The sequence below is a fragment of the Poecile atricapillus genome, chromosome 7, assembly GCF_030490865.1.
Source record: "Poecile atricapillus isolate bPoeAtr1 chromosome 7, bPoeAtr1.hap1, whole genome shotgun sequence".
Taxonomy (NCBI): Eukaryota; Metazoa; Chordata; class Aves; order Passeriformes; family Paridae; genus Poecile; species Poecile atricapillus.
In genome coordinates, this window is record NC_081255.1 from 16611619 (window position 1) to 16733514 (window position 121896).

Sequence of the window (121896 nt, forward strand, 5' to 3'; positions counted from 1 at the left end):
AAATGTTGCCCATCCTCCCACAGACTGGAAACTGCCAGTTCTTTCCTACGCTGTACTGAGTACAGAGAAATACAGAGATAATATGAAAGTTTCTTCTGGTGTTCTTTAGGGAATTAATGGAAAACATAAGGAAGAATTAAATAATATTTTTGTTGGCTGGGATGTCCATTTCAGCAATTCAAAGGACAAAAGATTAACTTGAGAAGCTAGGAGGAGTTCAAACTTGCAAGGAGTTTCAAAAGTCAAGTGCCAGAGAGGTTAGCACCAGAGAATAAAATAAAAAAGTATAGTCTATGATCCAAGGTAAAAGCATTATTCATTAAAACCTTACACTATGCTGCAAAACTGTGTGGTGTGCTGCTAGCAAACAGCTTCAATAATATGCTTTTGGAATGGCAGCTTTTGCTTTTGGTGCTCATTTAAAACTGGTTCTTGGCTCTTTTGTGCCATGGTTCATCATGTGTTGCTGCTCTGGACCAATTCTTTCCTTTTTGATTTGATATTTCTTGGATCCTCAATCCTTTAGCAACTTATATTTTAATTGCCACATTAAACACAATACAGCAGCACTACTTTTTGATATTGTCCTTAAGTATTATTTCTGAAGCCCTGACAGAGGTATTGACCTTCCACTCTTGCTTTCAGTTAACAGGAAGTCACCAAAGACTAGGCTGAGCTGTTTCTCTTGAAGTACTTTTCCATCCCTGAGTTTTGCATTCAGAGGTTGGTAACTTCCCAAAGCTCAAGACAGCATCACCTTTCACTGATGATGCTACAAGCCAACATATCCAGTTACACACCAATGCAAATAACAGGTGTTTTATCCCAGTGAAGGGCTTTACAGACCCTGCAGTTTTCAATCCTTAACTGCTGTGACAAGTTACTCCCAGGAAAACTAAGCATAAAGGCTCAATTTTACCCTTCACCAGTTCAGAACCAATTGTTTTATGAAACCCATTAGGAAATATTTGTTTATGGACATGTTCCTCTGGACCAGAACATTTGTATTTCTCTGCTATTGGTTAGTATTTCCTTTCCACCATGACCCCCTATGCCCATCTCTGGGCAGACAACAGCACAGGCCAAGAACTGTGATTTATTTCAGTTACAGAGCACAATAATTTTGAGTCTATTATTCCCATTCTGCAAGGGAAATTAGCTTTCAAAAGCATAGTATGCAGAAGCAGTCAAAGTCTTGAAAAGATACACATTGGCTGTTTTAATTGGGAAATTTAGAAAAGCTTTAGCTGTATGAAGTATTTTAAGTTTTAAAAAAAATAAGTGCAAAGAACAAACCGTTGAATAGCTGCATTTGTGACAGTTCTGCGCTATCTTCACAGTGGAAACATCTCGGTTCATGAAAACAGTCTTAGACAAGTTCAAAATGGGCACTTGCTGAGATGCTGTCCTGAACACAGCCAGTACTTGGGGCCATTTTTAGAAATCGACGGCCTATGGATAATCCATACTTTTGCCATTTGGTTTTCAAATGCAGAATACAAGCTCAGCAGCCCTTACAAAACATTGCATCTGTGGAGTCATGAGGGGAAATGCTGATAGAAGGACTTCACCTACTTCTGGTTCCAGCTGTGCAATGTCCTCACTTCCCAAACATATAAAGGAGGTGACTCTCCCATTTCATTCACTGCTACAATCCTGACTTTAATTCTTTCTAGATATTTTGCTTGGAATATGCATTTTTGAACAAAGCTCACCTCAAGCTGTGCCTTTGGCAGCACACGGATCACCACAGCAGTTCTTGGAAACCTTCATTCCTTGCAGAAAGTTCAGTCTGCTCCAGCACTCCTACCCAGGTACGTAAGAGCTTGCAAGACAGGAGGATACACGGCACTGAATACTCTGTGCAGAGAGGAGTATTCTCACTCGTGCATGCATGTGCAGTAATGTGCAGCAATTGCCAACATTTCTATTTAAAATTTTAATGCCTTCTCATATCAGCTCCAGCAGAATTATAGAGATATCTGCAAAGCGGAACAAGAGATGTTTACAGATCCTCCTGCCTTTACTTCCCTTCCTGATGTCTGTTTGCTTCCTTCATCACCACCATGCTTTTACCACTATGACAGAAAACGATGAGAAGAGAGGAAGAGGCCTGCAATCATGAAGCAACCCAGTGATAGCTCAGCTAATAACATGAAATAAAACACATTGTGCTTCCCTGCTCCTGTGAGGGAAAATGATGAAGCACAAACCCAGCTCTCATCATTCAGGAGTCTGGCTCAAGGAATAAAAAGAGACACCAAATGATGGCTGAAGAAAAAGATTTTGGATTGTGCCACAAAAATTGCTCCATTTTCTGTAGACCTAAAACTGGTCAGTTATGGAATTTCTTCAACCTGTAAAGTTGTCAGGCCTGGTAAAAGTGAAGGGGTACTACAGTATTTAATGTACACCACACTCTCAGCAAGCCTTAACAACCATCCTGTTTCAGAAAGCATGTGTATGTTGCTTAGCCTGTGGATTATTCCCTCCAATAACTCACAAAGAAACTCCTTGATGCATTGTCTATATTCCAAGAAAAACCCTGATGACCGTAATGAGAGAAGACAGTTGCCTTCTTCTGTTTATTTATTACCTGTAAGACTGCTCAAAAGAGTGACAATTTTGAGTTTAATCTTTTCCCCAAAAGCTAAATGTTTAGAAATGTAATCAAATAAAATGTCTTTGCAGTCTATTTTGTAATCTTTCAGCAAAGATTTTAATTTTTAGTAGACTTTTACCTTTTTATTTTTCCAAAAACAGTAACTATTTATGACCTGTCACAGAAAGAAAAAAAAAAGCCCTGACTCACTAATTCATTGCTCTTTGTCCTCATCTGTGACCATGGCTTGATTTTGTAAGTTCAACTTTTATTTCATTTATTCTTTAAGCAGTCTGACTTCTTGGGGAAACACATGAGAGAAATCTAAGCCAGGCTGAGAAGCATCCTAAATGCATAACATCATATTCAATTTGCCTTTTTAAAAAATTTTCTATCTCTGCCTTACTGAGCATACAGAGACTACATACTCTTTGCTTTTTTACAAAGGAGCTCCTTGAAAATAAGCAAAGGCATAAGTCAATTTTTGATATGCAGAAGTGTATTAGCACCTGAAATTTTAGTTTCCCACTGTAGGTCCACATTTCTTCACAGCAGTTTCATTTTAAGCAGGGTTTCATCAGAGTACAATGATATATAACTGTTGCATACCCCCAGGCTCACAAGCAGGTGAATAAAAATCTGCAATTTCAGGAATGTACAATTTCTAGATTTTTAATAAATACACTGTGTCATGCAGCTGTATACAGCAGACATATATAACATATTAGTATTAGGGGCACATGCATATTATATAACTTCATTCTAATAATGCTTTTATACCCTGATTTATTTGAGCTTAATCATAAATAGAGACAAATTAAGAAGTGCATAATAAATTTCAGCTTGTTCTGCACAGGGATTAATATCTTCCTTAAAAAACACTCTGCAGTGTAATTTGGAAGGAAATCATCTCCTTTCTCATGTTTGCATCTATCCAGCAAAAGAAGTGATTAATGCTCAAGATATTTTCCACAATGAAAGAATCTGCTTCCTCCATATCATTTGATTTACTCTCTCTTATTTTTGTGTTGTATTTTGATAAAGGACATTGCACCCATCCATCTGGACTGGTCTTAACTTTTGTAACTAACCCAGTTCCTGAAGTCTTCAGGCTTCATGCAAACCATTAGTACTTGTATACAAGCATATTACCAATTGCTCCAGACACAAAGCAGCTCCTTGCAGATAGGCTACTCTTTTATTTAGCCTCAATATTTATTTATATAGCCTCTTATAAGAAGAAATATAATCAAGAAAAGGCACCACAATTCATGGTGCAGAGATACTCATTGCATTATTTTATGGCAGCAGCCTTATTTCCCACCAGTTGCCAATACGTTGGAACACAAGTTGCTTTCTCTCAAAATCGGTACAACTGATTTTTCTCTCAGAAGGTTTTCCAATACACCCAAGAAGAGGAGAGTCCCCTGCCCAGCACTGCACAGCAGGATGGTTTCCCAGGGAGAGCTGCAAGGGGCAGCAGTGGAGGCACAGGGCTTGCCCTGCCACCATCACCACGCAGCCAGGTTCCAGCTCACTCAGGCACAAACACCCAGCCAGCAGGGACCCCGTCCATCCCGACTACAGGAACATGCCTTCCTAAAAACACAAAGCACTCCCTCCCCTGTCCTGGAGGCTCACTGTGCAGGAACCAAACTCTGAAACCTCCACGGTGCCCTCGGTCGTTTGCCTGCTCTCCCTTCCCCTCCCGGCTGTCTCTCCCATCTCAGCATACAGCAGACACGCCTCGTGTCCCCCACAGCCTGCTCCACACTCACCCCCTGGAGAAAAGCCACCCCAGAGGAAGGAAGCTTCTACCTGCAAAGAGAAACCCCAGCCAGACTTCATAAGCCACATTTAACAAGAATGCCATCACCTGTTTGACTATGACCTCTGCCTAAATATAAGCTAAATATCAGAATATACCCAGTTTTAATGCTAATGCGAATGTTTTTGCTAACACTTGTTGAAAGGAGATGACAACTTGCCAGGAGCACAAATGCTCCAGGAGACACTGCATCCCAGTCTGACTAGCAGCATTTATTCCCTGCAGCTCATTGCTCAAAATGGGATAAATGCTGGAAAATCTTTCAACTCACAGCACACAGGAGCCACAGTACAAAGCAATGTTTGTTTTAGAAATAAGATTACAACATATACAGTGATTCATAAATATTTGCATTTTATAATTCTTTCTGCAAATGAGTTGGTAAGTCAATCCACATAGGAGTGAGATTCTTCACCTACAAAGGGAATGAGCCACAGAATTTTAGCTGCCTGTGAGGTGTGGTCACTTTCTCCCTCTCAGAGCTCTTTCCTCATTTTGTGCAAGTGAAAAGTTACTGGCTCTTCTTTTGCACATCTTCTTGTTTGGAGCTGTGTGGGAAAGGCAGCCATTCCCAAAAAGCAACAGAAATGGCAGGAATAAAGCAATGGTCAATTCCAAAACAGAGCTGATGATTCAGTTACCTTCCTGCAGTTCCTTCCAGCTATTGTACAAAGAGTATAAATACTTGTCTGCCACAAAGTCAACATGCCCCAGCTACTGGATCTAAAGAGCACAACCAGACTTACAAATACTTTTTACAGTGATATTAAAGAAATCCCTAGCAATACTGAGGAAAGCAAAAGGCTAATCAGCTCTCAATAGGGATGCAGAATAATGCACACCCTCAAGGGTGCTTTTCCTGAAGTCCAGGTATCTGGAATGCCAGTGTCATATTTTCTTCATCCTGTGTGACCCAAGTACAGGATGTGAAGGCTGAAGATCCCTCTCCAGGCTGGTGAATGGCAAATCAAGACTACATGGAATTGTACTGAGTCACTTCTCTCTCCTTCCTCAAACACCATAGAAAGAAAGAGAAGGAACACAAAAGGTTGAAGAAAAAAAAGTCTAACTCACAAAACAGTGATCACATGGCAGCCCAAAAGCACCGTGGTCACCTACCAGTACACAAAGCAGAGACAAAAAAACACCTAAGGCTGCAACTCACCACCAAAACAGCTCAATAGAGCCTTCTGCTGTGCCTTGTGGGCTTCCTACTCAGCAATGATATTGCTCTCCCAGACTCCAGCATAAGGGTTGCCTCTCCTAGGAGAAAATGGCAGGTGCAGGATTTCACTTAGGAATAAACAATCTTAAGCCCTCCTTTCCCCCACTCCTCTCCAGGCACTCCCCTCCATCCAGACAGACAGCTGTGCTCCCTGGGCAGTTTTGCTCTTTTTCCACGCTGGGTTGGACTCTTCAACAGGCAAGAAAGCATAAGGGAGAGGTGGCTGCTGCAAACACATCAGCTCTACCCAAGGGAAAGTGCTGCCTTAGTGAGTAAACCAGGCTGAGGAGAGAGAAGATGAGCATACCTAGAAATGAAGGGAAAGAAACACACTAACAAACATAACAAAGAAACTATCCGTGTCTACCTGCCACCAGAACAATCCTGCACCACTGAAACAACACAGGCACACGAGGAGGTGCAAATGTGCGGAACCAGGCAACCAGAAGAGTGCTGCAAACCACACTAAGCCAAGGGCACATGCTTAATCTGACGGCAGCAGTGGTTCCCTTCTCCATTTTGGACATTAATTCTTTTCTTTCCTTATCCCATGCGCCTGGCAAGCTCTGTGAGATATCTCCCAAATTCCAGCAAATACACCAATTTCTGGCCATTTGAATGAGGCTGTTGCTAAGCAACACCTTTTTCCTTTCTCTTTTGGTTTGTTTTTTTGGGGTTAGTTTGGTTGGGAGGTTTTTTTGGTTTGCATTGCTTTTTTTCTGTTCAATTGAACTTACAAGAAAAACAACATAAGATTAACATTCTCAATTTCTTTATAAAAACAGTGCCTCAAAAAGAAGCCCATTTTTGTGGAGACTAATTGTATTCCCTATATTCTTCAAATAAAGTCTTCAAATGAAAAACAAGTTTCTTAATAATAGGTTACTAATTTTTACCTACAGGCCATTATATACTTTTGGGGGCTCCAGTGCTAATCAGCTTCCTTACATCCATATTTTCCTTCTCACCATCTGCTCCTCTGTGTGAAAGATGGAGGACCCTTTTCCCTGAGTTATGGTAAATACATGAGAAAAAAAAATCCACATAAGAGATGACCCAAAGCATGCAATACTAGTGGGAGATTTTCTTTTAATTTCAACAGATTTTGGATCTGAAAGGAGTCAGACCATTTATAAATTTCCTTGCAAACACTGCACATAAAATCATGAAGCTGTTTCTGTAAGCGGCTCATTAATTTAAAAGGGTGGCTGATCCCTGAAGGGAAGACCCACTTCAACAGGAAGGTTCTGATGTCACGCCGGGATTTCATTAGTGTACCGGCTAGAAAAAAATGCAGAAATAAAATGTAAATAACTAACTAATTATGCATGCAGTACAAAATGGAGCGCCTCCAAAGTAATTAGAAATGTCCATACATGGCAGTCGGAACTGCAAGCTGAGCACAGAGGGGTTCATGCTCTCCAGCTACGACAACAGAGTGATCACGGAGAGTTTCTGGGCTGCGGCGGGGCAAAAAGAGATGGCATTTCCTGAGTGTGCAGCCTGTAACTACATTTAAATTAACAGAGTTATGGGGGATTGAACCATTGCCAAACCAAGACATTCTGCGTTCCTTGTCTGTCATAGGCTCATGTTAAGGAAGGCTGAAATCTCACACTAGCAGAGAGATAGAATTGGATTGTTTTTAACAGAGCTGAACGTCAGTAAAGACAAATATAGTTCTGTATATTGTCAGTAAAAATGAGGGTGAATATAGAGAGGATGAACATAGTGACGAGTCGGGAACTAAGATGTTTCCTCTTCCCTTCACCAATTAAATTTTTCTTTTATTTTCATGTCGTTATTCTACCTGTAAAACCAAAGGATTCAGTGTAAATGCTTCTTTTTTTTCTTTTTTTTAGAACTCCTTGTTAGATCTTTTTAATCCTTGGCACAAAGAAATGTCATTTTGAAATTACTTTCCTTCTAATGAAAGTACCGTCTTTGCTAGGAGATGTAGGAAACTTTCTTTGTAGAGAACACAATTATGCAGAATGGCACAAATTTTGCTGTCATTTGTAATCCTAAAACTCCTGTGGAGCTATTGAAGCTACATGGGCATTTCAGAGAAGAATCTATTTTAACTCTTAGACACTCTGCTTTTTTTTTACAGCAAGAGCTGTCACTTCCCACTCAATTCTTCTGCCAAGGCATCACTTCTCCTCTGCTGCAATCTGAACTGAGCCCTGTCACAGTAATGTGATGCTCACTACCTGGGCCAGAGGTTTCATTCTGTAAGTTGGGTCACACCTGTAGAAGCATTATTAGCAGCCAGAAGAAACACCATGCAAGGCTACTCAGTCTGTGGGGTTTTCCTTCCTAAAGCCTCCCCTCCATTTTGATTTAGAAAGTGATAAATTAAAAGGTCTCTCATGTCTCTTGCTCTTGGCTGCGTGTTGTGGGTGCTGCTGGTGCAGTCGGTGCTCCCTTCTTTCTGTTTTTTTGTCATACCATAGTAAAACAAGACACACTCATCAGTTTTAAGGTTCTTTATGGTTCACACTATTGTCACCCAAGCCACTACATTTCCTCCTGTAGATCAGCTTTCTGTGCTTCATGCAAAAGTCTGTCTTGTCGTTGCCTTTGTCACATCTATTCATAACATTTTCTACTCCTCCAAAAATGCTTCTTTCTAGGAAAGCCAGATTCCTCCTCCTATCCTCAGAGATATTTAAAGTATTACATCTTACAAGAGGCTTTCAAGCTCAACTAGCAACAATTTTACATATGTTTGTGTAATTGTTTATATGCCACAGGTCTCTCATGTTTAACCCATAGTGGATTAGAAAGCCTTGACCCCCATTTCCCCAAGAATGCCCTGTGTTTTACCTCCTTTGCACCTTTAGGTGAAAGCAGAGCTTGGCCACCTCCCAAACCAAAGTCCTGCTCTGAAATGGCATCAGGTCTAGTTACTAGGAACTCCTGCAAAATGAAAGCCATCGTCATCACACTTGGCACAGTAACCTACATTTTGGAACAGATAAAGTGCAAACTGCTCTTTCTGCCTAGTTTCAATGTCTTACTCAAGTCAGCTTTCTGATGCATGCTCCTGGAGCAAGCACTGTTGTTCCCCTGCTCTCACCTCAGGTCAGCAAAGGCTGCTTTATTAATAACTGAATTTAAAAGCCAAGTAAATTTAAGGCAAGTAAACATTCCTTCCTAAAGAAAGAAAGAACTGATTATCTGATATCTTACCAGTGCCTTCTGGTAAGATGCCAGGATGATCATGGGCTCAACTGTGATTTCTGTACAATATATTTTTAAAGCATGATGTTTGTTTACCTTGGGCATTTGGGGTTTCTAACCCAGGGCTGATGTTCCCGAGTTTTAAGGGAAGGAGCCTGTCCATTGGGAAGAGCAGTGTGGGAGCAAGGCAGGGATGGAGCTGCATGCCAGGCTGCCCGTGCAGCAGGCACAGAGCCCACAGTGCAGGGCCAAGGAGGGCTTGCCTCACACCATCCCCAGCCTCACCCATACAGGATGTCACATCCACAGCGTGGGGGAGTTGCCATGGGAACCTTATTTTGCCAGGAAGAGCACACAGATGCATGCAACCCAGCAGCTTGCTCTCAGTAAATTACTGTTTTCTCAAGGGCTCAGTAACTTATGGAGGTGCTCCTTCAGAAGTTGCTTGAAGTGTTATGAAATAAACTCTTTTTGGGGCACTGAAATAACACCTCTGACACTAAAGGCAGGTGCTGGCCAGAGAGAGAAGGGCAGGGGGATGGATGTGCTGGGGGACAAGGGCCACCTGGCACCCTACCTTTAGAGCTGCTGCACAGCTATGGAAACAAGGGGAAGCAGTTAAAGGAGGGAAGTCCGATGTAGAAAAGTGTGTCATGGAAATAAAATTTCATTAAATACATTGTGAATATTGTGAATTGATTGATCAATTATAGCAGACTTCAATGAAATCACTACTGTAAGTCCCTGAAACCCACAGGAATTTTTTTAATAGCCTACAATTTTAAAAACCACCTGCAAGTTTAAAAACATACCTAGGTTGAAGAGTTGAAGAGTAGAATTGAGAATGGTGCATGAATAAGGTGAGTTTACTGTGGTATGATTATTAAATAAAAATAAATTTTCTTTTCAAAGTTTCAGAAGTGAAAAAACAATTGAATAATGCAGGTGCGTGCTGCATACCCTTTCAGAATGACCAGCAAAAAAGGTTAGAAATCCCTTGCGCATAGAATTTAGTTACCAAAACAGACTGAAATAAATAAATAACCCAAGATCTGTGCAGCCAGTCAATTGCTTCTCTGCCTTAATAAGCTCTTCAGAAATAAACATACATTTCTTAAACTAGGAATACTCTATTCTGTTGTAGTCACAGGGTGAACACTGGACTCTGAAAAGACAATGGATCCAAAGGGCAAGACACTCAAATTTCTTTGTGAAACATTTGCCGTGTGAGCAGAGCATTTACAACTCTCTATGTGCAGTCTTCGGTATTTTCTTTCTTTTTTTTTTCTTTTTTTAGAAGATAAAGTAGGGGGGAAGGGGAGAGAGCTGCTTCTGGTTTACAGGCTACAAGATGAGATTTGCAACATGCCATATTTTGTGTGGTCTAGCAAGCTACTACTGGTTCAGGGAGCAGAGTATTTGCAACTGTTTTCCTGGATAATAATGCCACATGCAAGTGTTTTCTAACCAAATCATATAGAAGGTTTGTAATCCAAAAGTATAAATACTCAAATAACTTTCTGTTAGAGCAGGTAAAAAAATCCCTGAGGGAAAACAAACAAGAAATCATGTTCGAGGAAGAAAACCAAACAAACCAAAAACAAGGAGAGTGAGAGAAGGTGCTATTCTTATTTTTCTCATGCGGCGAGGTGGCTTGTGAGAAGCTTTACATCTCTACAAGATAATGTTAAATTATAACCTTATTTTATCCATTCAAATCATTAACAAGTCGATTTAAACTATCTCCTACCAAGGACTTGATCTGGGGGTAGAATACACAAGAAAGAAGGAGCTTCACTGCTTGCTGCATTCTGGAAGTATTACTTAAATTATACTCAAGCCATCAGATAATTATGAACTTTCTTTTCCTTTATATTTATATGGAATATTTATTGAATTGCACAGTGTGCTTTTACAATAAAGTGCTTTTTACGTTGGTTTCTTTGTTCATCCAAAATAAAACTGACAGTTATCCTTTTATAACCTATTCTAAGAACATTTTCTCTTCTTTGAAACTGATTGATGCACTACTTTAAGTGTTCCTGCAAATATCGTTTCAATTCAAGTTTCTGCATAATGTAATAAGAAGATAAAAGAATTCTATACTTCAACAAGAGACATTACAAAGCAACTAGAGACATTATCAAGGGCATTAACAAGCTCCTAATAGCAATAAAACCTTTTAACTGTCTGATGTAGAACATGCTCCCACCAAACCACCACATATTATGGTAATTGGCTCCAATTTCTGAATCTTTCACTGTAAAGTTATGAAGAGTTAGGTAGAACTGAAAAATGAACCTGGAATTCACAGTTCAGTTGCTTATCTCGTTTTTGTTTTGTTGGTGTTTTCTGTACAATATAAAGAATCAGCATGAGCTCCAGCTGCAGCATTTTATATTTTGCTCTACGGTTCCTGAGTCTCATCTTATTCTTGTATCTCAATATTTAAAAGCATATGGTTTTAGTCCTTCCAACAGCTTATCCTGTAAAAACTAATACAATGTGGGAATTAGTCATATTTTGGCAACCTCATTTGCTCGTTCACTGCAACACTGAAACTTCAGAAAATTAAATAGAACTTAACTTCAGCGTTCTAATTTACCTTAGGAAATAATCTGGGGTAAATTGCTTACTTTTCTTTTTTGGATTCTTCTCTCAAAAACATAAAGTTCAGGCTTCATCCAGGGTCCCATGAAAATAAATATAAAATTCAGTACACCATAAAAATGAAACCAGAACCTGCAGCAGAAAAGTGGAGAAGTGACATGAGGCTCTCTGGTGATTAACCTGCAGTACAAAGCCACACATCCTGCTGACATGTCTGTCGCACCACACCACTCCTCACAGGCTGGTGACCTGCTTGCTGGAGAAGGGCAATCCAGCTGGTATCTAGAATCATGGTCCAAAAAAGAAGTTGTCATTTCATGTCTCTGGAACTATCCTGGCTTAAACAACAAGACACCAAGAAACAATATAACGCAAAAGAAACTCCAAGGAGAAAAAAAAAATCAGCCTACCAACCAAAAGAACTTATAATGTTATAAGCCCAAAGCTTGGTATTCAGACACCACAAAACCAGCCAGGCTCCATTAAAATGACAGGCTTTGGGGATAGATGTGCAAGGATTAGAGAAGAAACACGCTGGAAACACCAAACAGGGTAACTGGACCACACATACCGCTCTCTCAGAAGAGGGAGGAACTACCTCATTTCTGGAGTTCTGGCTGATGGCTGAAAAGACAATCACTGGGACTTCACTGAGATCATAAAAGCACAGCATGCAATTTCTACCTAGTTTGGAAAAGCAGCTCTACTATTTCCTGTTACATTTAATGGCACAATTCTTTCATTACAGTGTAAATTAAAGCAATCTTTTATTATTGCCATTATCAAAGGCTGCTTTAATTAGACTCACTTAAAGGTTTGTTAAGATTTTTGACAGCAGAGCACACAACTATTATAAACATGCTTTCAGCATGGTTACTGACAAACTCCTGAAACCTACTCAAAAGTAAAACAAAACAAGGACAAACAAACTCCTTTTCTCCCAAAAGTCTGTGACTGTGGTCCTTCTACTGCAGCTGTTGTAAAAGTTTGGGAGATTAAAACAAAACAAAACAACAAAAAAAAACCATAAAACTTGAGAAGCAACAGACCAAGGACACCGATTATGTAGGTGAAACAGTTCTTCAAAGCATTTTAATTACCCTGACTTCACTTATCAGAAAACACAAAATGGACTTTTTGCTTGACACTAGATTTTTTCCATAAATTCCAGTGAAATCTGTAAAGCCTTGCCTTTGCTTACTTCAATCTATTGTATCTCTGGTGTTAACTCGTTAACTATTAAAAGTGAGATATTAGCCTTGGGAAAACAAAAATTGCATTACTCAGAGCCATATCACCTTACATATTTCTGCATTGAAGGAAAGCCTAGTGTAATGATCTCCATCACTTTTGAACGGTAGTATTGCTAAAAACATTTTTAGGGCATTTTAGATTAATTCCAATGTTAAAACAGTTTTCTAATCATTATTTTACAAAAACCAAGCAGAAAGCAGCCAGAGCATGGGAAGAGAAATAAGCAGGCACCACGACACCGTCTTTGGCATACAGCCAAGATAAAAATCGCGCTGATACCACCTCACGGAAGGGAGACGCGTGAGTCCCCCCGCCAACACGTTCCTCTATGATTATCGCTGGGGCTGAGCGGCAGTCAGCCCTTCACAGCACACCGGCGGGCTGGGACTTGGAGTTCAAATCACCACACTCATGCCTTGGGGGAAAAAAAAAAAAAAAAAAAAAAAAAAGCCCACACAATTAATAATAATAATAATTTTTAAAGGAAAATAGGAAGAAAAAGTATCCGGTGTGGCTCGGGGAATTAATTACAGCCCGCATGTAGGGGTTGGCGGGGGTCCGGCAAGGGAAGTCCCTCACGCCGCGGAGACCGGGCCGAGGGGAGCGGAGCAGGGGAAGCGGAGCGGGGAGGAGCGCTCGGTGCGGAGCGAGGGGAGCGGAGCGGAGCGGGGCCCGGGGCGGCCCGGCCGCCGCCGCCGCGGTGCTCGAGCAGCCCCTGGCGGAGCCGAGGAGGCGCTGCCGCCGCTCCGCCCGGCGAAGGGGCAGCCCCGGCCGCGACACCGCCCGCAGCGGCCCGGCTCCCCGAGACACGTACCGCTCCCTCCGCCGTGTGCTTCCACACCGTCTGTCTCCTTCTGGTACTCAGAGAGGGAAAAACCGGTGGGGAATGCTCAAAAATGTCTATTCGTCTTGTTAAAATGCCGTTATCTTCAGACAGGTGATTTACCAGGCAAGGCGGCAATTCTACAAAAATTTCCTCTCAAAAGCTTCCTCCGATCGCGGCCCCTGCTGGGTTTAAAAAGGCATATAGAATACTAGACGTCGCATATGGATCCCGATTTTAGGCACCGAGCCCTCGTTTACCGAGGAGCCCCGGGGTGCCGGGGTCTCCCCGGCCAGCGGCGGCCAGCTCGCCCCTGGCTCCCAGCGGAGGCGCAGCTGCCGGGTCCCCCCCATCCGCACTCCTGTCCCGCACCAGGACATGCGGAAAGCTCCGACTGCTTCACAGCCCCGGCCCAAACTCGGTTCTAACAAAGACTGTTGAGCTCTGCAAGTCTGAACTGTTCCCTCAGTACACAGGAAAATAAAAGGGGTAAGATCAGACAGTTTCTGCTTACAAAAATCAGTTTGATTATGAGTTTAAAAGATGGTTGAAATCAAATAAACCGCTGAAAGGGGGATAAAAAGCTCCACTGTAAGTTTCTACTAAATGTCACTTTATTTGAACAAGAAAGGGGGGAATGAATGTGAGCAAAGCAAACAGTGTGAATAATCTCAGCCCTAACAATTAATTGCTACTTACCTGACATCCGAAGGCCCCTCGAGAGCCCTGGGGACAGAGCTCTGCAGGCTTTGATGGGGCTGCTGTGCAGAGACTCAAGGGGTTCGTGTTAAACCCAAGCACGGGGGCAGCAGGCTCCTGCACGTGGGGTCTCTACACAATCTCTTCTACATCCTTGTAATCCACTAAACACAGCGGCCTGAACACACCGAGCGTGAACTGCAGGAGCCACTGCCCAGGGCTTGTGTGCCTGCCCAGGAGCTCAGGCCGCTTCACCGTGACACCTTGGACCAACATATCTCGCAATGACCTCTTCATGAGGACAAACCAAACCAGCACGTGCCGTTTCTTCTCCTAACGCTGCCTCTTTTTTACAGGCAGAGCTGTGCAAGCACAGACCCTTCCACGGGTTCGGACAGCACCAGCAGCTCGTGTGCCGCCACTGAGCTGTGGGAACTGACTGCAGGAACTGCCGTACCGGCTGCAAGTGAGAGATGAAGCACATCTGCCTAAATCACAAACTCTAGCACAATGCATGATTCATTCTTGCACCTAGAAAAGGAATTGCTTTCGCTCAGGTGGCACCAGCAGCTGAATTTTGCAACCATTTTTCCAGCTTTGTCTGCTTCCTCCCATGTGAAAAAGCGGGGCTCTGCATTTTTCAGACCATTCTTGAAAGCTGTCTATTTCACTGTGCCTGCAAAGTACTTAAAACACACTTTATCACAGACTATCAATTTTTCAAAAATAAGTGGGTAAAATCAATCTCTAAAAAGAAAAAAAAAACCACAAAATAAAAGTAAAATTTCAAAAATATTTTTTAAAAAATTTTTAAAAAAAGGGAAAGAAAAAAAAAATACCTTTAAGAGCCCCATCTGAAGTTACAAATATCTCCAGGGTCATTCAAGCACCTAAAAGCAGGTAAATTGGCCCACAGCATTATTTTCAAGTAATTATTCAACCAAAACAAATGTAAATTGTTAAATTTAATCTAAACAGCACGGGGCAAACAGATTCTGGACTAGGAAGCTCACAGAAACCTAAGTGCTTAAGAGCCACAACATTAGGGTGTCTACCCTAATATTTTTGAGCAATATATTTTGATCAACTCTCCTTTCTTCCCACTTCCCCTCCCCCCACAACACTTCCTCCCCTTTTTTATATTAAATTTTCTGAATCGTCAGACAATTCAGATTGGAAGGGAGCATGGGAGTCCATCCTATCCAGCCTGTGTTCAGGACAGGGTCAGCCAGGAGAGCAGACCAGGTGACTCTGGGCTTTGTCAGGTTCTTGAAAACCTCCAAGAGTGGAGGCTGCACAGCCTCCCTGGGCCCCTGCTGCACTGCCTGACCTCCCACCCACGATGGGGAAAGGCCCCCTCCAGTGGGGAAAGTGCCTCCAACAGGCTGCTGATAGGTGACCAAATCCATCCATCCATGCCCTCTCCCAGGTGAACAAGTCCCCTTCCCTCAGTCTCTCCTCACAGGGCTTCAGCCCCAGACCAAGCTGCTGGCCCTTCACTGAAATCCCCTTTCAGGATGTCATGACTGTATTGGAGGTACAAACTTGATGGTTATCTAGACAAGATCTAGCAAGTCCTGAGAAGCAGATAATAATTTTCCTCAACTTCCTGGCTTTGCTCCTGCTAAGAGCCCAGGATGCTGTCGACCTTCATTTCTACTGCAGTTTTCCACAGAGCTGTCCCCAGATAGCCCATCCCAGGGGACTCCAGGGGTTTCCCTTTCCCCAAGGCACAACTTTGCATTTGTTACTATTGAATTTCACAAGATCCTTGGCAGCTCCCTTCTCCAGCCTGGCTAATTCTCCCTAAAGAGCAGCCCAGGCCTCGAGTATGTTGACTGCTATCCCCCCCCCCCCAGCTGCAGCTGGTGACACCTGCACACTTGATGAGAGTGCACTCCATCACCTCCCCAGGGCACGGACAGGGATATCAAACTGGACAGATGCCAGGACAGACCCCAGCACCACACTTGGGACATGCAAAGCAAGACCCATACCCACAACCCTCTGAGACCCACCCTGGGTTTATATTACCACAGCTTTCCACCCATCCAGGTCTTAGCCTCCTAATCTGGATACTTGCCAGCCTCCTCCTATTTAAAAGTGTTTTCTCTCGAACAGATGTAACACAGAAATGTTACAGTACAAACCTACTCCATAGGCAGATGAGGCAACCCAATCACCGGAAAAGACCATTATTCCTAACAAAGAGTGGAGAAGTAAGAAAACCACAGGAATGTCCTACACTTGACTTTAGAGATAAGCTTGTTTATGCAGCATTGCCTTATGCCATAAGTGCCTGAGCAATTCAAGGAGTCATTACACAGCGTAACAGATGTTTCAATACTTTATAGATCTAACTAGCAAGTAAAAGCCACTCCATGTTGCTGTCACCTGCTTCAGTGCAAGCAGGAAAAGATGTGAACCCCCAACCCCATTTTTTTTACATCATTAACTTCTTTCTTCATCACTGCCTCTCCTCTGAGTCTCCACTGTCTGTGTCTTTCTGTCTCCCTGTGCCAAGACCCCCGTCTCCCCACTGTCCCTAGAGCCCCTGTCTCAGTTTCTTCTCTCCCTTCTACTTTCACTCCTGAAGGACACAAGCAGCCAAAGCCAAACAGGCCAAAACAGACATTTTCCATGGTCAGAGAGACCCAGGTGAGCCTCTCCTGACTCTCACCTGTCTCCTGCTGGGACTTTGCTGCAGGTTGCCTCCAACATTTCATGACAAACATTTTCCATTACATTTTCCATTTCCAACTCTCAACCTTTCTATCATATGATTTCAGGTTAAAACAGCAGGAATTTTTACAGCTTATCTAGTACAATATGATCTTTCTGTCAGCTGCTGAAAAGAGATTGTAGATATTAAAGCCAAAAGCCAAAATCCAGCTGTGATTCATCTCCAACCTCACCCTAGAAACTTAACCTCATCCCAAATAGCAGGGGTTTTCTAACTGAAACAAAGGCTTACACACACGAACCATCATCTGTAACCTTAACGCTCACCACGACACACTTCCAGCCACCATAAACAGATTTTCCTCAGCTGTGTATGTTTTTTACTGATTAACAAAGTACAACAGCTAAAATAGAAAATACTATGTAGTTTCAGCTACTGAACCTGTATTTAACAGCTGCTCTGTGGGACAGCCAACACTGCTCTTGCTCCAGCAGATAAAGGAAGAGTGTGAAAAGAGTCGTGTTGGCTTAGACCACCAGTGCAAGGGCTCTCATCACAGCCACCAGGGAAAAGGAGAACACATACACCTAACAGGGTTATTCCCTCTGGCCTTAGAGATAATGCCTTTATATTAGTAAAAAAACATACAAGAAAGAAGAACACCTCGCTACTGTTTCCCATTGCATTCCTAAAAATGGGGAGAAAGTGTCTGGCAAAAACAGTCCTTCCCCAAACTGGCAGTTTTCAGTGCTCCTGTAAGAACAGCTCTTCCAGGACACCCAGAGCAAGCTCATGCCCAAAACCTAACACAAAACAGCTCTACAATGATTTATGTGAATTCTGCTGGATTAGAAAAGAGACAAATAATATTTCTGCCATTTAAAAACTACTCCCACTTTCAGAGTTTTTGTATTGTTTCACAGAAGGCTCCACACCCTTGTTAGCTATCTCATCTGTACCCTGTGGCAGGTTTTTCCATATTTTCCATCTTCCTCATGTCAGAGCAGTGGTTCCTGAACCGCAGCCCACCAAAGCAACTGATCTCCAGGAAAAGGCACACAGGTCTGCACTGCCTTTGTAATGTTCAATAAAGTTTAATGAGGAGGACACTTCATTCCTCCATCAGCAGCTCCTTGCAACTTCATAGTTGCCTGTGCTGGAAAGGCAAAAAAGCTTAGGAGTTACTTTCTGCTTTCTGTTCCAAAGAATAATGGCTTTAAAATGGAATTTTCCAATGACAAAATTCATCTGCTCATATAACCAATTAGGCTAACTAAGAAATTCACAAAAGTATGTCTCTGCAGCAAAAGACAAAGATTCTAGAATTTTACAAATCCCAGACACTAACTGGCTTGATCTTCTAATTTACACTGACACCATATTACAATTACCTGCCTACATCTGACATTAAGCATAATTTAATGCTTGTTAATCAACAGTGAGGGGAAATGTAAGCCCTGTGTTCCTTATCTAATGCTTTCCCTTTCCTCTGCTGAGAGAGTTAGAGGATTTGCCTTGTTCTGTCTATCATCTTCTTTGGTAAATACCAATCACTGCAGTAAATCTGGTAAGCAGGCTGACTTCTGACCTCTTTGTTCTTATTTGTGCCATATATAAATATGTTGCTGGCAATATTTTCTGGTGTTTTTTTAACACATTAAACAGAAATGCATTATAGAATAGAATAGAACAGAAGGGAATTTCAAAGTATTATAAATATAGGATTAGGAAACTTGCCAGCAATATCTATTGCTGACAGCTGACTTTATTAAAGTTCATCAGCATTAATTGCCTCATTGTTGAATGACTTTTGCATGTAATTATCATCAGTCTAAACACAGATTGCCTCAGGTACAGTATCTAATGTGATCGTGCATTCAGAATCCTATTAAAATAGCCAAGATGTAGCAGAAATTATTCTCCCCCTACCAGTAAGGAAGTGAAAGAAGCAACAGAAACAGGGGGAATTTATTTTGTTCAGTATAAACAGTGTTATTTCTCTGTCTCATTCCAATATTTCCAGCAATACTTTGGTGCCATGGATGCTGAAAGAAAGACTTAAGAGATGCCAATTCTATACCAGTGTCATTTATCTCAAGGACAAGTGAAAATTCCTGTGCCCCACTAGAAAGACAATGCCTGAGGCATGATTGCTAAAATGGGCTTTAAACGTCATGCTATATTTTAATAGACAGAAAGATGGATACATCAATGTCTAAAATAATAATTCTTAGATTATATTTATCAGAACAAGGCAAGGCTTGAATTGTAATTTGAAGAAGTCTGAGCTCCAGCACTGTGAGCTATTATCCAAGGAGAGAGGACACTCAGCTCCTTCTTTGAACTTCTATGCTGTTTTAAGATGTTTTCAAGATCTAAAGGCTCAGCATCAAAGACAAAATTTCATACTTTTTTTACACCTAAAATTCTCATACCATATTACTATCCCATTCCCAAACCCTACTTTCTCAATAAAAAATAAACTCAATTACTATTCCCTTTCCTCAATGTACCAGCTCTTTTGAGACTGAGCAGAATACACTCTACACTTTGGAATCATTACATGCAACAGACAAAAGAAGGAATTTTTTTTAAAAAATAGAATAAAATTTTGCAATTTAGCTTGTAGATTTACTTGAAGTCTTCAAAAGGATCATCTTAAAACTTCAATATCATCTTAGAAATGAGTTGCTCATCGTAGCAAATTTTGTCAATGTCAAATACCCACCATTCTCACGCATATGCCTCCTTATATGCACATCTACCTATCATCTGCCAGGCTTCTGGAGTGACTTTTCAGAGAAATTCATATTCAAGATTGTGTTTCAGCCACAGATTTAACAGCAATGGGTTTCAAAACTACTACACAGTATTTAGGAAAACAGCATGAAAACCTATGTTGAATATGGACTTTCAGCATAGAAAAGAAGATTTGACTATGAACACAGACAGCTTCAGAAATTCTATGGTTTTTTTAAACATTACTAAGCTGTTTTCCATTTGATGTTTTCTGTTAAGAGCTTTTGGAGTTCTCTTGTAAGAAAAGTAGCTGCAGACATAAAAGCTTGAATAATGACAAAACTTGCCACATACTACCTTCCCTTACCCCTCCTCACATTGCTTTTTCTTTTAAGTTTATTAACATTAATAACTGGAAGCACTGATGTAGCCTTTTAGGGTATTAGGCCAAACCTGTAAATTAATGCATTGGTTCATCACAATTCATTAATCAAGCCTGTGTTGGATTTAACAGACAGCAGATTATTAAAGACACCAAATTACACAGACGAAAAAGCCCAGTTCCCAGAGGGTCAGCTGTAATGTGAATGGTTTTGCATAAAACCATAAACCTGCTATTAAATTAAAAACAGGCAAAAATTATGTCCACTGCTTATCTAAAGTAATTTTTTTAAAAAGGGATGCTACACTAATTTACTTCTTAACTGGTCCTGGTTACACAGCAAAGGACTAAAGGTTAACGGCAATGGCTCCTCTGATGCTTGGTTAAGCAACTTATACTAACATATCCTGACTGAGGTGAAGAAATTAATGAAATTACTACTGTAATTCATTACTAATGGAAAATTGTCAATGCTTTCAGCCAGCAGTTCACACAAATTTTCTGCAGACATGAAGACCTAGTACAGTGACTCATGCTCTTAGACTTGCTACTCTTATTTCAAGTCCTGGCACCATTCATCACAGCCGAACTTTATGCCATGCTATCCAGCAAAGTTGAGCAACCTTTGATCTCAATAGCTGAAGTCTTTCTACTTCTGTGACACAGCTTTATGAAGGAGGAAAAAATAACATGTAATTTTCAGCATCAGTCTAGGGAATGCTAAAATAGAGGAGAGAGGCAGAATCACTGCAACCAGAATTCAAAGTATAGAAAACATAGGAAAGGTTGTAATTTTCCAACTAATGATGCCAAAAACCAACAGTGTAAATTAGTGTAAAGTTTATATATCAATTAACAATTTAAAGGACAATATCTGTAACAAATAGTGAACATTAACAGTTAGTGAAGAGCCTAAACAAGCTTGTCCTGCTGTACTACGTAGTCCTGGCTTCTCTTTATATTCCTCACTAAACCACAAAACAGAACATCAGACCAAGGATAGCAAAAGTATCCATCCCAAAAGAGAGATATTCATCTGTGACTACTCTAGTAGTTGTCATGTACAGAGAGCAATAATATGTTATATTCAGTGACTTTGACATAAATAAAGCATTTAATATTACTTGACTGCATAGAGCAGGAAACTCCTAAGAGGAACATTCTTTTACATTAATTTATAGAACAATGTTAATTTATAGGACATTGTTTTATGGTTGTGGAGTTATGCAGGGAGGAAGGTAATAAAGATAATCTTTATGATCTTCCCATTGATTTGCTTTTTGTTTGCGAGCAAGAAAAATACTGTTTCTGATGGCCATAAATGCCAAGATATGAGAATTGTGCAGCATGCTTCCCAAAGGAGCAGCAGGGTAACATTTATGCAAACAAAAATTAAAGCTTGAATATCAGTATGGTTTTCCCTCATGAGGAAGAATTAAAAGAGGTAAGGAAATCCCTACCCCTATAGGAACTCAACAAAGCACATCCAAAACTGCTTTGACTCTTCTGTGCCTCCCACCATGTGAAATGGACAGACCTGGCACAATGGTAGTTACATCAGCATAGAGGGAGCTTTTAATGGAAGAAGATGGTGGATTTGCTGTCACATTCTTCCCTCCCTGTGGGGAGTGGGGCTCTGTGGTTAACATGGCCAGAAAGTCCCTGTACCTCACCTATTTTAAGTGATAGATGGTCTTCTCAGGAGAAGCCAGTGCAAGTGAAAAACCAAAACAACATGGACCAGGGAGGAGCCTTTCTGCAGATACTGCCCATTCCTTATCCTTGTTCTACAAGCATCCAATTTGCTTACAGGGAACAAGTGTTGAGACAGACAGGACCCCAGTACACTCCAACCGGTATTTCTTAAGCTAAGCTGAGTTCAAAAATTAGCATTTCCTCTAACTCAGAGCAGGGTACTCTAAGAGCTCCAACTCAGACTCCAGCTAACCCTGGCATCACAGTGCACACCGAGAGCAAAGCGCTGTGTGAGAGTGTCTGCCCGCTTCGCTTTGAGCTGTTACTCCTATGGATTAATACAGAGCAGAGCTCAGAAATGCGGCCTAGAAATCACAGGAACAGTAATGTCTTCATGGAAAAAAGATGCTCAGAATGTATGCAGTGTAAAAGTCTCCAGTTATGTTATTTAATACATAAAAATTGCCCAAACTGCTAAGCTAGTTCTCACTGAAATCAGGTGAGTATTGCCTCTGCATACACATCTATACTGGCAAACTACAATGTACTGCATCAAGTACAGTCCTTTTGCCAGTACCACAGGCCAAATCTTCATACACTGCAACTTACAGTGCAAATCAGTAACCCTTCTGTCTATTTTTTAAAGCATTTTAAAGCATTATTTTATTTTTATTATATATTAATATATTATTTATATTATTATTATTTTAAGGCATTATTTTGCAAATCTCACTCTAGCATTCAGTAGGATAGCACACATAGTCCCATCTTTTATACCAGGTGTCCCAAATACCTGGGGGATTAGGGAGACACTTAGCACATATATATAACACTGCTGCAATAGCTGGACTTCCCATATTACAAGCAGGTGAAAATAGCAACTAGTTTAAGAGCAACAACAAAGCACACCTTCTTAGCACTATAGAAACTACAAAACACTAATGAATGTGTTGAATGCATCCCTTAATTATATAAAACTCTGCAAAGAATAACATGATTTGAATTTATTATTCAAATGCTTTTAATTTATAACAGATTGCTACTTCAAATACAAGTATTAAATCTCTATTAGATTTGTTGAGGTAATGCACTAATATGCATGACTGAGATCTTAAATTCCTAAGCAGCAATAGTGTTGGCTAGATGCAATAAGGATTACCTTAATTAAAACACTATCCTCAGCATCTCAGAAGATTTAATCCAAATCTTTATATACGGCACATTCATTATCTATCTCCAGTTAATAAAAATATGACCTACTTTGGTTACATTTTAGAATTTAATCTTGATTACCATTTTGTTAATAGAAATAAGATACTAAAGACTTTAAAGACAAGCCAAAAGCAATTTTGCCAGCCTAATTAAAATACTATTTAATGGCCTCAGAAGGAGCTTTATATTTATTCATAACTGTGGATGTAGACTTTTTAGAAATGTTTTTAAAATATCAAATTAGACAACAGATTCCTAAAAATATACCTAAGAACAACAAGTGAGATTTATAACCAACGAGCTCAAAGCAGAGCCTGAAGAGATTCAGAGAAGAGCTCCTAAACCCCACAGGGACACTTTGGAACACGCGAGCTGTTCTGATAAGCTCAACAAGACTCTGCACTTCTGTAGGAGGAGGCCCATACCATGTGTCTTTGCAGAAGCAAGGCTTAAATTAATCATAACACTTCAAATGTAGCGTCAAGTTACTGCTAAGTAGTAGTTTCCAAGGAGACATGATGCTTATCAAAATACTCCAATGCACTGCAGGCTGCCAGATCTAAGACAGTATCTGAATGGTTTAGTGAACTTCTTAGCACAATGCAGCTTATTCTGCTTTAAACCAGGGACACAGCAGGCTCAGCAAGAAGGCAAAGTTTTTTGAGGCAAGGGGAGCACACATCCACACCATAAACCTTCTCCTGTACATACTACTGCCATATTAAACAGGATAAAACTAGTAAAGAGAGATCACAGGCAGCCAAAGCATGTGGTCAGAGCCCCCTACAGCGCCACCACTTCCCCAGAGCCACCCATTCACCTCCTTGGATTTCTCAAGCTGAAATTGTCCTTTCACAGCGTTGCTCAGCAAAATGTAGCCTCCCTGTACATATCATATTTTCCATACAGAAAGGTTGGACAAAAGCATGCATCCTACAGAGAGCACATCCTTCAAACTCCCACAAAGGTGTCACCTACACTATCCTAAAACAAAATACTTACTTTTGAAGGTACAAATGTCAAGTGATGGCTGCATTCAAAGCCTTGTCCATCTATCACCCAACAAAAAATTCTAGCCTACAGAGTTCCGCTTGAGAAAATTAATTCAGACTGGACAGCTCTAGCTATTACTGGGTTTCATTTGTTGGAAGAGTCTGAGAGATGAAAGAATCTTGTTGCTTTCAAGGAACACAATGCTTATGGCTTTCTACTGAAAGTGATTATCAATTCACACATTGAAAATGAGAAAGCATTCTGGGTGAACAATGCCACAAACCTCTCACCAGGGTTCTCACCACAACAGGCAATTCCCAGTTTAATTAAAGTCAGTACACACTGTTTTCTCTTGATCTCCCTCATGTTGAAGCCACCTGCTCCAACAAGGGATCCAAGCAGTCAGTGGCTACACTTGAAGTTTACACAGGTTGTGAGACCAAGAGACATGAGTGATGCTGCTCAGAGGAGGCTGCAGGGAGACACAGAAGCCTCGCTGCAGCCTGTGGTCTCCACTCACGCTTTCTGCTCTAACACACTGTGTTCTGTCTGGCACTCTCTGATCCATTCCCTCACACTGGTTTTAGCATCAGTTTCTAGTCCAATGTCTTTTTCCTCCTCCCTCATTTAGGATTTTGACTCTATTTCTTCTCTATTTTGTAATTCTTTGCTGGCCCCTTATCAATAAAAAGTGTCTTCCCAACTCTCAAATACAGTTTCAGGAAAAACCAAAGGTAAATATGCACTTTCATAGTTGGAAAGGGATGCACAGGATCAAGTCCAACTCCTGGCCCAGCCCAGCACCATCCCCAAGAGTGACACCATGTGCCTGAGAGCATTGTCTAACAGCTTCTTGACCTCTGCCAGGCTGGTGAAGTGACCACTGCCCTGGGGAGCCTGTTCCAGTGCCCAAACACCCTCTGGGGGAAGAACCTTTTCCTGATATCCAACCTAAACCTTCCCTGACACAACTGTGGGTCCTGTCACTGTCACCACAGAGAAGAGATCAGTGTCTGCCTCTCCTCTTCCCCCCATGGGGATGTTGTAGACGGCAATGAGGTCTCACCTCAGTCTCCTCCAGGCTGAACGTCAATTTTGCTGCACTCGGTCTAACAGCAGCAGCTGTTGCCCAGAGCTATTTTGACTGCCATGTGCCCATGACCAGCAGCATCCTGTCCTGTGTCTCTGTGGGTCCCCAGCTCCACAGCTGCCCAGGGCATCCACTGCCATGCACACCCATGGGGCTGTTCTCCACACCACCCAAAGGCTGATGGCCAAACATGAGGAGTTAATTTTATAAAAGAGACAATTTTGTAAGCCTGAAAAAACTGATGACATTAGAAAGCTCATTGTAAATTTTACATAAAGAGGTCTTGTCTCTTTATCATGTACATAAATGTCACCCACTGGAAGACTGTTGTCACAAATGTCTCCCATGAGTGCCAGATCTGTCTGTACACGGCACATAAGATGCTTGCTCTTCTAGTATCTGCACTTTTCAGCAATTATTAATTCCTTAAACATTTAAAACAGACCTTTTCAATTGTGCTTTCACCTCTTGAGGTCAATGAAGAAATCTCAGCTTGTGTGGCTCATAGTCCCCCTTTTAACATTCATTTTCAAAGCCATATAAAACACCCAGACAAACCAAGAGTCAAAAGCAGACTCCTGAGGCTAAGATCTGTTTTTCCCCAAAAACTCTTCCGTATGTTAATATAGAACCCTTTTACCAGGCTTCATGCATGAGACAAGGGATTCTAAAATATTCCTTATCTCAGGGAAAGCACAATAGTCAGGATTTTTCCCCTTTCAACTCTCAGCTATTCCTCTCCATGAGACCATAGGCTGCAAAGATGATAAGGAGAGTATTCTAGCAGATCTACCCCTCTCTTTCTCTATTATTAAGAAAGCAAAAAAAATAAAAAACTCATTACTACCAAAATGGAGGCAGGCATTTTGTGAGATAAGCCACTCCTCCACATCATGTATTCCACCAAAGGGATTCATACAGGGCTCAGTATCTTCTAATGGTTTCATCAGTTAACATTAAATTGGTTTCAGATAGGAAAAAATAATTTTCCTTGCACTGCACTAAATAATACGCCTTTACAGAGACTGCATAAACTACATTTCTGAAGAGGAACAACAATTATTGTTCCATTTCTGTAAGTGACAGATTGACAGTTACATCCCATGCTGTCAGTAGTATGCTGTCTAGTTGACTTTCACCATTCAGTTATTTTCTTACTGCTTACAAATGTGAAGACATTTCATGGTAAAAAGACAAAAGGATGGTGTTTTGTAGCACAAAGCTCTGGAATTAAGGTCTTCTCATCCTCAAGACAGCAAGACAGTCCCTTGTGTCAGGGTTAGAAATACCTTTATACACAAAACCACTCATGTAACTTGGACAGTTGATGGGACGTGGCACATAATGTATGTGGGGTGACAGTCAGGTGTCCCCAGGCACTGTCAGTACCAGCTCTCACGCAGCCCAAAACCAGCTCTGATACCCACCTAACCCCTTGTGCCTGTCACAAGGTGGCCAGGAACAACCACGGCTGGGAACAGCCTCTGCTCCTTTCACCTGGACAGAAAGGACATCACTTTGTTTCTTCCAGCCCCAGCTGCCAGAGCCACTTCCTCAGTTCTGGGGCCAGCCAGATTGACATCTTGCCCACCTGGTGTCCCTTCAGCCAGCAGCTGCACCAACACAGACTGCAGGAGAAACCCCGGGAGAACACTGCTCGCAGCATGTGCCTGCTCCTGGAACAAGCAAACCTTTGCTCTCGTCTCTAGGTCATCACTGGCAAATGGAGACACTGAGTAACACCCAGCCTGTCCTGACCACAAGCACCCTCCATGGCAAGTATTGGCTTTACCATGCCAGCTACAGCTTTCCAGGGAAATGACACTTCATCACTAAAAACCTTAGGATGCTACCATCACAAGTCAATCACTACACCTTTAATTATCATTAATAATTAAATTGTAATTAATAATCACTAGCCCTTTAATTACCCTCCTGCCTGCATTCACTACACAAGAGGTTGTGAAACCAAATGGACCAAAGAGCAACGTTAACCACTGCACATTTCTGATTTTTTACCATATTGTGTAATGATCCTCCAGAATTCCCAAAGCTTCCTGTTCTCTGAAGAACTTCAGTCTTTGGTTTATCAGTGCAACATCCGCTCTTCTTACTTTGTATCCTGTTGCTAAGAAGCTTCCCCGTCCGACCATCCAGGAGCCAGTCGAGCAGTCCCTCTCGCACCACCGGAGCTGGGACTGAGGCCGCTCTGCAGCTGCACACCCCACACTCAGACACACCAGGCTTCCTTACCCCAGGCACACCCAGCGTCCCCAGGGCAGAGTCCCAGACCTCCTGTTCCCGAGAAACATTTAACCATCGTGCAATAACCAAGAAACAAAGTAAGAGCTGGAGCTGGTGCCTCCCAAGAGGGACCCCGAAGAAAGGAGCACCAGGTCTTTTATCCCCTCACAGGCCTGGGGGCCGTGGGCTCCTGCCGTGTCCCCCAGCGTCCAGTGGGTCAAGGGCCCTTTGTGCTGCCAAGTGCCGGCAGTCCAGGCCCTTTTCCTGGGGCTTGGGCTCACCCAGAGCTCCCTGCACTGAATGAATTCCTCAGCAAACCTTTGGAGCAACTCACACCATGCTGGACCTTGAGTGGTGACCTCAGGTTTACTGATGGTTATTTGCTCTTGCTCAAATGTTTCAGCACATTCCAGCATCCCTTCTGGCTTTAACAGGGAAAAAAAAACTAAACCAAGCCAAAAAGCAGCCCTTACCTGTGCAGACAATAATCTCTGAAATACATGTGCACAATCCAAAAGCTATCACTTCAGATTGCCACAAGCTATATTTTACCATGAAAGTAATCTTTTCCCAGATTGTTCTGGGGTTTGCTTGTGGTTTGGTTTTGCAACTTATGAATGAGGCCTACAGATTTGTAAAGTTCCATCACCCCTTCATGGTATTCCAGAAGTATATCCCTTTTCTTTCTGCTATCAGAAAGTTGGCATAAATGGAAACTCTTGCTGCTGGCTAAGAAAAAAAAATTGAATTCTTATTACTATTCAGAAAATTCTGACCCACCCCCCCTTACTGCTAATCCCTACAAAATACTGGATAACAGGAGTTATACTCACAACTTTCTGCTGTAGTTTATTCCACAGCAGCTGAAATTTTCTAGTGCTTGTTGCAGTGCCTTAATGACTTAATAAGACATTTTTAGGGAGCTGTAACCCATTCCTACCTCAGGATACATAAGAAACCTAACATTTAGAATTTCTCTTAGAACTCTCTCACATTCTACCTAAAGTAGGAAAACTTTTGCTGATAAACTATTATCCACACTCATTTGTTTCAACTTATCAATGAATTTCTGGAAAAGAATCCATAATTACATAAGCAAGAATCAATGTTTTTTTCCCTTTTTGTCACAGCTATTGCTAACAACCATGCAAAAAAATCCCAAGGATTAGCTTTTCATTGTCCCAGCTGCTCAAAACTACCCAGTTTTCAAAAACCAGTGTTCTCCAGTACTGAACAGTTTTCACCCTCTACAATCACCACCTCTCTTTGGGTATGATTACAGAATTTCAATTTTGTTACCTTTTCTAATAGATTTGATCAGTTAAATAAGAGCCAGTACCAGAGCTCCTGTGGATTACTGACAGTGCTACACAGCGAGTAGCCCAGCTTTCATGACTGTTGAAAAGCTGAAACCCTAAAAAATGTCAGCATGCTGCCTGTGCTTCCAAGCTTTGCCTTTAGCTGTCCCCAATCTTCCAGCAAAAAAAAAACAACCTTTAGTGCCAGCAATCAGGCACTACTGAGTAGAAATACCCGTTCTTCTCTGCTAAGCACTAACATCAGCTTCTACCAGAACTCGGAGAGATGGTAACTCTGGACCAGTGGGGGGACATCTTTATTCCCACTCTGCTTTATGACTCTTCTTCTTGTGATATTTTTTTTCTCAGCTCCAATATGTAAATGAACAGCTTCTCCTGAGATTTTATCTCTGTTCCATTACTTGTTTTAAAAAGCATTCCCCTGCTTCTTCAAAATTAGTGTGAAGGAAACCTGTAACATCTTTTAGTATCGTAAGAACAGAATTCATAGCAAGCAATTGCCATCTTCCTTCCTGTAGCTGCTTTCAAACTAATTAAAAAATTAAAGGGGGGGGGCGGGGGGGGTGGAAATAAAGGAATCTGGTGCAATGCTGGCAGAGAAGACACACATACTGAACCAAGTACTGTACAGGCCAGAAACTCTGATTGGCACCCTCACAACCCAGCTGAGTTTACAGCATTTGGCTCCTTGTCAGGTAAGGGTAACCCTGAAGTTCTCCTTTGCCACATCAGGACCTCAGAAACATGACTTCTGGATCTCTTGTAGCCATTCCAGTGGAGCGTTTTCTTTCCATCCTGTGTTTGCTCTTACTAGATGTGCCTTGTCTAATTCATGCTTAAAAGCTGTTTCTTAATTCCATAGCAAATCCTTGATCCAGAATAGATTTGCAATACTTAAATCTTTTCAAGCCACTGACCACCAACATCACCCAAAAATCTTCTTAATTTATGTAGAACTGAAATACACCATGTTCCCAAGACACTAGACACTATTTGAGCAAGAACCATCTAAAATCTCCATAACAGTTGTCTATAGTATCAATGCAGAAAAAGTCTTGTAAAAATTAAACACTTACCTTTATTCTCTGATTCCACAAATAAGCAGAACCTTTTTTCCCCAAAAGTGATTTGTCAACCCCCTTGGCCCTTTCTTTCCAGAATGCCCAAATTTTGTAGAAAATCTGCTCCTGGGAGCTGCTAGTCACCTTTTCCATGAATCTTCCCAACTGCTCGGAGCCACAACAGCCTGGCTTTCAAACCATAAGACTTTTGGAGTTTGTTGCCTCTACAAAGTCTCTGTCATTTCTGAGTCATTTGAGGACAATTTCTAAGAACTGCACTAATTTCTTCATGGACAGCCTACAGCTCTTGAGTGAGGTTTGTCAATTCTATACTTGTGAAAACTTCCACTACTTGTTCTCAGTTCTACACGCCGTTTCTGCTGAAAAGAGAAAATTACAATGAAGCTGCATATTTATTTCAGAATTTCTACTTGAAGCTTGAATACAGTAGCAACTTCTTTGCTCATACTCCCAAACTTCTTTCCAGAAAGAAATCAACACAAAACCCCCTTCCTTTTGGCTTCTCTGAGAGCCACATCACCAGTGTTTTTATTGCCGTCTGTTCCTTTCTAACACCTCCACTTCCACCAAATAAAAATCAGCCTCTGGCACAGCTCAATCCATACAGCTCAGCTTCTTTCAGCATCTCACGTGGACAGTGTTCTCACAAGAAACTAAGTTATTTTACTTCAAAAAAGAACTGCTTTTTATTTTATCTTGACTGAAAGGTAGTCATAGCACCATCTCCCATAAAAATCTACCCTGCCTCTGTATACCAGCACAGATGAGCAACTGATCAGTGACCAACAAAATCATTTTCCATTGGTCTTTTTTCTAAGTACAACTAAAAAGTGGTTAAAGTACATTGAATTTACCACCTTCAGTCTTAAAATCGTGGCACTGATTTTGCTGTGCAGTGTTCCCTGGGATTTGCACATGTGCAAACTTCAGCTTATTACCCTCCATGGCACTTACATGAAAGGAGTACCAGAGAGCTTTCCTGATGTAAAGCTCAGATCAAGCAGCAGCCAACCATTCACCTTCTGCATTGGTGGAATTCACTCCATCGATTCTCTATGCGAAGTTCAAGAAATATCCAGCTAATCCCTTCAGTGGCAATTAGATGTTGTCAAAAGTGGTCCCACAAAGGCCTGGAGAGCACCCTGCCTCCACCCAGCTGGCACTGAGATCTACTGTAACACTGGGCTGGCCTGTTAAACTCAGCTCCTGAAAACTCTGATCATTGGACAGCCTCCCATAGCTGCAGGAATGTAAAAGTTGACAATAGGAAAAGCAGCACAAAGTAGAGTTACTGTTCTCATGCAGAGACCTTTTGTAACAAGCCTCACCCTAAAGTAACACTTTGCAATCAATTGTAATAGGTAATAATGTATACACAGAAAGAATCATAAATATTTAGAATGGGAAATACTAATAAAATATTGACCCAAATTCCATGATCAGCTATGTTCTAACATAGGATACAAATAGATTACAGGTATCACATTAAGAAACACAAAGAAAATTCAGTAGTGCAGCAGTTGCTACCTTATTAGCATAAAATTAAAGCATCTGAGTGCATAATTAACTCAGAACATTAAGGGATTCGTCTTTAGAGTCCAACAAATTCCTTAAATTAATGTCTTTCAGGCAAATTTTTCCATCACCCTGAAGACTTCTCTTCACTGCAGGTTAATACTTTGAAGTTAGACAACACAAACTAATACAAAAGCCAATACATGAACACAACACAGAACAATAGCTGCAAAATGATACCAGCATATTTCTATTCCAAGTTCCATTTAGGTCTATATTTAAGAACATAAGCAATCATAACTCTTGCATAAGATAACAAAAAATTAAGTATACATACAAAATATTAAACCATAACAGAGTGCTGCCAGTGTTGCCTGTGTTATACACAGTAAGACAGGAAGATAATGCTTAGTACTACTGTAAGATATATTAAAGTTGATTCCAGCAATTGCACTATTTCATAATATAAGCAATTTCAGTCTCAAACTCTGGCAGAAATACAGTGAGTGCAACATTTCATCATCTTATTTCAAATGTACTATAGCATGATTATGTTTGTATTTTCACAGATAAAGCTGAACAAATCAAGGGACACTAGGCTTTAAATCATCCATATGTAGAGTTTATTAAACTATTTTTAAAAGAAACAACATAAACAAAATATTTTTTCCACTATGAAGTTTCTTAAGGCTCATTACAGTATCTCTGCATATAATTTATACTAATCTCAGTGGGTTTTGTGGGTCATTCACACCAGAAGTAAGAGACAAATGCTCTTATTATAGGAAAATGAGATGTAACCACAAAAATCACCCTTATTCACAAAAATAATCAAATATATTTTTAGTTACTTTTTAATTCATTGTATCAAGGATTTTTATATGAGCTCTTACAGTGTCCTGTCCTCGCTGTAACATCACAAATCCGGGGGGGGGGGGGGGGGGGAGAATTAATGAGACAGAGCAAGTATGAAAACCAGACAAATTCCCAGTACTGATGATGTCCCCCATTTATTTCCCTCCTCTGGATCATTCTTGTTTCATGAACCTTTTTTTGTTTTCTTCATAATTAATAAGCCAAGGTATTCAAAAAGACCAATCAAACCTCAGTTTTGTCAAAAAAAAAAACAACTTTATTATTCAAGTTGTCAGCTCTATTGCTGAACTTTCATTTTAGCCTGATTTTTAAAGGAAACACAGGCTTTCATTTTAGCCTGATTTTCAAAGGAAACTATGGTTATACATTTGTGCTGTCTATACAGAAGCATGCATATTTACCACAAAGTTTTCCAACAACTTCTGAATTTAAGTAATTTCAATTAAAATGAGAGGTTAAGAACCTGAAAGAAACCAAGTACCTACAACTTTGATGAAAAAGGTAACAGGTGAAAAAATGCTATTCACACTTTAAAGATCCACACAAGTAATCAATTTATGCACAATTAATACCAGGTACAGGGGAACCCACCTGGGAGAACACCATCAGGAAAGTATCTCCTGCAGGGAAGGCTTCGTGTGTACTATAGCTGAAAAACTAGCAAGGCCACAGGAAACAAGGCTTTACTGACCATGCTGTTAGAAGACACCATATCCACAAGAAAACTAGTTTCTAATTTGTTAAATCACCCTTAATCTGTGGATTTCTTTTTCCTTGCAACTGAATTGTCAGATTCCAACAGTCACTTACACTTTACTAACTTTTTACACGCTGATGCATTTTTTCCCCTGCTTCTTGTTCTTCTGTATCTGTGCATTTTATTCTTCTGTGTCTGCTTCAGCTCCCTTGGAAGGCAGAACATGCACCACAGGACCCATTCTGATTACTTTTGTGCCCCAGAGGCTCGCAGGCTAGCTCATCTCTTTTTACAATGAATGCAAACAAACCATCAGTTAACAGACAGCTGCAACATCCTTTCAAAAGAACAGCCTTTAAAAATATTGTTTACTTGTCTGAACAGAAGATATCCTCCTACCCTTCAAAATAAGTTACTGATTGATAGGTAGGAAAAAGCATTTGCTTCAACAGAATCAGACTGACATCAGTTTTCATGTTCTCTGCTGTCTGAACTGTATCAAGCTGATCAGATTTGTAATTCTCCTGAAGCACATCAAGCCAAGCTATAAACTCTAGTCCTTTCCTACAGTGAATTTGTGGATTTGTCCAGTGTGAGCTAGTGAATAACAAATTCAAGTATGGTAAAAATCCATTGTATGAACTGCATTTCCATCTCCTGAAACACAGCTTCTTACAACTTCCTTTGGCAGAAAGACGAACACAGATCAGGAGAGAGCTGCAACTTCCCCAACAGTCATTTTCTTTTTAATTGGCTGTTGCAGAATGCCAGGTCCAGCCAAACAGCTGACCAAGAAGGCATCAGGCAAAAAAAATGAAAAAAAATATATGGGTTTATATTCAAGTGCAACTGGCAGCCACTGACACCATAAATGGCTTTTCTAGTAGGGAGGAAAACTTCAGTAAGTCTGCATCTAATCTTGCAAGAAAGATGATCACAACAACTTACACCGCAATTATTTTTGAAGTCATGTACATCTGGCCAAATCTTACAACATTTAGTTTCGCAGAGAGATTATGTTTTCTTATGCTATATGTGCATAGGCCTTTTCTTTAGTTTGATACTTGTCACATCTGTCACACAGTATAAGGAGAGACCTTCTGCAGTTTTTCAAAACTTTATACTTCATTGACATACTATTTTTCAACAATTATTTTACCTGAGAACTGCTCGGTTCTGAAAACTGTAATTTAAAATACATGTTATTTTAATATTTTAAAGATACTTCTGTTTTATTCTTCTTTGTAAAAGTAAGAATTCATTTTCACATGCACTTAAAATGATAGAAAATTAGATTTCCTGCCTCTCAGGAAGCCATTTCAAAATAATATACAACAGATTTATAAAACCTGTTCAACCCAGTCTCTTTTCTGCTGAGCCTGAAGTGCTATATGCAGTAAACATGAAAGACTCATTAAGAAAAACTTTGCTATTATCTCAGTAAATTAGCACCAGTGTATAAAATAACATGCAACGTACATATTTGAGAAACTCTATATTAGGAAAATCATCAAATTCCTGAAAAGCTTCACAAGCTTTCAAACAATCTACAACCCTTTACGCATCTGGTATATCAAACAGTAAAACATAAAAATCTTCCTAGTCTGCTTCAGCTGCTTTTCTAGAATAGATAGAGGTATGATCTCATGGTCTGAGCATGAAATACAAAATTAGATCTAACATAATGTTTTGCCAAACCATACTTTGTACTGGTCAAACACACAAATTGTACTGGTCTTTCCCCAGTACAATGGAAATAGATTAGTTTATACTGAATTGATCAAATCTGTTTAATTACAGATTACATGAGACATTTGGCTTCTGAAGAGAAGAGACTGAACTTTAGAGAGCAGTAAAGCACATGTTTAGCTACATGCTAAAGCCAATTGAAATGGCAAATGGCAGAGCTAGTTACTAAGAAACTCAAGATTGCAAAATTTTTATTACTGGATAACTTACCTAGTCTTGTTAGAGAATGGTTTCAGATAAAACAGAAACAAAAGAACACACAGTAATCGTAATAAATAAGTATCTAATCCTCCCTAGGTAAACAGAACTTGCACAATTCATAAAATTATGCGTATAATTTGTAACACTATACAGATGTAAAACACAGACTACTGATAAAAAAAAATTACAGGATGGCCAAGGCCAGTGATTGATCCGAAAAATCCCAAATAAACAAACAAACAAAAACAACTTGTCAGGAACCTTGAAAGATGGAAGACTGAAGTCTGTATATATACTGCTCTAACAGTTTAACTGAATCAAGACATACAAAGCTGCACAGACAGTAAAATCAGGTAAAGTGCAAAAAGACATCTGTAAACTATCAAAGAAACTATTACAATCTGCTTTACCTCATCTTTTTATCAATTTAAATCCTCCAAGTGGGTTTTTTTAGAAATTTTAGAATGAAAACTAATATTCAAAGAGACACTTCTCAGGTTTTTTTCAGGCCCCAAGTGACATGAGCTTTTTCTTCAAATCAACCATCGAGCATTTATAGTCAATTAAAGGGAGAATGAAAAATTAGCAAATGAACTCCTGAGGGATATTAAGTATATATTAAGTATATGCTGTCCTCACATATTCAAATGTGTGCTCGCTATGTTTTCTTATGGAAATATCTTCATACAGTCTTCCAAAGCAAAATTAATTATGCTTTCTAACAGGCCATTATCGACAAATTCAACCACAAGAGAGAAGAAACAGAACACTGAAAAACAGGAACTATAAAACAGAGTCTGACTAGAAGACTATTTTTTTAACATTATTTCTTCCCAATCTCTCATGCTTGCCATGCAATTATCACAATCAACATCACACTGCTTTGAAAAAGTTATTAATACATAAATGTCAAAAAATATCAATTCTTAATGTATTAATTGCCTTCTTCTTGCAAGAGGATGACTACTACTGGTAATTTTTTTCAGAAAAGCTTCAACATTGTTTTGCCACATTAGTCCTTTTATCTTCCATCAGCATCTACAGTCAACTACTGCTTTGGTCAAAGGTCCAGTGGTATCGTTTAATTTTATTTTAAGAGAGAAGGAACAAACTCAGAGAAAAGAGTTGCAAGTCCTGCAGTTTCAAATTCCTTTTGCAGCTCCTCCAGTGCTGAATATTCTTTGACTTCAAACATCTGAAACCTACATTGTAAAAGGGAAACTCATGAATATGCCTGGATTTGTCAGAATGTAATTATCGATTCTGTTACTTTTCTATCCACAACAGTACTAAATTATACCTTTTATGCTGTGACTGTACTTCTATCTCACACAGTACTCTCATCATTTTCTCTTTGCATTTCTTTCCACTTGAGTCCACATCTACCTTAGAAGTTTTCTGAAGAATCAAGTACTCCTAAATGACAAAAAAAAAAAATATTCCCAAAATATTAAATGTCACCTATGATTTTCAAAGTTTAGTAAAATGAAAAAGCTCACTCAAAATGTAGTCTTTTTCTTAGAACATAGCAATCAAATTTTGAAAGTACCCATCCCAAAAAGTGCATAACTGCTTCTATTCATCAGTTTTAAATTAAGTAGGCCTAACTGATTAAGAGAACATGAGTTAGAAAAGCCAAAACAGTATTACAAAACATCATCACAAAAACCCACCCAAGGCAGTGGAAGTTTTTACATACAGACAAGAATTTCAAAGCCCAGGCATGCACTAGGAGCACCATGTGGTTTTAAGTCAAGGAAAGAAACAGTTAGCAATGAGTTAGAAATATATCTGTTATTAATTCCTCACCAAAATTTTTTCCACTTTCTGGGGTATTTGGGAAATACAGGAAACTGAATCTAGGCATATTAAGGTCAGGAAACAGAGGGATATGGGGTTTTAAATCCAGTGGGGAGCAAAGCAATACAGGGCACAGGTCTACAGGTATCACTGTAGATGGAATAGAATGCTTTCTTTTTTTTAAATACAGAATAAAGTTGCTGGGTCTTCCTACTCTCATAATGATCAATTTGCTTCCAAAATTGTTAATCTTAGAAAAACACACACAAAATATTCAGACATGGAGGTTTCAGTGGTAAATCGATAGACCTAGTCAACATTCATTGTTCCTGCACCTTAATGCTGCTCCTATCACCCTGAAGAAGAATCAATATTATCTTGCCCATGAACATCAGTCTTCCAGTCAGCCTTAGATCTGAAGCCCATTTTTCCACAGTTTTCACATATTTTGCCTTTGCTCTCATGTGATCTAAATGCAAAAGGAGCATCCAGATACCATCTTCTGTTCCTTTTGACAAAGTAGTTTTTTCATTGCAAACTGCTGCTGGTTGCTTAATGACATCTTTAAGATGCTGCTGTACCCAAAGAATCAGATCGTGTACCATGGGTTCAGAAAGATGCTTCTTTGCTTGTTCAAGTAATTTCTCTTTCACATCCATACACTGGGCCCTTGTAAGCTGGTCTGAGTTAACAGAAATATCTGGCAGAGCTGATGGGTAATTGACTGGTAAATGAAATAACAGATTTAAAAGTACATCTGTGTCCAGCAGTTCTTTCACACCGATTTGAATTCTAAATGAGATTCCATGCGTCTCTGGAAAATATAAAAAAAAAATAAACATTAATAGTTTGCTTGAAGCTGAAATACATATGTATCATTAAATCACCTTATTTTCTTTAACAATTCAACTCAAATAACTGACATTTCCTATAAAATAAGAGGGGATTTTTTTTTTCTGCAGCTTGGGGGCTTGCAACCAATGGCTCAAGCTATACCTGCCAGGAATCCTGAAATGAAACATTTCTGTACCATAGTAAAGGAAAATTAACACATTCTAAAAAGCATTCACATCTTTTGGCTCTTCCAAAGTCTAGACAAGCCAATAATAAAGAATTGTCTCTCTCAAACACATAATTCAGCTTCCACAGCTCAGTAGCAAGGAAAAGCAAGGACAACTGAAAATAGAGACTTTTCTGGACAGACTCAGCACTGCCCCAAGTTTTCTCCTAAAGAAATCTCTAAGATGTCTAACATCAATACTAATGTAAGAGAAACAGACTTGCACCAGGTATTTTTTAAGACTATCATTCAAAAGCAGTTTCATACTAAGCACAGACTTGGAAAGAAAGAAGTTAGATTCTTTGTCCCCTACAACTTGCAAAGAAAATACACTTAAATCTTTTCTGCCAGCTCCTATACAACAATTAGACTGACATAAGGAAAAAATCTCTGTTGGACACCTGACCCTAGAGACTACATATATTAATATGCATCTACTCATATTAATGTATGTTTATATATCTTCATATATGCTCAAAATCTGTCGTAGGTCTACTTAAGACTAGAATTATTTTCAGAGTGAAAAGGATACACTCAGTATGCAGCAGGAAAGGCTAAAGACCACATCATCCTGATAAATCATATAATCAAAGATGCTTAATATGAAAGTTATGTACAGTATTTCATGAAATAAAACTTTCTTAACTAGAAAGTTCACAGAAAAACAATACAAAACTTGAAAAAGTGAAAAGTACAGACAAAGTCCTAACCTACTTTCACTCCTCTGCCATGAAGTAAGAGGGTATCAATCAGACAAAATATGATCTTCTTCAGATATTCTCTGCTTCACCCCTTTGATGCATTCTAAACACTTCACCCCTTTTCTTTCAAAAATTGCTAAAATGTCAGGTTGAGTCACTCTATGAGGGCAGGAGAAGCCAGATTTGAAAGGCAGATGAGAGGAGAGCTGAGTTTCAGAGCAGGTTTTTTGAAGTGACTTGCACTCTTCCCCTCCACCTTACCTTACCTTCCTTCACATAACAGTCAGATGAATTATGTTTGATTAGTATTGCTGATGCCACTAACCAACCTCTCACAGTGCCTCTCACACAAAATGTATGATTTTATATTTGAAACCTACTAAAACGGTGAAATAACCTGAAAATTACTTGGACAGACAGAAGTACTTTAGAGAGCTTATCCAAGGGCTTGTTTCCAAACCTCTTTCCTGGGTCATACAAAGAACTCTCAAGGTCAGAGAAGTCACAAAATAAAATCAGCAAACCCTCCAAACCCAATAATCAAATTCTAGCAGTAGTATAAAGAAGTCTCCAAATATCTATAGACCATCACTACCTAAGAGTCAAATCCAGTGGTGAAAGCAGCAGATGCAATTCCAGTGAATTCAGCAAAATCACACCCAACCATGTCTGTATTTATAGGCACCACATGTCAAAAGAGTCACTTCCTGCCAAGGAGTTTGTCTTCAATCCTTCAAGACCCTATCAAAGGTTCCAGACTACTTTCAAGACAAATGTATTCCTCAGAAAAACATCAGCCTTGGAAGAGACCCTTGCACATAGTCAGTAGCTACAGAGGACCTCAAACCTTCCCATTCCTAATCCCTGTCTTCTGCTACCCTGCCAAATGTTTTTTCCTGGGCCCCAGCAGCAGCAGCTCCTCTGCCATTACACCGGGCTGAGCACACAATTAGAGACACAGGCAGAAAGCCTGTCCTGCGTGTCCTGGGGCCCCCAGCACCCTCCTGGCCACCACGGAGGTGTCTGCACACACAGCCATTGCACCAGACACAGCTGCTGCCCCGTGTCCCTCTCAGGGCAGCCCCACCAGGTACACAGCCAACCGGCATCTGGCTGAATGGGGTGAGCATTATTGTACTCCTGCCCATGAATCACTTTGTTTTAAACTATGTTGCCCAAGAGACTTTAAAATGCACAACCTATATAAACTGAAAAATACTACTCTATCACCAGCTTAATTACAGTGACAGAAAAACATGTTACCTTTCTGATAATCCTCCTAGGATTTTTTCACTAGCTTGTCACAACAGATCTCACCAACTCAGAAGTAACAGAGGCATAGAGACAGGCCAACCCGTGCCCCTTCGACAAGGGCCTCCTGCTGCAGTGATCTTATTCTTAAACCTGCAAACATCTCACACCTTTCCCTGTGATGAACTAATCTGAAGAAAGCAGAACAGCCTCACATCCCAAGGTGTATCACCCTGAGCCATCGGGAAAACCCCAGCCGTGCTCATTTACATCTGCTTCAGACTTACTATTAAAAAGAAGAATCAGTTCATAACCTTTGCAGGGCTACAGCACCTAAAGTTTATTTAAACCTTGCAGCGTCCATTTTCTGCACCAGTGCTGCAGACACCGGCAGAACAAAGAGCAAACCACCGGCGCCCTGCGCAACCTGGCTCCAAAGAAATATTTCCTTTGTTTGCACATGCTACAAGGGCCGAGTTGTCTTCACAGCAACATGGTGATTATTTCTGAAATAAAAGGTTGGGTATGACTTTTCTGCTGGCATTTAATGTGCTAATCAGACTAAACTCAATACATTTTAACTCATTTTCCCCCATAGCTGCATGCTTATCAGTATATTTAGCTCTAGCATACTTCAGATTTTTTCTTATGTTCCATGTCAACCAGACAGATATCCCCCTCCTCTCCTGCCCAAAGGCATTTTATGCAACACATGCAGTCTATTTTTAAATTCAGAAAATGGCACCTACTAACGTACAAGCTTAGAATATCTAAATATATTTTTATAGCAAGCTTGGTGAACAGACCAAAAGAGAGCAGATTAACAATTAAATTATGGATTTCTATCTGTAACACTAATCTTTGCAAATAGATACGTAAGGTAAAAAAGATATGCTGTAATTAGTTTATTTAAATTCATCCACACATCAGTTTTGATAAAAACACATTTTACATGCTGAATACTTCATTGTTAAATTCCAAAAAGCCAAAGCCTTTACCATACCAAGAGACCTGTAAAAGCGTTCTTACATTCCTCAAAACCATAAATCCCCAATGGCCTCCTTTTTGATCCCATGGATCTACACACAAATTACTCTTAATGTCTTAAGAGATTGCATAACACAACAGTTTTCCTGGAAGTTATGTCTGTGCACCCTTTGTCAATGACAATTTACATGGTTTGAAGAGATAAAGCAAATATAAGCTGTAACTGGAGCAAAAGTTAATTGTATACTGACTAGAGATTCTGCAGCTCCAACAAAGTAAATTCCAAGAGTAAGAAAAATACCAGTAATCATTGTTGCAAAATAATCTTTTCAGTTCCAGCAGAAAACTATGTAAATCAATTAAATATACCTGATCATACCACATCATGAACACAGCCTGGTTAAAGGCCCTCCAAGATCACAAAACATCAATATAAATAAAATAGCCTACTCCCATTGTCCACTTGTGGCACCTCACTTCATCTCCAGGAAGGTTTCTACAGCTTATAGATTTTGATAACTTATAAACACAAAATCATTTTCCATATATGAAGCACAGAGAAGAATGTGCCTATATTTCTCAACAGATTTGGAGGAACAGACGTGTAAATGCAATGTTCAGATATGTTCACGTTTTTTAAAATTAACATCTGATAAGCCTGGATATTGCTTTTTCAAATTACGCCCAAAATAACATTCTTGAAATTTTTCACTTAAAAATAAAGCTCAGTTGAAACATTTCATCAATCATGTTTTAAAAATACAACCCTAAAGACCAATTTAAAAAAATAAAATGGCAGAATTACATGCCTTCACTGGAGCAGAAGCTGTCTCATGTGTATCTAGATACAAAATTCTGGTTTTAGATTACTGTGGTTAATTGTGCTCCCTGCAGACACTGATGCCTTCATCCAATCTCTCCCCTCAAGCACAGTCACCTACAATAGGACAACTGCCCAGGACAATATCCAGATATTCTGAATATCTCCAGTGAGGAAGACTCCACAAGCTCTCCTGGCAGCCTCCAGCACGCAGCCACCCTCACAGTAAAAAGTTTCCTTATCAATCCCAGTTCTTTAGGGCTGAACCCAGACACGTGAAGACAAAATCTGACAGCAGGCCATCACATCCATCTTCAGCAGCATTCCCCAGGACTTCACTGCAGTCCAACCAGCAGGAAGCTGCTCCCTGTCCACCACTCTGCTGGGGAGCCAGGCAGAACTCTTCAATAGCTCACAGACACTGGGGACTTGTGGAACACAACACAGGCATACTGTGTGTAAATGTGCATGTGTATTTCTCTCCAACAAATATCTTACTTGTCATATCTGTGGTAGGCACTAAGCAAGATTTACTAATGGTTTGGATCTGAACAGACACCAGCACTTGCATATCCTACCTGACATTTAAGCCTGACAGAGCTTCTACTGTACACTGGAACTACTGAGATTTATTCTCCCTTGCTGAAGGCACATCTTCACAGCACCATACAGCACAGACTGATAAAAGCCATCTCTTAATACTATGTTCTGATCAGTGGCCACCACGGCCGGTGCAGAAGCCATGAAGACATCGACACTCCCTGCACTCCTTGCCTACAGCATCCAGCAGCTGATGGGAGCAAGTACTACAAACCTGATCATTCCACCCACGGCAAACACGACACATCAGCCTCAGTACCCTGTAAAACCTATAGGCGTACACATCTTGAGAAGCCGGAGAACATCTGGCATGTCACGGTTCCCAGGGTGTCAGCTTACCCCAGAAAAATACAGAGGTGACCTCTTCTCATGCACTGCAAGAGACGTACCCTTATTCAGTATTACCGGATAAATACCTGGTCTTGTTAACGCTTACAGGATTCACCTGCTTGTTTACCCAGAGAACAGCCAGGCCGCCGGTTCCCAGCGCTGCCCCTCGCTCGCCGCCAGGGCACAGCGGGGACCCTAGCTAGAACCGAGCGGGGCCCGCCGGGCTCCGTGCCCCACGCGAGGCCGGCAGCACACACACGCGGCGGGGCAGGGACAGGCTACGAGCGGCGGCACCGAGCGACTGAGCCCGTTCTGCCCCGGGGCTGATCCCTGCCGTGAGCGGCCCCGCAGCGCTTCCTCCCGGGGCTGGGCCGGGGAGAGCCCGAGCAGGGGGCAGAGATCGCGGCCGCGTCACCTGAGGCCGCCAGCACTTCGCAGGCGCCCGGCTCGCAGTAGATGGCGGCGAGCGCCGACAGCTCCTCCCGCGCCAGCTCCGACATGGCCGCCGCCGCGCGCCGCCGCGCCCCCTGCCGGCCGCGGGACCTGCAGCATGGCCGCCAGGGGGCGCCGCCGGCCCGGACCGCGCCGCAGGGAGGAGAACAAAATGGCTGCTCCGTGCGGCCCGCAGGCAGCGCTGTGTCCCCGTGCTCGGCTCTGGCCCGAGGAGCCCGCGCCGTGTCCCCGTGCTCGGCCCTGGCCCGAGGAGCCCGCGCCGTGTCCCCGGCCCTGGCTCTGTCCCGAGGAGCCCGCACCGTGTCCCCGGCCCTGGCTCTGTCCCGAGGAGCCCGCGCCGTGTCCCCGAGTCCGCCCGGCCCTGGCCCAGGATGTGGAGCCGTTCGATGATCTGACACACACGGAGGAAGAGCCGGCTCGGCCGCGGGCTGTACACGACCCGGGTCGCAGCCGCACACACACCTGCTCGAAGGGTTACTAGAATATAAAATAATGTTTCTTATAATCAACTGCTGTGGCTTCGCAATCCCTTTTACCAGCCCTCAGACCGAGTTTGTGCACTGCCCACAGAACCACAATGATGCCCGAAAGATAGGCTGGAAATAAATCCCCATAGACCGATGTCTATAGAGCAGGTATTTGTTCATTGCGGCACTGGAGGTGAGGGGGATATTTCCACCTAACTCCTTTGTCCACTCCACACCTTTGTCAAGTGCCGTGACAGTATAGTAAGTACAGAAAGTATTGCTTAGTATCACTATGTGATAACACCACACGCCTGAACTAATTCGTATAGTATGATCTCATGGTTATTTGATAGTTCTTTTGCACTGCATTTGCATCTCCCCAATTCGGAGGTCGTGGGGGTCTTTGATGAAGGCTTCTAAGGTCTTCTTCACATCTGAACTTTCCAACTTTGTCTTCAGAGCACGCGCAGTTAGTGTTCCTTGGTCTGTCTGCTCTTAACTGGCCTAAATTCTTTGTTTTGTGGCTCACTGGCTCTGCACTTGCCAATTTTTCATTAGCACTATACTTATCTACCTCTAAATCTATCCACCTGGCAAGTTTTTTCTTCTTTTTTTGTCTATCCAGCATTGAGCAACTAGTTAGTGATACACTAGCCATTACATTGTATAAAAAGTTATTACCATCAGGTTATATAGGTATAAAAAGATATTATTCAGATTATATAGGTATCAGGTTATATAGATATATAAAAAGTTAAGATTTAGTTTATATTGATATCAGGTTATATAGATACATCAGGTTATACTGATATCTTATAACTCAAGCTATATAAGCACCTTGAAACTTTGGTCTAAGTTATACAGGCATCAATTAACTCCCGGGTAAAATAATCCAGTGTCTTCTATTATTACAAAATTCCTTTTAAAAGCAAGGGCTGGGGGTGGTTACTTTTCAGGAGAATATATCCTGCTATTTCTAACCCCCTAACTTGTGTTGGAACAACAAGAACTATGAGGTGGCTGAGCAGGGGAGGAGGAAGATGCTGTGAGGGAGCAGCACAGCCGGGCTGCTGTCAGAATGAGGGCTCTGGTGGAAATTAGCCTTAGAAGTGCCTCCATTCTATTATTAAGAACTTCCTTACCCCGGTCTTTCCCCCTTCTCCTCTCCCACTTTGCATATTCCATTTTACATGTTTAAATAAAAAAGTCGATGTAAATGTCTTTTGAATTGACACTATCACAAGACATGGAGGTCTCTATGAATAAGTTACTGCACTCTGACATTTGGAAGTCATCAAATGAGACAGTATAATGTCAGCTTGATATTTTTCACTCTATGAAAATATCAGCTTCATGTCAAAGATCTAAATTCCATCTTAATGTAATAAATTTTTGTGTATTCACAGACAACTGAAAATGCTAAATATTTAAATTTGAAATGAACATCTACAGTTACAATCTGGCCTTCACATTGCATTATTATGAAATTGTAAGTCAAGATCTTATTTCCCCTCTTTATTTCTTCAAGCATTGAAGTGTTTGATAGAATTTTAGCCATATTCTCTAAATGGAAACTTCCCCATCAACATGTGGCAAATAAAAAAGAAAAGTCTTGCTTTTTCAGGCTATATTAAACCAGCTCCTATATTAAACATCCTATCACAAAATTATTGTGCCACAAGTATCTTCCACTTTGCCTGACAAGGCAAACAGAATGCAACCTTTCATACATAGGTTAGATTAATCTTCCAAGTGTTATTTGCAAAAGCAGTATCCTTTGCCTTCCACACACTATAATTACAGCCTCGATTAGCTGTTGTTTCAACAACCACTAGTGAATATATATAAAATGGTGCATTTAGACTGTTTTTTCTCTAACCTGAGTGGCAAATCAGAGGAGGAGTAGACAGACATTTGGAAAAAAGTAAATTTGGAACATCCATCTGTATCTTTTTACCATCAATTCCATTTGCCACCTCCTCAATCGTAACTGCAGGCGGTGCTAAAAGCACATCCTCCAGAAGGCATTAAAGGACCACTAGGAAGTCTAGAAGTCACTGCAGTTGCCCATTTGAGGCTCACAAGACCAACACTAATGAGGAACCCATAACCACAGCGAAGGTGACAGGTGACCAGCGCAGCACAAACCACCTTTTTGGCACTGCTGCAGGACAGCTGCAGTGCCCATACTTTCTGATACAAGAGTGCTGCCAGCTCCAATGCAGCCAGAATGGCATTCTTACCAATCACAACTGTCCTTACCTGAATTAAATAGCGCCACATTTTCAGAGACCTGAGAAAGAAGCTACCATTTCTCTAATAACAACTGTAAGTGGTACTGCAGTGGTAGAAATCTTACCCAAAGTGGCTTGTACAAAAATAGCAGGGAGAAACCAACAGGAAACGTGTAAAAATCTCTACAATAATAAACTAAGAGACAAAAGCTTGAAGAAAACAGAAAGAGAAGCAACCCCAATAACTGTGAAAATACATGATAAAACATGGAAGCATTTCTCCCCCCAGTATTCTTAAGTACAGCTAGCAGAAAAGTTTTCTTCTTTTTTTTTTTCCTGTGGTTTTTTTACAGTAAACAAACAATTTACATTGCAAATTAAAGCTGCCAAAAGTTGCATGGTTTGCTGTAACATTAAATTCAGAATTTTTATGAGGTTTTGTTTTTCAGTTCTTGAAAATGAGGTAAAAAATTCTCATTGATATATAAAAAAAGATTTTAAATTTGAGGGAAAAACAAAGGAAAAGGAAAAACCTTTTCTACTACTTTTCCTTGTAAGTATTTTACAAGCAAGTTTTTCAAGGATTTGTGATCTAGCAGTGCTTTTTAAAGGCACTTGCATTTATTCTCCATGCATCAAACTGCTCAAAGTCAATTCCCTGAGACACTTAATCTTTTGGCAGATGGAAACTCATTTTGAAAGTGAACTAATGATCAATTAAAGCATTAGCTATTTCTGCAGACAGGAGGCTTATGGGGTCATAGTCTTCAGAAGCTGGAGGCAAGAACAGCAGCATGTTTAGCAAAATAGCTAAAACTTTCTGTAGTTACCAAAAAAAATTGGCAAAACATTGGAAAACAAAAAACATTAGTCTTTTATTTTTTTTTTTCCGATAATACATAGAAAACAAATGTGATGGCTTCTATTTTATGAGAGAAGCCATGGTCCAAACTGAACATCAGCAAAAGAAATAATCTAATCTTTTAAATTTTCTTAATGCAGCCTAATAATTATCCTAATACTTCCAATAAATTTACATAATCCTTTGAAAATTGGATTCATTCTGACTCCAGTCAAAAATATATACCCGCACTGCAAATACGCGGACCCGTCTTGTGGGGAGCTGCCAATGGAATCTGTGGCTCCCTGGTCATAACGTGTCATTTCACACATGCTCAAGGCCCCACGATAAGGTCTGGAGTCAAGTACTCTGCCCAGATATTCTTATGTAATGTGATGTACAAGTAGCAACACCAAATAGATGCAACTGTAACATTCATAAAAGAATCCAAGATTCTTCTCTTAGGAGTTTGACAAGCCATTTTTTCTTGAAAGAGAAGCACATAAAAGTGATTAGCCATCTAATGCAAACTTAAAAGGTTGCTTTTTATGACCTGTCATGTCTACTATGACCATAGATTCCTAATACTAACATTGATGAGAGAATCAATACTTACTCGATTCACTGCATAAAGATCTTCGCATGCAATTTACCTTGTACAAAGGTAGAATAATAAATAGAATATATTTTCTTTCAGTGAGAGTAAAAATGCAGGAAGTTGTCTAAACATTTGTAAAAAGCTAGCCATCCTATGCATTTTAAAAAAGAACATATGAAAAGATAATTGTGGGTAGGGAAGGGTATGATACTGAAGAGATAAGCACATCTAGCATTGAGTAGTGTATTCTATCCTCAAAACGTTCTGCATCAAGTACATTGTCTTGTGGAATCTTACTACATGGATTCTCCTCCAGGCGCAAGCAAAGGAGACAGAGAATTAGTATGCCATATCATTTAGTAAGTGTTGGGAACAGACATCTTTAAAAAGATGGTTCTGAAAGAGGCATTTCTACCCTCTATAAAAAACAAACTTTAGTAAAAGTCCAAATACTAGGCAGTGGTTCTTAGTCTGCTAGTTCATTTTTAGCTGCAGAGCTACAGCAATTTATCTGCCTTTATCTTCTGCAATTAGCACATTAACTACTCTTCCCCCACACTTTGATACAAGAGTGGAACAAGCACAATGGGAGTGCAGAAGATGACAGACTATTTATGACCATTTTCAGAGCACTGAGAGGTCCTTTGCCATTCTCACACCTTTTGAAAGCAGAACTGTATTCATCAGTGCATTTGAGACTTCAAATTTACAGAGCACATTTAAGTCCTGATGGTAAATAAATTATGTAAACACTAGACAGAATTTCACACTAAACTAGCATGCCTCTTTCACCTCATAATTCAAAAGTGGTAATCCAGAACACTTTGCTTTGGCAGTAGAAAGTAGCAATAAAAAGAATGGACACAACTATCTTCTTACAGCAACACAGTCTCTTTTACAGCAAAGCAGGGCAGAAATTTTAAGGCTTAGCTGAAAAATTATTAGAGGGATTGAAGCTAGGACCATGAACATAGTATGAAAGGAAAGAGCAAAGGTGTTTCTAGGGAACAGGGGGGAAAAAAAAAAGTGACAGAAGAGCTACAGCTCCCCCTTCCAAATTGCCTGCAAGGGCAAATTGTTACAGGATAACTGAAGAGCCAGGAACTCCAGGCATCCCAGAAAGATCAGCCTCTGAATCACCCCCAATTACAGGAGCACTCATGTTGGCCAGATACCAACAGGACAAACTGCAGAAGAGCAGAGAGCTGGTCCCTTGTGAGTGAGCAGGGAGGGTGTTGGAGGCAGAGCACCCGGTCAGGTGCCCCTGTAGAGCAGCAGCAGTGCCAGGCACCCCAGTGCTGGCCACCAGAGCCAGAACCCATACCTGAACGGCTTCCTGCTCCAGGAAATAAAGGTCAGAGCCACTCCTGACTGCATGTGCATCACCCAAGGCCTGATTACAGCTGCGAATGCTATGCTAGAATCCTTTTCCACCAGTCTCAGACTGCAGTTTCTGGGCACTGCAACATCCTTAAGAACACATCTTCAGACTAGGAGGGCACCCCTAGCTTTTTTTCATCCACAAGAGTCAAACACAATAGGTCAAACAGGGCTTTGATACAATAAAGCAGAACACAGGTGAACTTTAAATGTCTAAATACAGAACTAATTATAGAAGCAGCCTTTCTTTAGTGAGTGCCTGCATTTTCCCTTTGGAATGTGCACAATGTTAACCTTAATTTGAGATGTTTGGTTCCAAAATTCTGCTTCAGCCTGACCAGGATTTGGAACCTGATGTCACTGCAGAATTCCCTGAAACAGCTTGATCAGGATACTTCTTCACTTTCTTGGGCTCCATGAACACTCCATACCTTCTTATACTTACAAAGAAAAAGATATAAAAGTATTTATTTATTCATATACAAACATTTCTTTTAATATAGCCTGAACAATAGTTTTTCAGTTAAAACAGCATTCCTAAGGATTAAAAAATACCCAATTAAAATCACCATTTTTCAAAATTACATTGGAATTATAATAATTTTAATTCTAACATCTATGCATCATGCATCAAGAAACCCAAGCCTAAAGGAAACTCCATTTACTTCCTTAAGTCTTACTGCCTGTAGAAATTAATTATTTTAATTTTTTCTTCTAGGATATTTTTTTTTTTTTCCTTGTATTCCTCTCAAGCTAGCCAGACTCAGGATGAATTTATTTATTGTCATATGCTCTTATTCTGAGAACTGCTGTTTCAGTTAGCAAACACTTGAATTTAGTCCTTGGGTTTTGATTCCATATTCACCTGAAAAATGAGTATGTATATATTCAAAGATGTGACAAGAGTTAAGTTGTAGTAATTCACAATAATACAAAGTAACAATATCAAATATATATTCTATATCAAGGTTTCAGTTGTAATAGACTAGAATCTCATATGACACATGCAAAAGCTCATTTTAATAATTCTTACAGCTAAAAGCATGATCACCAAATACCAAAGTTAAGAAAAGTATATTTATTTGATTCTCCTTTTAGTTTGATGACAAAGTAGTACATTTCATTAACAGTAGCACAGAAAAGAAGAATTTTGAATCTATGGAAGATGGAAGGTAACAAGAGATAGTAAACACATGAAGTGGCTTGTGACAGTTTCCCCAGATTTAGCCGTGATTACAATTTCCATGCTCTCAACATCACACTGCTGGAATCAACAAAGCAAACTGATGCTTTTGAAGCTTCTACTCCCTACAGTGGTGTAGCCTTTCCATATTTTGTTACGAGACATACAGAATCCTCAGTGTAACAAGTTGTCAAATGCATAAACCAACAACTACAAAAAAATCCCAAACAACAACCAACCCACCACCCCAAAACAGTACTCCTCAATCTTTACTGTTAGAAGAGAGAAGTTTCTTCATGAGTCAGCTTCATACAAACTCACTTTTCATTTATCTCCTCCACACATTGCCTGTTTAGATGGAACCTTTTTCTTTATAATTTATATATATATATATATATGTCTGAATCACTGAAAAGAAAATCACAGAAAAAGGAATGAGAAAGCGGATATTGGTAAGAGCATGGTTTTCCTCTCAGCATTTTGGATAATATTTATTCCTACCATGCACAAGTTGTCTCTGAAGTGGGAACTATTCATGATCATTAGAATTCTAAAGAAGGAAAGCTTCCCTATTTTTTCCCTAAATGGGAAATGATAAATGATTTTCCTGAAACATTAAGAGGGGCTTCACATCAAGGAGGAAAAAGAAAAAAGAAAAAAAAAAAAGTAAAGTAAAAAAGGTTCCAATGTCAGTTGAACATAGGCCACTTTCAGAAAATGAAATGTACAACTAGTTCCCTGTTAAGGTTGGGGAGTTTCAAGAAGGCAGCTTCCCCATTTGAGAAGCTACAATGTGCTGTTCTCTAACTCCTTTCCCAAGTGTTTTGCACAGCACCTGAAACTTACTGAGTCGTGCAAACTTAAAGCTATTACAATGGAAGGCTTAAATGAGTTTCCCTTACTAAGCACAAACAACAATCAATTCTTTCCACCATGCGTCGCTCTTAGAAAACACTCCAATCAACCTTCTCCCTTGGCACTTTTGATACTTTTTTTAGTCCTGTTATGTACACACCTGTAATACAACTCACTGCACTCACAAGTGTGACTGTGTAGTCACACCCTCTTGTGAAATTCCTTATTATATAAACAAAACATGCTGTAATAAATATTGATGCATCTAGGATGCCAAATACAGGTGCACTGCAGGAGGTTCTTTAAATAAGGCTTAGTTCTGTCCTGAATTCATTACATGAATGAATTATGGACATGAAAATACTAAACTAATCCATTTTCTTACATCAGAAAACCACCTTTTAAATATTCAAATAAATAGCCATTAAATATCCATTTTATGTCCCTTTAGAAATGCTGTTTTAAAAGTAATACTCATTACCTGCTTCTAAAAGACGTTCTTCTGCTCAAGAAAAATCGCAGATTAAGGCATGAGTATATTCTCCTTTTCTAAGTAACATACCTTCAAAATACTCATAGCAAGCTACACCTCCTTTAACTGATTAACTGAAGTTTTCTGAAGATCCATTTGAATAGGTAAAATGTCCATGTGAAAACAAATACATGGTTTTACAGTGTAAATGAAACTTGTAACTTGAAAGAGTCCAGATCTTTTACCCCTTATTCATATGTGAAATAACTTATGAAATTTCCAGTTTTCACTAATCAAGTAATACTCAAAACTCCAGTCAGAATCAGAATTTTAATGTATTTGGAGCAGCACTGAAGTCATGAAATGAAAAGAAGGCGAACTTATGCAGAATCTGAGACAAAGTAAGAAAGGCTTCCCAGTTCTTAAGAAAATTAAGATACATGTTTTTGCCACTGTAACTTTATTATTCCATTTGAAACACTGCAAAGCACTGATGTGCTCAACGAGAGATTTTCCTGTCCTCCCTTCCCACCCCCAAAGAACAGTGGTGATGATGAAAGCAATGACAGCTGCAGCAGACTTCTATTTCAAGTCCTGATATTCACATGTCCATTGTCTAGGAGGAAAGTGGTTACTTTTTGAGTACACACCACAGGAGCAGTTAGGAAGTCCAGCGCCACCAGGCCACCTTCACTCTGTCCCAGACGGCTGAGAGCGAGTCCAGCGCGGGGCGCACGTCAAGGATGGTGAACTGGTAGTTCTTGTCCACTGCTCCGCCGTCGTAGTAATCGATAACGTAGCGCACCTCCTTCCCACAGCGGTCAACTATCCAGTCATGCCGATCAAAGGGTAGCTCATACCTGGAAAGGCCAGGGAACAGGCCATGGAGATATTTTAATGGATATTATGAACCTGGGAGAGTGAGTGGAAGTCCAATTCAAGAGTTATTTGTCTGTAAGATCCTAACAGTACTTCTATCTTCTGGCAATTCTAACTTGCAATACCTGTTCTGAAACATCTTTACATTAATTCTACACCATGTTTCCAGGCACATTTCTCTAGCCTCCCATCTCACTGCAAGACCTTCCCTGCCCACCTACCCCATCCATGAACGTATTCTGGCTCTTGGTGAGTACTCCTTTGCTTTGCCTCCAAACCGCATCAGTGACGGCCCACATGGGCATTCCCTGTGCACACAATTAAAAAGGAAAACAGTTTTTACCTTTTAACACAGTCTTATTTTCAGTGATTAAACCACTATGGTAATTTTTCTTAGTAACAGAGAAACTGAGTAGAAGACAGCAACAGTAAAAAATTAATTACAAGTGATATAAACCAACTTCTTTCCTTTCTTTAAAGCTTTGAAAAGTGACCCAGTTTCTGCCAGCACTTACTGCTGGTATGATAAAGTATCTCTGATATGCTCCACATCATTGTTCTGTCAACAAAGCAGTTCTCTGCAAATCTAATCCACACATTTAATAGCTTAAAGAATAGATAAACCATAATCCAAACTACTGTGTAAAAACGATCATGGAATTTCAGTGAAAATTTTATAGTACTGAATGTTTAACTAGTCTGTGTCTTGTAGGAACAGGGTCTATGCTGACCTAAAAAGTAAGAATTTGCTTTACACCAAGTCATGCTAAGTTTACAGCTCCAACTTTGTCATAACAAATATTCCATATGCAACATTTCATAGAAACATACATAGCATGTAGAGCTTCCCACTTCAAAATCTCCTTCCAAGCTTGCTCATTATTTTGATTATGAATCTTAATAATGTTGGTCATGTCTTCACTTGTTATGTCATCATCTTTCCACCTCCACCTAAAAAACAAGAACTTGAGAACAGTTTATAAACACTACAGCATAACTATTGCACCTTCCTAGGTTTATCTGATGAACTTTTGAATTGAGATTTACGGTTGTATGCAAGACACAAGACAAGTATGAAAGCTTCTGCTTCATCTGCTTAAGCATCTTGAGAACCACTTCATTTTCTGTGCAGAAGTGTGGGTGTCCAACTTATCACCACAGAGATCCACAAAGTCTACACAGCTAAATTAACAGCTTAACTGGATCAGAAAGTTATCAAGAGTGTGTAAACATCACCACACCCACAGTATTCATAAAAATGCTTAGGAAAAATCCCACTTGCATTCCTAATGCACACAAGTCCTGTATTCAACACATTTTGCGAACACTTAGAAATACTTTCCATCTCTCTTGACACTGCACTTTGACTGCATGTGTGCTTCCTTTTCAACTGGCGTAACATTAATACATTTCAGTGTTTAAAGGACCAAAACTTCCATGTTCCATACAGGCTGCTTATCTTATACTGTGTTATGAACCATATCCACACGTAGGAAAAAGAATTACTATTGCTCCAAAAGTAAACTCCTGTAAAGTTCACCTGTTAGAGAATGACAAATCATTACAAAAGAACAAGGAAACAGCAGCACAGGAGGATTTTTAGTCTTGACTACACTAAATTTTTGTAAATACCAAAAATATCTACTTAAAAATTTCCCCATTTTTAGCAATTTTGCAAAGTTAGATGTTCTTAAAACGTCACAGAACTTCTACTCTCGTTTTACAGCATTACCATGAAACCAACTGATTTTGAAAGCTGGCAATCAAGCAAACTTTGTCTACACCTGCATGGACTTTTAGGAAAATTTTCTGAGCCAGGAGCAGTTCCTTGACATTTTTTACCATCCTCCTGATCACTAGAAGACACATGGCCTTTGAAACCAACTCACCCTTTAAAATAAAGATGTTTACAAAAATAGTACTTTTTTAAAAGAGCTACTTTATTATTTACTGGTTAAAATCTACCAACTCTCAAAGAAAAAAAAAAAAATTAATTATACTAGTTCATGAATTCCAGGCTCACAGACACATCTGATAATTCACAGTGTATTTACCCTTTTCTTAGCATAGCATTCCAGAACATTTGCTCTGAAGGGTAGACCCATTTCTTGTCAGAATGTGCTCTAGGAATGGAAGATTCTTCTCTAACAGTTGATAATGGAAATGGTTGACCTGGGGATGGCTGCTGATTGGGAGGAGGCATCTAGAGAACAAGGAGAACCAACAACAAACTAGAGTATTCGTATTTTTTTACATTACAGTGTTTGAGAAAAATCAAAGCATAATCAATCAACTCCTACAAAGATCAAGAAGATAAGCCTTTAAGTCCACCAAAAATTTTCTTTTTCTGCAGCAGAACTCTTTCACAAGTTTGTCATCAGAGGACTACAGGAAAGCTTTCTGCCTAAACTTCAATTTTCAAAAGAGCAATGCTTTTGGTAAATCACAGGAAATCTTGGAGATGCTAATCAGAACTCAGCCATACCGCTATTACACAGAAACTAAAATCCACCATTGTATCATAAAAAAACATTTATGCAACTAGTAAACAGAGAGCAAAAGATAATTAAAAACAGGAAAATCACCAGAAATTTAAATTTTAACACAATGTTAAATAAGATGTAACTTGTTTTTAAGTAAAAATTTGCACAGAAAGAGAAAAGGCAGTCTTAAAAATAAAATAAAAAAGAAAAAGTTATTTCCCAGTTTCTAGCTTACATAGTACCACTATTTACATTTTTGGTTATAGTACTTCAGAAGAAACAAGACTAAAGAAAACACATTAAGTAAGCAAAAGTTACCATATTGCTGGGATCTATGTCATCTTTCATTTGAGATGCACCAGACTTCACAGGACATGCTACAAACTCATAAGCTCTTTCTTGATGTGCAGGGACATCATCTGTGTTCTCAGTTCTATGATCAGCAGCCTTCATGTGCATTGGACAACCTTAAAACACAACAGTAGTATACATTTTGCTACAAGATAAAAACTCTAATACATGAAATGGAAAAGATCACTGAAGGCTCACGTAAATGCAAATGGGTATTTCACTCTTTCTTCTGAGTTTTTCAACAGTTTTAACTGCTCTCTTTCCTGCATTTTAGGACACAAAATCATGATAAGATCTGAGTTTCCTGTGTAGTCTTTGAATACTCATTTCCTACCTCCATGCTTGTCCCAAAACTGAACTGTTTGCACTTAAGATTTCCTCAGGGAAGCTAACCCAGTGCATTGACTGATCAAAAGAAGAGCTGATGTTCTTCTCCAGGCATTCATCTCATTCCACCCTTTTGCTGCCCTTTTCCAGATGCATGGTTTTCAGTGACAACCAGGCAACCAGTCACCATCTCGGTAGGGGCTCTCTGACTCTCTGCATACCACACCACAGAACTGATTTGTAGGGCCCCAGTGAAACGGGACAAGTGGGAGTGACCCACAGGTTCTACAGTAAGCACCTCCTGTCTCTACAAACAAAGCAGCCTGCACAGTGTTCTGGAGAACAACTGACTCCTTCTAAGGAAAATTTACTTGAGAATTACTTTTGTTAAGCAAAAAACTCAACTTTATTTGAAGAATTTCTCCCTCCCACCCCAAAATTTTTCAGACTGGTTTCCATGTTGAATTTAGCTCATTCGAGTGATTACCGCTCATTTTTTCCTGATGCATGGGACATTCTGAAGGTGGAGACGCCGTCTGATATTGCCTGGATGCATTTGGTGGCTGCTCTGCAGCAGCCGGGGAGGATGCGGACAAACCCATGGCCTCTGCACACAGGGCCCTTCAATACCAAATTTCTAAAGAAAAACAAAGCAAACACTCGTAACACAAAACTATACTGGTTATTTATTAAGGTGAACGCCAAGTGCAGGTGGAGTGATGCATCACGAATTAAAAAATTAATTGAAAAATCGATGTAAGTAACAAGCTTCCAGCCCAAACAAAAACCCAAGCCCCTACCAGAGCTACCCTGAGCTCCTCCCCGGCCGCCCCTCAGGATCAGTGGCGGGGGCTGTGTCCGCACGCCGTGAAGGGCAGCGGCTCCCGCCGGAGCGCCCCGGCCCGGCCCCGCCGTGACCGACCCGCAAGGTCAGGGCAGGCCCGCCCCTCTGCGGGCCCTCAGCGCCCGCCGACCAGCGCCGCGGAGCCCGGAGCCGCCGCTGCCGTGCCCGGAGCCACTGCACACCGCGCACCCTCCGCACCCTCCTCCTCACCTCGCCCGGCCCGGCCCGGCCCGCGCCTCCGCGGCGGCCCCCAGCGCCTCGCGAGAACGGGGCTCCGCTGCGCGGCTGCGCCCGCCGCCGAGGGGCGGGCACAGGGGCGGGCACGGGGCCGGCTGCCCCGCCCGGCTCCCCGCCCGCCGCCGGGCCCGGGACTCGCTCCCCGCCCGGCTCCCCGCTCCCCGCCGGGCCCGGGACTCGCTCCCCGCCCGGCTCCCCGCTCCCCGCCGGGCCCGGGACTCGCTCCCCGCCCGGCTCCCCGCTCCCCGCCGGGCCCGGGACTCGCTCCCCGCCCGGCTCCCCGCTCCCCGCCGGGCCCGGGACTCGCTCCCCGCCCGGCTCCCCGCTCCCCGCCGGGCCCGGGGTTCACCCTCGCCCCGCGCTCGGCTGCCCGGGCGAGGCGCGGGGGTCCCGCGGGGGAGCAGGGCAGGGGAAAGGAGCTGGCCCTAAATTCCGCAGCGACGGCGAACTGTGCGAGCCGAGGCTCGCGGTAAGCCCCGGGCAGCTGCGCTAGCGAGAGCTACGCGTGCTCGTGGCTCGTGCTCTGGGCTTGCTTTGTGAAATCATTATCCCTTACAACCGCAAATAATTGCTTAAGGACAGAAGGAACCCACAACGTATTAGCAGCACGGATCGACACCGTAAAGGTGTATCCTTTTTAGTATTAAACTTACGAAGATAGTAAAGTTATTTAAGATTATTTTTAAGCATCAACTAGCCAAGAAAAGTCTTTTTCATCACAGCTCTTTTAAGATTTCCTAAGAATGTTGCCTTATCTCCGAGCCAGAAGATGCAGTTTATGTGTGAAGTACCGTGCCTAGCACACGAAGATGGAGCTCACTGTGCATCAGAGGACGGAGTACTACCGTCATTGCGTGCCTTTTTGACCAACAAGTGATAAGAGCTGGCTATGCAGTAACCACTGCAACAGTAGGTACAAGCCCCACAGGACTATTGCAATCTTCATCCCACCACGTGGACTCTAAAGCTGTCAAGTGCAAAAAGCAGGTGGGGAGACAAGAAGCATTCATTACAGATGTATGACAATTAGAACTGATTTTAAAATAACCATCTTTTTTTTTTCCCCGAATTTTTTCACTATACCAATTAAAAATAAAACTAAAGTAGAAAGAAATTTAATCTTCAAGTGCCAGTTATTACAGTATCTTAGGATGAAGAAAATCCAAATTCATATGTGGCAGAAGGGTGTACATACAAACAGAAATGAGCTATTCTCTCCCATTTCTTTCAAAAAAGACAAATTCTAAACCACACGGAAATAGTTCTAAGCAGCAGTATTTCAAAATATATAACTACCTGAATTTAAAAAGCTTTTATATGCTTCTCTCAAGAGTGTTTTTAACATAACTTACATGCCCTCTTTCAAAGTAGGATCTTTTTAACAAGGATATTGCCATTCAGTGTGAAGATGACATAAAAATACAAGTATAAAGCAATACCAAATAGTCATCCTTTCAGTCATTTTTGCCCTTTTATAGTCTTTATTACTTAAGAGGAAATTGTTTTCTACCCTTTCAGCATGCAGGAATTATTAGCACACCATATTGAGCACCTTAAGATAGAAATTTAGCATCACGTCAGTAATTGAATAACCTGTGATAGATTGGCATTTAAGAAATCAAAGAGAAACACCTAAGGAAGTTAAAACCGCTGGAGGCTGATGAAAAGACTCTAGCAGGAACTGGGACTGTTTTAAACACCAAAGTTCCAAAGTTTTTTGTCTATATTCTCATGTGAACAAGGAAATGGTTGGGTAGTGGGGGATAAAGGAGGTTTATTCTGGTATTCTTATTCTTGTAGTTTTGTTAATAAACTTTCTTTATTCCTTTTAAGTTTTAAGCCTGTTTTGCTCTTGTTCTAATCCATATCTCACAGCAAGAAATAAGTAAGTTTTCTAGTAATTTTTTTAGTTACTGCTTTAAAACCACGACACTACTATGTAGCCTAGAAAAAATTCTGATTGCCTCTATCATTTCCCAGTTTAGGTGTATTTGGCTTTGCTGCAGTATCTAAGGCTAAACTCACAGTAACAGCTGTGTAAGCAGCACTAAACAATCATTTTAAGTCTCTACTTGCTGCATGTACAGAACCACAGAACACTTTGGGTAAGAAGGGACCTTAAAGATTTTCTCATTCCCTCTGCCATAGGCAGGGACATCTTCCCCTAAGAAAGGAATGAGAAGGAAGTGTCTTTACAAACAAACTGTGGGTCTGATAGTAGATAAGGCCAGATACAGAGAGGTGAAAGAAACAGTGGGGGTAACCATAATTCTATTGAAATTCCACTAATTGACACAGGGTCACTCAAGACTGCGCTAAATCTCTGGATTTAGAGAAAAAGAACAGAGACACAAGGAAAAAGAAAAATGGGGAAGGGTATACATTAGAAGAGGGTCATAGGTATTAGGCATTTTGGGGAGTCTTTACCTCTCAAGTACTTCAGCCAATGGGGAGAGAGGGAAAATGTGACCAGGAAATTCAGATAAAATGGAGGCTGTGTCCCCTAAAAATTTTTAGAGACCCCATGGGGAATGCCCCATGACCTCTCCCTTTATTTAAATGAATTTACAGGACTCCTGTCTCCTTTTTGGACATAAACCTCTGGTATTTGTGGGTTAATTTTCCTGACACCTACACCAGGCAGCTCAAAGTCTCATCCAACTGGCCTTGGACAGGGGCATCCACAGCTTCTCTGGGCAACCTGTTCAAGTGCCTCACCACTCTCAGAGGGAAGAATTTCTTCCTAACATCCAATCTAAACCTGCCCTTTTTCAGTTTGAAGCCATTCCCCCTTGTTCTATCACTACATGCCTCTGTAAAAAGTCCCTCTCCCTCTCTTGTAGCCCCTTTACATATTGGAAGGACTCTAGTGTCCACAGAGCCTTCACCTCTCCAGGCTGAAGAACCACAAGTCACCCATCCTGTCTTCACTTAATGGCACTGTTTGATAAGATCCTCCCACAGAGCAACTGAAATCTCTGCTTCTAAATACTTCAAGTCAGTGCCAGAAGAGCTCCACAGTGAAAGATTTTCTCTGGTGTTCTCAAATGGAAAATCAGTTCTACTCCTTCCTCTCAAAGTACATAATGCTGCAGATGTCAGTGTGCCATCTCCCTGCTTCCCAACATCACTCTCCACCAGAAGCAACAACTGCACTATTAGTCATTGTACAGATAATAGTTTTCACCCTCTGTAAGATGAGCCAAGTAGCGAATATTTTTTCACTCAATGTAAAGTCTTGTTTACAAAGAACACCAAGGTCCCAATCTCAATGAAGTACAGTCTATCCATAGGTATATTGCACTGTGAACTCCAAAAAATCAGTGCAAAACAAGATACCACAGTAGCCGACCTTCTAAAATACGACAGATATCCATTGCAAAGATTTAATTATTTTTTTTTTTAAATCTTAGTGCAAAATTAAAACACCAATATGAGGAGAGAAACAAGTTTTCAGCAAGAACATGAGTAATAAAAAAAAAAAATTGGGGGGAAATGAAAAGAAACTGCACATCCAAGTATGACAAAGAAGTGGATATACAAAATACTTCCTATATCTTACATCTTAGGGAGAGATAAGTTTCTCACACTTTAAGCAAGATTTGTAGAATGCATCAATTTAAGAATGGCTTACTGAAAGGCATCCCTTGTTCCCAGCCATGCTCAGTCCTTCCTTTCCACCATTCAGCATTACAAGTTGCCTAGTGCCAATACAAAAGCCTCCTACCAAGCCCCATTGTCTGTCCTCAAGCAGTTGGAAATCTGACCTATATAGCACCTGACCCCAAAGAATGTCAGTTTCCAGAAATTCCCCCTCACTTGCTAGCAGACCAACTAGTTAATGAGTAGTTTACTACACTAGCAGTGTAAAATTAGTACTTTCAGTATATAATTTACAAATGCAACTACATACTCTTCAAAAGATGAGAGGAAAAAGAAAGTAAAAACACTGGACTGCTTTGTGTTTTCTTCTAGTAATTTAACCATTGCATAACAAATAAGAAAACACAAAGAAACATGGGTAATTCCTGTGCGTAGAAGCCACTGGTTAAGATATAAAACAGCAGCAATCTCTACGGATGCTCAGAGAAACCTGTAGGCTTTACCACACCATTCACACTTCCATACCTACCTTCACTGCACATGTAGAACCTAGGAACTGCCATACTGAGGAACTTAATTGCCCTTCTTATTATTCAATAAGGGACTGTGTAGTGCATCATATTTATAATATGCTGACAACAGCAGCTCTTTATCCCCGGAGCCTTCAGACAACTGTCCAGCCTATGCCCTGACAGATGTGGTATTACAAGACAATGCAATATAATTATATTGTCCAATACAAAAGTTCCTCCCAAATACACAACAAAAATCTACAGCTTAAGTTACATTTATGGCTTCAGTGATGTCCTATATAGAATTTAGGAATTCAAAATTCCAGCCACCTGAGCAACAGTGGGGCTCAGACCTCTTCTTCACCTCCTTTAAAACAAATAAGATACAGCATGAAATCTCAAGATACCATAAAAGCCAGTTGTTTCAGAATTGAAACCCCCCCCCCCCAAAACTGTTATTTCATGCTGCACTCATTATAGGTATATAAGCTCTTACCATATTAAGGAAAAAAACTCCACAAAATAAGAAACTGTGTTCCTTTCCTTTATTATGAAGTACCAATACCTTGCATACAACATGCAATTTATTGCTTATTGACATTATTGCATATATCAAAGGGAAAAAAAATCAGCCAATATCATTTTATGCAAGCTCCTAAACTGTTCAAACAAAATACAGAAATGTTTTACAATATCACTGAAATGCTAACAAATAATTCAGATTTTTTCTTATAATAAAAAGTAAATTTAAACCCATAATACTTAGTAATTCACTTTACTATGACGGATTACTTTTATCACCAATCTTCATAATTGTTATATTGCATTTTTAAGTTCTTGTGCAGTGATAAGGATTGCTACTACAACCAGGTCACATTACTAGTTGAATTTAATAATGCGATCCTGACATTTTGTGATAGTATTAGAATTTACTGCAAACCAGATTGTCAAGATTTACAGGAAATCAATCTAGCAGAATCTACAGTTTTCATCCTTGCTGTGCACATAAATTAGATAAACCCATCAAGTTTCTTCTTAGAAGATTATACAAACATTTCTGAATTACAGGCTTCATTACTTATGTCTAACTTGTAACTCATTTCTTCCAAACAGGTTTTCTAATTTGATTTTATAGCAGGTTAGCTGTGCTTATTTTACATAAATGGTATCTGTCAATATTGAAGAAAACACTGTTTGATAAATGCATGCTAGAAACAAATCCAGGACATTTGGATGTGTGCATATTAAGTGTGCAAATTATATAGCCGAGCTCATGATTAGCCCTTTTCCTCCCTTCCCCCTATGATTTGATAGATTTTTCTCAAGAAACTGGAATAGGATTACTATAAACAAAACCACATTGCATTCAAAATTTTGTATTCTGTATTACAGCTTAGTATTCATATTTAAATGTTGCTTTCAAACCTAGCAAATTTTTAAAAATACCAAAATTTAAAAACTTAGAAGACAGTTTACATGCAACATGTTCCATTTGGGTGCAGATTCTCATATACTTAAATATTTATAGGCTCATAAAAGCATGTCCTGTCCACAAGACAAGTACAATGTTTGACATCCCACACATAGATTAAAAATAAAGATACAATACAGAATATTTTATTTGCTTTTATATTTTCAATTTCAGTAAGTAGGAAGTTATAAATAGCACACTGAATCATTATAAGGTTGATACCAAGCCATGCTGATCTCTTCATACTTCACTCTCTTAAAGACACTTCTTTTGCCTACAACTATGTTAAAAATGTATATACTTCGTATTAAACAGATGCCCTCTCAGTGAAGGACATCACACAATGAAACTTCTCAGAAAAAAATTTGCCAAAATATTTCTTATACCAAACAATACTATTTATTCTTCATAGCTACCTTCCATTCTTTACTGAGCTATAAAGTGCTTGGTTATTATAAATAGAGCAAGACTTTCAAAGGAGGTAGCTAGTAGAAATTTTTAATGGGTAAGAAACCTTACCAAGTGTTACCATCTAAAAGTATGACTTGATGCTTTATCCCAGGCAGCATATATTTCATCTTCTCTGCCATAAAAACAACTTTCAAGTTGCGTTCAGAAAAGCCTAAGAACTTCACCTGTCTAACACAGATTTTATCCAGGTTTGGGTGAATGCTAAAAGTTCATAAATATTATCACTATTTCTATCTGACTGCTGTCAATCAGGGTATCAGCAATGAAGTACTGTTCTTTTTCTGCCTTTATTCCATAGACAGAGAAAGCTGACCAGGAACAAACTTTCCCTTGTGGAGTTTCTTGTAGCCAGATAATGCTGTTGTACAGTAGGCTATTAAAAATATGAAAGGGGCTTACAATACTTTTCAAAGTCTTCTACACTTGCATTTTTTCATCCGAAAATTCTAGTCCCTTTCTATTTGCTTTATTGATGGCCTTCAGCAGCAGCAGCAGCCAACACCACATCAGACCCTAAGCTGGAGTAATTGTCAAGCAGCCCTTTATTTTCCTCTGAATGGCTCAGCAGAAGCATCACAAAACAATTTTTCAAACTTTTCTATTAAATAGTCTTTTACAGAAAGCTTGGACATACATATGCTTAAACACACACAAGGCCATGAGAAAATGTCCTCTTCATACAGTAATCAACAACTGGTATTCCATTTTATACAGCTTGAAAATTTTAAAAAATAAAATTTCATCTTCCATCGTGAACAGACACAAACACCTAAACCTTTCTGCTACGTGTCAGTCTGCTGTTGTCCCAACCACAGCAGTAGGAAGACATCTGAATCTCTGCATGTGTACTCAAAGTCTCCTCCTCTCCTCTTTAAATCTGCCTGAATGCATCTGCTCACTTGTGTAAGCTTTTACTCTTAGGTTGTTAGTTCTGCACATCTTCTCCCATAGTTTTTTAAGTAAAGATGGAATTCATTCTCTTCCAAACACTAACTAATTTGACTTTTAATAAACTTTAGTACAAAATTTGGAATTAAGGTTTTATATATAAAGTCAGCTCCCCTCATTTTCCTATGCATATATTTCATTATTCAACAGATTATATTTTTAAGTAATTATGTTATGAAATTATGGAGCTCACTCAAGATAGCATGTATTTATAGAGGTAGAGTAGGCTTCAGAGATGTAATTCTTACGACTGAAGAACTCACACAGATAACCCATGCAGCATCCCTGCTGTGTGAGACTCTCCACTGAAATCCACTGAAACACTCTCTGAGAAAATGAGTATTTGAAGTAAACTTCCTCTCTGCAAGTACTGATTCCACAAATCAGTTACAGAACACCTGACCTACCATTCTCCTGTAGAGTTCTGAAAGTGGTATTTACTCATCTTTTGATGAAAATTAAAGCCATAAAAAAGGGAAACTTGCATTCCTGCATACAGCCTAACCGGTACAAATAGTCTCTCCCATGATCAGCAAGCTAATTTTATGTCACCTGGTATTGAAGGATAGAAAAGAAAAGTTATTTTTTACAGGAGTCACCCCTTCCATTTGATATGCCCACAGAAAAGACACCAGGTGACATGCCAAAAGTCTGCTTTCACAATGCATCTGTTAAAAATAGAAGTTTTAAGCCACTAATAAGATATTACATTCAAAAGCTTTTGTTATGATGCTAATTATCATGCATTTACTTTTTTTTTATAAAAAAGCAAAGACACAAGCTTACAACATTAAATTTGATCAATATTTCACCACATTTTAAAAATTAATAAAGTGCAATTAAAAATGGGTGTCACAGCTATCTAATTTGCTGTATTATAAGCTTTTAATGGCAGGTATAAAGTGCCCTATATACTATTGTATTCAGTACATCAGAACTTTACCACCTGTTTACTAAAGTCTTTGATGAAACCACAGCTGTTAATAGTTTTTTACATAAGAAAATTTTCTTCTGATTCATCAGGATATTATTGTAATAACTTTTTTTCAAAAAATATAAAATTTAAAGCTAATGCATTGCAAAATAAGTTTTTAATTACACTAATTTTGTGCAGCAATCCAAAATACCAGCTGTTCTAAAAGAATTATCCCATTGCCCTTCAATCCTGGACTGTTGGCCAAAGTGTAGTAACAAGAGTTTTGGGTTGTTTTTTGTTTCTAAATCTAGTTTCAACATCAACTTTATTATAGCTTGACTTACATTTTTTTCTCCCCTATCAAACAGAAGTCTATCTAGAAGTGGAAGAAGTAGACCATTTTAATGAATGGTGAATTTAATGAACAAAATATTTCAAAAACTAAAATATTAAAATCAATGTAAGAAATTATAAATTTCAGAAACTTTTCATGAATTAGCAACCTATGAGCTGCTCCAAATTGTCTTCTCAATTTTTTCATCCTACTTCCCTAAAAGGAAAGGCAGACTTCTATTTTCAAGCATACTTCTCCAAAATGTTTGAATTTACTTAATTTTATAAAGGAACAAGCTTTTACAAAACTATTAGTCACAGGGATCCAGTGATTTAAAAAGCAGAGTATTTCATATACACCTTTAAATCATAAAGGTAGTAGAAACAGCCTTTTCACAATTTTGCATTAGGTACACTGAAATCACATTTTAAAAGATGCCAGGTTCTGCAAATTAGCATAAAAAAGAGCTGCTTTGAGCAAAACAGGTCACAGGGCTGACTCTCAAAGACTGGATTTACTGGTACCCAATGAGGCACTGCGCTCATTCAGATCATACAGCTCAACAGGTATCAGCTAACTCTCCCAAGGCATGAACACATCTTTTGTCCATAGGTCTGTGATGTATTAATAACCATGGGATCCAACAAACACAAGTACTAACAATCCTTGCTATCTCCCTTAACAAGGCAGGATAGGGAAACTTTTAGAAAAAAAAACCCTGCTGAGCTGAGCAATGCAACTAGACTTTCAAAAGTGCATTTTTCACAAGTCCAAACAATACCCTCTGACAGCATTTTAACTGGGCAACTAAATTCATTGCAGCTGCCTTGGTTAAAAGGTATTTCAGCCTGTGCAGTCCTCTTGGGTCCTATATGCAATTTTTGGAAGAGAGGAATGCTCAGTCCCTCACCAGGGAGGGCAGCACGGGGCACTCACACCTGACTACAGAGGGGAGAGCTCATGTCACCCAGCTTTGTCAGAGGAACAGCACTAATCACCCAACATGGGGTAAATATGCTTTCAGTTTAAAAATAAATTACTTTAACAGATTGCTACAATAATTGGGATGTGCACTGAAGCCTCAGTGAAAATGGACATTTTTAGGACACCTACACCAAAGGACAAAACCAGAAATTAATCAGTCACAATTCTGGTTTAAAGAAGCAAAACAAAACAAATTTAGACATAAATATAGCTCTCAAAATAATTTTAAGTAAAACAGAATTTTCTCAAATTGTATTATAAATGAGATTTAGGACTATTCCTAGATGGTGAGATTCCTCCCTGATGACCTCCAAGCCTTCAAGTTCAAAGACAGAGTAACTGAGTATGTATCGACAAATGTGTGGTCTAAAACAAAAAAAAAAAATTGTGTCTATGGAAGTCAACCATTCCTTCCACAGAATTACCATACAGCTTTAGAGGAGTTTGGCACAGTTAATTCAAGAGTGTTCTTAGTCACACCTCAGATTTCTGACTTGATTAACATGGAAAATGTGACAAAAACCATCAACACTTCGTATCAAATAGGTAATTTTTGTGATAACAGAGAAAGGAATTACTTAAAGTTACACATCACGTATACAGAAGATTTTTCTCTTTGCAATTAAATTTTGAATCCAAACAGCCAATGGTTAAAAATACTCTGAGAAGAATTGCAGCACTTCTCAAAGGGAATAGCAGCAAAGGAAAAAGCACTTCAGTAAGAACTATGCCATTTCCACACATCATCTACTACATTAACTTACAGAAAAAAAGTTCCATGGGGAATTTATAATATGTACTATTGCATGTAACCTAGCACAGCAAATGGAAATCCTTCCCATCATAGTGAGAATTTTAACAGCTTTTAAGATATCATGTGGTCTTATAATACAGCATTTTAGATAAAATTATTTCATAAATTTCCCAAAATGGTTTGCATTCATATAAGGCAGAACAAAAAGCAGTAAAAGACTTCATAGAATCAAAGCCAAATTTTTAGCTTTTCTTGCAAAAATTAAAAAGTTGTCAAGAATGAAATCTTGATTGTTATTCCTAGAAGAAAACATAGAAACGTGCCTGGAAAATTGCACCATATCAGGAGTTTGGGGAATTTTTCATTTTCTAAAAAAACAGATATGTCAGTATTCACTGGATTTATAAAACATTTTAATCAGAGAAACCTGAGAGAAACACTTTGAACACACTGGTGGACACTAAGCAAGTAACCAGTCTGCTCCTTTCTAATTTCTGATGCTTGCAACTGCTTAGAACAGGCATGTGGAACTCATCTGTGTGAGCTTTTGCTTTTATTCCTCACTGGACAGGATCCGCAAAGCGTGGCCCTGGGCGTGCAGGCAGTGTGGCTAGGGAAAGAGTAAGGTCAGTACAGAGGTAATACCTTGTTTCCATAATAGGAGCATTCCATGGCAGAAATGTGCACTGTTTCAGTGAACCCAAATTATTTTCATAGCAGAAATTTCATTTTATGTATGATTTCTAGGCAGATTTTCCATTTCTATGAGTTTTCGCTTCCTCCCGTCCAATAAGACAAATGACCTTGTAGCATCCTTTTGCAATCTTGACCATCCACATCACATTCATAATATCCAAGACAACACTTGAGATAATCCAGGCGCTCTGGGCTGCAAATCCTAATCTCTGGAAACCTTCTGTTCCAAATGAAGAAATTACATGGCTGTAATATACAGGCATGACGGCAATCCTCACCACGAAGAACACAACCGTCATCAGCACACCATTGATGATGTTGGCCATTGAAGATTTGGGATATCCCAGTACTTCAAAAAACCACCTGCAAAAGAAGTGTTCACAAATACCAGGAAGACTTGAAGCCATCTTATTAAAAATTATTTTACTTCATGTTTATTTTTAATTGATCATGTATTAATTGCTTCTACCTTTATAATTTCTAAATTATTGCACTTTGTCTTGTCTTAGTTACAAATCCTTCTGCTTGGTTGCACTTTTTTGCCACCACTTAAGCAGTGTATGATATCCAGAATATTACGGAATAACACATGGAAATCCTGATATGAATTGTGAACCAGCTGACAACCCATGTGCATTTCAGTGACTATTGCATAATATACAATAATAAAACTATCTTTTAGAATCATAAAGACATATATTATTTGCTATTATGGTTTATACCAACAGCAGCTAAAATTCTTTGTCTCACTGATAGCATGTCTAAAATTGCATTTGGATTTGGTAAGCCAGATAGAGCTCTAATTTCTTGTAATTGGGATTTTCTGACTGCTTCTGTTCAGCCCAAAAGCAGAAAATTTTCAGAACCAGACATTGTGAATCATGTCACAACTTGGAACATTATCCAATGAAAAAGACAAATGTAAAAATTGCCTCTCCATCATAAGCTGGGTCATAAGTGGTCTTTTAAAAAGTAAGCTTGCGTATTTCTTCCTAGATATAGTAGACAGGCATCACTTATCTATTGCCTAGCACACAGAACCTGAGGGTTGGAAAAGGAACAGCAAAGTCCTCTAATCTTTTGTCACTGCCACTTAAACCAGAATAAACAAGTAAAATTTGTGCAGCAATGTCAGGCAGGACCAAATCAAAATAACTTAAATCACTGTATTCATAATGGGGGATGGGGAAGAGAATGAAATAATCAGTTTTTCTCCAATAAGATACAAGGCTAAAACAATTTAACAAAAGCAGCTCTAAACCTGGCTTTAAAAGTAATTTAAAAGTAATTTTTAATTTGATTACCTACAGGTTGCAACCTAGGTAATCATAAAAACACTAAAAAGATTTTCCAGACATCCAGCTCTAACAGAAATATTCTAGAAATTCATTAAGCATGCAACTAGGACAATTAAAATCCAGGCACTCGAGGTGGCAGTCCAGCCCGGAAGCAGGCTGCCTCACCACAGAAGCACTTACTGACATGATGAAGAGAAAGACCTGATATGTTTGGTCAGATTAACAATCAAAAGCCTTTACTTTCAATGATATGTACAATGCAGAATGCAAGGAATGGTTTTTGAACATACTGCAACCTGCCAGTATAAGTAATTCCTAGCAAATTAAAAAAGAAAAAAGAAAAAAAAAAGTCTGTAAATGTCTGTGAATAACAGTTACCATTACAATTTTACCCAGCACAGTTCAGAATTAATTACATAAATGCTGATACTAACATTAAAAGATCTAAATGCTTGGCAAGGAGACAACCTCAAATTAGAGATCCCTAACAACACAGACAGGAAATACACAGACAATTCTAAGATTAGAATATCTTTTTATATTTTAATAAGAGCTCTTTTGGTAGACTAAGAATGCAAACAAGAAACATAATGTAAGCCGTTATCATTATCCACTACTTACTCTCTTAAGGGTCTGATTCACTTCAAATTTAATGGAAAAAAAAATCATGCACTAATGAGATCACATCCCTTAGTGCAAGGGACTTGATTATCTCCTGCAGCAATTTTTGCTTTTCTGAGGGTGTGCTAAATGTCAGTATTCAAAGACCCATAATCTCACCATAGGCATTTTAAAAGTATAACATAAATTACTCTTAATAGCCAGACGTTCCACAATTCTTCCTAACACCACAGTCTGAAAGGTAAAGCATCAGTGTAGGAACCCACTGGAACCCAGGATGATCCTATCTTGGCAGAAGCTGGGACAACAGCCCATATCACTAGAATATGAATAAAAATAGAAACCCTTTTTTCTTCATTAAGTTTGACGAAGTGTTTATTTAGTCTTTAGTTTCTCTGTGCACAGAGCTACAACAGACTGGTATCTCCCACTGGCATCTGCATTGGGGCAGAGGAGAGCACTCTCTGGAGAACTCCACTATCCCATCCTGTCCTCCTGTAAATTCAAGTTTGCCAAACTAATGTTTAAAAGGGACCACAGCACAATCTTTTTTATTCCTAAGAGTACTGAGAAATGCTACAGTGTTATAAAACACTTCAGTGACCACAGTCAAAATGCAGTAATGGCCTGTCTGCAGGAGGAATAGTTTCTATTTGCCTTATCCTTTCTCTACCAGACATCTGGAAAAGAAAACAGATGCCACACATGTAGAAGCAGTAAAGCAGAAACACACCCTAAAAAGCATGGTTAAGAGAAACGCATCTGATACACTGAAAGTTCTAATCCTACCTTGCAAAAACTGGAGGAAGAGAAGAGTGCAGCTCTGCTCTGTACCAAAGCGCCTTACCTGAGGTGAAGTCTTTCTGGGGCAAATCCCTACCCCCAGCTGTGTCCTGGTGGCTACAGAGTAAGGCAAGAGGCCACCCTCCCCAGAGCACCATGAAACTCCAATGACAGCTTTCCCCTTGCTGCAGCATGTGGCATTATCAGCCTCCTTTTCTGGTGCAGCAGCAAATCAGGTAAAAACACTTGAACCAGCAGATGGGGCAGGCTCTGAGCTCTGCAGAAGCTTCTGCCTCTTTCTTCTCTAATCACAGGTGTGAAGATTAACATTTCAGATATACTTAAGTGCTCAAAATAACTTGCAGAACTATTTTTGAAAGCAAATAAAGAATATACATTTATATTATTCTACATGTTCATATGTATATATTAATATTGATCTACATGCATGGAATATTGGAAAATAAACTTTAAATTATGCAGGGCAATGCAATTCCATTATAGGATTCTGATGACAATATTATCTTGCTTCTTTTCCTCGTCCATGATACCAAGAAAAAACATCCATGTTGAAGATGGTTTATTATAAAAATTAAATGAATATACAAAAGCTAATAAAGAATATTTTATTTGTGAATTTTTGTTCGATGTTTTCATAAAAAGCTGGCATTTCATACAAAGCCTGGTCTAATCTAAAAAGGAACTTGAGGATGAATACATATACTGTTGCAGCTATAGCAGCAAAACATTTCCATAGCTAAAAAGACTTTCATATAGTAATCCTTAGTTCAATATATATAAATTCCCTCTCAGTCGACATTCAACAGCTATATAAAGTTTATATATTCAAAAACTATATAAAAAAACTTCCTGACAGAAATAGTAATGCAGATTAAATTTTAAAAGAACTATGGAAAACCTCCCTAACCACTTACCGCTGATTGACAAAAGGAGTGGAGAACTCTGCCAGGAGACGGAAGTTTCCAAAATAAGCCAAAAGACCTTTGCTCTGGTTAGCAAAACAAAACAGACATACAAAAATCAACAATGTAGATGTGAAATTGTCATTTGAGTCTTTAAGTATACATGGAACTATACATCATCTCAACTTCTTTAATCAAACTGAGTTTGCCAGCTGTGGCCACCTTTCTTGCACTTTCAAAGTAAGTTTTATCACAAAAGCTGCCATTGTCCTTCAGGTATCTCCAATCAGTAGCTTCTTACTTCAAATAAACCTTTGTAAGACCTCCAGTTAAATGGCCATGAAAAGCTAACTAGAGAAGACTTGCACAAGTAGTCATAGATTACTAATTATCAAGATAGTATTACTGTTTGAAAGAATTATAAATATTTTTCCCTTTTCAACATTTAAACAAGCCCTAACAGAAACACTGTATGCTGAAGAAAAATCTCCCTGCATTGTTTTAGGAACACATTTTGCCAAAGCGAAGACGAATTCTCAGCTCTAATTTGACAGCAGGGAAGGGCACATGAAGCCCTTTCTTCTCTCCTGCAGGTCCCTGCAGTGCCCGTGGGTCAGACACTGGGCACAGCCCCTCCGTGGGGCACAGCCACACCACCCTCTTTCCTCCAGGTGACACAGCACAACCTCTGATCTGCCTTATCAATTGGCTGTGCTGGACAACTGCTGGATAAGCAGCAGTTTGCAGGTGTAGAGGTAAGAAAATTAGGGGCTTTTAATTTCCTTAGATTTCCTGAACAACCTATGGAGTGTGTGTCATGATTCCTCTTTCCCCCATCAAGCAAGCAAATACCTGCTACTTCAAGCTTTTCGTGTCAGTTTGCACCACACCAAACAGAAAATCTGCATAACCAAATTCTTCCCTATCTTCAAAAGGCAATTTGGAAATAACAGAGGTAACTTTCTCTGAAGACAACAGACTTGAGAGCAACACGCTGACATCCACAGGCTGAGCTATATCCACATAGTAATAAATGCTTTTAAAGAAGTTCACATTAATATTATGCTTTTTGCTTCCTCCAGAAACAACTAATGGATTTTCTGCATGGGGGATTAGCCTTGGTAGTGGTATTATTATTTATCTAATATTCAGCTCTAATTCACTTTCATCCATGATAACATTAGCAAATTTAATTATCTTCAACCAGAGTATTTACTTGTCAGTATACTTCAGCCCCTTTAAACTATTACATGTGGAATCTGACAGTAATCTGGCATCTCAACACTTTTAATATTATCAGCCTGGGATTCACACAGTAGGCAGGGAAAACATCATTAAGGCTGGAAAACACCTTCAAGATCAAGTCCAATCATTAACTGTGCTCACCATTAAACCATATCCCCAAGTGCTACATCCAGACACCTTCAAACTTCCAGGGATGGTGATTCCACCACTTTCCTGAACACTTGCCTGACCACCCTTTCAATGTAGAAATTCTTCATACTATCCAAACTAAACCTCCCCTGGCACAACTCGTGGCCATTTCCCCTCATCCTGTCCCTTGTTACCCAGGAGATAGAAGCAGAATATAACCACTTGAAACCATTTCCTTCTAACTTTGCAACTAAATATTTAAGCTTGTGGTTTTATTTAAAACCATGTTCTATAATCATATGAAAAGCCTTTCTGTCAAAGTCTCTTTACAGCAAAAACTGAGAAAAGTTTTTAAGTTCAACAAAGTTATACATTTTTGTTGGAGTGTAACATTGAAAAGGCATGCACTTACCACAAATAACTGATAAAAACATTCAAAAATAATTATTCAAAGTATAAGCATGCCTTTCATTAACCAGTGAAAATTTTTTTCAACATTAAGCAAGTGAGCTCCATAAAAGCTGTTTCTTTAACCTCATCTGCTCATGTTGCAAGGAAATACAGCACTTACCAGTACAAAATAGTACGCATACAGAGCTGCCAAGTGATGTATTACAAAAAATTTGTCACCAATTGCCTTCCAGTAGTAAATAATAAGCAACAGATCTACAAGAGAACAGAAATAACTATAAAGAACTAATTATTATACAAACATTGACCTCAGAATAGTTTCTCTAAGTTTTAGAGATAAACCGAGATATGGCATCAGTAGAAACCCTCAGAATTAATGATCTCTGAAGAGAACATCTTTACCCTAAAGACTTTGAGTCAAAGCATTAGGCAACAGTATTCTCCCAACAATTTCCATAAATTATTACTTTCCACATCAATAGAAATACAGAGGCAACAACTTTAGCCGAAGTATTTTGGAAGGAAAAGGTGGATCCTGAATTTCATTGTGACTTCACACTTACGACCTCAAAAATCTGGAACAAATGACATTAAAAAAAAAGACAGGTCTCCAAGGTAAACATCCAAATACATGCAACAAATGCAGGGATCTATTACACAGAATCTCTGAATCAAAAAGTATATTAGCAAATTTGGAACCATTTACCAAAAATATTTTGCAAGAAGCATTTGGAATAAGAAGCATATTCACTTTATGAAATCCTAATTTTCTAATTACTGCAAAAGTGACATAGCAGACCCAAGATAGCGTTAAAAAGAAAACTTTAACATAAAATAAACCAAAAAAACTCACAAAAAATCTTTACTCTCCCACGATGGTCTGAGAATTCAGAAGGTTTTGTTCTCTCTACTGGAACAAGCAATTTCTGTCCCCACTTTCTGCAAATTAGTATTTTGGACTGGAATATTATTGACCAAGATTCCAAATCAAAGACTTTACCCCTGTGCCTTTCTTAAGTCCAGTGTGTGCCTTGATCTCTTTTTATATTAGTTGTCCTCAGGCACTGCTCTACATCATCTGACATAGCTGCTCACTTCCTATTAAAAATTAAACATCAGCTATATAGGGAAGTGAGAGAGAATGAGTGGTCAGGTTGAGATGCCTGTTCAAAGGCATTCATTAATTCATAATGAAAGTTTAATGTATAATTATTCAAAAATAGATACTGATTAATTTAAACATGGCAGTAGAAGCTATGAAAAAACCTAGACACTAAAAGTAATGCAGTTTAACTGAGTATTCTGATCACCAGATTATCACTTCCACTGGGTTGAGAAATCTAGTATGAGATAACCAAGTCTGTGGCCCAGTCTCTGACCAGAGATTTCATCCTAACATGAGAAGCTTTCACTGAAAATAGTTCAAGTCACAACAAGCTTTTGCTTTGATAAGCCAGTATTATCCCCACACAACAGAAAAGAAAGCTCCAAAGCATTTTGTAGCAAAATTCCCACACCGATTTTAGTTGACAGCAAAATTAAGAACATAAAACGTATGTAGGAATAAATAACATACAAAGTAAATATTCTAAAATTTCCATGTTTAATACATGACTGAATTTTGGCTTAAATGGAGACTAAAAGATGAGCAGGCACGATCCTATGGCATCATTTGCCTCAGCTTGTATTAAGGGTTGCTAAAATTCTTCTGCCAGCATTCTGAGGTCACAGGAAGAAACACATGATAGAAAAGCTACAAGTTCTGGGCACCGTGAAGAGAGTGAAAGGCACTGCTCTAACACCTTCTCAGTTGGCCAATGGACAAAACTGAGCTAGGGCTGGTGGTTGCACATCAAACCATCACAAAGCCACACAGTGGCATTTGCTCAGTGCTTGGGGAGATATTCCATCTTTCACATCTGCTAGCAAGATCCTGTGATTTCACCACAACCCACAAATCCATTAGCAACTTTAAAAGCCACAGTAGAAACTGTAATTGTATGCACATATCACATTTTCACCACAGTGGCTCAGGGTAAACATATAGGTATAGTGACTCAATATAAATAAACAGGTTGTGCATGTTATATACATGTTGCATAATTACCAGAAATGAGGTAGCCTGTGGTAATAGCAATATTCAGCTTCACAATTGAAGGGTCACCCCTGTAAACATACCAAAAATACATAGTTACAGCCTAATTTGCAAAGGACATACACATCTCAAATACAATACCCATCAGGACACATTATTCTTGGCTCATAAGTAAGAGATTATGCAATCTAGTTAAGAAGGGTTCTAATCATAAAAGTGGATTCCTTTCCCACCCAGAAGCAAGACACCTACTAACACCCCTAATCAGGATCAACCCCTGCCTTGGCACAGAGCCTGCCACAAGAGCCTTGCTACATATTTGAACTGAAACCCAGCAAGTGCTCCAAGCTGGCTTCTCAGGAAACTGAAGACAAGAGAAAACAGCCCAGTCACTGTCTCTTAGCCCTTTAACCGACACTCTGTGTCTCCATTTTTGTTTTCTGCCAATGCTAAAACTTTGGTAAGGATGACAAAAATATCTTGCTCAGCTGGTGCTTTTCATATTCATAATCAGATGGATGTTTTATAGGGACAAACAGAGTAGAAGGATACAGGAAAGGAATTATTTGCCAGTTCTCTGGAGCCAAAGAACCTTTGAGCAGAAATGCTTTTCAGAGTAGTTTCCACATCTTCTATCCCTTCCCTTTTGGTGCCAAATATTCAGCAGGCAAAGCTCTTAGAAGTACACACAAAACTTCAGTTCCTCTAGAATGTTCAACAAACCCAAACTTGGGAATGCAGCTCAAGAAAGGGAAGCATCCACATTACAGCAAGCAATGTTTGTTCTTCTCTGTCCTCTGTGCATTCCTACTTTGAGCAGTTTGGTAAGCAAGTCTTTTTCCCTTGGCATAAGGATTGTAACTTAATTTTTTAATTAAGTTGTGCAACTAATCTAGCTATGTTTTGTGTAAATATGAATTCAGCTTCAAGTGACAGGTCAACAGATCCATAAAATGTGGACTGCTCAAGACAAGCTGTGAAAGCAATCCCTGTTGTAAACCTTTCCAGAAAAAAGGAACCTAACTGTGCTTACAGACAACTCCAATACAAAGTCTGCCTCAGCCAGAACACAGTAAAGTGCTATTACTTAATTACTTTTTCTTAATCCTATTGGAATGGAGCAGTGGAAGGGATTTCCTGTATTATTACAATCTGATCACTAAATTGTAAAGCTTTCTTAGTGTCTAAAACTGTTCCCCTCAGTGAAAGGGTAGTTTACAGGAAAATAGGACTCATAAAACCAGAATTCTGCTGTTAGGTGAAAAAAAATCACTACTAGGAGAGTCTGGAATTCACTTCATCTCTTAAGATTTGCCATAGACATTCTTTTAAATACAGCTGAAATGGGAACATTTTTCCATGGCTTCAAAACTTTATTTCATGAGCTACCTATGTTGTGGGCTGAGTGCTTCTTTAGATTTAGAGTATAGATAGATAGGTTCTCATAAATTTAGCAGAAACTCTACATAGAGCCCTCGTGTCAGAGCTCCCAACTGCAGCAGCAGCATAACTAAACTTCTAAGGGGTCCCAACACACTTCAGTATATCACCACCAAGACTAAGCCTGCACTCAAGAGCCTTCATATTCTCCAGAGAACACGCAAAGGATTGGATTTATGAAATGGGTTCCTTGATAACACTAGACATGACCTATCTGGATGGGACAGGGAATGGTTCACTTCTCGTCTTTTTTCTCCCCAGGGAATGGTCACTTTGAATCAAACCTTATCTAGGCTTTCTAAACCAACACTTCAGCAACATATATTGCTGCACTGTCCATCTGTCACATCCCTTCAAGAAGAGTCCATGTTAGAATCCCAAATTATTCTCAATAAACGGAGAACTTAGAATTTAGTCTAAAACCTTCCAGATTTCCTGACCTATCCCCTTGAATGGAAGGTGTGATGGAATTAATGAGCCCTGATGTTTGCAGGCTAGTTTTGATGCAAGCAAGAGCCTGGAGTGACAAACAGGGAGTGACTTGAATAAGCAAATGGGAAGAACTATCTCTTGGTGATTGCTAAGGAGGTATGTGTGGCAAATGACACATGAACATGCATGGGCAGATAGAACAAACAGAAGTCCTTATGACTGACTTTCTTCAAACTTCTTTGCAGATACAGGGTCACATAAAATGGTAATAAAACATCAAACTTGAAAAACTGCAATGACTGTGAAGTGAACAGTCATAGGAAGAAGCCTGTTCTCCTATGAAGCTACAACTTAATCCACTTATTTACATCTTCTCCCTCTCCTTATCTGATCTCTACCACCTCCACATTTTCTACCATGTGATTCTCTCCACCACAGAAACAATTTCTACATCATCTATGTTAGTCTCTAGTACATATAGAAAAAAAAGAAAAGTTTTATGAGAACTCCTAGACCATCAAAAAATGTCACACAAAATGCTGATGCTTCTCTGGAGCTTACCAATGCTCCAGTCTTTGTTATGATCTACTGTATCTATTTTCAGGCATTACCTGACAGTAATAACACATTCTCTCTCCATTGGACCCAAACACTTTGCAGGGCTCAATGGAGAACTTTCACATAGATATTTACACTATCCAGATCTGCTACAGCTCTTAAATTTCATTTTAAAACGATTACTGCAAATAGCAGAGTTTCAGTCATACTGACTTATAGTTACAGTTTATTCTTTAGTAATTTAATGTGCTATTTCAAATCAATTGCTTGTATTTTATCTATTCCACTTCACAGAGACACACTGAACTAAGACATTAATACTGACACAATAGTTATCAAATTTTCAAGTAGTACAGACATAAAAATGAACACATCATAACTGCATATTTTAATAGAAAATGAAACAATCATTCAGTACTTAATATATTGCAGGATTATTTTTTTTCTTCTCAAATATGTTATTTTATTGTGTAACCACAACATATATGTAACATGCCTTACCAGAGAGGGTCAGCATTAACAGCATCATCGTACAATAAAATATATAGGCAAAACCCTCCAACCACCAAGGCGTGGAATGTGGACACTGTCCTGAAAAAGAGATCACAGTCACAAGGAGGTACTGCCATTCACAACTTCCCATACTGTGCTTAAGGCAGGGTGTTTCCAAAGGCGTTCTCAGCTGCAACCAGATACTTCTGTGGAAGACAATCATCTGTTCTCTATGCTACATCCAACCACTTACACAATGACAAGTGAGAAAAAAATAGTCAAAAAGAAGGAATCTCTTACATTGGAGTGGGATTGGCAATATTAGATACAAAGTAGAGTCTTAAAAGTAATAGATCTAAATTTTCCTCCAATTATCCCATATATTAATGAATTCTTAAAGACAGTATGACATCTAGCTCTCTAACAAATGTTTTCTGTATTGCTCCATTTGCTGGAAAATGTGTATGCAATTTCACACTCAGATTAGCCCAAGAGTCCTGCAACAGCAGGTTTCTCCTTTCAGGCACCAAATTAAAAGACTTATAGTAAGTCTAGTTTGGGTTTGGAAGGTGGCGTTGAACAAAAAATCATGGTAGATTCCAGTTTTCAAAGAGAAAACTTGTATAACAATACATTGTAGCTGAGTAGCCAAAGTATAATAGCTACATGTTTATATCAATTAGAAGCTTTGTATTGGACAAGGGAAATATTAAATAAATGTCACAGTAATCAAAGTTGCCTTGTCCCTACCTGGGTACTAGACACACTTTTTTCCCCAAAGACAACAGTCTCCAGGTTTACAGGCTGCATGCGCAGTGTAGATAAACTCTGCAGGTTAGCAAGCATGCACCTACAGAGAAATATCTATTTACAGAAACCCCAGCAGGGTTTCTGCCAGCACACAGGCCAGGGCCACTCCTGCCCTTTCAGGCCACATGAATTCTTGGAAGGTAGAACAATGCAATGGGCATGGATCCAAAATGTGCAACCTTCCTGCTCTCGCCATGGGTTTAACATGACTATAAACTGCACCTAATACTGTGTAGCTACTGTCTGCTTTCCCACTTTCCAAGTGTCACTAGAAAGAAAAAAAAATTATGTGAAAAAATATCCATAGGGAATCACAGATACTGTTTGAAAGATGAAAACAAAGTTCAGTGCTGTATGATTTGAAATACTTCACACCATATTCACAGCACCAACAATATACACACAAATGCACCAATGCTGTTAGTTATTATTCTTGTCTTTGTACATATAGAACACACGTATTTGGAAGTCATTAATATTTCAGATGTCCTTAAGGCACTCTCAGGAGTCTAAGCTCTACCATGCAAGATTTGAAGAAAACATCTTACTTCCTGCAGAAGACTTTCTAAAGTAAAGAAAGAGGTTATAATCCCTACTTCATTTCCAGAAGTTATATTATTATCTATTGGCAATAGAAGATTCTTTAACTTTTCATAAAGGAGACTGTATTTACAGTTTGTTTCAAGAGTGCCGCTGTGCTATTTTCAGCAGCTTTTTCAATAGTGTTCCAGAAAATGAATGGAGATTAGTATAATATGAGTAGTCAAAAACTGGATGAGAACAATTAATAATCATTACAGCACAGGCTGCACTTCTGCCCTCTCTTCTTTTAACAAAGAAAAAAAATTTAATTATCAGAATTTCAGTGATAATTAATAGTTTAATTAAAAGGTCAACTCTTGTAACACAGGATTAAAAAAGATAGGAACTTTTTTTTTTTTAGAAACAAAGCAGAGCATGTGATATTAGTGTCTGAGAAATACCTGGAATTTTTGAACTTGAGAAGACAATAATGCTGCAAGAAGGAAAATTTGTTCTAAAATATAGCTCATTAGTTTACAGTTGTAATTTGTCTTTGAAGAGTCTGTTTATCTGAACCTTAGTGTTTAGAATACAAGCTACACACAAGCACTTGATGGTGAAATGAAAGGAAAAAAAAAAAAAGAAAAGAAAAAGCAGCAGATTTCCTCCTTAACTCTGGACTTTGAAGCTTCTCCACAGAAGACAGGGAAGAAGGGAAATAGTACAACAGTCCATTTTAATAAGGAATCTAGGTCAAGCTATCAAGCTCTCTACATTTCCTTTAAATTTTTGTCAAAGCTTGCATCCTTTAACTCCTCATTAAGCTGCAAGCAAAAAAAGTTGCACTGCTAGGTTGCAGACTTGCTCCTTTATTAGTATATGTATTTTATTTATACGTATTTTTTTTCACAACTACTTAACAGCAGTACAAGCATGTATTATAGGAGAAGTGACAGGAGTATATGCACAACAACTTGAAGAGTTATACTACATCTGTGACAAAATATAGTTTTTAACTCAATTTGAGTGTCCACATACTTTAGATGCCAGAAGCAATTACTTTACTGGTTCATAATTCTTGGGAGGTCAGAATGAACAAACTGACAGCATGGAAAATACAGTCAAGAGCTGCAGCTCAAATGCTTGATTACAAAGCTCTCCAAACTGTAACAATATATTTTCAATGCTACAGCTCATTTCAGGCAGATGCCCTCTTCCAGACCCAGCTGAGCTGATAAAAATGCATAACCATCCTCTGTGCCAGTTTCCTCAACACTGCCAACAGAATCATTTGTGTGTGCACTCCCTACACCAGTTCAATATAGAACAAAACAACAACCATCTACTTTTAAATAATTTAAATGAAACCAACTGATTTTACTGGGACATAGTAACATCTCTACCTGCAGAGCTCTCTGCAGAATAAATACATACTCATCTGTATTCTCTGAACTTGCAAGATACTCCTGGAGGCCTCTCTTCAAAGTACTGGAGTGACAGGGCAGTTTGACAAAACACTGTGTTTGGTTAGCAGAGCTGAAGTAACACAAGCACAGCTAGTCTTTCTTTTCCTTCATTCCCTCCTCAGTTAAAACATCCACAAGATGCTGATGAACCATTGCTTTGTGTTTCACGCCTTCTAACTCCTGAACTGGATGAAGCCTGGGATCACAACCCATCTGTGCGCTAGCATCTCCATCCTGCTATCAACCCCAAGGAAAAAAAAAACCATGTGCAAAGAGATAAAAAAGGACATAGTCTGGGGTACTGTATCAAGTTGAGCAGTTAAACACCTCATTACAAAGTAGCCCAGAGATTATGGAGCAGCTTATTTCCTGCACACTTGTGATGTGTAAAACAATTCATGTTATTATGCAAAGCACTACACCAGCGTAGGGCTACCAGGCATGGGGTAAGTTCTCATAAAGCCTATTATGCAGTTCAAAGGCCATTTGATGTGGCTTATAGACAACAGTTCAGCTTCACAGGGGAACAATTTAGTTTACTTCCCCTGTCTGCCTCTATTGTTAATTGTAACAGAGCAATAAACCTAAGCTGCACTGATACTGTGAACTGGCATTCTACACGGTTGTTCTGGCAGATAGGTAATTATTCAAAGAGGTACCTGAAATCAAGATGGTGCCTTTAAGAACACTACAAGTGGACATTTGCCAAACTGAAGGGCAAGGCTATTTGAGTTGCTAATGCTGCCTAGAACAATGAAAACAACTTTAAAAGTATCCACCTGATGCTAAATAGCACTGAGGAGGAGTAGAAATGCAACTAACACACTTTGAGTGCAGTGACAAACATACAGTACACATTTTTGAGCTTAAAATTTGGGAAACATCTGAAAAAATATTTTAAAATTGTAATAGGCTCCTCAAAGTTATACTGTACCAATTAACTTCAACTGGAGAACCTTGTGTGCTATATACCTATATATACTCTCTCAGAATTGTATGTTGCAAATAAAACCTCATTGAGCATCCCATTTTCAATTACTGTCTTATACTTCCCTTAAGGCTTAAAAGACTCATGGGTCAAACAAGTTTCTGGAAGTCCTGTATCTGAGGAGACAAGTGAAATGCAGGTGGATCCATCCCACTTATGAAAGTGCAGAAATACCAAGGGAGTGAGGAATGTCTTTGGACTGAGTTTCCACAACTGCACGTGTACCCTGCATCTGCTGTAGCTCTCCCCTCCTCCTGCTGCAGTCTCCTTCCCCAACAACAGACACATGAACCTGACTCTCTTCAATGCTACACCAAAGCTTCATTAAATTCCTTGGAAAACCTTAATCTATATAAAACAGCTTGTAGTGTAATAGCACGAGCAGAAGAGAGAGCAAACTGCTTTGCTCCCAAAAGCATGTCGAGAGATACACTGGGATTTAGAATAAATAGCAATAGTTTTGATTTTCATACGTTTGGAAAGGAATTTTTTTATCTCTTCTCTTTACCAGAAGCATCGCAGACCATCCCTTCAGCTCACTACCTCTCAGCAGTAACCGCTTTATTTTTGTACTGACCTTCACTTGGGCATCACTGTCCAACAAAGTGCTTAATGTACAGGTGTTAGTAATGCTTTGTTTCCATGAAGGGGCCTCAACATTTCACATGCATTATTTGTTCAGTGCCTAGAGCCAGCCCTCTGATCTTTACAAACATTTAGCTAATAGGGTCTTCTTCAGTCTCACACATACACACAGGTGGTTCAAGTGTCCATGATGTCAGGTAGGTCATTAACTCCTGCTGTTTTGAACACTCTACCTTGAATTCCATTCGATCTTCCTTTTTTGGCTGAGATTGTTAAAACCAGGTGTTATTCGTGTTGACACCCAAGAACTTAAAACGTGGAACAGGAGCTGAAATACAGTAAAACTGGCAACAGCAATGCCAATAGTCAGGTTGCTGAAGGAAGCCATTGTTCTTCAGCCTGTGAAGAAAAGCAGAAGGTAATTTCATTCTATTCTCTGTTTAATTATTTTAAGCAAACACAGGAAGTATTTTTGACAGCAAACTTATCAACAGAAATATTACTCACTAAAGGTTTCTACTTAAGCATTAACAGTATAAAAGTATGCCCTAACTTTTACACAAGTGGAATTTTGGTTTTGGGGTTTTTTTTAACATTTGCATATTATACAGTTTTGTGGCCTAAAATTGCATGTATTTCATCTATACAGAAAAGGCAGTGAAGACCACTGACCAAGGCAACTGCCAGCTCTCCATTTCAAGAACCTCCAAAATTAAAACTTGTTTCATCATTGCCAGATTGACTGCTGCCAACAGAATTTTAAAACGCAACAATGAAATCAGATAAACACAGAAGAGAGGTTTTTTGGGTCAGCCCAGAGAAGCAGCAGCCTCACTGCAGCTCTGTTTGTACACTTTCCAGACAGTAGCTCTCAATTCACACTGTGCTCAGTCGAGAGCTCGTCCTTGTGACAGTCTGTAGGCTATCGCATTCGAGCTTGCTTCCTTCACAAAACCCTACCCTTCGCACACTTTCACACACTGTGGAAAGCTTCCTATCATCAGAGCTGATCAGATGTTCAGCTACTTCATGAGGTCTCAATACCAACACCCTTCCAAACATAATGGTAGGTCGCTAAATGCTTCAGTCATTTTTCCTGAGTCGCCAGTATTTCCAATACAGAATGGTCTTTTCCCAGAAGCCACAAACTTGTGACGTGTATCTCCAATTTGACAGTGGTTTACATTCCAAGACTGGCAAAAATTACAAACTCAAAAACTGTCAATTTATATTAAGTTGAACTGGAAAGAGGAAAAAAAGCCAAATATTCCAAATATTTAAATAATTATTTTAATACCTATAAAAAATCTGCTATCACTTACCTTAGTTTCGCTTAAGAAAATATCTAAAAATTAAATTAAGACTTTTAGGACAGCATAATTTGATGTTACTACAGCAACCTAATGGCCAGCAAAAGTGATAGAATGATATAATACATTTATGTCCACCTTTATTTCCCATGCATTACAGAATGAGTGAACATGCCTTAGATTTCTGAAATGGTATCTGCATTGCAGATGGTAAGAAACTCGAACTCCAGAAGGAAAAAACACAGGAAAAAGACCACCATAATAACAAAACAATAACTTTATAAAAAATTAAGTACAATATTCTCATTTTGGGGTGTAAATGGTGAGTATATTAAAACACATAGATCAGAAAAAATACACTTTCAGCTTCAAAGGTTTAGAAGCAGAAGGTTCAGTGGTCTCAAACTTTCCCCCCCTCTACCTCTTTCTTCTCTATTTATTCTCCCAGAACTGAAGACAATAAAAGTTCCTCTGACTAGTACCCACAGAACTACATGCATAAAAACAGAATGCAGGACAAATAAGAGCAGATTTGCTGAATAAAACCTGCCTCTACCATGTCAATTTCAAGTGTTTACTTCAGACCCACTTTAATTCTGTCCTAGGGATGCCACAATTCCTGCAACACATTTTATGGGCTCCTAGGGCCTACCTTCCTGCCCAGTTGAACCCAAAAGGAATCCAGCTTGCATGCTCTGGGACAGCTACACAACACAAATCACAGGTGGTGATCGGAAGAGTCAGTTCATAAATGCATTTTTAATCCAAACTAAAATTTAATGTAAACACATTGCAGTACATTGCATCAAACTAACTGATTCCAGTTGTTTTCTCGTGACCTGTTCTAGTGCAGCAGCATATAAGTCCTGCATGCTTTTTAACCAAAACTTCCAATTTCAATTACCATCCTGAATATTCAGTGTTCTCGATTCTCCACACACCTCTCCATTTGCCTCCACTGACCAAGAAGACACAAAATACAAACCAAACTTTATATCCTTTTTGAATAGTGTAAAGTACCAGAGACAACAGGTTAAACCTCAATTTTCTAAAACCTTACAATTTGAAGGAATAAAATGATTTAGTATCTATGAGTTTAAACCCACTGAGAAGCACTGTATAGTGTCCAGTTCCAGATTCTAACCATAGGGATAAAACTCTGTTATTACATTATCTCATTTGTAGCAACCAAGTCTTCTCTTGGACCACATAAGGAAAAAAAAAAAAATATCAGCTGGTTTAATTAATGAAGGAAGCCAAAATCCAGGTTAAGTACAATTCTCTTCAGAAGAATAGCAAAACCACTGAGCATTAACAACACCTACTTTTGACTCAATTATAGCAATTCTCATGATGCTACATTTCATTCATCTGCAGCAACTACACTAGTATCTCTGAGTTCCAAAGACACTGACATAATGTCTTGGGCAAGAGAAAACCATGTTTTGTTTTGTTTCCTTAGTACCAGAAGATTATATTAGGTAAGTAATGTTTCAGCTTTTGATAGGTGTTCATTTTAGTACAGATTATGGAATTGAACAAACATCCCTTGAAAGAATTGCATTAGAAGACTAGAGGGAGCTGGTGCAGGGAACTCATTTTTAGAAAGGTACTTGCATGGAAAGTGCATGACCTGACCTTCAGCAAATGCCTATGAAGGAGAATGGTACGATGGTTTTAGAGAAGAGAGGCAGACAAAAACTTATTCTCTAAGCCTCTGTGGCTGGTCTCACAGATGCTCAAGTTCTGCAAGCCTGATTTCATATATGCTTATCAAGATGCTGTTTAAGTATAGTAACTACCAAGTCCAGAATAGTTTTATGTTTTAGCTGAGCAATTAACAGTGTCATATTTTAATTCAACTCAAGGACCAGGTGTAAATACAGTATTTCACACGTGTTCAGCTATAAACACTGTCTCATATTTATAGGTTGTTATTTTCTCATATCTCTAGGTTGTTTTCAACTGTATCCTGTTTTACATGAAAATTTACTGGTTTTTACCAGATTTTCATTTACAAGAAAAATTATTCATGTTGCTGAACCTAAACTGCTTATTGTATTGTGATTGTTGACTTAAGACAAGCACAATTAGTTTCTGATTATAATTTTCCTTGATAAGAGGCCAAAGTTAGTAAGCCAGGCAGCTTCAACTACACTGTGGGGTTTTTTCCAAGTATCTTCTTGTAGCTGTACAGCAAAGTCTGATCAAGATAGAGAACTTCATGGATTATGTATGCACAGACACTTTATCACCCAAACTGCATAGTCATTGATTACTGTTCTGTCAGCTGATATGGGTTTGAGCTAATGGGAGGCTGGGAGGGGAGGAGGTTTAGTGTAACTACTTTGTAATGCAGGAAAAACACTATAATATACACGTTGGTTCTTCATCATGAGTATTTGGCTTGTTACCAAAATTACTGTCTTAACCATTTTGTTAGATAGTAACAACATATGACCAGAACTTTACTCTTGCAGCTTTCCAATGAAGTCTTTAGGTAAATAAATATTACCAAACACTTGAAACTAACATTTTTAAGCAAGGTAGTGCTTACATGGCTAGTGTGATTTCAAATTACTCTATTGACTCAAAAACTTTGAAAAGGTTAATAACACAGGTTTTTTCATCACACTTCGTAAGACCTAAAAATATGTTGGTTTTCATTTTCTATTAACATGCAGCAGTTTTCCTTCAATTCTGTTTCTGCTTGAAATTTAGAAGAAAAAACAATATCCATTCACTCCCAATATGGTAACACCATGAACTCCTGACAGAAACAAGTTGGCATTTAATGAAAGAGGATAAAGGAGCAGGAAAGCTATCAAGTGTTGTACCATCAAAAACATTAAGCATTTACGTTCTCCTCATCTTAATGTTCTCACACCAGTTTTTCACATTATAAAAATAAGAAATGTAACAGTACAGCCACCAGACATGATAAGAAGGTGCAGTGGAAGGTTTAAGGCCCACAGCCCTTACTTTCTTCGGGGCTGGATTTCAAGATGCGTTGGATCAATTTCCAAACAAGATTACACCGTAAAGCTGCTACTGATACCAGGACATCGCATGAAGTACTGCGCTCTCCTGATCCGCTTAAAACTGAAAGCCAAATCCAATAGCTGTAAAACTTGTCAGACCAATTTGCAGAGAGCAATGCTGGACTACCGACTGCTTCCACATTTTATGCCCAGTAATAAAACATCTGCAGTGCTGGAGCTTTGCTGTGCTCTTGGCTCTGAATGGTAGTTCCTATGCGCTTGATATCTTACTTAGCTCAATAAACCCCGTAAAGGAGAAACACAACAAAATTCAAGCTACTCACACTTAAGCCGTTCCCTTTTCTATTTAAGGCTATTCACACCCTAAACTCCATTCAGCTTTCTGCTCTTACAACACCAAAGCAACCGGCAGATAAAGCACGCTTCTTGTAAAGCCAGGGTACTCAGGGTGAGGTGGCCGCTGCGATATCATTTGCCAAATTTCCTCAAACCCCGCAAGCGGTCTGGAGCCGCTAAGCCCCCGACAGGGAACCCTCCCAGTCTCGGGGGGCGCGGGGGGCCCCCAGGCTGACCGCGAGGGACGCTGCCCCCGAGCCGGGCATTACCTCGCCGTCCCGGTCACCCGCGGCACCCGCCGTTCGCACCGGCCCCGAGCGGCCGCCGGCGGGCGGGCAGGAGCGCGGAGGCAGCGGGCAGGAGCGGGCAGGAGGGCACAAGCAGCAGGCAGGAGGGCACAAGCAGCAGGCAGGAGGGCACAAGCAGCAGGCAGGAGGGCACAAGCAGCGGGCAGGAGGGCACAAGCAGCGGGCAGGAGGGCACAAGCAGCGGGCAGGAGGGCACAAGCAGCGGGCGGGAGCGCGCAGGCAGCGGGCAGGAACGCGCACCCTCAGCGCTGGCTCCGGCCGCGGCCAGGCGCTGCCGCGGCGGCGGGAGGAGGCGGCCCCGCGCCGCCGCCTGCGGCTTGCGGCCCTCGGGGGCCGCCCCGCGCTGAGGGAGGGAAGGGGCCGCTCCGCCCCCGCCCCGCCAGCCCCGGCCTCTCAGCGCCCCACCGCCTTCCCTCCCCGCCCGCCGCACCTGGGAGCGGGGCTACGGGGGCTGCGGTGCCGCCTCCTCCTCCTCCATGCCTTCCCCGCGGCGTCGGGGACGGGACAGCCCTTCCCGGGCGCAGGATGCTCCGGCGGGGATCGGGTTGCGGCAGCCGTAGCCTTAAAGGGGCCGAGCCGCCGCCGCCACCTGCCGCCGGGCTCCGCTCGCCGCCTCCGAGGGGCCGCGGCTTCCCCGGACCCTCCCTCCCGCCCGCCCCGCGCTGGAGGCCGCCGCCCCCTCTCCGCGGCCGCCCCCGCCGAGGGCCGCGCAGAACGGGGCTCGATAGCCGCGGAAATGGCCCGGGACCGTCCTGCGGCTCCTCAGCGCGGCCCGGGCCGTCACCGGACCGCCCGCGCGGGCAGCGCGCCCCGCCGGCCACCGGCGCTGCCGCTGCGAGCTGCCAGCGTGGGCACACGGGCCCTGAACGCTGCCCAGCGTACGTGGTGCTTGTGCTGGGGCAGCTTAAAGGCCAGTCCGGCACAGCGCCTCACCTTCCTACAGCATTTTAGTCACTGCGTCTTTCACTTACACAGCCCGGTTGTCTAAAATATGTCACGGGAAAAAATGCTGATGTGACCGCTCGTGCCCTAGGAATCCATTTATGCACTCCTTGGGAGAACTGTACAGAAGAGTCATGGGGAACGCACCCATCCTAGAGAGAAAAGGTATTGCCAATACTTGCTATTTACTAAATTCAGTGCTGTGATTTATGACAAATTATTTTTTAATTTTATTTTTAAGCTGTTGTATTGAAAAACAGAAGCAAAGTTATGCTGACAAATATGATAGATGTAGTCTTTCACCAACTAGAAAATGTAATGTTCATGAGTGTTCCTCTTGGCATTCTTCTGCTATCATCCACGTCCTAAACCACCTCAACTTTACATTTCCATTAGTGATTTCTGATCAATAAATTAAAAATTCTCTTCTAACAAAATAATGATGAAGGTATTAATATATATTTCACCCTATAGTTTAAGCTGCAGTTGACAATCATCTGCCCCACTATGTACACTGATCGCTCTTGCAAGACATCTCCCACAGCAGGAATGCTGTGGCTTAAGCCTGAACAGATTGTCTTGTCTTAATGCGCCAATCTGCAAAACGCAGAAACCCAGGTGCTGATTAATGAGGCATTGAGCCATTCCTGCTGCAGAAGTGGGAACCTGTGGGAGGTGGGCAAGGCACACTGCCAGCATCTCTAACTGTTTCCAGCCAGCTTGGCCTATTCCATTGCTGGGCATGAACCAACTACCAGGCATTTGTGTAAACATCAGAAATACTGAAGTTTGATTTCCTGTGGACTTGTGTCTTATGACTGACCAGCTTTTGAATTGATTTTTGTAAACAAAATTTTACAAAATGTCCTCAGACAAGTGAAGGGGATCCAGTTCCTGCTTTCAACCTCCTACCATTTCAAAAAAAGATGGACAAATAAAGACAGCAATATAATTTCAGCACAATATCAACACAATCACTTAATTTCTTAGTGAAATTAAGATTAAAATGTCATGCTTTACTCTGATGCCATATCATTACTGATATAAATGAATACTTCAACCTATTTTCTACTACATCTGCAATTTTCAGTGAATCAGAACAGCCACTAAATCCTAAGATCTGCATGGTGGGATCATAAACCACTTTCAAGATGACATAAACCATAAAAAATTCCAAGTGAATTTTTTTCTTCATTAATTCACTACCCAATGAACAGCCCTCACTTTTTGCTTAATACAGTATCAGTGACTTCAAAGTTTCTTTACACATACTCCTTGCTCTTTTAAGTTGTAACAGCTAACAGCTGTGACAGCAGTACTCCATATGGACGAGCGGCAGACTTCTGGGATGACAGAGGACCTGCAGTGGCAGTAAAGGCATGAATGGTTGTCCTTGGGCCCGCAGGCACTGGCAAGGACTCTTTCCCCTCAGGGTTAAGAAGCAAAGGCCAAAGGCTCCGAACAGCAAGCTCTGCCAGATTTATCTGCTGTGTTTTAAGATATGATTTCTCTCAACTGCCTGAGGTCATGATCATTCTAGGAGAGTACAACAATGAAAGTAGGTATTCTTTAAACATTCCAGCCTGTGACCATTGGAGTCTCCACAGTAAGAGTGTGATAATACCTAACAGCAGAGTAAGCCAGACGCTTGAGAGCAGTAATGTCTTAAACTGAACAGGTAACTCTGTCAAAGACCACTTATCAGAGCTCTAAGCCTCAAAACAACCCACCACCATTATGCACTTAAGGGTTAGGAAGCATCTAGAAGACAAACCAGACTCTCCCCAAGCCTCTGTAGCAGGCCTGTGTAGCACACAGCCTACCAAAGAATTCCTTTGGCCTGGTGTTCTGCGTAGGTGAAAGAAACAAGTTTGTCCTGCCTCGCTGCTCTCTCCTTGGCCTGAGATCAGCACGTTGTTGAGCATGCAGCAGATTGTCACCAGAGGCAATGGCCTCTTTCAACAGCCCCATAACTTGTGCTGGGTTGAGAGCTGCTGACTGTAAAGCTGAGAATGGTGATGCACTGAGGATTCCTGACTGGCAACTGCTCTCCACAAGAGCATACAGCAGGCTACCTCTCATACTTTTGACAAAGAAAATTGGAAAATAAAAAAGAGTTATCTATGGGGAAGCATGAAGGCATTGCAGTAGAAAGGAGATGTGTAGACATGGTTAGATATAGCTACCATATCCAGGTTGTCTTAGATTGTTTGTCTGTCCTCTTTTCCAACCAGAATTATTTTCCAGGGAGATTATGAGAACTGAGTATGTCTATGATTCTTGGTATCTAATAATGTCATTATGTTACTGCATACGTCTCAACCTTGGATGTCCTATGTTCAGCAACCCCAAAGACCTTAGAGCAAACACCATAGGCCCATATTCTATAGGCAGTGTAATGCAACAAAACTAAGGGAGTGCTCTACCACTCCTACAAAGGGTTGCATGAAGAGACCACACAATTACTTTGAGCATTTCCAGTAAGTCCTAAAACTACAAGGCTTATTGTACTTGCATGATGCAACTGGTGCATTTTTTTCTGCATCAGAAACAGAGTAGCCAAAGGGTGGGATAAAGAGCCACCAAAGCAGTATCACAGCCAGCTGGCTGCTGTACAGTGACCATAATCTGGCTTTCACAACTAATACACCTCTTCCTCCCTCCCTTGTGATGTGCAGCCATCTTCCAGCTGCTGCAAACCAAACCTGCTAAATGGCAACTGCCAAGAACTTTCCTGGGTAACAGCTGCAACTTCTGTAGTTCAAGCTTCAGAACAGAAGGAAAGTACCGGCAAAGGGCTTGCTAAAGTGAGCTGCAGAACAGAGATTTAGCAACACAAGGCAAAAAATAACAGTACATTCCATATTAACATATATGCAAAGCAAAGGTAGGGAGCACAGGGAGATATCATAGCAGCATTTTCAGGTAGCAGCATAATTGTGTTGGCTTCTGCTGAATCATTTATACTATGTAAGAGAAAAACAGGGCTATGCTTCTCATCTATCCTTAAATTACAATAAAACTTCTTGATTGTATTGATGATTTTCAATTTCATGTTAATTAGACCCATTAATTCCATAAATGAAGAGCAAATTTGGATAAAATGGATGGGATTTGTTACAACAGAGTAGTACCTGGAAGGCAGCCCAAGAAAAGTAAGTCAAAGTCTACAGTAATCTATCCCCAGCTGAGTTGTACACACCTGTTCCGTACCCTTCTCCTTCTGGAATTACCTTCAGAATGACGCTTCAAGTATGGTAAAAAATTGTTGTCAGATGACTGCTCACACTAAAATCTGCAAGAGGGATGTGACCATGAAAGAAAAATACACAGTAACCTTTCCAAAGTATGCCCCTAATTTCAGAATCGTGCTTTCCCAGAGCTGAGCCTCCTTCTGCCAAGAATGAACCTTTATCATGATTACTGTACTGAAAAGTGAGACACAGGTAAGAAAGAAAAATACTTTTAAAGCATTTGAAGATTATTTCAGTTGTGATTTTAAATTTTCACAGGACGTAACTAATCTTTCTGTCTGAATTTACCCACTGTAGTAAGAATAGATCCTAATGAATGTTTAAAGCCTGAGCAGTTTATGAAAGAAATTATATAACATGGTGGTGTAGAAGCAGTGGATTTAATTCAGTGACCTAAAAAGTGCTCACATTTATTTCTGTCTTAGGAAGTTCCTAGGTCTACCTGCCAGCAGCAGGATACATTCCCAGAAAATCAATTATACATGTAAGCAAAAATATCATGGAGATTAAAGAACAAATGAAAGAGCAAACTCAACTCTTCTTTCAGAACACTGAATCAAGAGTAACTTCACTGAAGCCAATGAGTTACAGTGGTGTGAGTGAGAAAAGAACCAGCTCCATTGTCTGAAAATTACTCAGACCACCCATGGAGTCCAATCACAGGAACTGCAGGCAGCTAATATTGCAGCATTTAATTCAGAAAGCCCAAGACTGAAAAGAGAAGACTGAAAAGAAAGGATCTGAATTTTGTTTCGGTCAAAAAAAAAAACCCTGAAAAATAGCAGGAAAATGGTGAATGGAAAAGAAAACAAAATACTCAATTTCTAAAAAAATCCTCCCTCTCAAAAAAAAATTTGCATAGACCAAAGAACAAATCTGTATGCTTTGGGCTTTTTCTTAACACCCTGCAGGTACCCAGTTAACAGTGGCTGAGCAGTGTGCTTCCCTGAATGGAAAGTGTTATCTTGGCTTTACAAACAGCAGACACATTTTGTGAGTTGATGCATACTGTGCTACACCTACTCAGATGAGTGCTGCAGAATGAGTGTCACACCTTTCCAGCACAGGTCACTGTAACATATCCTACCACATTTTTAGGTAGTAATGTACCTTCCCTTTCCCTGCTTTAGTTTACTCCCTCTAAACACACACTCCATTTTTCATCTGAGGTCAGTGATTGTAACTTTCCCAGCTCCTGTCACCTCCCACTTGAGAGAGCATTTCTGCCAGTAGTACTTACTGTCCATAAGAGAACAAAGCCTTGTTTCTGGAAAGCTGTCTGTTCATGAGCCTCTTCCTGGCCCTTCTTCAGTCTTCTTCCAGTTTTTCTGTCTTCTCCGTTTATGTCTCTCATCACACCCTGTCTCTTTCATCCATTTACACCTCACCTGCAGCATTACCCTCTCCATTGGTATTATTGTCCTGATTAGAACTGTCCAGAAGCTACTGAGGACCTGTAAAACAGCACACTGTGAGCTTACCATGCTGCACTAGAAACCCCTACACTGATGCACCACGTCAGCATTATGACAAGACATCAAACCACATTAAGACAGATGTGCTGACTATTATCCACAGAATTCACAGGAACGCCATCTCTCTTTTTCTTTTCCAGGTCATTCTGTCTTCTCTCATTCTGTCTCCTCTTTTTTTTTCCCTCTTCTACTTTTGTATTCTATTTCACTATTACCTTGTCTTTTTGTGTCACTTTACTTTCTTCCTCTCCACAGTTATCCTCCCCTGGCTTCCTTCACTGTCCACTGCACATTCCTCCATGTATTTTCTTCCCTCTGATGTGCCTGCACAAAGGAGGATAATTCTCAGGCAGTACTGCAGCTTTGTTAGATGTGCCCTTGGCTCTTTAGTAAACAAAGCTGTAACTGGGTGCATCTTTGGGATCTCCAAACCAGAAAGGTCTAGAGAAAGCATTTCATTCCCAAAGGCTTAACCCAGAGAGCTCTGAGATTTAGAAAACATCTTGGTTCCCTAAACTCTGATATGAAGCACACCACAAAAAGCAGGAGGAATCTTGAAATAATACCAGATTCTTTTCTTCACATGAACATATTTCCTTTTGCTTTGTGAGTCAAGGCTCTTAGCAACAAGAACAGTAGAACAGGGTAGTGACTAGAATTTGATGATGTCAGAACAGCAGAAAATGGAAGAAGATGTACTTTGTAATGGCAGACAATTGGAAAGAATAAAATCTGTGCCAAGCAGTGCTAAAACCAAACAAAACGTTTCCCAATAATGCAACATCTAGAAGGTCAGAAAGCAATCCGGGTTTTAACGTTCTGACTGGAGGTAATTAAAATCAGCATAATTCGAGTGCAGAACAAACAGTGCTTGTTGATACATAGTATTTTATTTTATTTTATGTGGTAGCATCAGACTTTCAGGTAAAAAGACAGAGCACGTGCTTTGGATGGCATCACTCATCTGTATGCTAAAGATAGCTTCTAAGCCTTGCTTAGCTCAGTCTAAACTTCGGCACATGCCCTAGCAGCTGCACAGCATGTCACTGTGCCTCTTTCAGCACACACCATAGCGTGGAGACAATGGTATGTAAGGATATTTTAATGGCAGATGTGTTAGCCTGAACAGGTCAAATAGTGTCTTCAGATAATATAATTCCCTCTGAATGCTTTGTTAATTTTTTCTAGCTTTTTCAGAAAACTTTCTATCACATCTAGTGATTTTTTGATCCTCTGTTGATCTGTGAAAGCCTTGAGGAAATGAGGAAGGAAAACAGCTTGATGACACAAGGAAACAACAAAACCTGGGCCATACTCACTTTGTATATATGTCTAAATGCTGTTGAAATCTATTTAAAAAAACTGAATAAGAAAGCAAGAGATTGTTTTCCACATAGTTCTCAAAAACAGTAGTCAATTGTAGTTGTAATAATTACATATTTTTCAGAGAACATGACTTTAAAATTGATATTTCTTAAATATTAAAACATTTTAATTTCATATTTGGGGATAGGTACATACATGATGTCATACATTGTTTCAAAAGTAAATATAATTTATGTCCTAATTTTGTCAGTTTAGGAGGTCCAGAAGGTATTATTAATTTTTCCTTTATTACTAATAATGAATTCTAGCAAAGCCCCTGCTTTTTAGCACTGCTACTTGTTAATATTGTGATTATTTTCTAATTTTGCATTGGGACTGTTGTAGATTCTTATCTAGGATTTAATTGTTAGTTTGCTTTGATATCAGGAGCTCTAGTGCTTCCCCTCCCAAGGCCTTGTTCTGTATATTAATTCATACAGACATATTTCTGTTCCTTTGACAATTCTAGTCATAGGAAGGATATCATGCTCTATACTGTTCTTTCAAATCTAAGATTTCAGACAGCAGTCCTGGTAGAAACATACAAAAAGACAAGAAGCTACAAAATAAATACAGCCGTACAAAAGTATGGAAGGAAAGCTTACCTTTCAAATCAAGTGAGGAATTTTGTTTAGGCTTCTACTTCCAATGACAATATTGAACACCGCACCTTACTGATTAGACAAATACTAGAAAAATACTGAGTATAAAACCCAAGAATACCTAAAAATAAAGAAAATTAAAAATTAATCCTAATTCTATATGTGAGATATATAGAGATAGATAGATAGATAGATAGATAGATAGATAGATAGATAGATAGATAGATAGATATTTAAAAATGCTAAGGTGGAAGAGTTTCACCATGAAAATGTATCAGGCAAACATTTTGAGTGGATTTGAAAAGTCACTTTGTGAATTGCACCAAATATATTGTCTAACTGAATAAATTGCAGAAAAATTGCATTGTGATATACACAAATTAGAACATCTCGGTTGTGGTTTTTCAGTGTTGCCCATATACTTTTATTTTGTTGAAACATACTCATTTTTCTGTAATAACTCTATTGGGACTGCTTGAAGAGCAAACATTTCAGCACCTGTTCATCTGATTTGCTGAATAAGGGACATTACACATCTGGAGTGCCTCTGGCGATGTCCTCTTTTTCTGTTTGGAAATTATGCTCCAGTGGAAACTCACCACTGAAAGTGGACAGTGTAATTAAAGGGAAACTGGACAACTGTAGCTGCACATACACAGACCAACACATTCCAATCCAGTGCCATGTTCTGCAGTGCCAAGTCAGCTCTAGCCCACAGATATATCCACTCCTCAGCTTCACTTGGAACGAACCTGGTTTTTCTTTTGTGTGTACAGTACTCTTTAATGGTGATTGCAGTTACAAACAATTCATCAGTTAAATAATAATGATAATCATCATCATCATCAGGACTTATACAAGCTCTTGGCTTGACTATTAGCTACTTAGCAAGTGCTTGTATTTACAATTGTATCACTCCTCAAAAACAAACGTACAATCAAAAAGACAACATATTTTTTTCTTCAAAGTATTCTAGAAAGAATGAAATCTAGAAAGTATGAAATCACATGTAAGGTTTCTTTTTGGAAATTATTTATATTATTTATTTGTTTTAGTCAGTATTAGTAAATTGGAAGCTGACATAAAACTTGTATTTCCACATGTGTAAAGTTTTTTCTTTTCAGTAATATATTAATCACAAGTCAGCTAAATAATTAATACTGTAACTTAACTCTAAGCAATTGTCTCATTATCACTGTTTAATTCACAGGTGCTGGAGTCGAGCAACTAACTCTCTTGACACCTTAACGATGTATTAAATTCACAGTAACTAATGCAAATGGTTTATAATTTCCTAACATTCATTAAAACTGTAATAAAGGCAAGGACATTCTTTCCTTGTACTGTCAAACGGAGAGAGAACAGTGTTACACAATACCTGTGGCTAATGAAAAAAATTGGAGGGATATCTGTTTTTAAATCTTATCACTTAATTAAAGAGTGTTAAAGGACAGTGCAGAAGGCAAATTATATTTGCAATAGCTGGACTTTAAACTGTGCCAGCTTTTTCTTAACAGGGCTTACTGTGCTTGACATATTACATATTTTAACTGAACAGATAGAAGAAAAAAAAAAGAATTTCCTATTTTAAAATTGTAATATTTTGTGTTGAAATAATTATACACAAGCATACAGAATTGAAAACACTGAGGTATGTTCAGCAGCCCTTCCAAACTGCAAAAATTTCAATTTATCTCCATCAAGAGCTAGTGAAGTCATTATATTCAATTCACTTAAATAGTACTTGATCAAATCCCCAAATCCACAGCCATACCTGGCAACATCCCCAAAACAATAGTCAATAAATGACATATTTTCAAACACCACTGCATAAAGAAAAGATGAAAGAAAAATGTGAGAAGAAAATGAAAGACAGTGTAGAGCAAAACCAGAAGACATCTTCCCTTCTCTTTTAATATGACCGGTCATTTCCTGCTCCAGCATGGCATTAATTCAGTGCTAGACTTTTAGAAACCTAAACAGCTCAGAAAACTGTCCTCATTTTCAACTGAGTAGCATTTCCTTCCAGAGGAGGGTGTCACTTCTGCTGCATTTTGAATGCTCACAAGGAGAGGAGGGAGAGAATGCAGAAAGATGGGGTGCCCTTTCCTCAAGCCTAAGAATGCTGAGGGCTGAGCACTCAAACCCAGAGCTGTGACAGCAGCAGCAGCCCCACAGCTGCCTGGGTTTCAGCCTGACAGGAAAAACTGTGCACCCAAAACAAGCTGATAGCCTGGTCTCATCTATGTCCCTGCACAAGCAGTGGTCAAGTTTTCAGGCAGCAGGAGCCCAGGAAAAGCTAAACCAATGTGCATTTCTCCTCATCCTCCTTAGAGATGCTTACCTGGAAAGCTCAGAAAAACCCCAGTCAAAAAGCAGCAGTGAATATGTAGAGAATCCTACATCCTAACCCCCAAGTATCCTGCAAGTTTCCTTTAACATTACAGATCACAAGACAGATTTTCAGGAGATTAAGAATAGACTTCAAGTCTATTTTTAGGTGTGTTTTTTAAAAAAGGCCCTATTTTTACAGGCACCCAAGTGACCTCCAGGCCACTCAGTATTTCTAAGAAGTGAAACAGCAGTCTCTTTCTCCTGGCCTTTTGAACAGATAGAAGAGCATTATTTTATATTACATTACATTACAGGGACTGCTCCCTGAACACTCTACCCAGTAATTACAACAATTGCATTATGTAATTTCAATGCTGTCTACTACAAAAGTTTCTGCTTCATAAAAGCACACTCAGAATGCACCCAAAAGGTTACGACACCTTGTGTCATCAAAGCCACACATACCAGCCCTCCAGACATGCTCTCAGATGCAGCAGGTTAAAGAAACATCAGCTGACAGTGTGGCTCATGCCTGTTAGAGAAAAACATTATCCTTACAAATTGCTACTTTGATTCTAAATTCGTACATGGTATTTAGACCCAAACAAATTTCAAAAAACAACCTCCTCTCCCACTTCCAAAGACTACTTTCAGAAAACTTGACATTGCCAACAAGAGGGAAATGTTTAAATAGTAGGAGTGAAGGATACCTTATTTATTGAGCTGTTGTAAACTCACAACCACTTTGCTGTGTGTCACTGAAAATCAAAGTGTACAGAAAAGCAAATGTGAATGGGAAAAAAATTAAAATTTTAAGAAGTATTTAATACAGAATAAGTTTCATTATTTGGGGAATTTGGTTCCGCTTTTTTGGTATTTAGCACAAGCATTGCTTAAGTGTTCGCAAGTGCTGTATTTTTATATCTGAACAAAAGAAACTCAAATATATACGAGAAATGCCCTTATGCCAGGAAGCACAGCACTAACTGTAATGTTAACATAAATATTACAGCTGTTATTGATTGCAAATACAAATCAGATCTTCTAAGATTACATTGCTTTAATTCTAAGGACTCATAAGAGAGTGAAACTGTACTTGGCCCAAGGCAATTGAAAGTAGCAGCTGTCTAAAGGGACAAATTTTGCCACAGACTGGCTCTAACATCTTAATTCTGCCTTCAAGTGACATCAGCCAGTAGTTTGTCTCCAATTGATCCCAAATAGTCTACTCCACTGATTAATTTAAAAAATACCTTTCCTTCCCAACCACAGAACTTGTTACAACTCTTAGGATGTTACTGCTCTTCTTGCGTCTTCCAGATGCAGTTTGCATTTCCAATATTAAAGAAGAACTATGAGAAACCCAGTTAGAAGGTTTCAGGTTTTGTCTAATCAAAGAGCATACTGCTTCTCACAGTGTTTCTAAAAACACCATAAGCACATAAAAAGAAATAATGGCTTCCTGAAAACAAAACAAAACAAAACAAAAAAAAAATAAAAAAATCAAATTTACTTATGTGACATATCTGTTCTCACAAATCACTTCCATTAAAATATGCAGAAACTAAGATACATTTAAATAAATTACTAAGGATTAAATGGTTCCACATTACAATTTTTTCCAGTAGCAAAGCCCAAATGATTCCTGTCCTTTTTCTCATTCAACTGCTTATACCATTTTGCTAGTTTACTCATCAGTAGTGCTGATGCAACTGTTTGTGGAGCTGCAATCTAAGCCAAAACAAGAAAAAATGACCTCATTTTAGAAAACAACAGTACACTCACTCTTGCTCATAGGTGTAATTTTAGAAACTGTAATTAGAAGGGAAAAAAACCCCAAACATCACAAGTGTTCAAAGTGCCAGTTAAGAAATCATGAATATAAGGTATATTTCAGTTGAATGGAAAAATTCTTGTTTAACAGTTAAGAGTTAGATCACATACAGGTGGAAACCCAGAAAGGGAATTACTGTCAGATAGCCAAAGCAGTCTACATTTCATTTCAGGGAGAAAAATAGTTTTATTTATATTCCAGTTACAGCCTTTCCTGTTGGAGACAAAAGAACCTGAAACACAAAGAGTGAGCTTTGCTCAGTTCCCTTTAGTACCCAGCAGTGTAACTTTCAAAGGAGACATGCACCCCAGATACCAGGAGGCTTCCACAGAAAATATTCACATATAAAAAGGAGAGCAGCACGTCTTTCTTTGGAACATTGTCTCACAAGTGGTAAATGGAAAAAATACTGTACCTATTTTTTCTTATTCAAGAGTTTCAGAGTTGAACAACAGTGGCCAATTATTTAGAGCAAGTGTGGTTCATTTCTCCTTCAGTAAAGAAGTTCAAAGCTAACTTCCTGCATCAGTAGCAGAGGTGTCAGAGCCAGCCTCTGCACCTGCATCACTCCCTGTCAAATGACTTTTCAGAGCAAGAGCACCACTTCCTCCCAGACACAAGGGTCACTCACTCCCTTGCAGACTGGAGAGCAGTATCCATCACTAATCACTGCCTTCCTCATGGAATGCCTGTGTTTCACCTGCTTCACATTACTTAGCTAACATGTTGTGCTAAACTTTGCTTCTCATATTACCTTTCAATGCACAGCTGATGCTGAGACAGAGATTTCTCAAGGCACTTCCCGGATGGAATCATGGCCAAGCATTCAGCACACACCTGGAGGAGCAGACAGCAACCTGCTTTCTTCAGGAGTGTTACAGTTGTTGCACTGAAGTCTCCCAGGTCAATAACATGGTATCAAGGGAGCAGGGATTTGCCATGATGAAAAAATGCAGATAAACCTGTGTCCTACTGAGAAAAAGAATAATTAGCAGTGTTACACTGCAAAAGGGATCTTCATGACCACTGCTCGGTTTTCACAAAGGCAAAAACGAATCCGTGAAACTTTATTGCAACTAGGTATCAGATTGTTGCCTCAGTCTTTAGTTGTTTTGACCAGTCTTACCAAATTCTGAATCCTCCCTCAAGTCTTGCAATCTTCTGTGGATACTGCTTGAAAACTACATCCCTTACTCTTGCAAATGTAACAGTGAGTTAGCAGACTACAAGCGCTAGCTGAAGAAGTTTATGAAGCAAACTCACTGCTTAGCTTTTTAGACTCCTTGAAAGTCAAAACCTGTGCTTTGCATCCAGGAAACTGTCTACTCCAAAGTACAGGTCTGCATCATTCTTATTTTTTAATCTTATTTTTAAATGCCTTACAGCTTCTCTGTTTTTAGGTCAGTTTCTCATTAATTTCATCAAATACCTTTACAGAAGAATTCTGTATTAGAAAGGGAAGTGTGTACATACAGAATAAATAATGTGAAAAGGGGAAAAGTTGAAGCTTTTTATGTCAATCTCTGTTGCTGAGTTTCCAGGGCTGTTTCTTGGAACAAAATGCCCAAAAAAAAGCAGTTCTTTAACGTTTGTGGTAGGAAAAAAATAAGAGCAAAGGAAAGATCTTGAGAAGTCTTGAAAAAAAGCCACCTTAAATAAAACAATTGCTAACTACAACTGCTGTGGCAACCAGGATAAATTCTACATCAATGACATTTATTTTCATTGAAGAGACTACAAGTGGAGAAAAGATGACCATAAACAAAATTACTGCTTAAATTGTCTATAGAACTTACTGTCTTGTTTTTACCTAGTAGGTCACGTCCTGAAAAGGTATTGTGGTACTTTCTTCTGTCATTGACTTGCACCTCTATTGTCCCTACTTATTAGCTTTATGTAGCTAATTAAGTGGAAATCAAAATGAATGTTGGAAATTTATGCATCATCAAGAGAACTTTTAATTAAAACCTTGTTGCTTCCAAATGTCAACAATGACTAGGCAGTGAGATACTTTTTGTGAGGTTACTAATTTGGGTGGGAGACAAGCTTAACATGATAATAATGGTTTTAATACTCTCTGCTTAAACCAACTGCAAAATTATATGTTACAGCGATGTAAAGAGAAAAACATAATCTCTAGAACTTTGAAGCATGAATCAGAAAGATTCACTTCAGATCCTAAAATGGCAAAGGATTGGTGTAGTTTGTATCTTTTACTTGTATGACATGCAGTAACCATTGGAAGCCACAACTGGCATGTCTTCGTTAAAAATGAGAAAGGAACATTAAGCTTCGAAGGCTGGTAGGGATACCAGAAGTCCAGTTTGTTCAGGAGTAAGAGGAAAAAAGCCAGCCAGAGAAACCATGGCAGGCAGATGAAGAATTCCAACGTGTTTGATGTATTGTACTTGTGGTACACAGCTGCCACGTTTCATGTTTGACAACTCACCCCATAAAGCAGTAGCGTCAAACCTCTCCATACAGCTCCAGAGTCCATTGCTCCTGATTCGCTGGCCAAGAGGAGGGCCTTGCTCCCTGCCAGATAATTTAAGGACAATGACGAATACACTCTTTCCTAATCATAAAATGCAATACGTTACTCTTTCTAGCAAAGATTATGTCGCATCTGAGATTAGCCCAGTGGCTGAATCATCGCTATCTCCCAACAAAGGCCGGATGCTGACAGAGACAGAAAGAGTGCTGATCTGTTGCTCTGCGCTTCTTACTGAAATAAAAAGCTTAAGTATTACCATGAATGAAAACAAGAACCACGGCAGGCAGTGAAATGCTAATATTCTTTATTTTATGCATTATTGCAGGCTGCGTGTATTACAGCTGCATACCTGGATCAGTATCACGTGCACGCAGGAATCACGCTCCCGCAGGAATGTGCGGATTGTGGAGCCGCAGGGCCCCTGCTGCGGCCCGAGCTGAGGCAGGCGGGTCTCTCTCTCCCGGCCCGTGCTGAGGCAGGCGGGTCTCTCTGTCCCGGCCCGTCCTGAGGCAGGCGGGCCCGGCCTGCGGGCCCTGACAGCGCCGGCTCTCGTTCACCCCCGTGCTTCTCTGGGACGCCGCCTGGGGGTCAGCAGGTTCCAGCGGGTGCTCGGAGGAGCGGGGAGCCCCTCACGCCGCATCGCCGCATCCAGGGCCCGCCGCCCCCCGCCCGCGGCCTCTGCCAGCCCCGGAGCCAGTAGCGCGCTTAGAGCGCGCGGAAGTTTGAACCGCGCCGGGCGCCGTACGAGGGAGGTGTCACTGCCGCTTCCGCGAGAGGTGGCCCCACCGCGCATGGAGGAGCTGCCCGTCGTCGTCCTCCTGCTCCTCCTCCTCTCCTTACTGCTTGTCCCGCTGGTGCTTCTAGACAGAAGACGCCGCGGTCGGCAGACGCCTCCGTTCAGTCTTCTGGTGGTGGCGGGCTCCGGTGAGTGGGGGTTGCCACCGGCGGGAGCGGATGGCACCGTAGAGCTGCCTCTCCCGGTTCCTGAAACTACGAGTCCCGGCATGCAGCGCGGCGGGCGGCCAGCGCAGCGCCGCCGCTATGCCCTGATGCGTGCCGGGAGTTGTAGTCACGGTTGCGTGGGGCCGGGGCCGGGGTCCCGCCACAGTAACTCCTGCGGTCCCCCCGGGCCGGGCCGGGTGTCCTCGGGGCCGCCGCCTGCCTTTGGGTGTTTTGGTTCTTGATTTGAGTCACTGGTCACGCACGAAGGCATCGATAAACTGGTGCAGGGCTGACCTGTGCAGCTGCTCGGTGTTCTGACTGGAGATTACCGGCGGCGATGCAGGACTCGGCGTTTCAAAACTGGCACGCCCCTTACATACGTGGCATTTTGCAATCTACCCGAACCATGTTGCTGTGATTTACTTACCAGGGTCGCTCGTGGATCCATCAGAGACAAGAATGTCCCCCCTCGCTAATGGGGGTGTACACATCTGCTACTCCTCGTTACGTTGTTATCAGAGTTCAAAGCAGTTAATTTACCTCCAAAAAATTATTTGAAAATTTGCAGTTGACAAATACAGGCCAGCTGTGATTTCAGCACCTCAGTATCCCTTTGGTTTTTCCACACCAACTAATTGAGTGATAATCCTGAGATCTTTCTGCATCTGAGTTTCACTGGCAGGTTTATAATTCTTCAGGTCATCTTTACTTCCACTAGGGCTGGAAATGTGTGTATTTTCCTTCAGTCCTTTGGAATCTAGTTTGTCTGTATTAAAAGAATATTTCCATCATACATCAGCTTACCAGGTGAAATAATACGTGTCAGTTAAGATTCATGTAATGTTCAAGCCTATTCTTTAAGACTTTTAAGTAGAAATCTCCTGCTCTTCTGTGAATGCTCAGCTGATTACATTAAAATTTGTGAAACTTTCAACAAACACCACTCAGGAGAAAATATCTCCAAACGTATTTAAAAAATACAGCATGAAATTGTGTGGAAAGGTGGCGAAGTCTAGTGCAATGCTGCAACACAGCTCTCATTGTTGTCAGTTGTTCACCAGCCAGGAGTGTTTAACGTGTGCAGCATAGGTCTCTTGGGAGCCTAGTGACCCTCAACAGCAGGAGGTAGTAGGAATACATTTAGTTTGCTGTTTTGGTCTGCAACGTCCAGCAGAGTGAAAAGCAACACATCCAGTAAACACATTTATGGGTGTGGTTTCATGTTGGTCTGATGCAGTCCAACAGGTAAAAGGTGAGACTGCTCCACTTCACCTACACACACAATCTTCCTACTCCCCCCCTTCCACTCATACATAAATATCCTTCTAACTGCTTTTCAGGGTAGTCAAATGACAAAAAAAGAAAATTAACCCAGCTCCCAAAAAGCACAGTATGTACACCCTCCCCTTCTCTCTGGTTTAGTGCCAGTTTAGCTCCAGGACACAGTGACCCTGCAATTAGAAGGTTGCAAAGTCCCATTGAAGGGCAGTGCTCAGAGCAGTGGCTGGAGCAGGACTGTTTGTTCTGTCAGCACCCAGTGGCTGCATCACTGCCAGGTGACACTGCCAGGTGACACTGCTGGGGCTGACATTGCTGGGGCTGCAGGGTGACACTGCTGGGGCTGACATTGCTGGGGCTGCAGGGTGGCACTGCCAGGTGACACTACTGGGGCTGGCAGGGCTGGGGCTGCAGGGTGACACTGCTGGGGCTGACAGGGCTGGGGCTGCAGGGTGACACTGCTGGGGCTGACATTGCTGGGGCTGCAGGGTGACACTGCTGCCTGGCTGGTTTCAGTATGATGAGCTGGGGTAGCACAGCCCCTGCTCTGGCAGGTGGCAGCACTGGGCACAGGGCAGGGGCAGTTCTGCTTCCAAGGTTCAGCTCTGAGCCAGATCCTGTCCAGCTTCATTTTGGCCATTACCCCATGGGGTGGCCTTTGAGTGCAGCCCGCAGTGTCACTCTTTGCCCGATTGTTCTGTGTCATTTACAGGACATTAAACACAAACGTCAGACTCCTGTGTGACCCTGGTTCAATCCCATTTCACTGGAAAGCATCCATCAATACTTTCCCTGGGAGCTGAGTTCCCTCCTTGTTACCTAAACAGTCTCAGCCATCCTCTAACTGAATCCTTTACTCTGAAGATACTTTCTCACTGCTAGTATTAATACTAATATACTTTAAAATGAAAAGTGACTGATTCAGCTGAAGAAATGGAAAATTACAAAACTTGTTAATTGCAGTTTGTTTTGTTTTACAGGTGGGCACACAACAGAAATCCTGAGGTTACTTAGCTGTTTGTCAGAGTCATACTCTCCTAGACATTATGTTTTGGCAGACTCAGATAAGATGAGTGAAGCTAAAATACGTTCTTTTGAACAAAAAAGGGCTGAAACATTCTCCGAGTCCCAGGTAACTTGTTAAATACTCATGTAAGAAAAATGCTCTTGGCATTCTAATTCAAGGCAATTGGGAAATGATTCCTTGAAAGGACATTTATACCAGCTAGGAACTGAAATGTTAGTTGTAGCTATAAGAATACTGGAGCCAAAATATTGCAGAGGGGATTTTTTTTTTTTTTCAGTTTGGCATTTACCTCAGTGACACATAGTATTTTTTTGAAAGAAACTATACAGAAAAATATTTTATCTAAGAAAACCTTAATTTAAATTGTATTGGCTTTGTGTGTTTCTAGACTGTGTCTTGGTTGTGTTTTTAAAATAAAGAATTAAATGTGTGTTTAAAAGGGGTGCAAGGCCTCTGAATGTCAGTTTTCTGGCTAATGACCTGAGTAAATTCTGAACTCCTAAAAATCATGAAAAAATCATTAAAATATCTTGTTTAATTTTTTCTCAGATGTTTGCTTGCTTTCAGCTAGTTTGCAGTATGGTTAACAGGCAGCAGCATAACTGCTGACCTAAAGTGTGATCTGACATCCAGTGAAATTAGTAGAAAGTATTAGTGGAATAAGTACCGTGGAAATGAGTGTTCTGCCTACCAAAATATTAAGTCTTTTTGAGCAAATAGTACAGCACACAGTAAATTAATTATTGGCATGGTGTTGATTTCATATGGTGCACTTCCATTGTTTCCAGCAGTGCTGTTGGGACAAAAGACTGTGGGACTCAGTACCAATGATTTTCAGAATAAATCCTTTTAACGTAAGACAACTGCTGCTAAGATGAACCACAGGCTCACTAAGGAATGAAAATTTTAAGTTTGTTTACCGCAGCTTTCACCTCTCATTGTGCACCAAGGTTGAATGTTTATTAATAAAGTGACCAGAGGTATTTCCTGTTCAGAGATATCTTGTTGGGTAAATAGCCATTCATACAGTTGTACTCATTTACCTGACAAATGTCCAACCCTAAATTATTTGATTTCCTAAAGATACATATTTTCAGTATTAAAAGGTTATTTTTGCTAAGCAGCTTCTCTTTTATAACCCCTCCAACTACTAACAGATCCTGTAGTCATGTTTTCCCTCAACACTGAAAGCCAGAGGAGCATTTTTGGCTGCATGTGAGTTTGATGTCTGGATAACAGATGCTCCTTTTCCTTTGACCATTCTCTTTCTACTGAGCAAAAGTATTTAGAGTGAAAAGGAAAGATAAATTTTGGAAATTAAATATCACATATCAAATATAAATATCACCCATAACATATGTTTGCTGAATTTCAGAGTGTGCTTTCATACACACACACACACACACACACACACACTCTGCATGTGTTTTGTTATTGGGGACACTTGAGATCATGAAACATTTGAAAATTATGTTCTAGTAGCTTCTTGCAGCTTTGCATAAATGAAGGGGAGAAGTCTGAATGCTTCAACACATGATCATTCCCTTCCTCATCCGGTTAAGGATGTAGATTTTTCCAGACCTAGGGACCAGATGGAAGACAAATTACAATAATGATGTATCAGAAAGCCAGTGATGTAAGAGAAAATTAAACACACACACCTCCCCATCCCCAGAAATATTTTTCTTTTGGATCTGTGCTCTAGCTGTGCTCTAACAGCTATTCAGGGAGAAGGAAAGAAAGCCAGAATGAGCATCTCGCTTGCAAGAGGAAAAATGCTGCACCTCAGCCCACTATGTCTCTTGAAAAAGAAATGAAAAATGCCTCCTATGAGAAGTCTCTGGTCCCGCTATCACTGGCTTCTTTGTTCTCTGTTGCCCCCCACCTGCAACCACATCTATTCCACATGGATGCCTGCAGAGCTGTTACTCAGGGAACCTTCCATGCTCACAGAGAGCCGGTTTCAGCTGCCAGTAACATACTCTAGCAGCAGAGAGACAACTTATATTTGTTGACCGAAGAACATGAATTCCTAGACCCCCGCTGGTCATGTCTGAGATAAGCAACCAGATTAATTTACCTTTACATAACCCGCTTCTGACAATATGTTCTTTTCTTGAGAGGTACTATGCTAAGAAATCTTGTTTCTCGTCATGGAAAAGAATTATGTAAACTCAGTTTCTTTGCAAGCATTGCAGTATTTTCAGCTGAGCATATTATAATAATTCACTGTTTTCCACCAGCTTTTCCTTGCATCCTTGCAAAACAACAATATTAACTAGGTAAAAGTTTTGAAATTACATTACAGACTTGCCAGTTTGGAACATTTGTTTTCAAATTAGAAAAAAAATTCTGAGTGCATTAAAGATGTAAAGAAAAAATATGCAACAACATGACACCATAGTAGATAGGGGAGAAATCTTTTTCTGGTATCAGACATACTATGCAGTATTCCAGCAAAATATACAGGATGTAGCTTTGGAATGTTGACAGTACTTCATGAGATGAGAGGCTGGGATTACAGAAGCATCTGGCAGTGGCTTTTAAACAAACAAACAACAACAACCCCCCCCATTTTGTTTTTTCATTTTAGTGCTTAGGAGTTGTTTGATGTGTGGACTGAAGTCCTAACATGACATAGACACTGATGTGCAGAGTTTCCAGCATGTTTTTAGAAAAGCGTAGATAAAATCAGCTTGATCTTGACTTGAATTCTCCAAGTAAATTCCTACTTTGATACTGTTTGGAGTTCCTGCCAAGTTCTGCTGAAATTATTTGTGTTTTTTTAATGATGATGAAAATCACATTCAGTTTTTTTGTCAAATACTCTCGCAACACCATTCTTACAGTGAAGGTTCATCTGAATAGTTCCACTGGACCCTGATCTGCCTAAAGCCACCTTATCATATATTTCTTGCAGGACTGAGTGCTACACAAGGGTCTAAACTCTACTTGGAATCACTTTTTATCACCTGAACTCTTCCAAAGCTTCAAGAAACAGAGGTAGAGATAACCAGAAACCTGTTGAATAGGGAGCAGGGGGCATGTTTATTTTTCCATATCTGTTGTCTGAGTAATGCAATCAGAGTTTCAACAGCTGCAAATAAAACATAAAAAAATTAATTTGTAACATTTGTTAATACCTTCCAGTATCACAGCTATTCAAGAAACATATCACAATGGAGCAGGATAATCTCAGTCAAGAAAATTAACATTCTGCATTTACAAGTGTTGGGGTTTTTTTTATTCTTTCCACCTTCTATTTAAAAGTAGTCCCAGTTACTGCTATTCAAGAGAGATTTGTAGTTTGTATTTACCGTACAGCTTTTGTTAACATCCTCTTTCAGGGGCACAAATCATCAGGACTAAGCTATCACAATTGGCAATATACACATGAAGTACCTGTGCAATTTTCAATGTTTAGTTTCTCACGCCCCATGTAAGTTCTTCCAGAGGGGTGGTGATCTGGTGTCCCATGTGAAATGAGGTAACAACCACTAGCCACATGTCAGCATCACTGAATACTGCACTGCAGCCACTACACTTGTCCTTCATTCATGCAGTCAAAAATGTCATTGGCATCAGGAGTGCCTTCTGACACAGCAATAATTCTTAGGTGCAACTCCTCTCCGTGGAGGTAAAGGCACCTGCAGGGAGGGCAGGCAACTGCTCCCTGCTCCCAGGCTTTCAAGACAAAAGGAAACCATCCTTGCTTTATTAATTTGATACCTTTTACACACAGTGAATAATCTTCATTTAGGGAAAGAACAAAGAAAGTTACTTCTTTACCTATTTTTTATTTAACGATAAGATTTTCTTTCCTGTTTCTTTATGCAAATATTTTGCATTTTGACTATACATCGTGCCTATCATTTGAATACTCACTGAGTACTCATTTAGAGGCTGGTGATGTCTGCTTTTACACTTGGAGGGCCCTCCGCGGACCCCGGCTGAGCGGCTGCTGCGGTCCGTGCAGCGGCGATGGCCGGCAGTGGTGCCCGCGAGGTGCCGCCCTCGCCCCGCGCTCCCGCCGCGGCTGCCGGGGCTTGGGGTAACCCGAGACGGGACTGAGCAGCTGCTGCACGCCTCCGAGTCCTCTCTGTACTTTACACTTGACTTTTTGTACACAAGCGTTTCCAAACTAGACGAAGAAAAGTAAAAAAAAAAAAAAAAAAGGTTGGCACAGACAGATTGAACAAGAAGGAGCCACAAGATTCTCAGAAAAGTAACAGCTCTGCTCCTCGTGCTCTTTTCCAGTTCAGCCTTGATCGCATTCCCAGAAGCCGGGAGGTTAGACAGTCTTGGATGTCCTCTGTGGTAACAACACTGTACTCCGTACTGTACTCTCTTCCTCTGACCTACAAACGGAAACCAGATTTGGTAGGTAAAGTTTAATTTATTAAGAACTTGCTAATCCACAGCATAGAAGCATTTGGAACATGCAGACTGCATCTCATATGTATGCTTAGGTTTACAATTCACAGGAAAACTATTTTTATTGTTAAATTAAATATAGCAGCAATACATCAAGGAAGAGAGAACAGGTTGCACCGCTGGCAAATTAGAATAGCAAATACCAGTTTTCCCTCTCAAAGTTTGCAAGTAACTTCAGAGAGTCACTCCCTTGTTATGCTGGTAGAGCCAGCAAAAACAAGATTGCTGCTTCCTGATATTATCTCTTCAGGATTGCAGGAGCACAAACTATGCCTGAAAGCCTGGTTATCCTGTTGGCTGGACTTGCTTCTAAAATGGTATGACCAGTCTGGCACAGACAGGTTCAGACCAGCACAAATATATGCAGATTCAGTTCTTGTGCTTACATGGACTTTTGAGTTACAATGCATATTTATTTAACTTTTGGCTGACTGACATTAATTATGACAAAAAGCATCACTGCTGAAGTAGCAGCTCCTCAGCACTTGAGTAGCTTTTCCAAGCTGTTCAGAAAACTGCACTCTCATGCTAATTACATTTATTTAAAAATATTCCACACACTTAAACTAAGTCAGAAGCATTTAAGGTTGTCAGATACTAAGGTGGTCAGATACAGTGGAAATACTCAATCAAAAAAGTTTTGTGTTAATACAAAAGGTAGTGCATACAAAAGGTAGTGGTCTCCTAGCTTTAAGTCTTACAGTTTTGTAAGAAAAAATTACAGCTGGCTTCTTGCTAGAGTTGTTGTCATCTTAACGAGTCAGTAATCTAAACTTGAGGATTTTTAAAAAAGTATTAGTTTAGCAGAACTTCAAATTAATACTTTTTGAGGTTTAAAATACTTAAATGAAACATGTAAAAACTAGTGCAGTTACAAGGTATTTTTTATAATTTAGTGGTAGCATCTATACACACACAGATATTTGTAAGGATATTGGTAAGGAGACTTTTTTTAAAATCCCTCTGTGAAGTGTATGGCTAATTCTAAAGAGGCTTTTTAATGTTTGTGATATTTTGAATGTCTAGAGAGGCTGCTGTGAGTAATGTGATCTCATTTGCTTCAGCAGTACTGGTCAGTTCCTGTCAGATCAAAAGCTACTTGCTTGCTGGACTTTTCAAACAGTTTAGTGTGCAGAACAACAGAAGTAGTTTTTTTTTGCAGTTACTGCTTTTCAAGCCTATTCTGAAAACTGGAGATAAAAACTGGGAGAGGGGAGAAGGTGGCATGCTATTCTTTCTACAGTGGTTTTAACTGGGGCAGTGGTAATAGTCAGGTTTGTTTACATGAGCAGACAGAAAAATGTGAGTAATGTATTTAGTAATCACTTTGCTACACCTCTATGTTAGAGTATGTAAATATATATATATATATATATATGTATTTTTTTTACTTATTGCAAAATAAATTGACTGGAAAAAATTTCACTGGGTATCTTAATAAAGGAAGAAGGAAGCTACTAATCTAATTCCATGTTTTCTGTTTACCAAAGGAATTTAAAGTGACAGTGAGATTTACACAGAGTTATTAGAAATGGTGTTGGAGTTGATAAAATGTGATAAGCTATCAGAAGACTAATGTTTTGAAAAACACTTGTGCTTGTAAAATTAAGGGTATGTTTTAGCAAGGCCTTTAAGCCTTTTGCTGTGTTTAAAGCAGCCCCTGTCTCAAAATGAGATCCAGAGAGTCTTTATCCATGGTTAAAGCACTGGAGGGGAATGCAACCCCAATTACTTTTTGTCAGGTGCTATTATCAGCCAAAATTGCAGCTGGCAGAAGCATCCCTGGCATTATGGCAAATCATGTACCACTTGAAAGCTGCTCACATACTGCTACTTGTATGTACGTACTACTACTTGTATGTATATCTTAGTTTAAGAATTCTGCAAAATATAATAATGTGGAGAGCTGCAAAGATTTTTAAAACATTTATCCAAGGAGTCTGGTTCAGGGATTAAAATGCCTCACATTGCCAGTAAAAAGACTGTATGGTATGTAATGCAACTGGTAGTGTTTAATTGCCTTTCAACAAAAATGTTTGCAGTGAATTGAAACTCTACTCTACTCTTGGCAAAATGTAACGCTTAGTAATGTAAAGAGCTAGAAAGGCTGGGACAAATGCTGGCATTCTCAGGACTCATCAATAACTTTTGGCATGGAAATCAACAACCAAGTTTAGCAACAAGCACAGTATTACATTAGGGTTGAGAGCTGAGAGCTTCATATTTTTAAACAGGAGAGCTTACGGGTGCTGTACATTTTCGGTCTAGACATTGGTTTTGTTTAACTGCAGGGGGGAAAGACAACTTTGAGTTGCTTCTAAGTAATTTAGAGTGTGTATATCATGAGTGATCCCCAAATCCTTGCTTTCAGGCTGGTCAGAAATAAGTGTATGTATGGAGGAATGACTGAAGTCTTCTCTAGGCAGCCAAAAGCTTGAGAAACACAGAAATGTTGCAGTTGTCAAGAAATGCAGGACAAGAAAAGTACTGCAAAGAGAGCCCAAAACCATTAGGTGCACAAAGGGAAGATCTGGAACAGATATGCCACTTATGCCAACCTAAGCCTGACTGTGGGGTGAAAATACCTGCAAAAGAGAAACAGCAAACCCAGCTGCACAGGAGTTACTTGATGAGCACTTGATATGTGCTTGACTTGATGGGCACTGTGTCCCTTTTGTATCTCACAGTGGTCTGGCAAAGCTTCTTGGTTTATTTTTCCTGAGAAATCAGTTCCATCTAGCCCTTCTTCACAACAGTAGGTTGAGAAAGAACTGAACAACTTCCAGGAGATCTTTGCTTCTTCTTCTTCCAGGACTTGACCCATGCTTGAAGTGGGCCTCCAGAGAGTTTAGAAAATGTAAAAGTTAGCTTAGTTGCTCAGCTTGAAATCATCTTCAGAAGGCCTATTTCTGAGTTATGAACATCTGCACTCTGCAAAGTCTCTTCAGAGATATTAAGCCAAGTAACAATTAAGATGTCAGAAGTGACGATTGGTTTGTGTTTCTATAGCCAAGAATTATAGAAATGTATCAGAGTGTTTTGCAGGTGAATGTGTGGTGGGATTTTTTTTTTCACATCATCTATCTGCCTTAGATAGGCTTCCTATACAGAGACCTAAAATTCCAGGGGAGGAAAGGCTTGTGCCAGCACACACTGCCTACACCCACTTTCCCCCAGAAAAGCTTTTAAAACCATTCATCAGCTGCAGCCAGATTTAGCGTGCAGTCTCCGAGATTACAAATTCCTACCATGAAAACAGGCAGCTGGTCAGAGAAGACAGACTTTTGTTGTCTTCATTGAGAGAAAGACTAAGAAGAAGCATAAAACCAGAACAAGTTGTTAAGATCTATTATCTAGAAAAGGATGCAAATCCTTATTTACAGAAAATTACACGAGCTGCAGAGAGATTTTTTCCCAAAGATAAAGAAAATTACTGTCCATTACATAGATTATTTGATATACAAGAAGGACTAAACTAAAGTTACATCTTTCCTTTAATATTCTTGAAGTCAGTCAGTACAGACAAGTTCAAAGGAACTGGTCTTCAGTTCTCTTGCTGCTTACAGAACCATTGTCCTTGGGCCAGTTTGCCAACCCTGCAACTAAGTTTTCAGGTGATCTAGCCTTCTGTCTGGATCATGATTACCATGCTCATTCTGGCATACCTGAAATCCAAACTGAAATGAAGGATGTGCACCTACCACACAGCAGAAGCTGCAAACTATTTTATCCACTGCTTGTTTTCAGCCATAGATGGATCAATGATTTGCTATCCTTTAATATAATTCAATTCCACCTACATTTGTGCAGAAATGCTGCATAAAGCTCCATCCATTAGTAGAATGCACATCCTGGACTCTTAGAACCAGACTTTTTTTCTTTTCTAGGGACACCTCTCAACAGTTTCTACTGCCTCAGGGCTCTACAGAGCCTGAAATAAGTAAATATTTTCAGATGACTGCTATTTGGAAAAACCTGGGTTAAATCAGGCTAAGAAGGCGGTCCTCCCACATTAGGGCCTCCTTCCTGTGGGAAGTCTGTAGTAAGTTTACATTTGCACAGCAAGTACGTGCTCTGCTGTCTCTCCCTCCCCAGCAGCTGTCAGTTGAATGAGTCTCTCCTTTATAAACTTCTTTCTAGAAGCCTGAAACCTGCACAGCTCATCATGCTTGTATCAATCACCTCTTCTTTTATGACTGTACATCCCATCACACATGCCTGGTCCCCTGACTGGTTAAACTGACTAAGGCAGCTTCTGGTTACAGAAGTGTTTGCACAGTAAGCTAAATGAAAGGAGATCATTATTTCATTTAGCTAAGATTTTCCATTCTTTGTGGCCTGCCCAAAATGTCTTAAGTTCATAACACTCTTACAGATTACTGTTACAAATAGTAAGTTATTGTCCCTTATATCACGGTTCTAATTGGAACTTTGTGGAAAGCTACAAAATCTGGGTGGTGGCGTTTTTTCTTCATTCATTTCATAACAAGTTAACTTTGTATAATGCAGTTCTAGGACTATCTGCTGCATTCTTTTGTGCACTGAATCTTTCTGCAGTGTTTATAATTCTTTTGGACCAGATCGACTGTATGTCTGATCTACTAATGTTCTTCTAGGATCAAAACAGTCAAAATAACCAAGACTAAGAACACTGGATTAAGAACTTCAGTGATACTAATTTCCTTGTCTAAAAAGAAAACAAAGTGAAGGCATCAAAATTTGTTTAACTTCGCAGTGTTGATGAAAAGGAGTCTTATTCACCCCTCCTACCTCGTGTACTGTGTACAGTACCCTGCAGACACAATGCAGAATTCCCCTGTGCTGAGCACAGATAAACATCTGAAGCTGTTCCAGTCAGCTGGTTCAAAGCTGCTGTAGCTCTGCCCTTTCTGTGATTGCTAATTAGACTTGCCTATAGACACTCCTTTTCAGAGGGAAGACAGGAGTAGCAGTAAAGATGAACTGAGATCTTAGCTTAGATTTAAGGAGGCATATTTAGACATAAAAGAGTCTTAACTCATCGGCTATCAGGTTGATTATGAACCTGATGAACACCCTGGTCACACTTCCATGTATGTTATAAAGTATAACAGTCTTGCTAAATCTAACCACTGGTATGCAGATGCAGACTGCCAACACCTCTAGGTTTTACACTGTGAAAATATTTCAGGCAGGTATTTGATGCACATTCTTGCTATACCAACTTCAGTGATTGGGCAGTAGTCCCAGAGATATTTTATGAGCATTTAAATATCATGTTTAGTTAACCTAAAATAATAATAACTGCTTTCAAGTTGAAGTTAAACAAATGTCTGATTAATGAAAGACACACTGAGATTTGCAATTAAAGGCTCATTTTAGGACACTAGTAGTAACATATATGAGTATATTTAAAAGTCTTGGATTGAATTTCTCCTTTGGAGTAGAAGCAGGCTACGAGGATAAGCAGTACTTTTTATATGAGGAGATATAAAAATTATTTGTAAAGAGGCTCTAAAAGGTTGGATAGTGTTTCTTGTGGTGACCAAAAGACTGTGGTCAGGTTCAGATTCAGCCAAGGTGACATTGCTGAAAGCCAGCTAGTACCTAGTGTTGTAGCTGGAGATGTAGTTCAGTAACTACAATTTAATTTACTTGGCAAAGGCTTTTTAATGAATTTTTTTATGACCAACTTTTCATCTACACTAGGTCAAATTTCTTATACTGCCTACTAATTTGTCAGCAGCAATAAGCCACATACCTACTCCACAGTAATGTAGGTAGGGAGTTAGTTTATTCTCCACCCTGTATCTACTTTGGTAATCTTGTTCTTTTTTAACCAACCTATCCATCTCCCACAATTTCTCAAAAGACTCAGTGGTTATTTTGTTGGTCCCACTGACAGCCTGGGTGTTCATGTAGCGCTTTAATAACCAACATTAACATTTTCACAGACTTTCACAGCCTTAGCACCAGCCTCACAGCTGTCATTTATTATTGTTTTTAATTGATCATTCTATGTTTCTCATTTTTCGTTTGGCAACTAGGCTGGGAAGTATGCTGATGGAAACTACCACTCCAAAGACCTTTTAATCCCAATGACAGACCTGTCACCTGGCATACAGGGGCTGTTAGGTATGGTGCCTACGGTTAGACTCCTTAGAAAAAATTAAAGCCTGCATGTTTCTTTAGGCATCCAAATGAAGATTCTCGAACCTTCCTCACTAAGCTGTTGCCTAACTTCTGACACTCTTAATGACCCCAGTCATATCTTTTCTTTTCATCAGTGAAGCCCTTGGGCATACCCACAAGCAGACCTGAGCTGTTTCAAGTCTTACAGTGTCAAATAGCCACATGCATAGCTAAGCTCCTCTGCTCTGCTGAAATCCAGGAGCTGGGAGCTTCCCTCACTGCTTTGAATTCGGAGGCTGATGCAAATCACATCAGCTGGGCCTCTTCCCTTGTCTCTTGGCCCTGAGGACAGTGGGTTGGTAACTCTGGGTCAGGCCTAGAAGGCGGAATTAACAATGCCTTATGCTGTTATGATTAAATCCTTACATCTAGTTCCCAGTGGTCTTGCAGAAGCTCTCCTTTTCTCCCTGGAAAAATGCACTAGGTAGGATTTTTCTCTCTTTGTCCCCAAACCTTTAGAAAGTGAGAGCTGAATAAAAGGTGATGCTTCCCAATCTATTTCATTCTATAATGAAAGTAATACTCAGAAACAAATAGAACCCCAGCTGTGTAGTATACTAATTTAAGTCCTTGCTCCTCCACTTCTCTCTTCCCCACTCTGGCGTTCACTAATCTTATTTATCCTGGTTAGGTAATCTGCCTGTAGGACCATACATGCTTCTGCTTGTTTTGAAGAGCACCTCACTTACTGGCTGTATTGCATAACAGCTACTGTACCAGGGAGATCCAGAGGTGAACAGGAAAGGTTTAATTGGCAGTGCCACAACCTACAGCTGCAGACCAGCTTGAACACAAGCTGTTGCTGTAGGACACTAAAACTACCTTCTTGGACCCCTGATGATTCAAGTGATTTAGGCAGTAGAAAATAAAAGTGTACCTGGATATAATTGAGTTCTGCCTTAATTACCTGATTTACATCACACTACACAGGTAGTATTTTGGCTTTTTTTTTTTTTTTTTTTTGTTCTGCCTTGCATTCTGCAGGTAAGTTCAAACAGAAAATAGGGTGTGAAGTTTTAGTTGGTTTTATATGCAGGTGGTGGAGGAAAGTGAACTGGATAAGATCTTCACTCATCAAAAAGAATAAACCAGTAAGTAGTTTAATGACCTTTCTATTGTGCAAACAGAACCTGAAATTCTTCTTTCTCCCCATCAATAACAATAATAAGGAATTGTTGAAAAAGGTTCCTGCCTTTTTTAAACCATAAAAAATATTAACAATTCTAAGCTAATTTTTCTTAATGTTTGAAACTTGAATTTTCAGACATACTAAAGAGCAAGACTAGCAAAAGCTTCCATAAGAACACTCCCTCTCAACATGCTTAAGTATTTGAGTGTGAAGTTTTTGAAATAGTAATAAAATATTAAAACCAAACAAGGGCTGATGAGCTCTTGAGATATTGTAATTTACATAGCAGAATACAAATGAATACATTGCAGAGTCTCTCTTCTTGTGCCACAGAAACAACCACCTCCCCCATCAAAACAAAAACCACACCAAAAAAATTCATTATTCCTATAACATAGGAATAATTAATAGGTTTTTTCTTATACTGTTATAAAGTAGGTATTGCATAGCAGTTAAAAGGTAGGACTTGCATGGATACAGATCATTCAGTTAACCCAGCTTTGGTCCATTTTGTGTCACTCCACTTGCCTTTGCCTCTTTCAGTAGTTGTCTATCAGCAGCACCTCCTATTCCCTTAGTGTTGTCTCCAGGTGTTCAGCACTGTGGAGTAGGGAGCCCTGCTGGAACGAAGGAGGCCTGAGCAGTGTCCTAAAGGTACTCCAGGAGGCAGCTCCGTGCCTGGTAAGCAGCACAACTTCAGCTCACACATGCACATCCCCCCAGCAGCAAACAGCATCCCCACACCACCATCCTCCCCAGCCCCACGGAGCAGGGCAGTGTTCCTGTCACACCAGGTGACAAAAGGCCAGTTCTCTGCCCAAGTCGTTAAGGAGAACAGCAGGAACTGCCAGTTTCCTATGCAAAGCAAATTGCAAATTGGTTTTCCACTTTCTACTAAATTTAGGGGGACTTATGTTGTCCTCCTTTTGACTGTTGTATTTTTGGGAACATAAATAGTACTTAAACACTTGTTCTTTAAAAGATAGGCAGCAATTGTATGTTTACATACTTAGGAGGAAAAATGCAAGTTTACTGCTTTACTCATTTTTGCTTTGACCAGTGACATTTAATCCCAGTGAAGCTGCAAGCTCTGTTTTCAGTGCTTTCCCTGGTAAATGTCACTCTGCTACAGTACTGCATTCACCAACTCTAAAGCAGCTTTTATCAGCAGTGGTGCCCTGTGCCAGTGTTCCTGGTGTTCCCAGACTGCTGGCTTAGCTTATTTTCTTTCAACAGCTGTGGAAAATATCTGAAACACAAAGAACTATTCGACTTTTATATAAAAGTGATTAATAGGAATCTAGATTTATAGAGTTGCTGAAGGTAAATGTTGTATTCTGATCCTTTACTTTTAAACCTCCATTAAAATACAGCTTGATTCATTTATTGTACTGTTTAGAGTTTGGTTAGGTTGAATTGGCAGAGAATTTTAGTATGTAGGACTTAGTATATTGGCCTAGCTGTGAGGCCAGGCAGCCAGTGGACCAGTTTAACAGTGAGCAGGACATTTCCTTGCATTAGAGGTTCTTATAAATGGTGTAGAGAGACCTGCAGCATTGGCTTCTGGAACAATCCATTACAGTTTCTTGGCAACAAAGTAGGGACCCCCAGTGACCAGGAAAGTCCTTGGACAATTGCAGCTCAAGAGCTCACAAAAGTGACACAAAAACTGTCTTTGGCCCCTTTTTTTCCCCCTTTCTGTTGCCTTATTAAGGAAGGCTGAACTCAGAGATTTTTAGAGGCACATCACAAATAATCTACAAGCAGCCTTGTGGCTAAAGTAAATAGATACTGAGGAAAACAGATAATTTTGAGTAGATACTTCAGGGAAACACCCCCCAATAGCTGCTTGACCTTACAGAGGCCCTGGTCTCTTCTTGTCCAAGAGATGCATGCCTCTTCCCCAGAGCATACTGATAATTGCCATGGGCTTCACTGGAACATAGTGGTATTTTGCTGGTGGGGAAAAACAAAAGCTTTGGTCTTTTCAAGGTGTAAGACATCAATCATTGTCCAAAATTTGAATAGTGTTTTCAAATTCACTAGTAGGACTGCTCATCTTCTCATCTTTGAGGAAGGCTGTAGGTGATTCAGTCCCTTTCCATCATCCTTTCCAGTTTGTGTACAGGCAGGAGCTGAACAGCAGCATTTCTACCTTACACCTTCTGCAATGGTTCCTCTTCTTCATAATGTACCTATTTGTTTTCTCAGAAGTTTCCCCTGTATTCCTTGAAGACTGTATGATATTGGTCTCCAAGCAGAAGGACCACTGGTCTCCCTCCCTGCTGGCAGTGTGAGAGGGAGTAAGTAGGACTGGTCAGATGAGATTTTTGGAGGGGAATTGCCACTGCAATTGCAACTGCACCAGTTCTAAGCAGGACATGTATGTAGACATGCACTGAAGGGGTTAACCGAAGGTTAATTTTTAGTTCTGACTTAGAGATCACAGCTACCAGTTCAGATAGAGATCTGTTTGTGGGCTTCAGCAGGTTTATAACAGTCTCTTTCAGGGGCCAGTTCCTAAATCCAAGCATTTGGGGATATGAACATCTATAATCAGAGTATTATTATGAGCGTTTTGCATACAGAAATCCTGTAGAGCCATATCTGCTTTGTCCTGTTTGAACTCATATGTGTGGAAGGGGAAAGAGCAGAGGACATGAGTTATGATCAGACCATGTCTTTTTTAACATGCCAAGCCCATAATTTTCCTGATCCTTTTTCCTTCATGCAAGTACTTTTCCATAGATCAAAGGGCATCTGAGACGCAGCTTACAAATTATAAACAGTCAGTAGAAAGTATAAACTGAGTGCATCATATCAAAACCTGAATATAGGAAAGGTATTTTATATTTTATTTTATTTTATTTTATTTTATTTTATTTTATTTTATTTTATTTTATTTTATTTTATTTTATTTTATTTTATTTTATTTTATTTTAATTTTGATTTATTTTAATTTTGATTGCTGTCTTTCTGTTTTGTACCTCAACAAAGTAATAACAGCAGCTCAGTGTGGCCTTTAGAGCTACACAGAGGTTCACAAATAGACCCATTTGCTGGTATTTCATTACATAATCTTTTGTGAGTACATTTAATTTGGAGTTCATTGTGGCATTTACCTCTGTGTGTCCATCTAGGCAAAAGAATACCAAAATACCAGAAGGACTGGAGCTGCTGGCCAGGCTTAATAAAGGGGAGAAGTAGGATGAAGTCTATGGCTTGACAATGACCATGATTGTAAAAATTCAGCTTTTTCTAAAACCTGTTCTACAATTCTCAACTTCTGGTCTCAGTAGAATGTTATGATGGCTACCTGAGCAAAATAATATCCACAACTGATACATTTTGTGTCAGAGTGGGGAAAGTAAGGGACCAATATTTAAGCTTTCATAGTAGGTGGAGGCTAAAAGGGTGCAGAGTCATTCAAAAGGGAAAACAGCTGGAAGGCTGCCTGAGAAGAGGGATGCAAAGAGAGATGAACACCAGTGATCACAAAGAAAACTTGGAAAGAAAGGATGGGTGGGAGACATCTCAAGAGGATTGGATAGAGTACAGACAAATTGATGGAAAGTGATGGCACTGAGGAAGGGACAGGAGAGAGGATGGCAATAGAATGGAGAAACGGACAGGGAGCAGTGAAGATAAAGCAATATGTGTACTCCAGGTAGTTCTGCTGGAGGAAAGTGGAGTTTCTGTTCAGCAGTAGTGCACATTTTTGTCTGTTCCCTTAAATCTGAATTTTGAATAGGAAATCAATAGTTAGACTGTATACAACAAGACTGTATATTCAGCTCACAAAAATAGTTAGTAAATAATTTTGGGGGGCTTCAGGTGGTTCTTATGCTTCTTCAGGGATGCTGATGGGTTTTGCCTGCAGACACAGGAGAACACATTGTTTCCTATGCCTGTATTTAGAGTACAGTAACAAATTATGAACAGAGATACCTAAACATGCCTTAAGTTACACGTCAATAGCCATGTTCCAGTATCACAGTCAGCATTCATACAAATTAATCAAACTTTCCAGGAAATACTGCAAAATGCATCATTTAGTTCACAGATCTGGAAAAATTTCTTTGAAATGCAAAAAGGCAGCATGTGTGGTTGGTTTATGTCCTTACTAAATGTAAAAACCAGATTTCTCATTCTCAGTAGATTGTAGAGTAGGATTTAAGTGTGGATGGGCTTGAAAACAGGTTCTGCAGGAGGTTTGAAACCACAGTATTCTACTCTGATTTCAAAATTCTAGTATGCAAAGATGATGTGTTAAGTTTCTTAGCTATCTCATACAAAAATAATATAAAATAAGTACATCATTGCAAGTTTCAAATTTGAGTATCTGTGGATGTTGATACCCTAAAATATCAAGATTAAAATGGCATACAGCATATTACTTGTCAGAGACTCTGAGAAAATATCAGTGAAGTCTTGTATTAATAAATAGTTCAGTTAAGATCAACAATAAAATCAAGACATTTTTAGAAACAGTATTACAATCTGTTGATTCTGGTCCGAAAATGCAGCATTAGAGTCATCATATCCCCAAGCTGGATTTCTGGGGCTATGATCAAGGCAAAGAATAGGTGAGAGAATTTGGAACTCCATGGCACCAAATCTGTTGTTGCTTTTAGCTGAAGCTAGGTGCTCTTAACCAGTTTATCAGTGAGATCTTGCCATGAAGCACGAAAGGAAATGTTCTGAACTGTTACAGCCCTGAAGCAGAAATTGAGATTTTTCTCCCCACCAGTATAATATCTTTCACAAGCTGGTGAACTTGGAACAAAAAAAAATGTGACTTTATGTGGTATAGAGCCATGATTTTATAAAAGAACTCTTTATTTCCATGTAACCCCAGCTGTGCAGAAAAGTGCTGATTACATGGTAGTATTTAAGTTTAGTAAGAAATTTCTTGCCTGAAATCAATTTTGATACCAAGTGGAATGCCTAATATACCCCAATTTAAACCTTTTACTTTTATAAACAATCTGTTTTTCAGTTGAACAATGTCTAAAATTAAAAGAGTACTTTCTTTCATTGTTAACGTTTATGTGAATTTGAGATCCTCTGCTCAAAGGACATGACATGTTTTTACCACTACGCCTTCCTTTTGTATTTGCTTTTAACTGTCTCCTAGTGTTTATTAAAAATAAAAAATAAAATCTAGTCACACATATCAGCTAACAGATTCTTGTGAAGGTCCTAATTCATCAGCACATTTTTGATGAACTCTTAAGTGTTCTGCTGACTTAAGCCAACGTTCAAGATGTTTGTAACTGAATTCCAGGTTTAATCCTAATTAAATTTCTTTGGCTTTATTATGTGCACAGATTTCATGACTGATATAACACAAAGCTGAGAGTGGAAGCTGTTTTGGTTATATACCCACAAGTCAAGGAATTGTAAACTTTTCCTTCATAGAAATAACTGTCCCATCTCAGAGGTCTTTTCCTCCTTTGTGACATGTAAAGAAATATGGTATTTTTGACAACTACTTTGAAATAGTTTGTTTTGTTTGCCCCCCCTCCTATTTTTTCATATTAACTTGCCTTTTCTGGGTTTTTAAAAAAAAAAACAACTATATTTTTTTGTGTAAATGCAATGTTAAATAATTCTTTACTGTATGAAGGAACTCATTTACTTTTGTAATGTGTTTCATCTCTTTTAGATACTGTGCAATGGACCAGGAACGTGTGTTCCTGTCTGTTTATCTGCTTTTCTTCTTGGCCTTCTTCGGATAAAGAGAACAATCATCGTGTATGTAGAGAGCATCTGCCGTGTGGAAACTTTATCCCTGTCAGGAAAGATTCTTTACTACTTTTCAGATTATTTCATTGTTCAGTGGCCTGATCTAAAGAAAAAATATCCCAAGTCAGTATATCTTGGTCGAATAGTGTAACAACAGAAGATAAGCTAAGCTTTACCTGAAGTAGACTCTGCAAGCTCCTCACTTGCATTCCTGTAGTAATTTATTTCCAATAATTCCTGTCAAGAAATTAGGCTGGTACTTTAAAATGAGACAATAAAGATTTCTCTACATCTAAGTAAAATTTTTGTGTATTTGTATTTATTGCTATCATGTGGGTCTGTTCACCAGTAACCCATAGTGGCTCAAAGTCTGTGCTGTCTCTGTTTTCTTCTAGTTTTCCTGTTATGTGAATGGTAATTTTTGTCTACAAATAAATATGGGACTTGGTATGAATGTAACATTTCCTGTAAGGAAGCTTTGTGTCATTTTTAAAATTGTAAGCAACAAAGTCTTTTTCTAGCACAACAGACTTTATTTCCTTTATGCTAGTGGTGAAGTCCCTTGTG

The 121896-nt window shown here is 39.9% G+C and overlaps 4 protein-coding genes and 1 long non-coding RNA gene across 10 annotated transcripts; 1 reads left to right on the forward strand and 4 right to left on the reverse strand.

Annotated features, from left to right (window-relative positions):
* Positions 1 to 31787: 31787 nt before the first annotated feature.
* On the reverse strand, positions 31788 to 42984 carry RWDD3 (RWD domain containing 3). The gene is made up of 4 exons (XM_058842997.1): positions 42669 to 42984; positions 36840 to 37318; positions 36005 to 36120; positions 31788 to 35906 (listed from the first exon to the last, which is right to left on the reverse strand). Exons 1-4 carry the CDS (start codon positions 42751 to 42753, stop codon positions 35792 to 35794), a joined length of 795 nt encoding a protein of 264 aa, XP_058698980.1. The 5' UTR covers positions 42754 to 42984; the 3' UTR covers positions 31788 to 35791.
* Positions 42985 to 51047: 8063 nt separating this feature from the next.
* Positions 51048 to 55935, reverse strand: LOC131581045 (holocytochrome c-type synthase). Of its 2 annotated transcripts, none has more exons than XM_058842906.1 (7): positions 55831 to 55935; positions 55264 to 55413; positions 54417 to 54565; positions 53670 to 53818; positions 52447 to 52566; positions 51837 to 51923; positions 51048 to 51596 (listed from the first exon to the last, which is right to left on the reverse strand). In XM_058842906.1, the coding sequence occupies exons 2-7, from the start codon at positions 55376 to 55378 to the stop codon at positions 51398 to 51400; spliced, it is 819 nt and encodes a 272-aa protein (XP_058698889.1). In that variant the 5' UTR covers positions 55379 to 55413; positions 55831 to 55935; the 3' UTR covers positions 51048 to 51397. The 2 variants fall into 2 exon arrangements, with proteins under 2 accessions (XP_058698889.1, XP_058698891.1); XM_058842908.1 differs by having other exon boundaries at positions 55264 to 55397; positions 55810 to 55932.
* A 4568-nt stretch (positions 55936 to 60503) lies between these two features.
* Positions 60504 to 86937, reverse strand: TLCD4 (TLC domain containing 4). Of its 4 annotated transcripts, none has more exons than XM_058842280.1 (7): positions 86731 to 86937; positions 81578 to 81743; positions 76983 to 77072; positions 74064 to 74122; positions 72117 to 72211; positions 70184 to 70257; positions 60504 to 66909 (listed from the first exon to the last, which is right to left on the reverse strand). In XM_058842280.1, the coding sequence occupies exons 2-7, from the start codon at positions 81730 to 81732 to the stop codon at positions 66594 to 66596; spliced, it is 789 nt and encodes a 262-aa protein (XP_058698263.1). In that variant the 5' UTR covers positions 81733 to 81743; positions 86731 to 86937; the 3' UTR covers positions 60504 to 66593. The 4 variants fall into 4 exon arrangements, with proteins under 4 accessions (XP_058698263.1, XP_058698266.1, XP_058698264.1 ...); XM_058842283.1 differs by lacking the exon at positions 86731 to 86937 and adding an exon at positions 86541 to 86623; XM_058842281.1 differs by lacking the exon at positions 86731 to 86937 and adding an exon at positions 86262 to 86446.
* Positions 86938 to 87461: 524 nt separating this feature from the next.
* On the reverse strand, positions 87462 to 101083 carry LOC131580743 (uncharacterized). Of its 2 annotated transcripts, XR_009277946.1 has the most exons (8): positions 100950 to 101083; positions 100556 to 100641; positions 98861 to 99075; positions 96738 to 96804; positions 93942 to 94059; positions 92187 to 92295; positions 91737 to 91950; positions 87462 to 90537 (listed from the first exon to the last, which is right to left on the reverse strand). It is a non-coding gene; the product is annotated as an uncharacterized LOC131580743 (long non-coding RNA). The 2 variants fall into 2 exon arrangements; XR_009277947.1 differs by lacking the exon at positions 92187 to 92295 and having other exon boundaries at positions 87462 to 91221.
* Positions 101011 to 121643, forward strand: ALG14 (ALG14 UDP-N-acetylglucosaminyltransferase subunit). The gene is made up of 4 exons (XM_058842284.1): positions 101011 to 101524; positions 103801 to 103952; positions 108105 to 108227; positions 121250 to 121643. The coding sequence occupies exons 1-4, from the start codon at positions 101392 to 101394 to the stop codon at positions 121478 to 121480; spliced, it is 639 nt and encodes a 212-aa protein (XP_058698267.1). The 5' UTR covers positions 101011 to 101391; the 3' UTR covers positions 121481 to 121643.
* The last annotated feature ends 253 nt before the right edge of the window (positions 121644 to 121896 follow it).

Excerpts from the sequence above, each read along its gene's own strand:
- RWDD3 (XM_058842997.1), bottom strand. The coding sequence starts at position 42,753 with ATGTCGGAGCTGGCGCGGGAGGAGCTGTCGGCGCTCGCCGCCATCTAC. Across the intron at positions 37,319-42,668 it reads CGAAGTGCTGGCGGCCTCAG|AGACGCATGGAATCTCATTT; the intron begins GTGACGCGGCCG and ends TATATTTTCCAG. Across the intron at positions 35,907-36,004 it reads GTACAGTCACAGCATAAAAG|GTTTCAGATGTTTGAAGTCA; the intron begins GTATAATTTAGT and ends TTTACAATGTAG.
- LOC131581045 (XM_058842906.1), bottom strand. The coding sequence starts at position 55,378 with ATGGGTTTGTCCGCATCCTCCCCGGCTGCTGCAGAGCAGCCACCAAAT. Across the intron at positions 51,924-52,446 it reads TGGGAAGCTCTACATGCTAT|GGAATGCCCATGTGGGCCGT; the intron begins GTATGTTTCTAT and ends TTGTGTGCACAG. Across the intron at positions 51,597-51,836 it reads AGAATACGTTCATGGATGGG|GTATGAGCTACCCTTTGATC; the intron begins GTAGGTGGGCAG and ends TGGCCTTTCCAG.
- TLCD4 (XM_058842280.1), bottom strand. The coding sequence starts at position 81,732 with ATGGCTTCCTTCAGCAACCTGACTATTGGCATTGCTGTTGCCAGTTTT. Across the intron at positions 72,212-74,063 it reads CACAGGCTACCTCATTTCTG|ATCTGTTGCTTATTATTTAC; the intron begins GTAATTATGCAA and ends GTTCTCTTGTAG. Across the intron at positions 66,910-70,183 it reads ACTCCTTTTGTCAATCAGCG|GTGGTTTTTTGAAGTACTGG; the intron begins GTAAGTGGTTAG and ends CTTCTTTTGCAG.
- ALG14 (XM_058842284.1), top strand. The coding sequence starts at position 101,392 with ATGGAGGAGCTGCCCGTCGTCGTCCTCCTGCTCCTCCTCCTCTCCTTA. Across the intron at positions 101,525-103,800 it reads TCTGGTGGTGGCGGGCTCCG|GTGGGCACACAACAGAAATC; the intron begins GTGAGTGGGGGT and ends TTTGTTTTACAG. Across the intron at positions 103,953-108,104 it reads AAACATTCTCCGAGTCCCAG|TTCAGCCTTGATCGCATTCC; the intron begins GTAACTTGTTAA and ends GCTCTTTTCCAG.